General features: G+C 40.1%; 3 protein-coding genes across 4 annotated transcripts; 2 read left to right on the forward strand and 1 right to left on the reverse strand.

Annotated features, from left to right (window-relative positions):
- Nucleotides 1-4,297: 4,297 nt before the first annotated feature.
- On the reverse strand, nucleotides 4,298-30,678 carry OTC (ornithine transcarbamylase). The gene is made up of 10 exons (XM_041487878.1): nucleotides 30,660-30,678; nucleotides 29,850-30,034; nucleotides 29,182-29,263; nucleotides 21,767-21,854; nucleotides 15,989-16,142; nucleotides 8,814-8,936; nucleotides 8,053-8,106; nucleotides 7,802-7,951; nucleotides 7,152-7,289; nucleotides 4,298-4,486 (listed from the first exon to the last, which is right to left on the reverse strand). Exons 1-10 carry the CDS (start codon nucleotides 30,676-30,678, stop codon nucleotides 4,427-4,429), a joined length of 1,053 nt encoding a protein of 350 aa, XP_041343812.1. The 3' UTR covers nucleotides 4,298-4,426.
- A 6,381-nt stretch (nucleotides 30,679-37,059) lies between these two features.
- Nucleotides 37,060-90,775, forward strand: RPGR (retinitis pigmentosa GTPase regulator). 2 transcript variants are annotated; one of them, XM_041487945.1, is made up of 17 exons: nucleotides 37,060-37,128; nucleotides 39,445-39,570; nucleotides 46,434-46,526; nucleotides 49,082-49,144; nucleotides 50,659-50,817; nucleotides 52,274-52,423; nucleotides 57,510-57,668; nucleotides 64,704-64,859; nucleotides 65,369-65,493; nucleotides 66,622-66,801; nucleotides 67,691-67,856; nucleotides 69,160-69,266; nucleotides 71,009-71,074; nucleotides 85,747-85,986; nucleotides 86,203-86,242; nucleotides 87,498-87,586; nucleotides 88,561-90,775. In XM_041487945.1, the coding sequence occupies exons 1-17, from the start codon at nucleotides 37,089-37,091 to the stop codon at nucleotides 88,780-88,782; spliced, it is 2,181 nt and encodes a 726-aa protein (XP_041343879.1). In that variant the 5' UTR covers nucleotides 37,060-37,088; the 3' UTR covers nucleotides 88,783-90,775. The 2 variants fall into 2 exon arrangements, with proteins under 2 accessions (XP_041343879.1, XP_041343878.1); XM_041487944.1 differs by lacking the exon at nucleotides 37,060-37,128 and having other exon boundaries at nucleotides 39,378-39,570.
- Nucleotides 90,776-117,732: 26,957 nt separating this feature from the next.
- Nucleotides 117,733-138,483, forward strand: SRPX (sushi repeat containing protein X-linked). Its single transcript, XM_041487902.1, has 10 exons — nucleotides 117,733-117,819; nucleotides 120,885-120,944; nucleotides 126,540-126,731; nucleotides 127,340-127,516; nucleotides 130,971-131,097; nucleotides 132,917-133,038; nucleotides 133,683-133,862; nucleotides 134,284-134,417; nucleotides 135,742-135,863; nucleotides 137,951-138,483. Exons 1-10 carry the CDS (start codon nucleotides 117,750-117,752, stop codon nucleotides 138,129-138,131), a joined length of 1,365 nt encoding a protein of 454 aa, XP_041343836.1. The 5' UTR covers nucleotides 117,733-117,749; the 3' UTR covers nucleotides 138,132-138,483.
- Nucleotides 138,484-144,179: the final 5,696 nt, after the last annotated feature.

Here is a 144,179-nt window from a genome sequence, read left to right on the forward strand (position 1 = left end):
TCAGTTCAGTGCACTGCTCAGACCTTTGTGCAGCTCTTGTTCCTTCTCTCACAACATTTGAAAGGGAGCAAGATAATTATGGATTACTTACAGCCCTGTCTTATGAGAAGCAAACATTAATTTAGGAGTTCTAGAGGACTTCAGGCAACCAAGCCTTGGAGCTTCCTTGCTATTTAGTTATTCCTGTATTTCCCTTTTAGCAGCTTAGACTTTCACAGGCGACTGCTTCTGCTACCAGACAATGAGTAAATCTGCTGTGCGTGGTGTCATTCCTGATGTAAGCTGGCTCAAATAAAATATTTAATTATGTTTGAGAATTTTTACTTTGTTCTCTCCTGGTTGTCCAGGCTCCCCACTCAGTCCTTCCCAAGTTACACTCGTCATTTGCGAATTCTTTCCTCAGGTCTCTTACCTGCTGTGGTTACTATGCTCTCTTCCTTGTAGTACACAGGAAAAAACGCTGTTCTTCCTCCTTAAGAAAATCATAAAGAAGATTTCTGCCCCTCTTTTTCTACTAAATCTCTAGGTAATGTTAGCTCACTTTTGGAAGATCACACACAGATAATCAAAGAATCCCCCACTGCTGTGTGCTGCAGAACAAGTATTTACAGAGTCTGGGAACTGCTAAAAAGCAATCCTGTATTTTTCTTCCTAGGCATAGAACAGGAGTAATCCTCTACAGGCCATGAATATAGTGAGGGAGTGGTTGCCAAAGCACTGGATTTGGGGCCATCAGTAGGATGTCCTTGCTGGCCACCAGTTTCTGCCCTCAGTGCTCCATTGGTCCTGTGTCCCATCTGCTGAATCTGTGCAGATGTCTCCAAGACTCCCAGCAGTCTAAAATGACATTTAAGTACCTCTGGGCCCCTGTGGTCCCCATGGCCTCAACTGGGATCAGAGCCAGATTTAGTACTAACTTTGGATCTGCCTTTGGACTTTGGGCGCCAAAGTTAGCATGACTATTCCCTCTTGGGACACAGCACAACCTCAGTGCTGCCTGTGTGTGAGGTCTGGGTGTGCCTGCACAAGCAGGAGCACACAACAGCCCTGCAGGCAAGAGGAACAGGACAGGGGGGCTCAGTCCACCCTTTGTGCCTCTGAGGAGATGGATTAGGCTGGCAGCTGCCCCCACCAGTGCAGGGTCCTGGAGAGGGGCCAGAGCACAACCATGCAGATGTGTGGGGTGAAACACTGGACCAGGGGTTATTGAATGAGTCAGATGTGGGTAAGACTTGATAGGCCTGAACTGACCCAGGGCTGTTCTCTGGGTCCAACAGAAGAGCAGGACTTTTGTGGAAGGAAAGTCTAGGCTATCAGGAGCCAGGCAGGAGCATCTCTGTAAAAAACAGAGAAAACAACACCCTATCCTTCAAGTACACTCAGCAACGAAAACAGCACTCCTACTGATTAAAGCATAATAAATGTAATGAAAAATGAAAAACACTGTAAGCTATTAGTTATGCTACCTGTTATGCATTTGGTTTAAGCCCTTTGAATGCTGATAAACTGTTTTTCCCTGTAGAAAATCTCCCTACATTATTGCTGTTTTCCTTATTTACCACATTTGCAGTTATCACTAGTAAATTCAAGTAATGAATTAATGAGGAGTCTGGGTGGCATAATAATGCTGTCTTGCACACTACCATAGCTACCACACAGCAATCCCAGGATGCTTAACCTGCCCAAGTGGATTAATCCTTGCAGTGCTTTTCTGCTGTATGTCAAGGCAGTGAAAGTCCCTACAGGCATAACAGAAACCCTTCAGGGCACCACATTTCAGGGTCTGTGGGGCAGAAAGTCTATTTGGTACCAATCCAATGCCTCTAGAAAGTGTCAGATCTGCTCTGTGAGCTCTGTGCAGACAGTCTACACATGTTCCATAAATCTGCCTGCTGGGATGTTTTTGGCTCCCAGCACACAGGCTGGGTATTGCACATGCAGGAGGGTGTAGGAGGTTCAGCAATTCCACACAGTGGAATCCAGTGCTCAGGATATATGAAGTCCACCCAGTATTCCTATAAAGAACCAGAACAGCTCATGGTGTGAGCAGTTGGTGCAAGACAGAGCAGGGACTGTCATCCTTTGCTATATATGTTCACAGAGGAGCAGAACAAGTGAAATTCCCCTCCTGGAAATGTTGGACCCTCTTACTCACACGCTACACCAGCAGCTCTATGCATGTGTTATAAAAATGTCAAGGGGATTCAGCTGCCTGGCATCCTGCTCAGATTCCTGAGCACAAAAAGAGTCAGCAATAACCAAGATGCACGTTAGCTCTAATCAGAGCACTGAGAATGAAAAGAGGAGCAGGATTGCTAAACTGTTCACCCTGAAAGATTTGACAACACAGCTTTGGTATTATAAATGTAAGTGCCTTCACTGACAGTACATTGAGCAACACCATAAAACTGATATTAATGTGGCTTTTATGAAAGGTCTAGAAAAGTGAGCTGTCTTACTCTGAGACAGTGCTAAAATCAGGTCAGTAAGGACATCTTCAAATCTGAGCACATGAACAGCTCACCAGGTCCAAGAGGACCAATCCTACTTCTACTTATCTTGCTGAACTGGAACCTAATTCAAAGAACAGGACTTACTGCAACCATATGCAGAATATACTGTATTCCATGCATTTTCCTCCACATGTTGAACTGGGAAGTAAAACATTGATTTCTTGCACATATCCTATTCCTACATCATTGATGCAGCAATGTCTCTGCTGAAGTGTAAATGGTCACTGAATTATTGAAACCCTTGTAATGTTGTAAAGGAAAATGTTAATCTTAACAAGACACACAAATGCCTGCAAAACCAAGAAATCAATTGTAAATAGATAGAAAAAAAAAAGTATCTTTATTTTCATTTCAGTGATGTGTGACCCTGCAGTGAACTTCAATTTGGAAAGGAACTGAATAATGTTTTGCAGCTGGTCAGAAAACGCAAACATTTGCAGAATTTCTTTAAATATCACAGACATTGTCCCAGCATTATGGTGGGGGAAAAAAAAAAAAAAGTGAAACTATTTAGAAACAACAAAGATGTTTGTTAATAGTTAACTCAAACCTTTACCTGAAATATTACATGCACATACCCAGATATCACAAAAACTGCAAATGTCATGAATTTATTTACTTCTGAGAAGGAGTAGCTGAAATGTATGTTGTGTTACAGTGCAAGGCAAAATACAGCAATTTCTGCAAAGAAGCTGTATAACTGTCATCATGTGGTGCCCCTTGTGTTTGCTTAGGAAAAAAAAAAATAGAATATTCAATTCTTTAGCCAAAATTCTGTTTGGGGAATGAAAGTCTAGGGGAGATAGGCACAGAATGAACCAGTTCCTTCTGGCTGTCTCTCTTTGCTGCATCCAGCTCCATGCAAACAGCTCTATTCCAATTCCACAGCAGTATCCCCCTGCACAAGCCCACAGGAATGTCATGGAGGAGGATAATGCTCACAAGTTCTCTATATTTTTGGTGTCACATAGGAGTGGGATTTGGAGATTGGCTGGAGAACAGAAACAGGAGCCAGGGTGCCCAGGAAATGCAGACAGCCAAGCAAACTGCAGCACTGCTGCTCCACACACACTTCCTGAGATCAGCAATTTAATTTTATGTCTGTCATATTGCCGCCTGGAATCAAAAGACAAAACTTTCCAAACAATATTAAGAGTAGTAAGATAAAAAGCAATCTTTAGTGAAAGCTTTCAGGTGCACAAAAATGGCTCTGTGCATGTGTGATACAGGATTTCTACAATTTTTATAAAGTTACTTTATTATCTAGCAGTACATCCAATCAGAGATCAGTTGCCCCAGTAACCCACCCTTGGATCTGCCCCTCTGGAGCTGGTCCTGGGTTTTTTTTGTGTCCTATATGTTGTTATGTCTCTCAAATTCTGGTGAAAAACAAGATGTCCTTGTTAGAAATTCCCTTCTTGAGAATAAGACTAAACAGAATTTCAGGAATGCATTAGAAAGGGTTAGCTTATTATTCTAAGAGCAGGAAAAGCACTAGAAACTATGCCACTATACATTAAAAATCTAAAGAGCTACAAATATATGAAAAAGCTAAAAATCTTTAGGCATCAATATCACACAGTGCAATCTCACCACACCTACACATAGTCTAAACCATGCCTATGCTGCTGGTAGATCCAGCCATTAAGGTGCAACCTTGGAATGTTTTCCATGATGCTGATCCCCAAAAAGGAGGGCCAGCTTGGAGCATCCAGATGAAAAGCAGCTTCTGCAATGGTGTTTATCGTCTTGAACATTTTCAGAAGTGTAATGCAATATTATACAGCCAACTGTATGGTTTTATTAAAAAAAATCACTCATTGCCTTGGTCCTTTCTGAAGAAGATCTATGTGTTTGCGGACCAGAATATTCTGCTGATGAGGAATATTTTTCTCCTGGCAGGAATCCAAGCATCAAAATGTGGGTTTTCGTAACTGTGGTGAGTAATCTGTCAGCAGGGAGACCATGACAGCCTAGAGGAGGAAGAGAAGAAAAAAAATCCAATCACATTGGAAACAGATACTCCATAAAAATAAATAAGGGGAAAATATTTTCCAGCTTTGAAGCCTTGTGTTGAAAGTTATTATCCTGACAAAAACGGTACACTTAGATTTATTTGCTAGAATTTCTTATGATGAATCAGGCAAGAGCTGAAATTCAGTTAGGATGTTCTGTATTGTAGCTGATAGATTTTCTCAGTGTGGACAAAATATATTAATGGACAGCTTAGAAGCAATTCACACAAGCATTTAGATCAAATGCTGAGGCCTTTTTGGCATGTTGTGATGTATTCTCAGCTACTTCTAGGAGATGCTCTAGGTACCCAGACATCACATGGGCTGGCTTGTGGATTCCAGCACTTTCCATTAGCATCAGTGAGAGCCACACTAGAACATGGACTCTGAAATTTATCCCAGTTTAGCTATACTTTCTGTAGTGAAACATGGAAAATGCTCACTGAGGTCAAGAGTGTGCCATCCACCCCTCCTGCCCTGCCTGCCCAGCCTCAGGCACAGCTGTGAAATGGCAGTGATGTACTCAGCTAAATGAAGTGTGGTGTTGCAGCAGCTCCGCTGTCCCTCCCACGCCTGTGCTCACAACAAACCCCACACTCACCTGGCTTGGGCAAGGCTTTACCTGGTTCTTTACGTGGTGCTGTGATTTCACAGCAAGGTCTGACTGCACATGGTTATTTTGGCTCAGCACTGGATTTGTGAGGGTTCTCCAGGGGCTGTGGTCTTGCTGCCTGTCCTTCCTTTCCCCTCATCACTGCCAGGTGTGGAAATCCAGGGCACTGGGAATATTTCTCTGTCTGCTCTGGGGTGTCCTGGCCCTCAGGGGAGCCCTGGCTTTGACCCTCATTCATGGAGAAAGGTTCCTAGACTTCAAGATAGACTAGAATCCACTAAAGTGTGAAATAGATTATAGGCATCACTTGGTGAGAAATTTAGGTTTTGGGATTTTTAGTATCTTGTGGATGGAAGCAAGATGGAGGTTTTAGGGTGGAGGCAGGTTGTTCTTCTTTACCTTCTTCTTCCTCCTTCCTCATGGGTTTGGGTGGCACTCTGTAATTGGGCAGAGAAGTCCGCATTGCAGGCTTTTTGGGATCAGTTATTGGGTTAAAAGGGAAAATAATCTAGGTGTCCTTTCTTAATTGGATAGTTTAGTCTTCAAAGACCTTGTAACAAGAGATTGTTAGCTATTTTGTGCCTTCTAATGAAAAACTGCCAAACTCACAGTTGTGAGTTATTTCTTATCAGTCTTTTTTACTGATAAGAAACAATAAACACCTGAGTCCAAACATGAACTACCGTCTCAAGAGCCTTCAGTCCCCACCCAGAGAAATAGATAGCCAGGGTCAGCCCAGGCACACAGAGGTGCCTGAATTCCAGCTGTGCAGCCCCTCAGTGCTGCCCATTCTTGGCTGCACTCAGCCCTGCTTGCATCTACAGCTGAGCAAATAATCTATTCTTCAGTTTGCTCTCTGTGCTACAAGTGGTAGAAAATACTATATAAACATGACCCATACATTTATTATTTTTATAGGTTGATAAAATACAAAGATGACATTTTCCTTTCACCCCCCCCAGCCCCCCGCAAAATGTGCATCTGGAACCCAAAGTGAAGGGCTTCTTTTCTTTTTAAAAAAAATTATATTTAGGTCAATTAGAAACACTGCAAAATTAAAACAAAAAGATCTGAGCATTATGTTGAATTTTAAGGACAAAAACTATGAATTTAGCACAAATTTGTTAGTAATTTAGACTGTGTCCAATATCTGGGGTTTTAGCAAACACAACACTAAACCCCTTATTTATTCATTAGGAGCACATCTAGGCTTCATCTCAGAACTATGACAATGCCATCTCTCTTTTTCTTTTCACCTCTGAAAGTTTTCACTAGCTTTTGTCAGCTTGGTGGATCTAAAGCCAAAAATAAATAATAGGCTACTGAGATCTGGCAGTAATTTTCTGAAATTCCAGGAATGCTGAGATGGGAGTTATGGTTTATGTTAAATGCCAAGTGTCCCCTCATGGTTCCCATGATCACACAGTGTCACCCACACCATAACTTTTCAGGATCTTTCAAATCTTTTCTCGGGGAAAGTTCCCACTGATGTCAGCAGCGGCTTTTCCTGAGAGAAAATAACTGGTTTTAAGTGTTTGGGAAACTGCAGTCTCTAAGACCAGACCCTGGGACCTCAGCGTTTAACATGTCTTAACTGAGAAGTTGAGTTAACCATTAGAGTAAGTCCAGTGATTTAATTACCAAAAAAAGTGACAGTTTATATTGTAGATTTCACTTAGTGATAAAACCTGGGTCAAGCAACAGCAGAATATCACCAAAATAGATCACATTTGTGCCCAGAAGTATTTGTGCTACTAATGTTGTCTATAGTCACAATTGTGATGTGGGGTAAATTTGAAACATATGTTTTAACATTCACTATTTACTGTAACTACTAATGTTGTCTATAGTCAAAATTGTGATGTGCTGTGGGGTAAATTTGAAACATATGTTTTAACATTCACTATTTACTGTAGAACCAGGTTGAATTCAAGCCTGTTGTGTAAGACAGAACAGAATTGACCCTAACCTCCAAATAATGTTACCTTATTTTCTTTTTTTTTTTCTTACCATAATTGTCCATTTTCTGTTTTCAGCCTCCTGGAAAACCAATGACTGTGGAGAATAAAATACTTCATCATCAACTTCTTCAGGTTTTCTGGGTAAACAATGTAAAAAAGTCCAGTTGGCAGCAGCAGATTTTGCAGTCTGTAGATTAAAAAGCATATAAAATACAGACATATGTGAGGACATTACTAAAATCCTTAACTAGTAAAAAAGTTAACAAATTTTATATTAACTCCCACTCTGGTTACTTGCATGATGAACTCAGAAGAATTCCACAGACTTCAAAAGAATTCCTCATCTGCGAATAAGATGGGAATATCTTCATGCAAGTCTGTAAGAGTTCAATGCTGACTTCACAAAAGTCAAAAAGTCACTCCAATTTCTCTGAGTTTAGAAGTGGAGTGAAAACCCCTCAGCTGCACGTTCTGGAGTTTGATCTCATTGGGAAGCTCTGAAAGAGTCCAAGTCATGTGGAGTGCATGACATAACTCAAACTCTGTTATCTCTGTGAGTTTTCTAAGCTGGAGGGAGGTTTGCATGTGGCTTTTCCATGGCCCCACTCAAAAACCCCTCAAACTCATGCATGGTTGATTCTGATTCTTAGAAATACAAAGTGTAAAAACATAAATAAAACCCAAAATCTCAGTTTTTACCTGCATTGTAATCTGATAACCTTGAAAGGCCTTTTGTCTTTCTTTCTTCTCCTTTTCTTGTCCCATGCTTATCCATGTGTCTGTGACTAAGACATTGGCACTGTCTGCGGCTTCCAAAGGGTCTGTTGTGAGAAGTAACTTGGTACCATACTAATGTGAATAAAATAAGATCACTAAGACAAGGAACTTCATTTATAATGAAAATAAACTCTATTCAAACTATTCTACTAGGGTGTTTCTTAGGCTCCTACCTCTCTGGAGTTCTGTTCAGTTATTTTAGTTATCCTGAGGTCCGGTTCAAAGCCCTGACAAAAGAGATGATAGATAAGACATCATGGAACATGGAACATGTATAAGAACTTCACTTATTAATAAGAATGGTTAGAAAAATACTTATTGAACCATTGGCCATGGAAAAAGAATAACTTTCAGAACTGTAAAACGAGGAAACTATGCTGATTTTGTTGAAAGTTTATTTTGGAGATCAAGTGGCGAAAAGTGCTCTAAAAACATAAGAAAAATGTATTTTGACAGTTACAGAATTAAATGCATATACAACATTTAATTTTTTTTGTTCTAAACTGATTTTTAAAAATATTTTATATTGCATTACAATGCAACATTCTAAAAGGCTGCACCACCAATTTACATTAAATGAGATGCAAAACTTCCACCCATCTGAAACAGGCGTAACTTTTTTTTTTTTTTTTTTTTTTTTTTTTTAATGGGGAGAGTACATTGAATGGGTTTATAAGGCTTTATCAGATGAAACTGTGATCCTCCATGATTTATACTCCTGTCATGTATTCCCATTTCTGATGTTGGACTCAGTAGAAACACTCCTGCTTTGCATCCAAATAACTGGATTGGGATTTTGTACCTAGGTTCTGAAAACAGGCACTCAAGGTAGATGCAGGCACCCCCAGCTGGGGCCCTTGAGCAGTGCCTGAGTGTTTCAGACAAGCCTGGGTGCAGTTTGCCTTCCTTTCTCCAGGGATTTGTTTTTTCTTACCCTGGGAGTGGCGATCCTCAGGTGCATTCCCAGCTTTGCCGCGCTCGTCATGAAGGAGTGCAGGACGTTGTTGCCATCCCCGATCCAGGCCACGGTGAGCCCCTTCAGCCCTCCATAGTGCTCCTGCCAAAGCAATCACAAGCTCTGGGGTAACTTTCCAGAGGAGCTGGGCAGGTTGATGGACAAGATGGAATGATCAGAAGGGTCTGTGTGAAGGCAGCTGGCTGCCTTCAAGTGCTGCCTACATGGAGCACACCTGGAATTGCTGCTCCTACAGGATAGTCACAGAAGGAAAGCTCTCCTCATGTCATACAAGAAGGGCCAAGTGCTGCTGCTTCCCCTGGAGGAGGACACATTGGTACATGGGAGAAGGACACATTGGCACATGTGCCATGTGGTGAGGCTCAGGCTGAGATTCAGCAGCGGACACAAAGTGATTTTAGCATCACTGATGTACAGCTGTTCTTTGGGCCTCATAAACATCAGTGAATGTTAGAAATAATTAGAGACAGTCCTAATGCCTGAAATAGAACTCCTTCCAGCTTTCCCCCTATTGCTCTGGCTTGGTTGCCTCTGCATGCTGTTCCCTGAGGCCATGGCAGTGGCCAGGTCCTGGGAGTGCATCTTCACCCCCAGTGCACAGGACAGCAAAGAGCAGCACTCTGAAAGCAGCTGTGCCACTCATGGCCTGCAGCATTTGTTCTCCATTGTTCAGCCAAAGAGTGCAGGGATTTTTTAAAAAATGTGGATTACCCAAACTTGAAACAGCATTACAGAGTTAACTGTGGCTTTGCCTGATGGCACTTACAGCCTGGCCATGTGCAGTTACTCTGTCCCTCCACCCCAAGCAGATAAGGGCCTAAGGAGGAACAAGAGTAACAGGGATTACATATTTCCAGAGCAGGACAATTTGAGGCTCCTTAATGAGCCTTGTTTTAAATATGCATGTTCATAGGCACTTAAGCTGATACCAAAATTTTTACAAAGACATAACCAAATTCTATAAGCCTGCTCTGTAAAACTCTGTCTCATTACTTGAAACAATTTCTGGAGAGCCTTTTATTCTTAGTTCAAATCTGGGCCATGCAAATTGCATTATAGTAGCTGGAAGCCAGACAATGTTTCAACACTTTGTGTGACATGATTCAATGCTTGTCAGAGAGGATAAGCATCCACATTGTACTAAGTGGCAACCTTGCAGTTGCAGAAAAGATGCCAACAGACTGAACAGGAAAAGGGCTGGGACCACCCCCTCCTCTCCTGGCAGCAGCTTCTCCTAAGCAAATAGTTTGTGAAGTTGTTCCAGAACAAAGTTATTAGCATTTCTTTCAGTGACCACAATTTTGAGTCAAAAATAGTAGTAATTGAAAATTGAATGACATTAAAGTGCTGTAAATACCTAAACTGGATAGAGTCCTAGACTGTTCAGGTTTAAGGGGTAAAACTATGGTATTGCAAAAATATTGCTTTTTCTGCCAAAGTTTGTTAACAGCAGGCTCATTGGCAGAGGTTGGATGCAAGGGCATTTACAGGAGAACAAATCAGGACTTTTTGGACATGGAAGTTATTTCAGTATAACCATTCTGCAGGTCTCCAAGGACCTTTCAAAGTCCTTCCACATCTCCTAGGTGCTCCTAGGAGAAGGCCAAACTGAAGCATTTATTTAAGGTGTTGTTTCCATTTAGAGCTTAGTGATAGCTGAGACCAGAACCCACAGCCAGAAGCAAGTGAGACAGTCCTGAGTTCTTTTCATCTCACTGTTTAAAAATAGACATCTCAGCCTTAATACTCCAAGCATTGACTAGAGTCACAAATACACTGCTATGTTAAACAACTTCACCTTACTGCCAGCTGCTGCTCTGCATTAAAAGAAGCACAGCGCATACTAAGTGCTTTCCTCTGTTTTCCCAAGCTGCTAGCTGTTACAGATAAAATATGGAGTACTGGACATGCCTGTATAATGATCCCTGATATGCAGTGCAAATTGCAAACCACATCTGCAGTGACTACTGTGTAGAGTGGACATAGCTGAACTGATTTTAATGAAGATATTTTGCTAATGGAAGGAGTCATAGCAAGGCAGAATCAAGCTCTGTGTGTGCCAGTGAAGCCGGTTTTGTATCCTGTGCTAGGCTTTATACTGCCGCTGGTGCACTGCTGCTGTAATTCAAACCTTTTCATCTAAAGCCAGATCACTGTGACTGTGACTGTACTGCTTATGAGCAAACACACACCCTCAGCTTCCAGCAAAGATGAGGTGGCTCTGCTGGTCAGAACCAGAAAGCTTGGAGGCAATACAAAATCTGCAGTAAATGAGACACACTTCCCCTCCTGCCCACTCCCTCTTTTATAGTGTGTACTTACACAATCACACAGGTGAAATCCTGCTAAAAGTGTTTTGCCATGATAGTAACACTCTAAATTAAATGAAAGCCTTTACAATACCTGCTGATCACCAGAACCTCTGCAGAAATTTCCCCTTTGCATCCCTCCCCAGTTTTTACAAATTATGTTATATTGATGTAGGCTTTACTCCTTCATGGGTGTTCTGCAGTTTCACTCTATATTTGGAACATGACTCCTAGTCAAGCCACACAAAAAATTAACATATTTAGAAAGTCTAGAGCCCTTCTCCCTTATGAAGCCTCCAACACAGTTATTGCTGCTGTAGTGCCATAAAACTTGCCTGTGTTATTCTCATGAAAAATCCCAGCTAAATAAGTATACCAATTTTACATTCAATTTTCTCACTCTCATGTTGTTTTTACAATATTTCATTCTGTTCTTATCCATGGCTGAAATGTATCAGTGTAGACAACTCTGGGAAAAAATAAGTTTGCTCAGTGATTTGACCCTGCTGTATGTGTGGAGAAGACTGGGTTAACTAATTAGGGACATTTGTGCCTGCCTCTGCCTGGACTTGCTTCCAGCGAGACTGAAACTCTGACACCATTATAGATTAATTCTGAAATGTTTGACCACAACTGTCATAACAGCCCTCAATTAAAACAAGCTTTTGAATAATGAATCAATAATCTGTCAAATTTTAAAATGGAATGCCGGGGACTAATCAAAGCTTTAGCCCTTCGGGAGTCAGTGCAATCCAGTAAATGAGAAACTGGGCAAACTTGGATCTTCTGGTTCTCAAACTGGGCTGAAGGCAGATGCTGGGCCAGTTTTCTTTCTTACTCCCACACTGGTTTTTGTCATGGTTATTAATACAGTATATTTTAGAGGATCAGGACAGATCTTAGTTGGGATTTCTAATTGTTAGAATAATAGGGATGATGATGGTGATGAATTTGAAAATTGTAATAATTTGAGGTCTTGGGATCACACAGCAAGGAGAATTTGAGAATATATTGCAGCCCTTTTCAAGCTGGGCAGCATTATTTGTTATGCTGCTTAAAAAGAAATCACCGATGTATTTCTTATGCCAACCATTGCTTTCTGAAAAAGAAAATCCCCCCCAGACCAGTGACACAAAAAGCTAGTGGCATATGGATCCACTCTAATTACCAGTCTGGCCATCCTGCAGCCAGCTACAAGTGAGCTGATTTGGCCAGTGACATTAATATCAATTGAATCAATGTCAATACCCGGGCTGTCTCTGGAATACAAATTGTGTGCTGCTGCCCTCCAGCCACGCTGAGCAGAGCAGAAGCTCAGCCACAGCTCCTGCCCAGGACACCGAGAGGCACTGGGTGGACTCAGCTCGTGGCTGTTACAGCACAAGCAGGGGAGTTAAGGGGCTCAGTGTGTGCTCACAAACTCACAGTCTTTAAAGGCCAAATCCCCAAAAACGGGTTCTTTACGTGTTTGCAACCATTTTGAATGGGTTATAACTCAAGCACGCTCAGCTCAACACAACCTTTAAGAAGGAAGATAGTGTATATATAGGCTAAGAAAAACATTTTTCTTGGCTTAATAGAGGGCATTAACCCTGAGCACAATATTAAAGGACAGAGCCAGCTTAGACTTCAAACACGTGAGGGGATCCAGGCTGCTCAGGAAGAAGGCACTGGGCAGGAGGATGCTGAACCTGAGGAATCTCACCCCAATATCCAAAACAGGAGCACACTTCATGATCTGAAAATAATATTTCCAGGATGAGAATTTGCCCTGAATACAGAATGAGAATTGACAGCCCTGAAAATAAACCAGCTCCAGTGTTTGGGGGATGCAATGGACTGTACTAAAATAACGATACTAAAATGAACCTGTGAAAAGGGAATAGAAGCTATAAGCAAGAAAACATTTTTTTCAAAACAAACCGTGCAATTATGTAGTTTCAAAGGAAAGAGAAATTTCTTGAGGAGGGTTCAAGAAGGCACACAACAAAATTAATAGGATATAGAAAATGGAAGAAGAAAAATGTGCTAAGCATGAAGAGGACCAGAGTGCACATAGAGCTGCACTGGAAAACAGAGAAGAAAAAAAAGAAAAAAAAAGAAGTACATTTTGGGTATGTACTGACAGCAGGGAGGAACAGGTCCAGGCATGAAAATATTTATGGGCATGGGGAAGAGACATTTTATAAGGAGAAACAAGCTGCACAAAGTCTGTAGTTACATTTAAATATTAGGCTAGCAGTCTGTGCCACTACTGTAGTTTGCATATATGTATAAATCAAATAAATTGCCTTTGCGTTGCACAAAAACAGTCTAAATGTTATGTATGGTCTTTCAACTCATTTAAAAAAATCAGTGGTACCATTCCACATCCCTGTATTAATCTTCTTGCAGGTGGTATTTGGATGACATCTTGCTGAAAATCCCATGAGAAACTTGATTGGGGTAAGCAGCAGCTAGACCCCGTGGCTCACACCTCTTCAAGAGTTAATCTCACTTCTGTGGCCTGGCAGTGTTCATTATATGATTAAAACATTGTTTCATTACATGCCACTCGAGTCTTCTCCAACTCACTGTACAGTGCAAAGAGGAAAAAAAGGGAGCAGAGGAACAGAAAGGGAGAGTTCAGGCAGTGCCGTCACCCACAGGGAGCTCTCCCCTGCCTGCCCCTCTCTCCTGGATAAGAAAGCAGGAATGGAAAGTGAGTCAGCACCAGCAGTGCAACATGCCCTTGGCACAGCAGGGTGGCCACCCAGCTGCCCTATAAAGATCTCCTGACAAATTTTAGGCTAAGGAACATGCTGGAAAGAGTCAGAAGAGATGGGCAGATGGAGGAAATGGTGCTCTGCTTATTGGGCTGAGTGTGAAAGTGCTGTAAATTTAAAAAAAAAACCCTCCCATGTCTGTATAAAAGCTGAGCCATTCCTTGTGCTCTAAGTGCTCACTTTGTCATGACACCTCCCCATGTCAAATATGTCTTTTGTTTGAGCACCAACTGCTGTGGACCTGTTTCTTCATCACCAAAGACATCCTCCTTTGTGTTTGGTGCAGCAAGAACACCCACAGCTTAGTTGGGATTTCTAATTATTAGAATAAGGAAGATGATGGTGATGAATTTGAAAATTGTAATAATTTGAGGTCTTGGGATCACACAGCAAGAATTTGAGCATATATTGCAGCCCTTTCAAGCTGGGCAGCATTATTTGTTATGCTGTTTATTTGTTGGTGCTGCCCTTGGAATTCAAGCCAGGGAAAAGTGCAGCCTGTGGGCTCATATTCACCTGGCGCTTCTGCCACAGCTGCCCTGTGCAAGGATGCAATGGAGGAGCAGAGGGTGATCAACAGAGCATGTTCTCATCCTGCTGCTTTCCACAGGCTTCCCCCTAAGATCAGTGCAGAAAGAGATGCATCTCCAGAAGGTGACTGGGATGCTCACTGGACTCTCTTCATTAGCTGGAGGTGGAGTAGAGGGCAGCAGCACTGTGAGCCTGGGTGCTGGAGTCAGTGGCCGAGATAAATCCAAGTTTAGGGGCAGAGATACCCATGGCTGTGTGGGCTGTGTGTCACAGATTGTTCTGAAGAATGCTACTCATAAGTGATGAAATGCTAATTAATAAGGTGTTTCCAAAACAGAACACCCCACAAAACACAACCAGAAGACTCTCCTGACCTATATTTGCATACAGTGTTTAAAACAAAACGATGACATTCTCACTACAGCTTACTGTTTTATGCAATTTGAACATTGAGGCTGGCTCAATATGATCTCACAAATCTCCCTTATCCTGAGGTCTGTAAGCATTTTAGTCTCAAGTTCACCAATTTTTTTTTTTGTCTCTTCACCATGAATATAACATTTTACAAAAAATACTTAAAACAAAGAAGTGATTTCCACCAAACATGAGTCTTCCAGTATTTAAGGTTTAAAGTATGAATAATTTAATATTACTATCACTAGATCTTTCCCACACACTGAATGTCCCATAGCAAAGTCCCCAACAACTGAGAAACATAGCTGAATAAATCAGAAAATTATTCTGCCCTACCATTTTCAAGCAGTGTTGTTTTTATTCATTCAGAAAGTAAACAAGGTCAGAGGAGTTCATCATAGTTGTCAACCAGCCCTGCAGTATAATAATCTTTTTTATAAGCCAGATCCTCAACCGATTGTAAAACCACGTAGTCCTTCTGTTCACAGATAAACATCTGGTATTCTGTGTGCAAAATGTTATCCCGTTGTCAGATCCACTGTTACATTAGATAAAAAATAAAAAAATACAATCTCTTATAACTGTTCTTTGATGTGAGCAAAGTTTAAACTGGTTGAAGTGCCTGAACACTAAGTGTTGGTACTGGTAACATTAACTGGCTTTTCAAAACAAATTTGTTCAATCAATTTCCTAATACATAGATAGTGATTCTTTTTAAGCTGTCCATAGATTAGAGTCCTTAAACTCTAGAGACAAGAGCAAACTACTGAGTGTTTTCAAGCCAATGGAAAAACTTCTGCTGGCTTTGCCTGAGCCAGATTCTCATGTTTGTCTTAATATGTACAGCCCTCTGTACATTTTTTGAATTGCAGACTAATTCCAATGAAATACTTAATTTTGTGCTTAACTTCAGTTCCACTACAGCTGATACGACTATGTAATTGTTTTAAATTAAACAGGTCCTTAATTATATTGCTGGATGAAGATCTCTTTAAACAACAAGTGCCATGTAATTACTACTTTGAAAAACCTAGGGATAAATTGTTTTGAAGATTACTTCCCCAAATACTTACTAAGAATTAGCAAAAAAAAAAAAAATTGTTTATATTTTTACCTGAAGAGTTAGGTAATCAGCTAAAATCTGAAGAGGATGGTATAAATCAGACAATCCATTGATTACTGGGATCGTGGCTTCTTTTGCCATTAGGTCCAGATCATTATGGTTATAAACTCGAGCCAAGATTGCATTTGTCATGCTGGACAGCACCCTAGAGATGGCAGAAAATACTCAAGTCAAATATAATAAATATACCCCTATTGCACTCTTCACCATGCAACACATAAATATTAATGAGAAATGGTAATGAATCAATATTTTTCAGCTATCTGAATAATTTATCATGCCTGCAAAACATACTCAAATGTAGCCATTTAACAAGCTGCTAATAAGTAAGAAGTTTCACTTCCTAACACTACTATAGTAAGTAAATGAAAACTGCTGCTCTATTTTATATTCTTTTCTCTTTAGCATTTCATTGTAGATGGAACATTGATACATGTTAAGCTTTCTGAACTAAGATAAGAGATTGTGTGATACTGTAACAGTTGAAGAATTTGTTAATCTCAGAAGAGATAAGGTATATTATTTTTTTCAGTCTTTTAGCAAAGAACAAATGTAGCATTGACTGAATAATATAGACTCTGTATGGTAGCCCGACTCTGTGAGGGTCAGCAATAGAGATCTGTCTTCGATTACCACAATTGTTTACTGATCTTAATAAACACAGAAACAGAACAGGCTGGGATTGTTGGTCTGCTTTCTCCTACCTACACACCTCTGTATTGACTCACAGGGTATCAGCATTCAAGTAATGCCCAAATTTCAAACTCAGAACAAGGGAAGGGGTTGCAGAACTCCTGTACCACTCTGGCATTAACTTCATTTGCTGAAGTGTGAAAGACACAGAGATTAGCATAGTATACTCTGAATTTTTTAGATAAATTAAATATGGATTAGAGTTCTTAATTTCTCTGCATTTCTGTGTTTTAATCAGGCCCTGAAGCCTGACTTTGAAGTAGCATTTTGTGTGTTTTCATGTTATCTGAAACAGGACCTTAAAACAAAACAAGGGAGGACTGAATTAGAAATATGGGGGGGAAAAAATCCTTGCAGTAACTGCCTTCCTGATTAGCCATGACAAATTCTTGCATCTCCTCTTGTGGAAATAAGGCTGTTAGTACCATCATCAGCAAGGCCTCCTGATAAAGTCAGTTATAAGTATTTTCTACTGACACCAGACATTCCTCACACAAGCAAAGCTCTTATAAAACGTTACAAGATTGCCTGTAGAGCTCCCTCTGAAGAAAAGACTGTCGATAGAAGCTACAAATGAAAAGGAGGAACTGAACAAGGTATTTACTGATTACAGAGTACTGGAACAGTTACTGCTAGTGCCATTATTTCTTCTTAGCTCGCCAGTTTCTTTCCCAGGGGGAAACCTGTTTTGTTCTGAACTGGTCATCAGGGATGTGATGCATGGTTCCTTTTTATGGCCATCTCACTGGTGGACACCCTGAACAAGACACAGCCAGTCCCCATCAGTCAAAGGGGCAATCACATTGGGAAATTGCTTATTTTCCTTACAGCTTTTGTTTTTCCCTTTTAAGATGTCAGCTCAGCTGATTTCTATTTGACACAGCTAATCAAGAAATTAAAGAAGATGTTCCTTCATAGGGTATGCCATCAGGGAAAATTCAGTCATAATCACCAGCTAGTGAAAACTGCTGGATTTTCATCTTTAGTCTGTTGGAAGTAGATCTCAGATTTATTAGACACCTACCAGCAGGACATCAGACAGTCCTTCTGCCAGCATTTCTAGATGTCATGTCTTACAGTAGGAAAATCAGCTGTGAACTGGCTTTATTCTTTGTGAAATCAAAATAAAACTAAACTTGGGGGAAAAAAAAACACAAATAACCCTCACCTGAAAGTCTATGATTACAGGGGAATGATTAAGTCTCCGATAATTTATCTAGTTTAAAGAAAACCGTGTAAGGCTGGAATTGCATACAAAAAAAATAAAAGTCCTGAATGTAAAGGAGGCTTATCAAAGGTGAAGTTTTGGAAGCTGAGGGCTGTAAGCACAAGTTCATGAGGTGACTACATTTAATGTTCTTATTTTATCAAGGAATAGGTTTTTCTCTCTTTTCACTCCTTTTCAAAATCATGAGACTATGGACTTCAAAATCCCAGAGCCTGGAAACATATTATATTGAAACACTGAGTACATCAAAATACTGTATATATCTCTTTTCAAAGTAATTTTTATTTCTACAGAGAAAACCTGAATTTCTTTTCCTCAGCTGTATCCTCTGAGGAATCCAAAATGAAACACAGAGTATGCCTTTGGGGTATGGCAGACTTTTGAATTTGAAAATTGGGCATTTGCATATGTTTTGTATAGAATACTGCTATGCAAGGTAGTTTTGCTTTTGTTTTGACAGTTTATATCCATTCAAAAGCTTTAAACTTCTGACAAAACCACTTCACTTTCACTCATAGTCTCACAGGGACAGACAGTGGATGTGTTCTCAGCAAAATAAACCCTTTCCCCATAAATGCAGAGATTAATGCCCTAATAATTCCAGTGGACTGGTTAAATCACCCTGTGAGCTCTTCAGGGCTGCCACTGAACCTGATGGCCACTGAGCTTTAGTGATGCCCAGTGGAACTGCTCTGCAGTGGGAAAAACAGACACAGTACTTATATTTCATTTCAGGTACTAGATCAGACATGTTAAACAGCACTGAAAGGCTCAGAGCTCCTTAATGGGTGGTAACTTTTTGCCACAGTGTCAGCATAAATGCAAATGTCTTGTGAAGCATGGAGGAACTGATTTATGAGCAGGTAATAAGTCACTAAAAATATGTTCACAGCAGCAATGCTTTCAACCCTTACCTGCAGCAGTTCTAATAAAAACTGTGACTTTTATGGATCTGTGCCCCTTTCGCTTTAAGTCTCAATCTCAAGTACTTCAAAGGCCTTCAGAGCCCCAGACACATGCCTGTAAATATTTGAAATACCCTCTGGGTCTACTACAGGCATTCTTTTTCTGTTCTTACATTTTCTGAATGAGGTTGGGATGTCATCTTTCGTTCACAAGAAGCACCAAGGAATCAACACTCCAGTTGTTTTTTTGGGTAAACTACTCATCCTTGATTATGCAGCTAGTAGTATTTCTGCATTTCTGCTAATGACAGCAGCAGTGGAGCAGAGCACTGGGACTGTAAGGATTTGGGAAAACCCCCTGTCCAGGGGGTAGCAGGTGAGAGCTGTGACTGAGCAGAGGAGCAAAATCTCCAGGTAAGAGTCCTGGAAGAGCAAGCAGTGACAGAGAAAAGGGGGCTGAAGGTTTGTTTGGGGAGTGGATATTGTAGGAAGTTTATCCGCAGAATGGGAATACCTGCAGAATGGCTGGAAAATTTACTTGCTTCTATTTATTGCCTTGTTTCTTGTAGTTTATTGTCTGCCTTTTTCCTTTTTTGCTTGTGCAAACAAAGGCCATTCAGGACACTGTAAACAAAATATCTAATGTCCCTTTACTGCACATTTGGGAAGAAGAAGAAATTAAAATTAAGCTCTGGTTTTGTGTCAGATTTGCTGTAGGGTTGGCATCTGAATGGCAGAGGCTCCAGTGACAGTCCTGCATGGCTGGTGGGGCAATGCTTGCAGAGGTTATAACTGGGAAGTGCTTTGGAAGGGCCTTGACTTCATCCTTCCCCTTCCTGAAGGTTTGGCTGCTGGGGTTCACAGCCATCTTTGCAGTAGTGCAGATGAGGGATGCAAGGTGATCAGAAGGAGGGAGCACCTCGCCTACAAGGAAAGGCTGAGATACCTGGCATTATTCAGCCTGGAAAAGAGAAGGCTCCAGACTGACCTAATTCAGCCTTCCAGTATCTGAACAGAGCCCACACAAAAGATGGAGAGGGCTTCAAGCTGACAGAGAGTAGATTTAGATATTAGGAAAAAATTCTTTACTGTGAGGTTGGTGAGGCACTGGCAGAGGTTGCCCAGAGAAGCTGTGGATGCCCATCCCTGGCTGTGCTCAAGGCTAGGCTGGATGGTGTGGCATTCACATTCCCTGAACATGATTCCTTCGCCCAGGGTTTTCTCCTGGGAAGCTGAAAGGCAGCGAGAGGCCTCAGAGAAAAGGAAAACTATTCTTATCTCATTTGCTTCTCCTGTGTTGTGCTCCTGTGGAATGTATTTGGAGATTGTTTACCCAAGGTGATTGCCTGACTGGACTCTGGTGTGAGTTGCATTGACCATTCAGTGCCAAGCTGTGTCGGGACTCTGGAAAGAGTCATGAGTTTTCATTATTATCTTTTTAGCATTTAGTAAGTATCTTTTCTGTATTCTTTAGTATAGTATAGTATTATTTAATATAATATAGTATAATAAAGTAATAAATTAGCCTCCTGATAAGTCAACCTCATCATTCCTTCCTTCGTGGCCCTGCATTTACAGTAGGATAGGACTCTGAACAGCCTGGTCTAGTGAAAAGTGTCCTTGCCCATGACAGGAGGGTTGGAACAAGATGATATTTAAAGTCTCTTTGAACCCAAAATATTCTATGATTCTGTTGTTGCAGCTCATTTTGATTCTGGCAGATTTATGTATCTAGCAGAGAGTAAGAGTTAAGTACTTCCAGGCCTCAAGGGACTGCGATTTTTACTTTCTACTATCAACACCATATGTCTTCCATTTCAGTAGTAAAAAAACAAGGAAGGAAAATTTAAAATGTTCAAATGTTTGATCTTTTTTCTTTAATTTTGTTGGATTTCATCACAGAGAACAGCAACACAGTTCTCAAATAGTCTCTCCCACTGACTGAGAGCTGTGGTATTCAGCAAAGGCAATGGAACTCATCTGACTGATTGCACATTTGAGTTGAGCCTGATGACCTTGACACTGCATGTCTTTCACCAGAACAAAAAGGACCATCAGACACTGCTAACCTTCCAACAGCTAGGCCTGGCTGACTCAACCCCAGGCTGCAAAAGGGCTGCCTAGAAAGCAGGATAATGCTAAGGCAGGATGAAGCTTTAGTAGCTGGAATGCTATGGAAAACAGCAGGAGCACCTGCAAAACATGACCTCATGTTCTGCCAGCTTTCTTCGACAACAGAGGCAGTCCACTGCAGAAAAACTCTGAGCTCAGGTCCTCCCTGCCCCAGCCAGGGAGACAAGCTGCTACCCAGCCCTGCCTGTGAGGCTGGGCATGACTGACATCTTCCAGGACACAGTGAGAGAAGGGAGCCATAGCCCAGCCTCCTCAGCAGTCCTGGAAGCTGGGAAGGAGGGTGCAGCAAATCTGAAACTGGCTACAAAGTGTGGGTCCAGTTTCATGCTGCTGAAATGGGGGATCAGAAAGGCCCTCGGTGCCACCCTGTCACTGCAGGGACGCTGCTACAGCAGGCCAAGGCCCACCAGCAGCTGGCCTAACTAACATAAATTGTGTCTTTGCTTCTTGATTTTGCTCCAAGGGCAGCAGAATCAGAAGGTTTGAGTCTTGTTAGAATATATGTGCTGTCATCAGTTGAATTACATGACTACTGAGGTTCATAAAATTGTTCCATTTGTAAATGTAACTCTAATCAACATTCTATATGCCAAAATAATTCTGTGTGGGAAGTGTAGGATAGCTTGAGAGAATGGAATAAAGGTTTACTGAGCTAAAGATTCTGTGAGCTGATCTGTAAATATTTAAGAAATTTGGACTACCTTCTGACATTTTCCAGAAATAAAATATCAGATTCCAAAATTCTGTAAGACAGGTGTCAGCCCAATCAACAACCAAATGCAGTGATCAATCAAGTGACATTTTACCAACCTTGCTGTATCTGTGAGACTCTCATTAGTGCCCAGATGTATATCTTGTGTTGTAAGGAAGGAAGCATGTCCTCCAAGGAGACAAAATCCTAAATCAGGAAAAAATAGGAATAAAAAAAATAAAAGATAAATTAAACACCAGCACCTCATATTTACAGCCAAGATTCAAAATCTTCTTGATATAAAATACATATACAAAAATAAAAGTAAAACTCATCAGGATATCAAAATGTTAAAATTATTAGCTTTTGACACACAAAATTTCAAATAAATGTGCTTTGGAATAAACCCACTAAAATGTATTTGTTATTGAAATCCTTAGCCATGAGTTCTGATCTGTGATCACAGGAACAGTGATTCAAGCTCCAGGGCTACACATTACCACACGCATCACTGTTGCTCCCTGTAAAGAGCCAGGTAATCCATTCATCATTCTGCATTTCTGCTTCATGGCACTTTGCACCCTGGAAGGACCATCCGAGTCACCTGGTGCACTTCCACATCCTTACAAGGATCAACACTGTTTTTCATGTAAAGTCACTCAGACAGAAAACCCTCCTCACACACTGTAACAAACTTGAATTTGGTCTCAAATGGTCAAGTGCCTTAAAAATTATAATGCGAGAAAGAAAAGATCTCAGGCCCTGCCAGCATCCCTCTACCTTGCAATAATTAGGAATTTGCATAGAAGTCCAAAGAACTGGATGGATTAGGTATGAAGAGTAAAATCCATTCCTGAGCAGGAAACCATGGAAAAACTTGAGCATCATTTAAGAATAGAAAACATTTTGGGGAACTTCAAAGGTGTCTGAACAGTGTTTTAGATGAAGACAAATTGCAGTTAAAGGCAACTCTCAGGCTCTCTGCTGCTTTATTTTAATTGCACCACCATAGAAAGTTATCACAAGCAACCATTTGACACAGACAGGGAAGAAATGATCTTTTCACCAACATCTGAGTCTCTGTGTATTTGCCTGGTTTAAGTCCGAGGCCTCTTTCTTCTGAATCTGAGTGTGAAGTCCCTCATGGCCACACATTGAGAGGACGTGGCTTGATGAGGCTGTTTTATGAACTGTCACTCCCTTCCAGTACAGAGATTTTCTGCAGGCAGGTCCTGCCCTGTCACTAGCATTTCTGATGGAGGAAATTTCCAGAGAATCTTAGTATGGACAAACCAGCCTTGTTGAGGCAACACTGTGGGGGCGTGAGTCTTTTATTGTGACAAAAATCTAGTAAGAAGCCCATCTTTATATTGCCAGGAAGAGAAAGGCTGCACACAGCATAGAAGAGTAGAGAGCCCCACTTTGTTTAACAAACTGTGATATCGTGGAGATGCTGATGAATTTCATGCTGTTAGGAAAAAAAATTAATTTTAAAAGAGAGAAAAAAAAGAGTGGAAAAGGAAGAAAAAACTAGAAGAAAAGGTCAAAAGCTGCTGAAGCTGGCTGTATCCATTAGATGGCACTGCTGACAGATTCAGCACTGCAGCTTCAGCACAGTGGTTTTACAGGTCTGCCATGGATTAAAAACTTCGTCCCACAGCTGCTCTTTAAAAGAGGATTAATCTAGGACTGAACACTGAAACCTTTCACACATAAAACCAACAGGTACAGGCAGCAGGTGTGGGCTCCACAACTGGGCTCCTTACACAGAGCAACCCTTATTAACTTCCATCTGCTGGCAGCAGGGTTGAGGTCAGGTTTTCTGTTTTGCATCAATTCAGCCAGCCTCTGGGGTTTAAAATACAATAGATAAAAACAATATTGGCAAATAATTCTTTTTGGACTGCCTCAATTTCCCTAAATGTCAAATTAAAAGTAATGATGCTCCAGGTCCCACCTGAAGGGCAAATTTCTGCTCCCCTAGCCAGTGTACACTCGTTTTATTGAATGGACCCTTTTAAATTGCTTGTTGTTTTCATTAAGGATTGCTCCAAATCTCAACATATTACAAGAGCAAACTTTTAAGGATGAAGCACCATTTATTCTACTATTGCTTTTTTCACCTCCCCTCTGCAACTCAGACACAAACACTGCATTTAAAGGACAGTGTATGCAAACTACACATCACAGCCTGTTTATTCAGTGCCAATTTTCAAGTCAAGACCTCAAGGATAAACTGTTGTTGGCAGTAACTTTTCCTTCCCAAATTCTTCCGGATTTTTTTGGAGTCATATACAATTATGTTATTTATTCCTGCAAGTTCCACACAATACAGCAGCTCTGCATTTTAGGATTCTAAATGCATATATATTTTGGTAGATGATTCACAGTCCTGGCAGGCTCCAATGGACATGTTCTGTTTTCTAGAAATGATGTCCAGGTAAAACAATGGGAATCTGAACATTTATTCAGAACTGCCAGATGTCAGGCAGCCCAGTCAGAGCTGCCACCTGGAGTCTGTGTACATAGCAGGGCCCTGATGTGTTGAGCTCTCTGCTCATGAACTGGCCATCTGTGCAGGGCCTGGGAACATATTTCCATACAAAACTTTCCATCTGGAAATACAGGAGCTCTGTGCTTTAGCTTTGTATATAGTTGCGGAGACAGAATCTTTTTCAGATTCTTCATGCAGACTACCAGTAGAAAGCAAAATAAAAGATGACTTTTGAAGGTATGCAGGCACCAATTCAGCAAATAAACATTGGAGTGCTCTGTGAAACTTGGAGATCTAATCCTTTGGTGTCACAACCTGGTCATATCCAAGGTCACATGCTAAATATTTATATGAATTGTGATATCTTCAATAAACTACTACATGTTCATACTGCAAATCCAGAATAGATTACCTCATGTACACACTTCTCACTACTGTTAGTTTTCAAAATACACAGTTTCATGCCTCAGGCTGTGGCACATTATTGACCCCATTTATGCAGACTCTTTCAGACAGGACATGACTGAAAGCTTCATGCCAGGCTGTCCCTGCTGCGTGGGGTAAGGGGGCCAAAATGAATCCTGTAGTTCACAGGTTGGCTACACAATTCTGGAGCTGTCACCAGGAGACACATATAGTCATCTTCTCAGACTCAAAGGAAGGATCTTTTTCAAGACATATGGATTTGCATTTATTAATTTCCTCATTGCCTGCCTGGACTTACAAAATAGAAAGTATTTTTCCATTTAGACATAAAGAACTCTCCTAGGCAGCAATTGCAGAAAATTCTTAAAGCAGAAGCTAAAAATTGATAAGCAGTTTTTAGAAGTTCTTTTCAAGCTACCCTTTTAAGTGAAGGGTAAGCTAAGAGTGCATTTGGGCCCTCTGTAATGAGGCCAAGCTAAATAATACTTAGCCATTCAAAAAGAAAAAAGACCCTGTACCATCTAATACCATCTCCACTACTCATATGCTACGATGTAATTATTTCTGTGACTCTGTGTAGCAGTTTTCAGGCATGGGCATCATGTTCCTCTCACCCCACTCTGTAGGAGGAGTGAGTTGGGAGTAATTTCACTAAAGCCAGTGGCACTGAACCCCCATAAGGCTGTTAATATTTTGTATATTGCAGTGCACAACAAGAGAAGGTAGGCTGAGCTTTCCTATGTGCACTGCTTCCTCTCTATTTCTGCTCTGTGAAATATTGTCTGCATTCAGTGTCTGTGAAATGGTTGGATTTATTTATGACTTATTCACTAAAACATAACTGCAGCTGTATATTTTAACAGCAACAGTGACACTCAGATTATTTTACACCAAAGCTATAACAAAAACATCCAACTTGTGCCATGCCTGAGGATGTTTATTTTACCAGTAATACATGACCATGTGAATAGATCTGTTTTCAAAAAGTACACAAAATTTTATGCAGAATGGGTATGGGATTCTGACTGTGAAGAGCTGACATTTTCCAGTGTAATAGCAGATATGTCACATTTTCCAATAAAATAGCCAGTGATAGAAATAAATCTCCTAGGCTTACAGAACTGGATTTACTTTGCCACTACTCTACGGAAGTTACTTCTAGTCCTGCATTAAACTTATCACTACTTAGAAATGGTAAAATTATATAGGTTTCAGAAATACATTAGGACAAGATTAAAGAGGCAATTAATTATACCCCAAGGAGATGTATATTATTCAGTACGATTGCAATGTCATTAGGATAAAACAGTTCAGAGAAACATGATATTGGAAAACGTTAAATATCAACTGATCTATTGCAATGCATCATAAATTAATGTTTTGATAATTTTCAATTGATCTGGACAATTGGGAGAAATGCGAAAAGGTCACCCCCAAGTTCAAGAAGGGCAAGGAGGACCCAGAGAAGACAGGCTAAGCTGCCTCACCTCAGTCCACGGGAAAGTGATGAAGCAGCTAACCCTGAAAACGATTTCTAGGCAGATTAAGGATAAGAAAACTGTCAGAAACAGTCAGCATGGTTTCACCAAGAGGAAGTCATGCTTGAGCAGCTTGATCAACCTCTGTGATTTATGACTGGCCTGGTATATGAGGGGAGGGCAGTGGGTTTTGTCTGCCTGGACTTCATTGTGTCCATTGACAGTGTCTCCCGTGAGATCCTCCTAGCCAAGCTGAGGATGCCTGGCTGGATGAGCAGAGCATGGGATGAGTTCAGAACTGTCCAAATGGCCAGGCCTGAGAGTGGTGGCCACCAGCAAAAAGTCCAGTTGGGGGCCAGTGACCAGCAGTCCCTTCAGGGTCCATTTGTGTCCAGTCCTGTTTAACACCTGTGTTAAGGGTCTTGACTGAGTGTGGTTTCAGCAATCCTGCTGTTGACACAAAACTGGGAGGAGTGGCTGGTCCAGAGGGATCTTGGCAGACTGGAAAAATGGTCTGACAGGAGCCCCATGAAGTTCAGCAAGGAGAGATGCAAAGTCCTGCACCTGAGGAAGAACAGCCCCTGCACCTGGACGTGATGGGGGCCTCCCATCTGGGGAGCAGCTTGGCAGAAAATGTCCTGGGGGTCCTGGTGGACAGCAAATTGAACATGACCCAGCAGTGTGTGTACCTTTCCAGCAATGGTGGTGAGTGGTGCCCTGGACTGCACCAGACAAATACTGTCAGAAGGTGGAGGGAGGTGATCTTTCCTCTTTATAAGCACTGGTGACCTCAAGAGTCCGGATTTGGGGTCCTCAGTATGAGAAACATGGACATGTGGGATACAGTTGGGATGTCCATGCTAACAAAGGCTCACAAAGATGGCTGAGGGACTGAAGCATATTTCATATGAGAAGAAAAGCTGAGAGGGCTGGGACAGCACACCTAGAGAAGAGAAGGCTCAGGGGAAACATTGCTAATGTACACCTGAAGGGAGGAGGCAAAGAAGACAGAGCCAGGTGTTTTTCAATAGTGCAATGGGCACAGTCTCAGAAGACCCCTCTGAACTGTCAATTCTATTTACTGAAAAGCTGATTGAGCAATGGCATAGGTTGCCACAGAAGATTGTGGCACCTTCATCCTTGGAGATATTCAAAAGGCTTCTGCACATGGTCCTGGAAAGCTGGCTCTAGAAGACCCTGCTTGATCAGGAGACTGGACCAGATGACCTTCAGAGATTACTTCCAACTTCAACCACTCTGTTTATTTCTTTTTCAATAATGTCATTCTTTGTAGGCATAGGGACAATAGGAATTCTGAAAACTCTTCCATGGTGTTAATATATCCCAACAAACTCCTAAACACTGCACAGGGAAGATTTTGTAATCAGTGCTTTCCAAGTCTCTGCTCTGTAATGAAATGCACTGATTTATTTGTTCCTGAGAGTTGCAAAATTTGTTTAGCTTAATCTCATCCCCAGGACCTTGCCCTACAAGTGACCTCTCTCAAGTTATTGAAGGGGCAACTCTTGGGAAGAGCTATTTGAGATGACTCAGGAACTTTATAAATAAACACTCCAATCCACTGCAATTGTCCACTTTTACTAGACATTAGAAAATTGGTATTAAATTATCTTGTTTAGCTGAAAGGAACACATGTGGCTCCACATTTGTTTTGAGTTAGAAATTCCAAGGACGGAATCATTTATGTTAAAAAAGCAGCTGAAATGTATAGAGTTTTTGTGGGAAGAAAAAACTTAAGTCTGCCTTTGAAGCAAAGTCTTAGGCTTAACAGACTTAAGACCAATTAACAGAAGGTGTGAAGTTAATGCACAGAAGCTAAACTGCATTAAACTCTCTTGTGGAAGCTCTCATTCAGAAATAAATTTGTTTTATTTCACTGGAGCTTAATTCTCCCTTGGATGAATTTATGTGCATTAACTCCCATCCTTAAGTTAATTCATTTGAACTTTCCTGAGCTTCCTCCTTCCATAAGCCTTCAAAAGCCAAGGACTAAGTAGTGTTTCCCTCAGAATACAGAAGAATGAAGGATAAACAGATCCAGAGAATTCATTACCTGGCCATATACCAGGATGGCAGGAAACAAGAAATTGGACTGAAAACTCAGGAATTAAAAGGTGGGTGGTCTTCACAGACAGGGAATGCACATTAGTAAGTCCTCATTATCAGGAGAAAACAGAAAGCAACAACAAGTCTGCTTAAAGAGCAGGATCAGCAGGCAAATGGCTGTGCCAGACAATACAAAGGCAAATTCAGAAATGCTTGAAGTTAACGCATCTGCTTCTTCCTTCCATTATTTTTACCTTCTCTCTTACAACTTGTAAAGAAGTGTGAATACTCAACAGGTTTCCTCTTCCTTCACTAGGGAGAAGTGAGGGATGCTGGGTCAACTTAAATGAAAAAAGAGCAAGTTCTTCCTTGATGCTTCACCAGTTCAGAGTTATTTCTTGCTATGAATGATTAATTGATGAGTTATTTATTTCAGCAGTGCCATTGAGTTCAGAACAACTACCATGTAAATAAAGATACTATAGGTACATGTTTCAGTGTTTGCAGGACTGTAACCTAAAAGAAAAATGTTCCAGTGCATGATATGATTAGGCTAATATCCTTGAGTCTCCATCAAGTTATCTTCCCCTGTAGGTAATCATGTTAATTTTTCCCCTGAATTTATATCAAGGCATTACTGTGATTCCCAGCCTAAGAACATACTTTGAAATGTAACAATGGTAATGCATATTACATTAGAAAAATATTTATTAGAGCTTGTACAAAATTCAATTTGTGATGCTTACTGAAGTAGATGTTAGGAAATGTACATCTTGCCAGTACAGCTGGGAGCTTACAATAGAAATACTTACTTCTGCCTGTTACTTTATTTCTGATCTACCATGTTTTGCAAGATTTGGACAAAATTTCAGTGACCAAAGCCATGTGCTTGTGAAATTAATATGCAAGGTGAAACACAAACAGCCACCATTCTTTTCTTATTTTTGCTTTCAAAGTTTAGGTTTCTCCTGAGTACAAATGCTAAATGCAAAATTATGCAGTGTTTTTCAGTACATATTCAAATATACAGTTTCATATAAAGTCTTACTGTGTCATTGCTCAGACCTACCTGTTTCTGCAGATAATCTTGTTCTTGTGCTTCTCTTCTCAAAAATCATGGCCAAAGATTTGCCTTGCATCAATGGCAAATACTGAAACATGAAAAATGAAGTTATTTCAATTTTATAATCATTATACTCTTTAAAGTATGAAATACTTCTTGCACATTTTAATTCATCATTAGAAAAGTTGCAAAAGTGGGGTTTCTTACCTGTGCTTTTGTTCTCCTGCTCTTCAATGAATTTATTAGCAGTGGAAAGGTTAAAGACAAAGTAGTAATTCTAGGCCCAAAAGGAACTGCATTTTGGCACTCAATTTGAGCCAGCATTAAGGAGAACTCAGATACTAATTTAATCCCATGCAGAGAAGTGTCTTCTGTTTCCTACATTTAGTGCTGCATGTACACCATGTGTGGATGGATGGGGTTAGCTGACAACAGGGAGCTAGCTGCACAAACCTGTTTAACCTTTCCCCTCACAAAGTCCTCTGAAGTGTTTAAAGAATATCTCTGGACACTTTGCAGGAAGGCTCTTTGATTTGCAGCACATGATTTACAGTTTTAAGAGCTCAGGAGATTTTGTTTAGGACAAGACAGCTGAAAGGCTTTTTCACAGTACCCTTCAGAACAGTATTTATTTCAACATCTGAGGGACCTAAATGACAGTTAAATCATTTTACCTCTCCTTCATGCTTTATCCTTTGTTTCAAATCTGATGCCATCCACAGCAAATACTTCAGCTCATCAGCTGTGTAGTTCTGCAGAGTAAGGAGGTCCCGACCTCTCAGATCAACATTCATTTGAGCTGGTGTCCCATACCTGTGCCAATAGAGCAAAAAAAATGTATATTTTTTGCCATTCAGTGCTAAATTATGTATGTGCTAAAGCCACTGGTCAAGCACCTGAAATCTCTCCCACTCCCCTCACGTGACCCAGCTGGATCATCCTGATAGATCTGTGTTAATTAGTTTAAATAACTCCTGTCACACAGGCACCGCATGCCACTACGCACTATATCCACGGCCACTGTAACAATGTTTCAAATTGCATTACAAAATATACTTTAGATGTAATTTCTTCTGTCTTCTGAGATGCATACTGCAACTGCGTGCTGCCTGTCAAATAAGGCCATTCAGATCCTGGAAAAATGACTTATGTGTAGAACCCAGAGCTGCCCTTTCTGGGAACAGAACAACAGAAATGGATCTTGGTGCTGTTTCTCCCTTCTTTTTGCTGTGTGCATGAGTAGACACTTGCCACATTTCAACCCCACTCTCACAAAAGGTGGCACTTCTATAAATGCGTATGTAATCTCTTCATTACACTGGGGAAAAGGGTAAAAAAAGCCCAAGAAACCAGCCTTACTGTACCACACAAGAGGCATTCTGGACATGTGGTGTTTATTCAGTGTATTCTTTTCTATAAATGCATATGTAATCTCTTCATTACACGGGGAAAAGGGTAAAAAAAGCCCAAAAAACCAGCCTTACTGTACCACACAAGAGGCATTCTGGACATGTGGTGTTTATTCAGTGTATTCTGGCCTCCATCCAGATTTAGGATTTCAGAATTACATGAAATTGAATGTTGATAATTACTCACAGAAGTTACATGATCAAATTTCCTCTAGATTAATTGAGGCATCTTAATGAAAATCTTGTCCAAGCCCAGGTTTCACAGACTAAAGGTTAACAGGGAAGTGTGGCAGATCAGGCCTTTTCCTGGCTCTGTGCTTACAGCCCTCCTTAGCACTACACAGCCCACACTGTGCTCTTGCTAAGGTTTTAAGGGTATGAGCTAAACATGTAGTTTATTTAAAATCAACATTTTTAGACTGATCTAATGAAATGGAGACCCAAGCAGTGCAAAGAAGTGGACTGAGTGCAGCTAATACTTTTCTATTTCCAATTGTATTTGTGTTTTATATTTGCCTTTAGCTCACCATTGCTCAGATGCAGCAACTGCTAATTGCCAAGCCCTGAAGTCCACAGCTAGGAAAATATGCCCAGATATAGCCCTGTGAGGCTTTGGACACAATCCCACATGGCAGCCTGGGCCCCAGAGTGCAGAGCCCTGGCTTTGGGTGGGCTAAACAGGGCACAAAGCATGGGCCAGATGGACAGAGCCAGGAACTCGTGGGCAGGGGCTCTGTGTGCAGCTGCAGGCCAGGGATGAGGGCTGTGCCTCAGGGCTCTTGTTTCACTTGCGTTTAAGCCATTTCAGACCTTTCCAAATTCTTTATTTCTGTCCCATTCCCTTTCAGTAGGTTCTGCTTTGATTTTCAGAGTGGCACCTTCCCAACTTAGTGCTCTTTGTGTCCTCCTTTCTTTCCTGCCTTTCTTTGCCTGCTCTGTTTCTTTCCTAGTGTCCATCTGTACCTGTGGCAGCTCAGCCAAAGAGTCTCACCACATAATTTTTCCCAGTCCATGTGCTAAAACAGCCCTGGATTAAGGCATGAAGGCTGGCAGTGAAATGTCATTGTAAGACCTTGGGTTTCAGCCCTTTCAGAGTTTTGCCTTAGAGGGCAGGAACATCTTTTCCTTGCTGGAAACTGGAATTCCACACCATTGCAGTGTGTGCCATGGATCACAGAGGGGAATTACTGAGGTTTCTGGGCGCTGTTTCTGCTGTGCCTCCCAAGGGAGCTGTGCAGGCACAGGTGACAAGCTCCCAAAGCTGTGTGGGCTCCCAGAGCAGACAGCAAATATTTATCTGCTGGACATTTTCAATTACACTCACAGCTCAAAACACAGGGAAGAAGAAAATGGAAGCAAGTGTAGGGGCATTCATGGGTCAGGTAATTTCTACCGCACCATGAAAAACAGCCCACTAAGATAAGTTACTGAAATCCACTCTTAAATACCAAGAGTTTAAATATCAACAGTTTATAATTACAGGATTGGCTTTAATTTTCATTGTGCATATTCTAAAGGAAAATAGTTGTGTAACTGGGACTACTTTAATTACTTTAAATTTTCATTACAGGGATTTGCTTTTTTAACTTGTTTGTGGGGAAAAAACCCAAACTTTTCCTGCTTTAAAATCTATGCAATTGCTTCCTACTCCCGACTCTCTTTTGCCTCCTTGTTTCCAGAACAGCTTTGGGGATGCTCCTTGTTTTTCTCATTTCAGCCTGCAATTCCTTCCAGGGACTTAGAGATTATCTAATCTCAACTTGCCAAACAACAACTTCTGTTCATTGCTCTCATTTCACCATCTGGCATGATTGAGAAGTGGACTGAGAAATATTCATCACTAATTTCTCCACTGGCAGATAGTGAAGCACTTAAATTGGTCACCCAGAGAGGATTTGGAATTACCATCCTTAAGTTTTTTCAAGAGGTGCCTAAGCAAAGGCATAGCTGCTCTCATATGGTGTTTGAGAGGCTGCAAGCAGAAAGTTGGACTACAGATGTGCTCCTGACCTCTTGAAGATTCTGTTTTATTGCTATGACCTCCAAGAAATTTGCTCCCTTCCCTGTTATCCATATGTGAAAGAGGGGCAGAAATGGAAAAATGAATTCCAGAGAAGGAGCATGAGACAACATACCAAAGTTAAAATGTAACGGGCAGAATTGCAAGGTCAAGCAGTTTTGGCTTCTTCCTTTCTGAGCAGGGACAGCATAACTTTGGACTATTAGCACAGACTCACAGACATTAGGTTATCCTGCAGTATTAAACACAGTGTGCTCAGCTGGGAATACCCACAGACAGTGGTCATAGCTTATGCCAACATTATGCTATAATGTTAAAAAACCCACCAAAAATAACAATGCTGTGTGTGGAACTTAAAAAATCGGATTACTTCCTTGGAAAACCAGATTTACTACAGTTATTGTCCAAACTTGCTTTTCCATCACCTCTGTTAACTGCAGAAATTTCCCAAATGGCTGCAGTAAAAATCCAAAATTCATAAAAAATTAACACCCAACCTTTAGGACCACTCTAAAACTGTTGCAAATAAATCATAGAAATTTGAGAACATTTGGTTTTCATATGATGTAATGTAGAAATTATAAACAAAAATTACTTATTGCATATTAGAATTCTTGTGAATGTGAAAATTCTGCATATTTTTTTCTAGATCTAATAATTTGTTACGTAACAAGTGTTAATTCTATTCTTATTGAAGCTGACCTAAAACCATGAGAAAACATGGAATTGAGTTTCAGCTCTAAAATTTTAACCTGATTTTGGAGATGTGACAAACCTGAGAAGCAGGTTAGTGAAACCCTGTCATACAGGAACTTTCCTGAAATTGGGAGGACAGACACAGTTATGTGGGTGCAGAAAGAGCAGGCCACAGAAGCAGGTCTGACTGCTTGACTGGATCTCCCATCACATCATGCTTTTGCTGCATGCCTCCAGGGTACATAGAGACACAAAATAATGAGGCAGAGATTCACCTTGCAGCTTCAAGGAGAGAATTCCCCACCCAAACTGGTCACAATATGTCTAAATGCAGACAGATTACCTTTATTCAGATAGTTATTTACTGGTTACAGTACCTGCAGCACACACTGACCTCAAGAATAAACATTCCTTCCTGACTTTGCAGCTAAATCCCACAGAACAAATTAATGGTATTCCACAAACACTAAAAACCAGATAATCCTCCAGTCTCCTGAAGTCACAGAGCTTGCTGCCTGGTGAGGTGAAAGGACACTAAAATTGCAGGGAAAAGCCCCCCAGAGTATTTCTCTAAAACACTAAGTCCTTCACAGGATTGTGCTGCTTTTGACTCCAGGTTTCTGACCAAACACCACACACCAGATAAAAATAAAGAATAAGCTCACCAAAACTGTCGCAGCAGCTGCTTGCTGGTCCCTGCTAGTTTCACAATACTGATGAAATTGCTCCTATTAAACAACATCTTCTGTTTGCATTAAGACTTCTTTTAACCCACAAATGAAGTTATGAGAAAGGAAGGTGTAGGAAGCAGAGAGTGAGCTGGGCTGCTGTGCAAATGAGGGAAACCAAGAACCAAGATCCTTGTTTTGGCTGTCCCAGCCAGGGCTGGGCCAGGCTGGGGCTGACCCTGAACCTTTTCTTTGGTCAAACTCTACAGATACAGAGATTTCTCCCAGGGCCCATTGCACCACTCACAGTTTGTGTTCTTCTGTGTGGGCTCATCGTGTTGTATCATACCTGTGTCAATACTATTTCATAGCTATTTTGTGTTAAATATTTGCACAGAAGCATGTGCTGATAGAAAAAGGCAAAAGAAAACTTGCAGGCTCCAGCACAGCCCAGGCAGGGACTGTTGGCCCTGAGCTGAGTCAAAATGAGGGTTCTGGGTCCATGGCTATGGAACTGGGCAGGGCATAAAGACTTATTCATGCTTTTGGGACCCTGACAATAATGAAATATTCTGCATTAAAGAAATCTACATTTTCCTGGTTTTTTTTGGTTTTTTTTTCACCTGCTTGGTTGTTTTTTGTTTTGTTTTGTTTTGTTTTTTGGGGTTTTTTTTTTCCTTTGGTGTTTTTTTTTTTTGTGGGTTTTTTTTTTTGTTGTTGTTGTTGTTGGGGTTTTTTTGTTGTTGTTTTTTGTTTGTTTGTTTTGGACCAAGTTTTCAATTATGCTGTGGTAGTGTTAAACAGTGTGGGGCCCAGAAAGTGAAATATTGTAGCCTGCCTACCTCCTTAGGCTAAACTGCTTGCTGTATAGTCTGAAGTAGGTCAATTGTTAAATACTAAAGTGATTTAATTTGAGTTTCTACCTTCAAATATAATTGTCAGATAGGATTTTATGCCACCTGCACTGTAGGTGGTTTTGAAATATGACCATTACTTTCTCATTTCCTCCTCCCTGTAAGGAGAGACGCACTAGGGTAAATCAAGGTGATGGCATATCTGTCAGAGAGGTGATGCCTAGAAATTACAATGCAAGGAACTTATATTTAAAACATACAAGAGAGAAGTTTGACTCCTGGGAAAGACAGACATCTGTGAAAACATCACGCAGGGTGATAGCTCCTGGTGGGATTTGCTCAAGACCCCTCATGCTGAACCAACCCTGAGATGCTTGGGAAATGCAGCAGTTGCCAGAGGAAATGTCAAACAGAAGTAAAACCCTAGAGAAATGAGTAGTGAGGGAATGGAAGAGAAGAAAGGGAAGAAAGAGAAGAAAGGGAAGAAAGAAAACAAAGAGAAGAATATCACGCCACGGTTTCCCTCTTGGTTGTCCACTGGCAAATTACTCCCATGACCTTCAAGCCCAGCCCCTGGGACTGAACTTGTGTCAGTAGTGATGCCCAGGAGAAAAGACAGCAGACAAAGCAAATGTGGCTCCAGTCAAGGACAAGTCCCATCCTGCAGCCTCACAGGGAGGGGACGCTGCCGATGCCTCTTTGTCAGGCCACACCTTGTACTGGGTCTGGCTGAGCTGGACTCGTTTTCCCACAGCAGCCCTCCCAGTGCTGGGCTCTGCACTCGTAGCTGGAAAGGTGCTGATGCCACACCAAGAGTTTTGGGTACTGGTGAGCTGGTGCTGAGCAGCACCAGCGCTGTCCCTCCAACTTCCCACCCCCCATCCGTAGGTTGGGTCTGGACAAGATCTTGGGAGGGAACACAGGGCAGCTGACCCAAATTAACCAAAGGGATATTTTATATCATATGATGCCAGCTCAGATGTAAAAGCTAAGGAAAGAAGGAAGAAGGGGAAACATTCATTATTTTACAATATGTGCCTCCTGGAGCAAAGATGAGGTGCTTAACTCCTGCTTCCTGGTACTTGGCTGGACATCACTTGCTGATGGGAAGAAGAAAAAAAATCTCTGTTTTTTTGCTTTGCTTTTGTGCATGCAACCTTTCATTTTTGTTTTAGCAATCTGCCTTTTCTCAGCCTATGCTTCCTGTCTTATTTTCTCTCCTCTGTCCAGCTGAGAAGGAGTAGAGATGAAATGTCTTGGTGGGCACCTGGTGTCCAATGAAGGCAAATCCACCACACCCCTGTACAGAGGCTGCCTGATCCCAATTCCCACATGGATCAATTTCATAGGAAGCTCCTGTGAATGAGTGCCACCTAAGAGGAAGGGAACAGACAAGATTTACAGATGCCTGCGGTTGAAAAGCAACAGCAAATGCCAGAGGGTCCAAAAAAACTTACAAACTTTTATTAGTAAATTATACATGTGGCATGTTAATTGGCTTAAGTTAGCTCCTTATCTCCTAGTAGCAAGAGAAATAAAAGCATAAAAAAAAAAAAAAAAAAGGGGGGAAGAGAGAGAAAAGGAGATCATTGGTCCTGGGTCCAGTATCCATCTGGTCAACAAGAGGTCCAGGGTCCTCAGGGGCACGCCCTGGGCACTGTGGGGGTTGATTTCATAGAGCTTTCTCCAGGAGCTCAGGATGATGTGCCGGGCCCAGTGTTGCCCCACTGCCAGCTGCCCAGGGAGGTGCTGGAGCCACCGGCAGGAGTTTAAGGAAAGACTGGATGTGGCACTGAGTGTCATGGTGACGCTGGCTGTAGGTTGTATATGGTGGTCCCAGAGGTTGTTTCCAGCACAGCTGATCCTGTGGCGATGCCGTGCCCACAGCCCTGTTCCAGCCCTTTCACCCCTCAGGACATAGCCGATCCTGCGATGCCGTGCCCACAGCCCTGTGCCAGCCCTTTCCCCGTGCCCAGCACAGCTGATCCTGTGGTGATGCCGTGCCCACAGCCCTGTGCCAGCCCTTTCCCCGTGCCCAGCACAGCTGATCCTGTGGTGATGCCGTGCCCACAGCCCTGTGCCAGCCCTTTCACCCCTCAGGACATAGCCGATCCTGCGATGCCGTGCCCACAGCCCCGTGCCAGGCCTTTTCCCCGCTCGCCCTCACGGTCCGGCCGGGCCCGGTGCCGCCCCCGCCGGCCGCCAGGCGGCGCTGCCCGCGGCGCTGCCCCCCGGCCCGGCCCGGCGGGGCTTCCTCCCGGCCGCCATGGCCGCGCCCGCCGCGGGGACCGAGCTGCCCGTGCCCGGTGAGTGCGGCCGCTCCTCGAGGCACCCGGGGGGAAAGTGCGTCTGCCTGTGCCGGCCCCTGCCCGCCTCACCCCCGAAGGTCTCTCCCGGCTGCGGGCCCCGCGCCGGGCCGGTGCTTCGCGCCGTCAGGGGAGAAACGCGTCCGCTGCCGCCAGAGCTCGGACGGGGCAGCCCCGTCAGCGGCGGGGGCGGGGGCAGCGCCGGGCACTCGGGGGGCGCTTAATTCGGAGCGTTGATGGTTAGTTTGTGTCGTGGTTTGGCCCAGGGTAATGTTCAAACGTTGCCTCGTTGCTGGGATAACAAACGCCTCGTGTACGTCCTGTGGGATTTAATTTACCGAGTTGGTGGGGCTCCGTTTCCAAACTGGCGGCAGCGCTGAAGCACAGGATGGGTCAGGCTGGAAGGAGCCGCGAGGGCTGTCTGGTCTCACCTCCCTGCTCAAGCAGGGTCATCCCGCAGCACATGGCACAGGATTGTGTCCAGACGGTTCTGGGATATGTCCAGTGAGAGAGACTGCACAGAAAAGAATTTCTTCCTCCTGTTCAGGCGGAACTTCCCGAGCATCATTTCTGGCCATTGCCTCTTGCCCTATTGCTCAGCACCACCGAGCAGAGCCTGGCTGCATCTTCTTGGCACCCCCTGAGTTTAGATTTTTATACACATTAGTAAGGTTCCCTGTAAGCCGTCTCTTCTCAAGGCTGAACAGCCCAAATCCCTCAGCCTTTCCTCATAAGAGAGATGCTCATGTCCCCCAAAATCCTTGTTGTCACCCCCGGACCCACTTTGTGATCTCCATGCCTCACTTGTACTGAGGAGCCCAGAACAGGGCACAGTAGTTGTGTCCAGTTGTGAAATGTTGTGGCTTAGTCAAATGAATGAGATACACAATGCATTGGAAAATGTATCAGCTTTTTGTATACACTGAATAAAGAACATAAAATGTTTTCATGTTAACCCTTCTGAAGGGAAAATAAATGAACCAGAGAGCTCTCTACCTGCTGAAGAGATTGCTAAAAACGTTCAGAAGTCCATGGCTGTCTGGCTGGTAGATGAAAACTTAAAACAGAGTTTTCAGATGCTGCTTAACTTGTCTGTGGTTGTAGGTGTGTCTAGGTAAAATGAGGAAAAAAAAACTCAGCTCTTTCTTTAAGAAGGCTTGAGTTTGTCTGCACAAAGCTTGTTGAGCAAGTGAAAGTGAAAAACACATCTAGTGAGGTAATAAGTGCAATTTATACATGTCTGCTCCATCTGATAGATACAGTAACTTCTTTGGAAATAGGGGAAGCTTTTGCATTAAATAATTATTTTAAATGCAAACCAAATATACAGTTTAAGAGAGAACTTTTAGGTTTTGGAGCTGGGGTGCATATTGTTGATGAGATTGTTTTTATTGAAAGTAAATGCACTAAGATGTCTCAATGTAATTTTCAGAAACAGTCTACTGTTATTGTGTATAAGTCCTAACATGTGTTACATGCTAACAAAATTTACAAGGAAAAGCTTTGGTTTTGGTTTGGTTTTTTTTGGTTTTTTTTTTGTTTGTTTGTTTTTTTTGTTTTTGTTGTTTTTTTTTTTTTTGGGGGGGGGGGGGGGGGTTTTTTTTGGGGGGGGGGGGGGGGGTTTTTTTTGTTTTTTGGTTTTTTTTTAAATCTATGTTTTATAGCACAGGCTTTGACATTTTAAACTAGGAGGTCTAATCAAGCTTTTATATCAGCTGACATTGTCTGCAAGAATTGTGACAAATTATTTAACTTGTAAGTTCATTTATTTTTCTGTAGAATTGATATTTTCTGTCAAACCACATGCCTAACCAAAAGCTGAACACTTAGTTAACATTCTGTAAAGTGTGAAGAACTGAAAAACCAGGCGGACTACAGCCTGAAGAGCTGCTTGGACTTTATTTTGGGGTGGTTTTGTTTGGATTTTTTAGATCATGGCTTTATCACTGAATCACAGAATGGTTGGGATTGGAAGAAATCTCTGGAGACCATCTGGTCCAGCCCCCTTGGTGAAGCAGGTTCACCCAGAGGAGTTGCACAGGATTGTGCCCAGGCAGGTTTTGAACATCTCCAGAGATGGAGACTCCAAAACTTCTCTGGGCAGCCTGTTCCAGTGCTCTGCCACTCACACAGGACAGTTCTTCCTCCTGTTTGGGCGAAATGGGAGTTTTGCCAACTCATGTTTTGAAGGCTGAGGGAAGAAAGAAGATAAAGATAAGAAAATAAAATGTGCCACTGAATTGATAAACATGTCTATTTCAAAATATGTGAGGCAAAATTTGCTTTCACTAAAATTGACATCTTTCTGTGTTCCAGAGTCAGGTGCTGTTTTCACGTTCGGGAAAAGCAAATTTGCAGAAGATATTCCTAGCAAGTTCTGGTTCAAAAATGACAAGCCTGTACTTATATCATGTGGAGATGAACATACAGCTATTGTTACAGGTCAGTATTGGAAATGGAGGATATAGAATCAGAATTGTTTAGGTTGGAAGAGACCTTTAAGATTAGCAAATCCAACCGTTAACCCAACATTGTCAAGTTCACCACCATGTCCCCAAGTACCAGATCTATGCATCTTTTAAACACCTCCAGGGATGGTGACGCAGCCACTTCCCTGGGCATCCTGTTCCATGAAGAAATTTTTCCCAGTCTCTGGTCTAAACCTTCCCTGGCACAGCTTGAAGCCATTTCCTCTCATCCTCTTGCTTGTTACCTGGGAGCAGAGGCTGAACCCCACCTGGCTACAATGTCCTTTCAGGAAGTTGTAGGGTGATGAGGTCTTCTCTGAGCTCCCTTTTCTCCCACAGCTTCCCTGACAGGACTTGTGCTCCAGACCCTTCTGTGGACACATTCCAGCCCCTCAATGTCTTTCTTGTAGTGAAGCTGACCTATATGATTAAGTGATGTATTTGGACACCTTTGAAAGTTAGGAATCTTACCTGCATCCTGAGGTTGAGGTTGGGGAGAGGAGAGAGGATTGCTTTGTGGGAACTGTTGGATACCTTTGGAGTTAGTGTGAGGTCACTCACGGTTTTCACAGGACTTGCCCAAGAACTGTTTGGAGGAAGTTTTTAATAACTGAATGTATGACAGGATTGAAACTATACATAACTTAGTTCAGGCTGAATGTTTCTCGTGAATCTGACAATGTTTAGTGTGTTACATTTATTGTATCATGGAAGTAACAGTAACTTCTGAACACCACAAGTTCACTAGAAATCTCCTTGAAACAATAAATACAATTTATTGTATTTACAATTTATTGTGTCTCTCAAATTAAGTTTGGGATTACTGTTAACTGTCAGATGAAAATAGCCCTTGAAAGAGCAATTCTATAAAGGATTTCAGAAAATCCTACAAAAATCAGAAATAAATGGAAAAAGCGTTCAAAGAAACTGTGGTGTAATAGAGGGAGCATTATTAATGTTTTTTTTATTTTCTTTGAAATGGTGGAAACAATACTCATTAAAGAATTTGTTCATTTTATTTTACATGGGGGGGACTACTCTTCTGTGGATGAGCGTGTGTGATGATTGTACTGACAATCAACTACTGACAGATAATAAGACTTTGTTGTTGAAAAAAATATGTGTGTATTTTCAGGACTTTTTAAATTGGAATGTAGTTATTGCTCATCAATATCCAGTTGGTAATTTCTTATTAAGTAATTTGCTGAGAATTTCTTGCAATGTTCACAAGCAACATTGAAGATGCTGAATTTTTAGAAAGAACTATTCCAGGCAAGATAAAAAAGACTATAGATTTCATGGGCTGCAGAACACCCTGAGGTAAAATTACATGATGAATTTTTCAAGCCTAACTTCATGGCAGATGAATTATACATTAATAGTTTATTTTGAACAAAGCTTGGCACTTTTTTTTTTGATTGAACAAATAATATTAAATTACCTGTTGCATTAAATTAATCCAGATGTAACCTGGGGCACTGTGGCATTTTCTTTTTGCATTTTCTTTCTACATATACTTTTATATGCCCACACCCAGTTTGAAATAACACAGGTATAGTTCTGAGTTTAAACCTGTAAGCAACAATCCCCAAATTCCCACATCACTGTAATAGTGACCAGTCAGATAAAGCTTTTGAAGAAGTCATCTTGCAGCGATTTTCATGCAGCACCATTACTGTATAATTTCCCCTTCTCTCCATTATTTTAGTATATGTAGCTTCTTTCAAAAGTGTCTCTGTGGCTTGCCCTGGCTATTGTAGTGGGCAGGTACATCACCAGGGAAGCTTCTAGATGATCGGATCTTTATTTCCTCAAAGCTTTTGCTCTCAAGGAACTGTAGAAGCATGAGGAAAACACTTCTTTGGTAGCAAAAGGTTTTCTGGGTCATTGTAAAGACAGAAGTGAGAGTAAAGTGTGGATCAACAACAAGCAAAGGTAGAGAAGCTGCAAAAGTCATACAAAAAAAGCGAAGAAGGGAAGGAAAAAGCTCTTCTCCCTCATTTGTTCTTCACACCAGTGCATGCCCATGTGCACCTCACATTTCTGCAGTTAGATGGAATTGGATGATCCAGCCCTTGGGAATGACGCTGAGCTGCAGTAACACCTGGAATAAATGGTTCACAAGCTCATGCTGATAATGAGTTTACTGAGAAGGGTGCAGACCTTGTGGGAAACCAGGAGCTTCTTCAGCTGAACCTGACCTGGAAGAGATAAAAGGCAAACATCCCCAAGGAAGGAAAAGTATCTCAAGCAGGTGTGTGTTAATGCATGCTTCACTTTACTTTCAATCTTTAGTTACAGGTCACAAAATTTCCCCCCTCCTTTTTTTTCCCACACCTTGAAAGAGGGAGTGGGAGGTATATTTGTAGGGGACAGTAGGAATATGAGGTAGATGAAAATTTAGAAATATACCAATTTTGCACTTAACATGGCTCAACAACTGTAAATAAAACAATCACCCAAACTGATACAAATCATTCATTAATGCTGGATTGGGCAGGAGAGTTGGCTATAACTAGCACCAAATCTTGACTGAATACTAATGAAGAAAATGTACAAGAACTGATATTTAGCATTCAAACAAAATATTCAGAACCTTTCAAACTTTCATCTAATCTAGCATCAATATTCCCATATGACTTATAAAGACAAGTGTAAAATAAATACAAAACACTCTGTCCTTTGCCTTTCTAGGTCAAGAGTTAAGAGTCCAAAATTTTATTCACATATTGTGGCTGCCTGTGGAATTGATAGGACCAGTGATAGTTACTTGCTGACTTTGAGTTGGCTTGCTGAGTTAGTTGAAGAAATGTTTTCTTCTCCAGGAAGGAAGTTGTGTTTTTTTATTCTTTTGCTGTCTACCATTGGCATAACATTGATTAAAATGTCCAAGAAGGAATTTTTTAAGCAGTGGTCTTCTTTAGGCATTTAATGCAGTCATGAGTAATATATATTCCAGCATCACTTGTAACATGTTTCATAATGGTTCTTGCCTCATTTCTGTATCTTTTGGGCCAAGCATACTGATAGTCATTCCCTGCATCTTCTATAACTGCAGGCTTTGGAAAGCAATTAATTCATCCTCATGGGAGCTGGAGTGAAGAAGTATGAATATGAATACTTTTAAGAATCTCCTTCCAATGCCTGTGTATTAAATTTTGTTTCCTACAAAACTCTTAAACTTAACAGCTATCTTGTTGTTTATTTGCCTTGATTAGAGTATCCTAGGCAGCTTAACCACATTTTATCAAAGAGACTGATCTGTTCACAAGGGGGAAAGTGCTGATGGATGAAGACACCTTTTCTGAACTCAGAGCTTTGGAGAGAATTGAAGCCCCCAGCACAAGAAGGCAGAACGAAAGAAAGAAGTATCAGTTGTAAAAGTGGGAGTGAAAAGAGGTGCATATGGAACCACAAGAAGATAGTATACTCATAATTTCAGGTTTTGTAAGGCATTAAGCATTCAACAGAGATGTTGGAAACCCTCCAGGTGTTTTGTCACCAGTTTTCTTTTTTCTGCTTACCAGTAGGTCACCAGAACATGGCACAATATCTTTTGCATCAACTGCAAGGGGAGGATAAGAAAGATTAGTACACATTTGTGTTGATGTATATGAGCAAGCAATGTTCTGTGCTGGTTTTGCTTGTGTGATGCCAAATGTCCTAATCATGGCTGTGCTTGTTGCTCAATAAAGTTTCTGAAAATACCATGACTTTTCTAACAAAACTGATGTCATTCCTATTTTCCTGATATTTATTTGACTTCTATATGAGTTTTAAATCAACTGTTAACATAATTTATTCACTATATAGCTCAAATAAAAATAATTTTAAAAGTAATTGTGGTGCCTTGGCATTTGCTACTCTGTACAAAATACTACCTTTTATGTTTTATTCAGATACAGTTTCTCAGAAGGATCTTGTAGTAAATATTCAAGGCCTGTACATTGCCTCCCCATCTTATTTCTCTCCCACACTCATATAATTTAAAAAGAAAGGGGGAGAATATGTAAAACATACCTTTAAACATAGGTGATTAGAGTACTTGACTGCCTGCTATGAGAAAGCATGTGGCATTTCAGCTGATGTTTCCCAGCTGCCCAATGAATGCTTTAAAAGCACTTCATGAAACAGAAGTGCACATACTGATGGGGTTGCCAGGAATCACAGTTGCGGTAGCAACTGTTCATGAGAAATGAGGTGGGAGACAATCTTTTACTGAAGGGTCCCACAAAACCTCTGTTGCTACACGTGCAAGTGTCCTGTGGCTTCCCTGGTTGCCCTGAATTGCTGTTGGTGAAACATCTGCTGGTGTACCTGCCAGGGAACGCATGCTTGGGAGAAATACTACAGTTTTGCATCAGGATAAAGGTGGAGACTGCAGTTGGAAGTGTGTTTTCATCACCAAAACAGTCTGAGAAGGCCTTTTCATTGTCTCCTGTTGTTTCCCTCCTGCCCAGAGTCACAGTCTTACTTACTCTGCTGGACCTGTCTTGTGCCAGCCATTCCACCTGGCAGGTGGCCACAATCTGCATGATGGCACCACAGTGGAAGCAAAAAAACCAAGAGCAATCTGAGTTTACAAAATTTTGAAATTTGATCCTTGCCTATTTTTCTGCTGTTGGATTCAGTGCATCTGTGTGATGGCTGGCATATCTCAGTTATGAAAATTGTGCCTTTTGCATGCAAAATTATATTGGATTTCTTGGCCAGCTTAGATTGAATCACATCTCTTCCAAAACTTGATTTGCTGTACAGACTGAGAAATGTTGCCTCATTACAGGTATTTGTTTAGGTTCCTCTGTAGTGCCTGTTAATTCTCATTCTCTTTCTAAATTAACTGCTTCCCAGATTTCTTATTTTCTATTCTACTCCTAGGAAACCTGAAATTATAAAAGGCTGTCACTCAATTGTAAAAGAATGTGGAAAAATTCCTCTCATCTATTAAGCTCCTTGACTTACAAAGCAATGCCTGAGAATTTAAAGACTGATATAAAACCCAACAGATTATAGGATGAAAAGCATGACCTTGTTTGAATTTTGCATGGATAAAAGAGAATGTGCTTAAATTGAATTAGGGCAGCTTGGCATCATACTCCCACAAAAGTACTGCTGTCTTAGGAAAGCAGTTGGAAAGTGTAAAGCAAGGATACAAGGAAGCCATACCAATATAGGATAGATGTCATTTGCTGATAAAAATCCTTTCTGTTAAGTTGTGTTTGCTGTCAGCGACAGCTCTGCATGTGTTTGACGTGATTACATTATCAAAATTAGGATGGAGATATAAATGCTGTTAGTAGAACACTGTGAGCATGAATTTGACCTCTGTCTTTCTTCCCTTCCAGCTTTCTTGGAAAGACATAATATTGACACATAGTCCCACGTGCCAAGAATTGTAAAATCTAACAATCAGGATTTTAGATACTGGTTGCAGTTAAGCAGTGGTGTGGTTTTATTTTTTTGAACTATGTGATTATCTTTAAGAAAATGAATGGATATTTTTATTAGAATATGATTTTAGGGTAATATTTAAAACATTGCAATATCATATTTCAAAGTCTCTGTAAATCACAATCAGAACCTTCACTGGGAACAGCCATATTATTTTGGCATTATTATATGGAATTGCAATTATGGATTTTGGTTGTGGTAATTGTAGATGATGAGGGTGATGAGCTCTATGATCAAATTTCTATCTAGGATGAAAACATTATGATGGAGTCTAATGCACAAAGATCTGCAGACCTTCAGAAGTAAAAAAAAGTCCTTTTATTTGTTGCAAAAGGGTGGGAGTTTGGGGAAAGGATGTTGTTTTGTTGTGGGTTTTTTGGATAAATCAGTTTCTATTGTTTTATAAAGATTTCTGTTGGAATAAGGGTCTTATTTTCCAGTAGGAACTTTACAGCTTTTCAAGGTGTGATAATTAAAAAAAATTAAATAAATGAGTTCATTTTTAAGGTATTGTCAGTAATTAGTTTTGTCCAATTTTCATCACAGATGACAAAATTCTCATCTGTTCATATACCATCCTTAGAAAAAGCACTGTTTTTTCAGAATTGTAACAGTTCATTGTTTGCAATGGTCAAAATGCAAGTCCAATGACACATCAGGAATTTCTGAAAGGTGATTCTAGCATTGTCCCTGTTGAACAGTTGTAACCTAATGTCTGCATTTAGGTTTACAAAACTCTCTGACTGCATGGTGGGTTTACATATTCTGTCTTTATATGCAAAATAACAAACTAATACAGTATAGTATTAAATTGATACAGTATAGTAATAGTTTGTGAAAATTTATCAGAAACTACATTTGATAGAAGTGCATATTTGTAAGTCATTTTAAGAGAAGACATTTAGCAATAAAAGAAATATCCCACCCTAAACAATCAAATAAGCCAAACATTACAAATCTGTACTTGTATTTATCAAATATCTGCATTATTCATTTGTGTCTTTGGAGTAAAAGACGTGGGTGCTCAGTTTGATGTGCTGTTATTTTATAAGGGGGCTTATAGACACTGGGGTTTCTGAACTGCAGGGTCTACCCAAAGTACATCTTGTTTTCTGAAGAGCACTTCATCTGCGCTGTAATTAAAGATGAGAATGTTTCTTCTTCTGGCTTTCTTACTTAAACAATGCAATTACTATTTTTGAACTGTAAAATCAAGTTTACAACAAAACAAGGATATTAATTATTGTTTACACTTATGTACTGAATTGCCTAAACTTAAACCTTAGATTAGAAAGGAAGTAATAAGTTCATTGTGAGTGAATGACCATCTTGTCTCCAATGAGGTATTCAAACCCTTGCATGGATTCTGTCTGTGATTTCTTTCAGGGAAAGGTAAACTGTACATGTTTGGCAGTAACGACTGGGGCCAGTTAGGACTAGGATCAAAGAACACTGTCAGCAAACCAACCTGTGTTAAAGGTTTGTGTGATTTTTCTTTTTTTCTTTTCTTTTGTCCTTTTGAAAGGAGACCTTTGTGAAAAGGCACTTCATAGGATACAATTCCAAAATAACTGATTCTTTATTTTTCTTCATCACAAGTGCACATTAGTGCACAAGATCATGAAGGTAGCTCTAAAGGATCCCTTATTGATTTTCCATTACTTCAGATTCTGAGTCCTTTTGCATCTGAGGATTACTTTGGATACACAGAATCCTGTCATTTTTGAGGGCTCTGACTTTATGTAGTACTTGCCTATTCTCTCAAACCACATCTTCATTTTTTACTGCAGACAATAATCAGATGCTTGGTCTCTGCATGTCTGTGTTTTAGAAGCCATAGTTCCAGCAGCATTGTGTAACCTCTGTGTCACTATTTTCTTAGCAACTTTGTAAATGAAAAGAAATCTATCAGAATACTTTTCACAAGTACTGCTACATTTGTAACAAGTATAAGAAATGCCCCAGGGGACATAAATGTTAATACATTTTTATGAGGCAGTAAAATAAATTCCTGTATTCTTTCACGTATTGGAAAATATGTTTTCATTGCACTGTGATCTTTTTGATCTTTCCTAGCTGTTTTTATCTTGTCAAACAAAGCTGAGTCAATACTTTTCCTTATCCCTTTACTTATGTCAAGTCAGATCTATCCCATTAACACATTTCTCTTCACTATTAGATGTTTATCTTCACTCTTTCTGCCAGCAGATCGATCTGTTAGCTTATTGTTAAAAACAAATTATCCTGCTTGTTCAAACTCTGTTCTTCCTAATTTAGTTTATTCTACTGTCCTTTATTTGCTCCTGCCTCCATCTCTCTTCAGACTGAGAATGCAGCGACTCTCAGGTACACATCTTCTGTCAGCCATGTGAGAGATTGATTCCTGCCTTGGCTTAAATAGATTTGGTTTCAAGTTTTGGGTTTGCTGTTGAATTGCAATGTAGAATAAAAGATGAAGAGAAGATGACAGCAATTCAAAGCAGACCTGGCATCCATTGAAAAAAATCACAAAGTGGGTGTCTTTTTTCTCTTGGCAGTAGACAGCAGGAGGAATTCCTGGAGCTTTTTTCACTAGCCTTTGGTCATCACTTGGCTTTGGGAATGGAGTTGCAAGGACACTTTTCAGTTTCTGCTTGGAGCCAAATGCTTATGTCTGCATGTTTCCTGAAAAAAAAATTTTCTGAGACTTCATTAGGGATTAATGACGTTGGTTATGAAAAATCACCAGCAACATTGTAAATATAGCATGTCTCATAACATACAATTTGTTAGCCTAAGTGGAAGTTTAGGGAGCGCAGGATTCTGAAGAGCTGATTAAAATCATCTCTGAAGTAGAAGAGTGTTGGGATATAAAGATTGTAGGAAGAAACCAGCATTGGAAATGTTATGGATCCAGCCTGATGGTCGTGGTAGGTGTTGGATAGAAGAGGCAAGAACTTGAATTTGGACAAATTAGATTTGTGTCTGTGTGACAGAGCAGGGGCAGTTCATGCTTAAGTTGATAGATTTGTTTGGTGACTTGGTAGAAGGCACCTTAATCTGGATGTTAAAGAGCTGATGAAAGTTGATCTGTAAGGGCTGAAAAAGGGTTTGTGAAAGGGATGATTGTTGTTGGCTTTGTTATGGACTAGTGCAGTGGAAAAGCAATTAAAGATTTATTATGTAAAAATAATCCTGGTTTAGAGCATTGTATATGGGTACATGAGCATGACTGAGAGAAGATAATTTGTTGACAATGAACAGCAGCTGGAGCAAGGATGGAAAAGTCAGGAAGACATTTTTTCTCTCTATTTCTGAAATGGAGTACACTTGTCATAGGAGAAGAGGAGCCTCTGTATTCTCTCTTTCCCACCAAAAAAACTCCTGACTCCCCTCACATACATTCCCAGTCTTTCAAAGAGACCAGACTGCAAAGAAGGGCATGCCATGGCACTCTCATTGTTGCTAAGTCAGCTGAAATTGAGACAGGATGACACAGGCAAAAAATGTAGGCACTGGTCCAGGTGGGGCTGCCCTTGGCAATTGAGATCAGTGATCAGGAAATGATCCGAACGGAGCAGAAAAGGGATGTGAGCACAACAAAGGGAGGCAGGGATGGAGAGACAAAGGAACAGGATGGTTTCAAAGATTTACAATAGTGGGGAAAGTCTAAGGGAGAAGTAACAATAGCACTGTTAATGAAAACTGGAGACAGCTTAAATCATTAATTGTATCCTGCAACTTAATATATTCTTTGAGGCATATCCCATAAATGGCAAATTCCAGGGACTGTGGCACTGGGGTGAAGTAACCATCATAAGGTTAACTTGAGTGTTTTAAGTTTTTAAGGTCTGACCTAATTTCTTATCTTGGGGGAATACTGATTTGATAAGTCATGTGCTAGATTCAAATGGGCAATGAATTTTGTAATAATTCTGTTCATAAAAATGTGAAAAGAAGAAATCAGAGCTCCCTCTAGAGCATAGAACATTTTGTTGTTGAACAAACTATCAGCTTGTTTATAACTTTCTCTCCTGTTTGGTTTTAATTCTTAGCTTTAAAACCAGAAAAACCAAAACTTGCTGTTTGTGGAAGAAACCACACTTTAGTTTACACAGGTATGTAACCTCTATTTCATACATATTCAAGATTCATTTCTTTCTTTGCTTTCATGCAAAATTACCTTAGGAACCCCAGAAGTATTGAAGAAGGAAAAAAAAATAAAAATGGGTCTTCTAAAAGTCAGGGGTTTGATTTCTTAGAATTCAGAAATTTTTAGAATTTTTAAATTTATTCTGAGCAAATGCATTTATAAACTAATGTTAGATGGTAGTTTCCTAGTAATAGACATATGGAAAAATTTCTTGCTGGCATTTGAGGTGTGGTTAACAATTATGAATATTTCCTTTAAGCCCTGTAAAAATATATTGTTATTTTCATATACATCTGTACTCAAATTTACCTTTGATAAATAATCTTTATTAGTGTGAAGTTATATATTTGCATAAATATAATAGAACTGAATGTTTTCAAGTCTTCAAATTTTCCTGCATTTTTGGTTACACAGCATAGTCTGCTATTTCAATGACAAGTTGCTTTATTAAGCTATAAATAAATAAACTGTAAATTTAAACTTAAAAATAAATTTGTAGAGACAAAGTATACAGAGAATTTATGAAGGTTCTTGTCATGCTTCTACAATTTATGTAATGGAATAGCCATCTCTGTGGTTGTAATCCTTTAGCTTTCAGTAATGTTGTAAAGAGGATTGTTTGGGTATTAGGAGGTTTATATACATGGAGACCCTGAACACTGTAAATAAGATTGTTAGAATAAAATAGAACATATTAATAACAATCGAGTGTGCAAGTCTGCCCAGGGTAAATATTAGTCACCTTTGGTATGCACACTGGCTAGATGATTTGTGGCCATTACATGTCAGTTTATTTATCACATTTCTGTCTGGGCTTCTATTAATAATAGGATGTATCTGTTTCTGCATAGATGAGCACTTTAGATGTGAAACATACTAAAATTAAAAGTATAAATCTTAAAGTTCTCTAAAGTTGAAGATATCTGTCATCAGCATTAAATTCAAGATTAAAAAAAAATCTGGCTAATTAAATTGGAAGTTATTTAAATATTAAAATAAGTTAAATATTTCTAATAAAAAAACAAACCAGAAATATATGTCATTCCCAGTACTCAAAACTATCAAGTTATTAATTTCTTTAATTTACGTACTAATACAGCTTCAGTTTTTCTTGTGTGTGACATCATGCACCCTTTTCCTCCCACTTTATCACAAAATACACATTATTTGTGGAAAGAGCTGCTTCTGGTTGCCAGGGCTACTGGTAGTCATTTTCTCAGAGCTCTTGCAGAACTTCCAATCACATCTATTTTTACATCAGTCTCCAGAATAATGGGAAATGCAGTAAGGTCTTTAGGAAGTTCTTCTCTAAGTGTGTACAGGAAAACCTTGCTAGCTACAACAGAGCTGCTAATTTCAGCAGGAGGGTGTTTCAGGGCAATAGGCCCTAATGTTTTTGTGATGTTTTTTCCATTGAAAATTAAATTACTTGTTCTGGTTTCTTTTTTCTCTGTATTACCTGTGCTTTTCTGTATACAGAAAAAGGAAATGTCTATGCTGCTGGAGGTAACAGTGAAGGCCAGTTGGGATTAGGTGACACAGAGGAAAGGACCACATTTCATTTAATTAGATTTTTCACCAACCAGCACAAGATCAAGCAACTATCAGCTGGATCCTACACCTCAGCAGCAGTAACTGGTGAGAACAGCTGCTAATAAAATCTATTTATGTGTGTCCAACCTGGTTCCAGGAAGACACTTAATCCAGCATTCTGTCTGCATATGTGGATGTATTTTTTATCCTCACTGTCTTCTTTGCTGGATAGCCACAGTAATTTTTTTTTTTCCGCAGTCAATTGCCTACTTTAACAATTTGGCGTCTCATTAACTTCTTAGAGTTTTTGTGAAAGTTTAGTAGAAATACTTACAGAGGAGGAATGGTATGAATACTCTCAAAATGGAAAAAAAAAAAACCCCTTCAGTTTATTTCCAGGGAAAGCAGCTACAAAACATGAATCCTATGAAAACTAAGCATCTCTAGTTCCACCTGTTACTGCAGCTATTGCAGTCCATTGGTTCAGGCTGCACAGCTGTGTCATTCCTTACTAATTCTGGGAGAGGCTGAGCCTCTCACCTGTTTCTCAGGTGGCAGAATTATACCAATGATACATCACAACATGCTGAAATCCACACAGTTATAATATCTCCTATCACAAAGTGGATGGGTGGTCCTTTATTACTCTATAATGCAATTTTTCATTTCTTGCTGTAAAGCAGTTTTTTCTGTACCTGTTTAGGGTAAGTTATTGAGGGTGTAATTTCAGAACTTGAGAGAGATGCTAGCCTGCTTGTTTGTTTGTTTATGCCAATTGCTGACACTCTCCTGAGACTTTTAGATTCTTACGACAACTTTTAGTTATTTTAGCTCCTAACACCACCTCAGTTACACTGTAGGTGGTACTTTTTTATTCACAACTTATTTCCCAACAATAAGAAATATGCATAGAGAAGACTTTATCTCTTCTAGAGGAATCTACAGACTTTTCATGTTGCTCACTGCCTTTTTTTTTTTTTTTTGTTGCTGTTTTATGATTGCCATTGATCTTTGTTTCAATAGAAGCTCGTCTTAATAAACCTGGAGCATCTTCTGTTGTAGTTTAAGGAAAGCAAAATGAAGCTGGTCAGTATAACCACCTGTGAGGAGAATTGAAAGATAAGGCACGAATAAGTGGGATACCTACCAAAATCAGGACAATAAGTTTGGAAGAATGAGAAAGGGGTGACTTAGACCTAGGAATGAGAAGATGCCTTAAATTCACTGTAATATTTTCATACTGACCTCTGGCAACTGAATTGTCTCACTCAATCTCTTTGTCTTTCTGAAGGAATGTTTTTTACACAGTGTTTTTTCTATTGGTATTTATAGCCTAACGTTGGTTGATATGTAAGTGTTCTGGGTCACTTATGAAAAGCTTAAGAAAAACCCTCTTATTTCCAACTCCTTTTTGCATTGAGCCAAATTATCATTTATATCCTTGAGATCATGACATTCAGTAGTATCATATACAGAGTTTCTGAAGTACTCTTCAATAAATGGATTAAATTTTTATTAGCTTTTGTTTTAAATCTATTCACTGTCTGTGTCTTCATTTTAGAGGATGGGCAGCTCTTTGTGTGGGGTGATAATTCAGAAGGGCAGATTGGCCTGGCCAGTGAAGCCTCTGTCAGTGTCCCCTGCAAAGTGGATATTGGAAAACCTGTTTCCTTTGTATCCTGTGGATATTATCATTCTGCCTTGATTACAGGTAAGAGAATGGAAATAGAGGTTAGTGGAGACAAGACAGTGGTTTTTAAATAGTTATTTGAAACTTGATACCCTATAGTTGTTAAAAACTGCCATGGGACAGAAAGCCTCCTATGTAGTTCTGTATCACACAGAGAAAAAAATTGTAGTTAATTTTCTGCATTTGCACATTCTCATGTGAAAGTATATTAGAAAGAATTAAATATCACAGTTTGTTTTCATAAAGGTTATTGCATATATTGTGGATTAAAACTATGGTTTCAAAAAGCCAACTTTTTTTTTTTTTTTTTGATGATCAAATAATAAACATTATCTTCTCTAGAAATACCAATATTGAACTGAGATGCTGTTATGAGAAAAAATTAATCTTGTTAGAAATAAAAGATTGTGTCCAAGTTTGTTTTTCTGTCTTAAAATTTAAGTTTTGAAGTCAGTTAAAGTGGCAGTATGTGATATGAGGAGAAGCAATGCTGCAGTGAGCTGTTGTCTGCTCTCCAAACCAAACCACCTCCTATTACTTTCCACCTGTCTCTTCCCAACTCTCCATTGGTTTCCAAAGTGATGATTCCACTCACCTTTTAATAATGCCAGTATGGATGAATTATCAGCCAGTATTGATGGCATTATGTATGAGCAGCTATGAATTCCTCTCAGCCATATAGATTTACATTATTAAACTTTACTGTTTGGTCCCCTTAGAGTAATTAAAGATTTCAAAGGATCGATAGTTTTGATTGTAAAGCTTTTAATGGGTACCCAGGAGCTATTCCATCAGATACCTTTCCCAGAATACTTGATGAATGTTACTTTTCCACATACAATATCTTTATTGCTCTCTGAGAACATGCTGTTAACAGAATGAGAGCTTGCAACAGTGGACAAATATTAATTAGGTGTTAGGCTGGTAGTGTGCAACTTTTGATTACAAATGCTTTATTACAGTAAATGAATTAAGTGTCTGGGACTTGTCAGGACCTCAGCACCTGTTGGGAAAAATGCAGCTTCCTGGAATCAGAACAAATGGGGGAAAAAAAGATACTTGCTTCAAGGATGTAGTTGTAATGTGTGTATCTCTGCCTGGTCAGGACCTCAGCACCTGTTAGGAAAAATGCAGCTTCCTGGGATCAGAACAAATGGGGGAAAAAAAAGATACTTGCTTCAAGGATGTAGTTGTAATGTGTGTATCTCTGCCTTTGAGCCAAGAGCTGAAGATCCAGGAGTGCAGCAGGATGTCACAAAAGTTCTTATTAGTAGAAGGGTTGAGGACAAACATCTGAGAGTAAAGTGAGAACAGTGTGTGCCAAGTGCCTGAAGGAAGTGGAAACTTTTGATGGAAGAGGATAAGAAAAAAAGGCTTAGGATTGTACCTGGTTAAGAAAAATGGAGTTTCTTAAAATATTGATAGGTAGAATGAACTGGTTATCACCTGTGAAAATGAGGAGTTTGGTGAACCTATTACTACTTAAACAGGCCTGAGTATAAGATGGAAAATCTTAATTTTTAGCCTTAATATCTGCAAGTCCTGCATGAATTCAGTCTGTGTCACTGAAGCTACTGACACACACATGGCCTTCTTTGTGGTGAAAGCATAAAATTTTTTATTACTTTCCTTGGGTCTCTTGCCATCAGTTTTATTTGACTGATACTTCAGCTACCATAAAAATTTAATATTGGGCATCCAAGTACTTTTGCAGAATCAATTTTCTGTTGCACTACTGTCAGTGTGTATCTACACAGTGTTTAAAAATTAGCTTTATGCATTTTTTCAGAGTATACCATAGTCACAGGATGTGTTATGTACCAGTTATTAGAATGCTATAGAATTACCACATTTTGATTTTTAGACATCAAACAATACACTATAGTGTAACATACTTGCAGGATTGAAAACTTGGAAGATGCTGTCAGACTGAACTGATAAGCATGGCACCATACAGCTCCCTTTCTTAATATGTTTATGTTTGACATAAGATGTGTGCTGGCTCAAAAACCTGTTGGGAACACAGGCATATCTGGGTTAAAACTAAAAGGTGACTCATGAGGACACTAGAAAACATAGCGTGGACACAGAGTGCCCTCTCCAGGGCAGGATGTTCATTAATAAGAGAGTATTGAATAAAAAGGTGGTGAAGTATGGATTCCAGCTTTTTTTTTTTTTCCTTTTAAAATTAAGTTCTTTTTTTTTTTTTTTTTGACATTGCTGGGTTTTAGATTTTTTTTTTAGTAGACTTTTAACTTTAAGGTACAAAGACAGGAGCAATGCCTCTTATAGTTCCAAAAAGATGATGTCACCCTTCTTCTTCTGCTTTCTAGAAGGCCTTCTTTGCAGACAATGTGACTGCTGAACATGTGTCACCTGTATTCTGCCATGTACATGTGGACTCCACTGATGCCAAAGTGGTTGCAGAATAGAAGAACAGAACAAATCTTGAATATTTTAAATTTAAAAAGCCCACTTCTGGAATTTAGACTAGGCACATGCACAGGCAATGGCTAATTCAATCCCACATGCAAATTTAGAACTAGTCTGATTACTCAGTTCATATTTGGGAGATGATTGCTTGCTCCCTTTCCCTCTCCTTTGCATTTGTCAAAGAGTTCCAGTGAAAAGAAGCTCTTAGTCTGTAGCTTCCAGCTCTCTTTAGGATTTTTTCACAGTGTGTTTCCTTTCTTCCCTTTTAGCAGGCTTTGGACATTGTGTCGCAGTATCAGGGTTATGTCTCAAGCAAGTCAACAGAGAAATAAACTGCTGGGAGAGTGTAGCAACAATTTTGAGCACTTACACAGATCTTTACTTTCCTTTGATCACACACTCAGGAGGGGACAATTTTTCAGGAAGCATTAAGCTTGGCAAGCATGTACAGCTCATTTGTCCACTGCAGGGGATGGAGAGCAGGAAAAGCTGATACATCTCACCACTGCTCTGGCTTCTACAGCAGAATTAGATGTGTGGAGACAAAAAGGAATTGAATATATTAGACCCCCTTCTAGTGTTTCCCCTGCCTGAATTGTAACTTTAACCAAGGTCAAGATAGATTCTTATTGAGAAGAAGTCTTTTCATAAAGAGTTTTGCAGGTTCCTTGAATTATTTTTTTAAAATATATTTTGTCATTATTTTTAAGGACTGGTTTAAGAATCATTCATCCCACAAACATTTCCCTGCTCTGAATTTCAGTGTTTGAGACAGTTTTAACCAATTTGGTCTTAAGAAATATTTCTTTTCTTTTTCTTCTTCATTTATTCAAGAAATCTTAGAGTTATCCAATTCTTTTGTCCACTCATTTTTGTCCCTCATTTGCCACCAGCCAGGTCTCTTATCTGTGCACTCAAATGCACATTTAACTTTTGGGGACATTTTCCATTCACTTGTCCATTTTCTTGATATGCTCCTGTGATTTTAAGTTTAGTGATACAGAAAATCACATTAGGGAAAGTTCAAAATGTCAGAGTGTGACTCATATGAGAGGAACAAATTAAATAACCAGGTTTTGTTGTGAACAGAGTGTCCTTAAAATTCAGGTGTACTCCACACAGTACATTATGTCCTCAGCATGCAGATGTACTGCACTCAAAATTTATCTGGGTTTGACTGGGTTCTGTTCATGCTTGATTGCTGTTTTTCATAGTTTTTAGACTACTGTCTGCCTAAAAGGGATGTGTAATATATTCAAAAATTGCTTTGGTAAATGGTTTTATCTTTGTTAGCTGGATTATTAAGTGGAAAAAATGTAATAAACTTGATGAGTTTGGGAGGCTTGGCCATTTGAATTTCTAATCCTCTTAATTAGATAGTGATTGGATTAATTTTTTCAGTGCAATAGTGTTTAAGAACTGCTGGTCTCTTCAAAGAGAACTGCATAAGTAGTTATCTCCCAAGTGCTTTTGGGTTTTTTTAAAACTTGTTTTTAGAAATATATGGCTGATCTAAGAGTACTGAAAAAAATACTTACCTTCCAAAAAATACAGGATTCTTTTGTTGCCTTTTTTTTTTCTTTCCACTTAGAATGCTTAAATCTCTTTTTGTCAGCAGAATGTTTTGATTACAGAAAACCTCACATTGTGGTTGATTTTTATCTTTTTAATTGGGCTAGTGTTTTAGAACAGAAAATTGATGCTGATTCAAATAACAGCAAAGTATTTCTGCACATAGATATAAGAACAAAATCAGAATTAAAACAGGAAATCAAACTGCACAGAGAAACCTAAACATAGTTCATAGGTTTAAAATTTAATGAAATTTACTTTTTTTTGCAGCTAAGGTAATTTGCTGGTTCTTAAGAAGTGCAGACAGATTGAAATGACTGCAAAAAATTCTTTGGAAAGAGGCGTAGAAGAATGTAAGAGGGCCTTGAGAAGATGCGGCTGAGGGGGGATCTCATCCCTGTCTGTCAGGGAGGGTCAGGGGATGGACCAGGCTCTGCTCCGTGCAATGGGACAGGAACTGATGGCCAGGAAGTTCCACCTGAACATGAGGAAGAAATTCTTCACTGTGCAGTGAAGCACTGGGACAGACACCCAGAGAGGGTGTAGAGCCTCCCTCACTGGAGATATTCCAGAAATGTCTGGACCCAATCCTGTGCCATGTGCTCAGGGATGACCCTACTTGAGCAGGTTGATTTTCCATCAAAATTCCACACAAAATTATTTTCTGTTTCAGTTCAGATTCTTACAAGCAATTCTTCATTTGACTTAAATACTGATTACAGAGAGAATTACCACCTCTCAGAAGCAGGATGTATATGGTTTTGTTTTTCCTGTGGCTACATTCTTTGCAGGCTAAATATTGTGATTCAGAATTTGCAGGGGACTCAAACTCTAGCACCTTTGTGTCCCATCAAAGCAGAGTGAGGATGAGGGGCTTGGAACACAAGCCCTGTGAGGAACGACTGAGGGAGCTGGGGGTTGTAGTCATTCTGTGAATTCTGTGCTTTTCACAGCTGTTTGGGCATTATACAAATATGTTCAGCTATCCTGTAATGTTCATACACTTTTCTGTCTTTACAGTTTGTGTCTGCAGCAGTCTTGACAACCTATTCTTGCTCCTGAGTATGTGCTAGAAACCATACTCTCTTCTGTATTTTCACAGGAGATGGTGAGCTCTATACTTTTGGAGAATCTGTGAATGGGAAACTGGGATTATTCCCTGAACAGCTGAAGAACAATAGAGTTCCACAGCCTGTACTGGGAATTATGGAAAAGGTTAATAAGGTTGCTTGTGGTGGAGAACACACCGTGGTGCTGACAGGTATGCAATTTAACTGGCTTTTCTTACAGCCCTGTAATTTAAACTCCATTAACTCTAAAAAATTTGCATCCCACTGAAATGCTGGATGCTGATCCTAACTGGAAGGTCATTGTACACCAAGGAGGTAGAAATCCATATACCACCCAGCTAAGGCAGGCCTGTGCTGCACTGCCCATGTCCCTTGGCTACAGAATGAGCTTGGCCAGGTGATTTTAACAAAGGGGCATCCCAGCAGCTCCTGGCTGACACCACTTGCCTGTCCTTGCTTTACCTGAAACTTCATCAGCAAGTTCCAATGTGAATGTCCTTTTTATTCAGTATAAAATACTGAATTTATCAGCATAAATGATATATAGAGTGGTTTTGGATGTAAGAAAATCCTATAAGAGCTCAAACTGAGGTAACCTTCCATGGTTACCACATGTGTGCTGGGGTCCTTTTCAATTCCACACAGCTCAGGACTCCCAGCCTCTGAAGGGACAGAAGGTTATTGATCCTGTCTTTTTTTTTCTTTATAGTCTTAGCTCCAATAAGTATCATTTTAAGAGAACTTTACATAGGCTGAGTGCCTTTCTTACTGGAATTGTAATAAGCCAGCACCACCTGGTGCCATACAGATGATTGATGTTTCTTTCCTCTAAGAGCTTGAAATTGTTATTGCAGTGAGAGGGAAATTCTAGAGGAAAGCTTCCATTCTGTAGTAAATTTAAATGCTCTTGAATATTTAGGAAGGTATGTAGGAAGTCACTTTTCAAGTAGCTTCACTATCTACTGCATGCCTGAATGGATTAAATATCTCCTATTGTGAAACAGAATTTGCTTGTGCCTTTGAGCAGAATCTTTAGCATAAATATGAAACCAGTACAGACATATACAGACATATACATTTGACATATTGTGCAGGTTATGAAAATCAGCAAATACAAATGTTACATATTAATTCACAGGGCCACATATATAGTACTTGGAAAATGCTGTGTGTTGCTGAGCTGTTAAACAGTTCTCTGCAGTGGTGACTTAGCTTTTCCAAGGCATACATGCAAAGCAGTGCCAGCCATTTAGTTCCACAAATTCTATCCTGACCTGAAGTGGTGTAGGAGCAGGAGAGGTAAGTTTGACTTTGCCTGAAGATAGTTTAAAAAATATCAGCTTTAGTTTGTAATGAATAGAATGTGTAAAACTGTATAGCCTGTGATTTTTTTTCTGCCAAAATGAAAAAGCTGTAAAACCAAGTTGGATGTGTAGATATCAGTCCTTAAATCTGTATTCTGAAGGTTTTCTGTGATTGTCTCTTGACAATCTTGTGGTGTGCATTCAAGGTTATGTAGCTAAACTTTCTAAAATATAAACTGAAATCTAACTGAGGGAGATTGTGAGTAATAGATGTGGTGTTGTACTGCAAGCCATTGGAAAGAGTAAAGGTGGAAGTGAAATGCTGGGAAAGATTATGTGTAGTGAGTGAAGCTGCAAGATTCTGGGTAGGTTAAAATTCCTTTGGGGAAACTCTAAAGAGGAAATAGCAGTAGCTAATCCAGGAAGTAATGTAAACATCTGTCTACATTTCAATGCCTTTGTCTCCTTCTTCCACCACGATACAGTCTTACTTTGGCAGTATTCTATGTCACAAATTTATTTATGTGAAATCAGATTATCATTATTAGTGAAAAAACTACCATAAATTTGGGACCAACAAATGCATAAATCATAGTATTGTTTTATGAGTTATAAAGTGGAGTTTTGTAGAAAGAATTTGATTATCATCATTGATTATTTTCTTTACCATAAATCTGAATTCAACCAGTAGATATTTTGACTTAATGGTGTTTCATGTGATAAAAAAATCATTATAACCAATGACTGTTACAGAGATTTAGAAGAAAGATCGAGACCTGGATGCCATCATCATTACAGTGAAATCTGTACAAGAGCTGGAATAAAGAGGGAAATATAAATGCCATAGAAAAAATGCAGTGAAGAAAATACTGTAATAAGTATGCATATATGTAAGATTTGCTTGCTTATCGAAATAAATCCTTTAGTAGAAGTAAATAAGAAATTCAATGCTGGCTGAGCTGGCAGTTGATGATCAAAGTGTTGAGTGCCAGAGGACCTAGCTGAGTCACAAAAAGAGGAAAACCATATCCTCTAACAAAATACATTTCCTGAAGATTAATAGTTGTGATAAGAGTGAAAAATCAGATAGATGCTTTTTAATGTGATTCAGCTGTTATTAAATAGGTGACAAATGTGAACTTCTGACTACGACACTGAGTGAAACTGTGGAGAACAGTGGCAATACTGTCTCAAATGAAAGATACTTAGTCAGAAGTGTTAACATAGAGAACATTTTCTGACTCAAAGCAAAATTTGAGCAAAAAGTTGTGAAAAGAGGTAGATACGGATACTAAAAATTTTAAGGACTGTGACATACATACATTTATGGCTTTGCACCAGAAACGTCACTTTAAATTGGTCCTAAATTACATCTTGAGGTGAAGTGTGTGACCAAAAACTGAGAATTCTGATGAGATATCTTTAAAGAGGGGCAGAAACATTTACACCTCTTTTAAGCTCATTTCCATAAATTAAGAAAGTAATACAATTTTGAAGAAACTCTGAATTTCAAGTTTAATCCTCCATGAAAATGTGTGCTGCTTGCCTTTAGTAACACAACATATACTGGTGTAGTTTTCTTCCTTTCAGAGTCTTTCCAGTTCTTAAGGATGCGACATTTCAGTCTCAGGAAACAAGAATTGAGTGTGTGACTATTGAATATTCCCCTGCTTCATCTATCTCATTTAGCATAGCCAAAGCAGAAGAGAAAATGTAAATGGAAAAACTGTTGCTCATCTTGGCTCATTTCTTGACATCATTTCTACTTAGAGTTTATCAAATTAGAAGAGAGCATAATTCAGTTTTCTTACAGAGTATAAGGCAAGTTTCTTCCTGACTCTCATGTGTAATTAGTCTATTCCAAAGCACTTCATAAGATTTCTTTTTTATGACTGTTGTCTATTCTATTGGCAATTTTGTGTGGTGAGAACCACTGTTATCTGGGGTAGTAAATCAAGGTACTGCTTGAAATCTCTGCAAGTGTCAGAGTAAAAGGTAGAAAGTACATATTAAAATAATTATTTGGGGTTTTTCCTCTGAAATTCTAAAATGAGAAACTCAATTATTTTTCCCAGAGAACAAGAATTAAATTGTTGAGAGCAATAATTTAGGAAAAAGCCCAATTTTTAAAATATGGGTTTTAGAAATGTTGAGTGTGGTATTGGAAACCATCGTCTTTCCAAGCTCTATTGTTACCTCTGCCTTTAATATTTGCAATTTTTCTAGACAATAAACAGAATTGCATTTAAGAATTCTATAGTGCAAAATCTTGAGAGCACAAAGCTTTTCATTTCATGGCAGTCAGTCAGCCAGTCTGAGAAGAGCCTGTCCTCATCTCAGATTCATTTTCTCAGAAACTGAAAAAATTGCACCGACTTCCCCCAATGCTTGCAGGTACTTCCTGCTGCAAATGGAAGCTGTTGGTGTCATCACTTTGAAATGAAATATGGGAGAGCAGCAATCCAAATTTGTGGGCTTTTTTCAATAAGGTGTTTTAACAGGTAGAAAAATAATGAATCTGAATCTAGAAATTGGAAAAGAAGAAACTGATTATTTGGAGTGGCTTTAATATCTTGCAGTTTTTTTCAGATGAGGACAGATCCTCTGGGAATATTTTTTTCTGTAGAAGGATATATTACTTCCTTTCATTCTCTGAAAGGAAGGAAAGCAAAGATAGCTCTTCAAAGGAAAAAGTGAAGCAGACCTTTGAGAATAGAATGTTTGACATAAGAACATTAGTGCATTAGTATGTAAAATGCTGGATTTTTCATCTTCTGTCTCAAGGTCTTTTAAAAAGAAAAGAAAGCCAAGGCACCCTTTTGAAAGAGAACAAAAAGGATGTAAAAACTCTACTTTTTCCTGTCAGAACTCACAATTCAGACCTTATAGGATTATTAGATTTTTTAAACCGTTCTTAAGTCTGTATACTATTTATACTGAAAATGCAGTTACTAATTCTGAATACTGAACATTGTGTTGACAGTTGATTTTTCGCCGTAACATTTTTCAGCATAAGCTGTTTAAAAATAAAGCTATTGTGAGAGTGAATAGTTCATTGGCATAATAGTTATAGTAGTAACAATAATAATAATGGTAATGTTCAAGGAGAATGGATTTATATGGACAGGCCACTGGGATGATTAGACGGATGCAGCACTTCCCCTATGAGGAAAAGCTGAGAGAATTGGGGTTGTTCTGCCTGGAAAAGAGAAGGTTCTGGGCTGATCTAATGGCAGTCTTCCAGTCCTTGAACAGAGCCTACAAGAAATAATGGAGAGGGACTATTTGCAAGAGCCTGGAGTGACAGGACAAAGGGCAATGGCTTCAAACTGACAGAGGATAGGTTTAAGTTGGATATTAAGAAGAAATTCTTTACTGTGAGAGTGTTGAGACCCTGGCACAGGTTTCCCAGAGAAGTTGTGGATGTTCCATCCCTGGCTGTGTTCAAGGACAGGCTGGATGGGAGCACCCTGGTCTAGTTGAAAGTATCCCTGCCCATTGCAAGAGGTTGGAACCAGATGATCTTTAAGGTCTCTTCCAAGCCAAGCCATTCTATATTACTATGATATAAGCTTACCTGTCTGCTTCCTTTTTAGTTCTGTGGGCTTTTAACTTCATCTGTAGCCTTAGATACATAGCAGGGAATGCATGATTCTGAAAAACATTCCTTGAGCTCGTACAGTTCTGTCAGCAAATGGCACGTTGTAAAAGATAATATGAAAGCTGTATAGCTTTTTGCCTAGAACTGTTTTATTGATAGTGCAAACAATCACAGGGATTACAAAAGATGCCTGCAAAGATGGAAGATAACACAGCTACAGGGAATTATCCCCTTTCTTCCAAAAAGGGAAATAGGAAATAAAGAAGCAGCTCTTCCAGCACTCAAGTGCTGGAGGTCACTTGGAACAGCAAAGCCATTGTCTTGTGTGCAACCTCTGAAACGATTTCTCTTTATCCTTCAAGGCCCTCTCATGGGCTGCTGCTGTGTTCAGAATGATGAAATTCACCCTTGTCATTTTATCAAGAAGTGTGTGAGCTTGCTTTTTCGTACTCTTCTCTTTCCATGCATTTATAAAGACAGATGGGAGGAAATACCTCATTTCTACTGAAAGGGATTATTAGTGAGGTGTGACCTCACTTCTGCACCAGAGTGGTGAATCATTTAAGAAAGGTGCAAGGTTTCTTTCTTCCTCTACCCTGATAATTCACTAAGAAGCAAATTTAGGAGGAGCAACATTTAGGTGCCACTGGTCTGTAAGGGCAGCAGAAGAAATTCTTCATCATATAAAGGCACTCTAACCTGGCTTGGGATTGGCCTTTTCCCTCATTTTCAGTAGAAACACAGGAAAATAAAAATTCCCTGCACTTTTAAAGTTAACATTTGAGAGCATCTCCCTCTCAACACAAATGCAAAAGACTTTACATGTTTCATGCTAGGATTAAAGAAAAAAAATTGTAGTTCATTCAGAGTAATTATGTTAATCAGATAAAGCCACACAGTTAAAATATCTGCCAGTTTCCAAAGAACTGTTAAAACAATTGCAGGACTTCTAAACAGAATTTTTTTAATCAGCCATCCTGAGAAAGCAGTTTACTAAAATAAAGATGAGACTTTTGTTTGCTTAGAGAAAGCTCCTGTCTTTCAGGTGTAGTTTCTTGATTCGTATGCAGGGAGTCTAAATATTACAGGAAAATTCTAACTACTTCTTTTACTTTATAAAGCTCCCGAGAAGGTTTTACTTTCTTGCACTAAAATTTCCAGCAGAGGGAGCTTTACCATTACCTTTAGTAAAAAAAACAGGTGTTCAATACTTTTCATCTACAATTTATAAAAAATGTGAGACCATTGGGCTTTTTTTTTTTTTATGGTGTGAATTCATGACATCTTATTATGGAACAATTTATAAGGAACAGAAAGGAAAAGACTTTCCTAGAAAGAACATTTCCATATGTAGTGTTACTATTTCACCACAGTTCCTTTGTAATTGGAAAGTTCTTTTAACTTAACATGGAATTTTTTTTGTCAATTCATAATCTTTTTCATTTTTTCATAATAGTTTTTCAAGTGCTTTGAGTAGAATTTCTCTCACTATTCCTTTGTTGCCTACATGCAAAAGAAAAAGGGGAAGAAACTAAATTCTAGGAAACTTCTCCTTTTTTCCCAAAAAACTCCTCTGTTCAAGCATGACCTCATCAAGATTTCCAAGCTTCACAATCTTCCCCTGTAGTGATGGAGTGCCAGGGATGGACACACCAAGAATCTTTATTACTTTGGATAAGCTCTCATTCTTTTTCCTGGCACACACAGTCCATTAAACAGACAAAATATAAATGTGGAAAGATGATTATTCTGTCACAAGATAACACAATTATAGTGTTCTCTATATTTATTGCAGGGCTGATTTGGTAGCTGAACAGAATACTGAAACCTATTCTGTTCCAGTCTCTTCTTACATACAAATTATGAGGTCTTGTCTATTATATTTAGGGCCCTACAGTGTTCGTGGAGCTAATGAGTAATTAAGATGAGACTATTGTGAAAATGCACATAAATGTATAAACATTGTAGTCTTGAATTGATTGCAGTTTGTAAATTCCCATACATTTTTTTAACTTTGCTTTGTGTACATATGATCAGTGGATTATTTTGCATTTATGTTAGAAAATATATCACACATTGAACTATTTAAAATTATTTCCTGTGTATACTTCAGTGCTTCAATTCCTTGGTTTTTTATTTTGTTGTATGTTAATAATTGATAAATGTAATTGATTAGTTGGCACATTTTTGAGTAACATTTCAAAATTATGTTTATGTCAGTGGCCTTCCATTTGGTGAATAAAACTTAGGTTATTATAGAAATAAATAAATAAATATACATAGCAGCATTTTTGTTGTTAACTTTGCCTGTATAATTTCAGAGACAGATGTTTATACTTTTGGACTTGGACAGTATGGGCAGCTGGGACATGGAACTTTTGTGTTTGAAAGTTCAGTGCCGAGGCCTGTGAAACGCTTGAAGAGGCATAAAATTTGTAACATTGCATGTGGGGAAAATCACACTGCTGTGGTAGCAGGTATGGGAGTGCAAAATTCTGGAACCACTTCTAGCAACTCTCTCTCATGCTGTAAAAACTTTCCTTATACAATGAGCAGCAGCAGACATATCCATTACTGCTTCTAAAGGTGAAATGAGTCAGTGAGAAAGGCGAATTCAACAGGAATTTCTGACTGAGAGCCATGCCATGCATAACTCTGTATCTCCTGGGGAATGATAACCTCCTAACTATGCCTTGCTAACAAATATTCTTGTTTAGAAGCCATTGTTTTTCTGTATAGTTTAAATCTTATTATTTTGTTGGGGTGGTTTTTTTTACAAATTGTCTAGACCAACATCTCAGACAGTACTTTGTCTGAAAACATGCATGTTTTTAAATAATATTAATCTGATGAAGATGTAAAAAATAATTGTTCAGATTTTGCTTTTGGAAGGGAAATATTTCTTACTTTCATAGCCTGTTACTTTGTAATGGTTCTGTCCTGGTTTTCTGTTGAATTTTTGTTTCCTTTTTATTCCCATATGCAGAGAATGGCCTGATGTTTACTTTTGGAGATGGACGACATGGCAAGTTAGGATTTGGAGAAGAGAGTTTTACAAATCTGTTTGATCCCACTCTGTGTTACAATTTCTTGAAGTTCACAGTCCTTTTGGTAAAACCTTTGTTCATTCCTCTCAGACATCATAATATTTATCTTTTTATGAAACATTATTAACAAGAGCTGAAATATCATTATAGAATTATTTCTTTCTATAACATTTAATAAGTAGACAATACAATCTGAAGGAAAGAGGAAACTATGCTTAGCACAGTGTTAATTTAGTTTAGAATGTCTTTGACTTGGGCTACACATACAGATTGCTCTTTAGGGTTTTATTGAGTACTCTTGTGCTATGGTGTTTTGGTCTTCAGAGCTCTGGTAGCTTATAAACTGAATTATTTATTACTCTTGGATGGTTGGAAGTATGGGGAAAATTTTATCTTTTCTGTAAACACCAGAGAGTAATCTTTTCAATTTTGACAATTTTTGTACAGTGAGATATTTTTAAACCTCAAGAAAATTTGAGGGTTTTTTTTTTAACCCAAACTGGACAAGAAAGCAAGAATAGTCTTTTCTTTAGAGAATTGTGTAAGGGAAGTTTTTTCATCTGCTTCTTGAGGTGTGGAAGAAATCTCAGAGAATTGTCAGCATCAAAAATATTATACACGACCCAGGATTGAACAAAATTTGGAACAAATGTCTATTGATCACTTCTGTTTGTTTACTGGAATTAGAGGTGAAGGAAGTTTTATTGGAAGCAGTGAGTGTTTCAAACCTTTTAAAAAGTGAAACCTCTGTTTTTTATGTAATAATATTTTGTCTACTGGAGAGTGTTGAATTTGTTTTACATTTTGCTGATTTTTTGATAAAACATTTAGGTTTGAAATTATCAGTATTGCTCTCAAGTGACTTGTATCAAATTAAATAGCTAAAGTCTCTTGAAAATCAATGGAAATATCTTTGCTATCTTTTATATTAAAAATGTGATAGTCCTGTCTTTTGTTCTGTTCAGTAAAAATAGATTGTATTTAACTAAGCAGTGAACATAGATCCTAGTTGTTAATAAATGTGGTTAAGTACTTTTATTTTGTTGGTGTAATTGGGAGCTAAATTTGAAGCCATTTGCTGTGTCTTCTACTACATTTCTTTCTTATCATCTAAATCCCTAGAAATGATTGTAAGAAAAGTGCATCCTTGATACGATACTTGCAAATGAAGTAATCATTTTTTGAGCTATAGGTTGCTTGTGGGGGTTGTCACATGCTGGTTTTTGCTGCTCCAAGACCTAAAGGATCTGAAATCCCCTTGGAAGATTTGTATGAGCCTCGTTTGACTGCTGCTACCTCTCAAAGCAGAGGGGACTTTGTGCTGGCAAACACTTTACAGTTATCAGCAGCACGAATGCGACGTCGAGAGAGGGTAAGCTGAGAGATGTTTAGAGTTGCAATGCTTCTTTCAGGAATCAAAATCACTTTTATAGCTAAATCACAGCATATACCAAGCAGTTAAATACATCTTCTTAAACTAAGGGTTTAATTTTAATGTATAATATGAAAAATAGACATTTACCCTGGTCCCAAAAATTGATGCAGGAGAAAAACAAGTAGGTATTGGTAAGATTTTGCTTAATTATTTCTGTGAAAGAGATTAAAATTGGGTTTGTATTTTTTTTTTGTTCTAAAATGAAGAACCTGTTCCTTTGCATTTTTAAACTATCTTAGAAATATTTTTTTAAAAAATAGGAAGAACCTGACTCTTTTGCTGTTCCCTCTGAATCCTTGAATATATTAAACAATTTCATAGTTCATAAAATATCAAAGGAGAATATTAGATGTAGCTACTTAAAATATTACTTTCTGCTCTTTTATCTCCACTACACATTCCATATGATTGCCTTAAACAGCACAATGAATTGGATCATTTCACTTACCTGTCTGAGAACTAACTCTACCAAAACCCGAATTTATTCTATAAAAATATATTGATGTTGTGGATTAAATACCTTGACGTTATTTGAGAGTTTAGTTCTTCATTTTGGATAAAAAGAAAAAGTTCTTTTTCTCCTTTGCTTATATTTTAGGATTGTTTGAAATCATTGCATAGAGATGATCTTAAAAATCCCACTATGTACCTGCCCACTTTCTAGTACTATAAATAATTAAAATTTTTACAGATATTTGTTTCTACTTATTAAGTTGCAACACTGTATCCCAAGCTAACAGCAAATACCACAGATAAGGGTGAGAGAATGCTTACATTTTGTTCTTCTACCCTTTTTCTCAATTTATTGGTTTTCAATCTTCTAAAGGAAAGGTCACCAGAGCAGTTTGCTCGAATGGCACAAACTCTGCCTGCAATGGGGAAAGGCTTCTTAAAATCTTCATTGCCTGTGGCAAGCAACACCAGCCCATTCTGGTTTTCTGCAACAAGTCATCCTAACGCTGAATCTGGGAGGGATGGAGACCATGAGAAAGGTGAAGTGTCCCCACATCTTGCTGCTGTTTTCTGATAAGAATGGTTTGACTCTCATCATTCATAAACACATGTGCAGTTTGAACCTGAAAGGAAGTTCAGGTTCAGTCTTACCCCAGGACAGTCTGGCAGCATACAGGCATGAAAGCAGAGAAATGCAGGCAAAAATTGCCTCACACTGTTCATGTTTGCAAAACAAATTTAAAGATTAAGAGGAGACTTGAGTGAAAAAAAACCCCAATTTATAAATTGTACCTGTAGTTACCTTTAGAAATAAGATTCACAAAAATACTGTAAAAACATTAGCTACTTACTTTGTTTTCACACAAAAAAAAGGAATTACAGGAAAAAAAAAAAGCTTAGGAACGGTGTTAAGGACATAGGTAAGCCCACCAGGAACTTAGATAAGAAAACATAAGAGGTCTACTAATTCTTACAGGACCTTTCTTCACTGGGAAATGCAGAAGTACTCTTCACTCTTTGTTATCTAAGATAATAAGGATTTATAATATTATAGCTGATGAAATAGTCTGGATAACCATAATACAGCACTGCACTTTGGCACAGATTCTCTAGGGCAGTTCTGGACTTGTCTGGCATCCTGGGCCTGTGTGATTTCCTAGAAAGAACAATGCTGAAGAGTGCAAAATGAAGAGCTTCTGTGTAATTGTTAGCTCAGATTTAATGGACAGCCAAATCTAATTTGAAAGTAATTCATTCATAGAATGAAGATGATTATTTTTAAATCTGCCAGCATGTCCATTAGCATTTCTGGTTCCAGGAAAGCAATGCAGTGAAATTTGAATTTCCTTTAGAGTTTTCTTAGACCTAAAACCTCAGGTTTTGTGATGTACAAAATGGCCATAAACCTGATGAGCTTAATGATGTAGGGACATTTTTATAATGCTGAATTTAACTCACTGTCTCTCCATCCATTACATAGATAATGTGCAATGGAGATAACATGACTGCAGCTACTTTGGTCTAATTTTTACACTATTATTAAGGAGATTATCCAAAAGAATCTTTGTCCCAGGTAATATTTAGGCTTTGAAAGCCTGCAGAAATGGTCAGAGATCTACAGTGCACTGAGACCAGATTGCTGAGCTCCCTCTGTTGTTAATGATGAAAGGAGATGGAAGTGGTTTTGCTGTGTCTGCGCTGGGGGAATGAAGAATCTGAGGACTTCAGTTCTATGTTAGTAAAATAGGAATAATCTCTGTTTTATAAGAGTGGAGTGTTCTGTTTGCTATACAGTGCTTGTTCCTATGACATTTGTTTATTTGCCTCTATTTTACCTTGTAGAAAATAATAATCAAAAAGATAAACCTAGTGAAGTCTCTTCAGAAGAAGATTCAGATAATGAAAATCTTGACAGAAACCTTGGGGATACAACTGACGTCCTAAATATGGTAATATATTCCAGTAATGGATCTGTAGTTCAGTAATTTTTTGCAGGGGGAGACAAAGAATCTGAATTGTGTTTCAGGTTCTAATGCAGAATTCCTGACTACCAAAACATCCTATGTGACAGATATCATACTGACACACTGTTAGATGAACATGCATTTTGTGTCATCATTACCCCATGCTAAAATATGTTTTAATTTTCAAAGTGGTATTGTGATATGAGATGGAAGCAGTCCAAGTAGTGCAGTGCCTCCCCACGCTTTAGCCCTGGAAATCAGAAGGGAAAGGAAAAGGATGCTGAAGACCACATGGTGATCTCTATCTCTGACCTTGCTTTTCTCGATGATTTCCAACAGACAATTGCAGGAAATGAAGCAGAAGAGCATCTTTTCCTACTTTGAGAAGAGTTTTTTTTTTTTTAGTACAGGTGGATCATGTTAAAGGGAAGGCCAAAATCCAGACATTTTGATTATTTGGTGATCCCCCAGCTTGTTCCTACATATTTCTTTTATTTAAAAAACATGTTCATCTTATCACTTGTACAACTTTCAACTTTCCAAAACATTTTGTTCTCTCAGCAGAAGGGACATGTCCTGGCCTTAATGCAGCCACAGTTATGCTGAAAGGATTGAACATCTACAGGAATTATTATTTGTTTGCATTTAAAAGTACTTAGTAATTTAACAGTCTGTTTGTCCATGGCATTTATTTAACATTATGTTTATTTAACATTATAAAACTTCATTTTGATTTACAAGAAAAAAATGTCATCAGATCCAATGCTCAGCATGGCCTCCATTAATTTACTGAAGCATAATTTACATATTGCACACTTTATGTGCTAGACTTCCTTTTCAGTTTTATACCTATCCTGAATCAAATTTAAAACATTTAAAATTTTTTAAACATAAATTTAAAAAAAAAAATCTATCAGGCAAACTTGTCAAAATACAAGATAAATGGTTGCTCTTCTTGGATCTGAATGAAAACAATCTGCTACAGCATAGTTTTTTTCAATTTTTCTAGACTGTGGCAACATACATCTTATTGACACATGTGACAAGAGGAGGAAAGACCTTTAATGTTATATTGATGATACAAATTATTGGGAATCTGAAACCAGAACTCTCCATGCTCACTGTGTTGAAAAAGAATATAGGTAAACCATGAGCAGTTAATAATCAGCAGCAGACAATATTATTACAATGTCATTTGGAATATATGGCAAGGGATGAGCAAAATTTCAGTATATGTTCCCACTTAGTAATATTCTATATTGCCTTTTGGTTTCTTGCTTTATGTGGAAGAGATAAAGGCATTAGATTCCAAGAAAATCTTCTGCTGTGCAACGTTTCTTTAAAGACGTTCTTTCAAGGCTGTGATGCCAAACTGGATGTTGAGTTAAGTTTGTGATGATAATGGAGTAAGGTTCTATTTGCAACCTCACAGGGAGAGGAAGGTGGATCTCAAATGTGCCTGTGGGCTCTTAGAAATGTCAGGGTAGTGTTCAGTCTCTACAGACAGTTTAGGTGTTGACATTTGTTCTCCACGCTCTTTATAAGCAGTAAATGATGGAGTGGAAGTGAAACAGGTGAGCTGATTGATCATACAGGTTTGTCTCACCCTGACTGTGCAATAATATTAAAATGTTCATAAACTAGTTCTGTTTAGTAAAACTGGGCTTTGATGCTGCTTTCTGTATTAAATATATTTATTTTCTTAATAGAGATCCTATTTTTTGCAGACACATGCAATGAAGTTGAATCCTGGTGACTGGTCCTTAAAATTATCACCACTCCAAAAACAGAAGGTACTGTAACTAATTTTATATTTGTATATTGATACTGATGTTTAAAAATCTGCAATTCTTGTATTGTCCTAGTCCATTATTGCAATTCTTGTATTGTCCATTATTTTGCTTTGAGTTTTTAAAAAGTCAGGCAAATTTTATAGACCTCCTCTTGCTAATTTTCTGAATATCCATGACCTAAAATTCTAAGAAGCTGCATGAAGGCAGAGAGAATTTGGGCATCTAGAACTCCACATACCCAGTGCAGTTTGAGATGAGTGTGCAATATTTCACCAGTTTAAGAAGCCAGAGACTATCATATACATCTTGTAACTTCATGTAATAACCTACATTTCTACTGGTTTGTTACTAAGAAGATATTTTGGGACGCAGTGTAAATATTTTATTTACAGATATTCACCATGAAGTATATTTAAAGAAGCAATAATGCTGGTCTTAATTATGAAATTAAAGTACTTTGTAGTACTTTCTATTTCACTCCTAAAGTGATCCCAGCTTTTCAGCACTTTGTTATATTTCCTTAAAATTTTATTTTAGATTTTTAAAGTTATTATTCATAATTTGTTAAATAAGTGTACAATTTAAAGCAGATAGATGACAGATTTTCAAACTTCAGCTTTTAAAGGGTGTAACAGTGAGTGCATCAGAAGGTTTCCAAAGGAGGAAGTGTAAGAGAACTGTATGAATTTCCTTCTGCTTGCACAGCCTCATGCATTGCCCCTGCTCTGGTGTATGGGCTGTGGCACTGGCTGCACAATTCCTGCTGCATTTCCTTGGATAGTGAGAAAGGTGTAGCACTACCAGGGTGTTACATTCTTCTAATATGTGCACTTGTAAATTCATTTCATGTGAAATATTCTACCTTTTATGCTGTCTTTTAATCCCCTCTCGCAAATTGTTTCTTTTCTTGTTCAGATGCTTTTGTAACCTTTTTCTTTTGCTGCCATTTGTCTTTAATGCTTTTTTCTTTCTTTTTAATTTTCTGCTTCTCATGTGGAATAGAAGAACAATAAAAATGTGAAACTGAAAAGAGATGGTAAGGGTGGGCTGGAAAACAAGGATTCTGATTTCACAAAGGAGAGCTCAAAATTAGAGTCTGGCTCTTTACAAAAGCAGTCTTCACTTTCAGAGTCAACTGGACAAGATTTAGAAAAGAGTAGTGCCTTTGTAGGGAAGCCTGTGGCCAGAAAAAGTATAAAGAAAGGTAAATCTGAGCGTGCACAAAGTGATAGTACTTTGAAAAGTGGTGCTCGAGAAATTACTGAGGACAAAAGCATATTAGTGAAAGGGGAAAAAGAGTGTGTGGAAAATCCTGAATTTTTCAGAGAGGATGCAACATATAATCCTCCCACTGAAAATCAAATTCTGACTGAAAAAATAAATTCTTCCAATAAAAAGCCAAAAGCTGTTAAATCTAAGCAATCCCTTAAAATAGAGGTACTTCCTTCTGCTCCCAGGGATCAGCCCCAGACTGATTCATTAACTGTACAAGAATACCGTCCTGTTAAAAAGCAAGGGAGTCAAAAAACAACAGATAGTCAAAACAAACTAAAGGATGGTGTTGAAAAATCTGACAAGTGTGAAAGAGTAAATGTCACAGAAGAAAGTAGTGCAGAACAGAAGGAGCTTAAAAAAAAGCATCAGTTTTTGAAACAAGTATCTGTAACTTCATCATCATCGTCAACTGAGGAAAGTACTAATGATCTCCAAAAATATATACTTAAGGAAGATGCCTATTATGAACACAGAGTTGTCCAGAGGGCAAGGAGGACAGTGACACATCTGGACTTAGAAAAAGACAGTGAGATTGAGGAGATGCAAGCTACAAACAATGAGAAAGACCATGTAGAACAGACTGATGTAAAAAGCCTGAATGAGGAAGAAACAAGCTCTGATGCTAAACCTGATGAAGACAGGCCCTTAGAAATTAAGAATGAGGAGGAATCTGATCAGGAGCAGGAGAATGAAAGCAGTGAAAAGGGTGAAAGTGAAAAAGAAAAATTGGACAAAACAATTGACAGTGAAGGTAAACTAGGGGAAGAAGAAAGTGAGGTTAAAAAAGACAGAGATGAAGTTTCAGTAGAAAAAGATGAGGGAAAAGATAATGAGGAAGAAGATGAACAAGAAGAATCACAGGCTGAAAGAGACAGTGGGAATGAGGGTGCAGAGGAGACTGAGGAGGTCAGCCAGGAAGATGGCAAAGAGCAAAGAGATGAGCAAGGCAGGTTGATGGAGGAAGAAGAAATGGTGAGTGGGGGAGAAAAGGAGGATATGGAGGAGAAGTATGAGAAAGAGGAAGGCACTGAAAAAGGAAAAGAGCAGGTTAAAAGGGAGGGAAGCAATGAGAGTGAGGAAGGAGGGGAAGATACAGAGGAAGGGGAAGAAAAAGAGGTAGAAGCAGAAGAGGAAGAAGATGAAAAGGAAAATGAAGAGGAAATAGAAAGGGAAAATGAAAAAGACAGAGAGGGTGAAGAGGAGGAGTTGGGAGAGTCATTGGCAGGGAGGGAAGAAGAGGTATCTGAAGAAGAGCACGTTGAGGAAGATACAAATACAAAAACTAAGGAAGTGGGTGAGGATGGAGTGGAAGAAGAAGATGGGGAGGATGAAGTGGAAGAGGAAAGAGAAGATGAGAAAGAGGAAGAAACAGAGGCAGAAGCAGAAGGGGACAAGGGGGAAGAAGATGAAAAGGAAGAAGAGGGGGAAAATGAAGAGAAAAGGGAAGATAGAGAAGAGGGAGAAGGAGTGGAAGAAGATGAGGGAGTAGGAGAGGAAGAAGAGAATGTCAGAGAAGATGAGGGAGAAGAGGGAGTAGAAGAAGAAGAGGAAGATGAGGAAGGAGTGGAAGAAAGGGGAGATGAGGAAACAGGAGAGGAAGAAGAAGAGGTAGAGGAGGGGGAAGAGGCAGGACAGGAAGAAGGAGAAGAAGAAGATGAAGGAGAAGGGGAAGAGGAGGAAGAGGAAAAAGAGGAAAAAGAGGAAGAGGGTGAGGAGGAAGAGGAAAAAGAGGAAGAGGGTGAAGAGGAAGAAGAAGAAAAGGATGATGGGGAAGAGGGTGAGGAGGAAGAAGAAGAGGAGGGGAAAGAAGAAAAAGGGGAAGAGGGTGAGGAGGAAGAGGAAGAGGAGGAAGAGGAAGAGGGAGAAGAAGAAAAAGGGGAAGAGGGTGAGGAGGAAGAAGAAGGGGAAGAGGGAGAGGGGGGAGAAGGTGAAGAGGAAGAGGGGGAAGAAGGAAATGAGGAGGAAGGGGATTTAGGAGAGGAGGAAGAAGAGGATGAGGGAGAAGATGAGGATGAGGAGGAAGAAGAAGAGGAAAAAGCAAAAGATAAAAGGAAAAATTATAGTAGTAAACTTCCAGAAAAGAAAAGCAAACCCAGGAAGCCAGAAAAGACAGAAAGTACTGCTTTACCAAAGAGCTCTAAACAAAACATGAAATCCAAACGTCATGTAGCAAATGGTTTACATAATCCAGAACAATTTTGGAACAATGTGCTACCTCATTATTTAACACTAAAGTAACATAGACTACTGCAGATGAATTTTAAGCCTATTCAGGAAACAGATTGTTTTCATGCAATCAAAGCATACTATTGTGCATATAATTTAAGTGCCAATTTCTTGAAAAAGACTGAAGAAAATGTTTAGATTAGGATACTTTTATGAGAGACGTGATACTTTATTGATACAATCATTTTCACAATCCTGTTGATCATGTATTATATATGATCTGTTATAGAATTTCCTTAAAATACACAAAAATTAATTGCTGAGGAGGTAAACTGTGTTTGCCTCTTAATCCAAGTGTAACGTCATGCTGACAAATCAATTATACATTGTAACAGTGTAATCTTTGCCTTTGAATCAGCAACACACCAATTTTAGTTGCAGGGCAATTTACTTGATAATGTGCCTTACATGAAGTGAGTTTCAGTAAATTAGCAAAGATACCTATTTTAAAATTCTGGTATCACTTTGTCGTAATTGAGACAATACAAAGCAACACACTCCATTTTCAGAAGGCTTCAAACCTGTTTTTATTATAGCATGCATGCTTTTTATACATTCTTACAAAAGTCATAAGTTTACACTTTACTCATTGGTCAGGAAAGACAGACAAAGTGCTTATTGGAATAGGCAGTTGCAGGTTTCTCTTATTTTTCCTTCTTTCTTTCCTGGTTTCTATGTCAACAACCTTGGTAGAAAATTCTTTCAGGAGTAAACATGAATCTTCTGATCAGACTTCTCTGTGGCTCACAGAAGTCGCTGTAAAACCTTTTCCACATCACTCCATAATTTATTCCCCCTACTTTTATTCTGTTCATACATTGGCAAAATGTTCAAGTACCTAAATTAAAGAAAGGACAAGTTGCCAAATTTACATGGGTCAGCGGATGGGAAGTGGAAATGCAGGCCTGGGTAAGCAATGGCCTGGGACTTTCCAAGGGCCTTAAGGCTGACTTTTATTTTGGTGTCAGCACACAATTCTGTGCAAGAAGACACACACAGATCTCAGAATCTGGCCTAGATTACATTAGAGTTCAGGGATAATTTTTTGAATTTCACACTTGGTGATTGGATAGAACTAGGAATTTGAAATACATACCTGTAAAACATTTTATATTTGTTTATACTGTGCAATACACAAAAGATTCTATATCTGCCCACAAAAGATTATAACACATTAGTCCTCTAACTCTGAGGCACTCCAGGAGGGGGAATATATGTTGTTGCTGTGTGAAACACATACATGTTTCCAGGATCAGAGCCAAAGCTTCTCCTCATTGGAGAAGATTTAAGGTTTTAAAAAACCCTATCTGTAATCTCCAAAAAGAGGTAAACCAGATGGAATAGTAAAGAAAGTGGTAAGAAAATCTGATTTTTTTTTTGAAAGGACAAAGTTAATACTTTTAGAATGTCCTTAAAATACACAAACAAATCTTGCAAATTATTTTTGTAAGATAATGCATATTCTTTCAACCATTAGGGACTGAACTGGCAAATGAAGAGACAGGGACTCATCATGCAGCATTGTTACTTGAATATTATGCCAGTGGGTGGTCTGGGAAATTTTTGCAAACAGATCTCAGTATTGACATTCTCTAGGAAAATAGTTGTTTAAGCCCTACTTGAAAATGAGGACAGAAGAAGAAAGGAATCAAAATGAGTAAATGTCATTTAATAAAAGCATGAATGGAATCAATACTTATGTTGATATTATGAAACATTTTAATATTGTTTTGTAAGATGCTGGCATTAAACAATCTTTGACACGATGTCTCCAGAATTTATTTTCTAAAAAGCCTGTAGTAGATTGGTAGTTTGCCAGTAAATCCTAGTCTAGGTCCGACCTTCCTGCCTCACTCACCCCTTCCATATGCTGCATCTGAAGGTAAGATCACCTCAGTCACCTGCTGTGCCTAAATACAGCAAAAACTTACCCCAGTGGCTGTATTTTGTCCCTTGTTTCAAACTTTGGAATTCTCTGGAAGACATTGTCTTGACATCAGCATGTGTTTTTGGAGCAGGGTAAGTATCCTGATATTCTGTTAGAGAATATTTAATCAGTTAAATGCCCTTCCCAAGCTCTCTCTAACAATGGAGTCATTGGATATTTTGCCAGTGTGCTGTGCTATCACTGAACTCCTCTGAAAACACTTCCCTTGGAAATTAAGTGGAGCTGTGATGTGTTGTTTTATCTTTCTTAGGAAAGATTAGGATGTTACTGTGATTAAACTTAGAAAGTTCAGTAGTAGTGAAAAGTATTTTTATAGGCCTAAAACTGGGTTTCTTGGATATGACATGTACTTCTTTGTGGTTCTAGAATTCATCACTGGAAGAAAACTGGGCTATGAAAAACAAAACATCGCTGTTATTTCTAGTGAAAAAGTTTTCCTAGAGAGAGAAAAAAAGAGAGCATTTTAAAGCAAGTGATTTCCAATTCCACCTAGAAATGGCCCTTCATTTTGGTTGCAGCATTTAATGTAAATTCTTAGGAAAATGAGGACTATTTGTTGTTTCTCTCTTAACATATGCCGATAGCAGAAAGCTTTCCAAGAGAGTGAAGGAAGCCAGCTTGTGGGCATCTCCTCTTCTTTGTTTTGTCTAGATTAAAATTCATTCATTTGAGAACAGATTTTCTGCAGTTTTGTGGATCATTCCTGTGGTGGGGGAAAAGCAGAGCTTTACTCCAGCACTTCTAAGGGTTTTCCACCGACTTGTTACATAAATTGTGCTCTGTGCCAGCATTTCTGGGCTTTGAGGGGACTTTGGAACTCCATTAGCATAATGAGTGGAATTTTATTTAGTTTGACTCATTCTGGTTTATGAAGTTTGCTGCTTGTGGTTTTGTGAAGATTCAGTATATCCTTGGTATTTATTATGGCATACAAAGAGATTTATGTGCAGTACTGAAGAAAAATGGCAGAAATAGTCCTGTGTTAGTTTTTAATAGAGAAAAGAAATCCTGCATTGGAGAGAGAAAACAACAGGCAATTGCCCAGACCAAAGATCTATCCATCTTTTTTCTGCCAGTGGCTACTGGTGAGTGCCTGGGAAAAAAAATAAATTAGAATATTAGAGTAGCACAAACATGTAGTGTTACTTTGCCCCTATAATCATTCAGTATAATTTGTAGTTTAGCAGATACATGTATTACATTTAACATCCATTTTCTTCACATTAATTTCTTTCAATCAATTTTTAACCTGTTTAGCATGTTTTGGAAAATAATTCTTAGATTTCTTTACACATTGTTTGGAGAAGTAACTCCTCTTTTTTTATTTCCATCATTTGAGGTCTTTGTATTCTTGTACTAGAAAAAAGAGCACTTATTCCCTCTTCATTATTTATTCCTTAATGATTATCACATGGAAAAAGTATTCAGTTCTGTGGTTTAAGTCAAGAATAAGTAGTTTATTGATTTATTAATTACACTTAACCAGCAATCAACCGTGTACATGTTTAATTCAAGAGCAGCAACACAGCAGTTGACAGCAACACTGGACATCCCCAAAGTGTTAATAAGCACATGGAAATTTCTAGGCATCCCCTGCAGCTCATCTCAGAAATTTCAATCCCCTGCACAGTCTCACAGACATTCACAGAATTACAGGTGACACCTTTTACAGTGGGTATGCAATACAAACACCTCTGGCATTTCAGAGGTGTCTGCTGCTGTCTCACAGCTCTGCTTAGAGGTGAGGGTGTTCTGGGTGACCTTGGAATATTCTGTAGCACAGCTCTTCCCTTGTGCCTGCAAAATTTCAGCAGATAAGTTTTTCCATTACAGCTGAACATATCAAACCATTTATTCAGATACTAAATCACTTGACATAATTGATGCTGAATAACAAAAATGTCCTTCTCCAAGCTGCAAAAAGTGTCTAGGTTTCGCTCATTATTTTTTGTTCCAGTTTCTTATCTGGATGACTACATGGATATTCTTTAGAACAGGGCCTTTCAGAATTATGCAGAAAGGACATCTAGTTCCTGTTTTCATTGCTCTTAGGTTTTTTTCCCTTCTAGTTTTTCTTACCTTTAGGTATCTTTTAATATAAATTTTAGCTTCTTTTCTCCCAAGATGACATTACCTTTTAGATCCTATCTCTCATATAACAATAAGGACCTGTAAAAAGGCCGAAAAAAGGACAAAGTAAATGTGAAAGGGTAATTTTTCATCTAATTGTGGAAGTGATAGTGTTTAGTACTGTGGCATTCTATGAGCAGTTTAGTACTGTGGCATTCTATGAACACATTCTTAGCTTGCAGAAATGGCAAACCCATAGTGTTGTGCTCAGTAAAGTTCTGAGCATATTTGGGATCCAAAGTCACTCACTGAGCTGTAACATTCTTATACACTTATTTATGTTTTAATGGAGACAGGAGAGGATTGAAAGATATTGAAAGGATTTGGGAGAGACAGCTTTGGCATCAGAAAATTGCATTGCAGACAGCAACAGAGGTTTTATTTTTCTATTGCCAAAAGAAGAAGCAAGTACACTTAATCGCTCTCTTTTTTAAAGGATTTGTGATAGTGCTTGTTGTTTTTTTGCTTGTCAACCTATGTTATAATAATTTAAACAAATATTAATACTGTTATCTCAAACCCCCATGCTTAGTTATGAAAATAATTCTTACCAGGGCCCTGAAATGTCTAGTGTAAATTCTGGTTTTCTTATTTCTCCAGCATTGAAAAATTAGAAATGACTCTTTTGATCTCTGCTGGGTTGCAGGGCTGTCTGCTGGAGTGTCCCAAGTTCAGTGGTGTGGATTTAGAGCCTTATAATATGTCATGACTGGCACACCTTTCACACAGAGTCTCATTTGTGGTTTGTAAATTTAAAGTATTTGTGCTGTCATATGGAGAGTGTGAGAAAGAAAAGCAAAGGTGGCTCTAAGAAGAATTTTATATTAAACAAAGCCTTTATCTGCACCTTTTTTGTAAGGATATAGATCACAGTAGTATTGAAGAATAAGATTTCAACCCTCCCTGTGTACTGTTGTTAATACAGGAGCCTGTGCTGTTTGACTGGAAAGTGAGCAATAAATACCAACCTAAAAGGAGCTTGTGAGCCACACTGGCAGAGCCTGGCTTTCTTACAGGAACTATAAAATACTTCACTTTCATTCTATCCAGCATCTATCCAAGGCACAAAACTACTTTCATAATTAGAAACACAGCAGCAGAACTGCTGCAAAATTTAACTCTTGTGCAAGGCACTTCATTATCATCTGTGTGGAGAAAAAGAACAAAGCAAACCTGAACGTGTATCAAGGGTACAGAAAGGAGTCAAGCTGTGCTTTAAAGCCAGCCTTGCAGCGGCTGAGGGAGAACTTCCACAAGTGCTGGCAGGATGTGGAGAACAATTCCATGGGGAAGCCGGTGGCACTTGCATTACTGAGTTGGGTGTGCCTTGAAAAATCTATGAAATAAGAATGGGTTTAAAGATTAGTGATGGTTGTGTAAAAGTTGCTACTTTTACATCGGAGTATTTTGAAGTGAGGGCTCTTCCCTGAGACCCAGTCTTGCAGTCTGCGGAGGCTTTAGCAGTGACTCCTGGACCAGCTTTGAGGAATTTACAAAGTCAGAGAATCTCAAAAAACCTTCCTGCCTGCTTTGGTGCTTTGGCAAAAATTTGCCTTTACCAATATTTTTATCAGAGCACTGAATAAAACCCAGCATGATTACGGCAGGATTTTAATGAAAAGTACAGGATTTGGGAAAAACTTGCAGTATCTAAGCAATGTGCACGATAAAAGCAGAAGGAGTGACTGTCCTCATTCACTTGCAAATATGTGGGAGCTGCATGACAAACTCCAGACACTACAGTTTTTCTATAAGGATTTGGAAAATATGCACAATCTGCATCCAAGTGTGGGCCAATATTCCCAAGTAATTTTTTTTTCTCTGTGTCTGTTAGCATTAAGAATTCATTTTATACACCATAATATCTTCCAGAGACACAGTAAGTTTTTCAGATAACACCAACATATTCTGGAGTTGCTTATTGTATTTCTCCTGTTTTGCTGGGTACTCAGGTACTCAGGAGTAACTTTGGTGTGCTATTTCTGAGTGACTGAATATTAGAGGATACTTATGTTACTGTGTAAAATACTTCATAAGAGATTGTACGGGATGTAAGCAGTCTCTAACTTGTTTTATGGCTTTCACAAAACACCTTAAAAATTCTTTATAGTTCTATAGAAGTGGGGGTTTTCCCTCTTTTTGCTTGGAAATTTATATTTTCTGTTTGTTGTCCAAAGAAAGAAAACTTTTATGAGAAGATAACTGTTTTGTATATGAAAGTTGTAGTACATCTGAGCTATTTCAGATGTTGATTTATCTTGGGGAATAAACAAAAAATATCTTTTGAGTTGCTGGGAGGATAAAACTTTAGATAACTCTATTTAAATTTCTAGTGAAAAACTGAAAGTACAAATACTTTTTCAGAATGTAGTTTTAAATTACAATTTTATACATTGGTAAGTAGTTCTTTTTATTCACAGAAGAATGCAGAGATACATCTTTCTCCAGGTACACCTACAGCAGCAAGCTGGCAAACCACAGAATAATAACACCAAAGCAAACTGAAATAATCTTTAAGAGAATGCCCTCAAAAATTACTGGCTACTCTGTGTAATCAATGCCAGTGTGCAGTCTCAGGATGACACCTAAAGCCTTGGTTAATGAATGTAATCTGATGAATCCTCTTAATGCCAAGTATGTGCACTGCCAGCCTGTGACAGAAGTGCACAGGTCTGTGGAGACTTGTAGGTTGTTGTGCTCGGCTTTTAGTAAATAAAATATGTTGGGTAGCAAAGTGTGGGCTGAAAAAAAACCTTAATGGAAAATGAATCTGTTCAGTCAGTCTCTACCAACATAATTTTCAGCTGTGTATTCACTGTTTTATCCCAGGGTGATGCCATGCTGTTGGAGGGCACTGTTGTGGTAGTTAGTCACCACATGTCCAGGCTAATGTGTAACACTATAGGGCAGCTGCTACCTCAATATGTTTTCTTCCATCATATTTACAAGAAGGCACAACTATCTTTAAAGTTCAGTTTTTGACATTTTAACAGTGGAAACTCCCATCTGACATAAAACTGGTTTCCAGTGGTTTCACTGCACAGTGTGCCTGAAATTACAAGTGCAGCATTGCCTTCATTTTCCAGGACACTCACACAGCAGCAGCATTAAGGGAGTGTAATAAGTATCGGGTAATCCATGATAAGTGCTCCTAACATAAAATTGTGTAATTGGGAAACCAATATAACCTAGTAGAAATCTAGGTGTTATGTTTAGGCAAGTTATGGTGGCAGGCTCAGCTTTTTGCAGGAAACTCTTCTAAGTGTATTTACTGAGCTTTTCTGTTTGTCTCTGTGACAATATATAAGGAAAGCTTAGTTTGGCTGCTTTATTGCTTGTAAGTGGAAGGATAAGCTGCTAAATCTCTCATTTGAGTACTCATGTCTTTGAATTTTGTCAGTCTTTAAACTGGACAGCTTTCTTTAATAAACATTAAAGTAAAGGATATTTCTCTAAGGCTTAGAGTAGCTGAGATAACTCCTCTATATTAATAGCTACAAAATGAAAGCCAGTTCAAATACCTAATGACAAGTGGCTAACACTGTGTGGACTTTAAGGTGTTAAGCTGTCTCTGGAACTGTTTAGTAAGAAACAACACAGTATGAATCCTAGCTTTTCCAGCAGTTTTGTCAGGCAGTATTTCCAGTCACTTCGCATCAGATGCCTTGACGCCCTGATCAGTACCAAGAAAGTGTTACATGTCCACCCATCCATGTACCTCCAACCCACAAATGGTAAACGGAGTTGTTTGTTTTGTGGGGTTTTTTCACTCATCTGTATGTAAGATCAGGGTTGGTATTGTTACTTTCAATGCTGTTTTAGTAAAATGTTAACCCAGTGCATTTTCCCAGCATGGACAGTTCAGGAGTGACATGGATGTGCACTAGGTTTTTGGAGAGCAGAATGACAGCTACCATAGGATATGATTCCTCTACCTATTCTTCTTCAATCCTGCATCAAAGCAAGAAGATAGTCTGTAGAATGTGTTTTGTATTTGTCTTTATAGTGCTCCAGAAAGTTTAGGCCCATATGAAGCCTTATGCCCACTGCCCAACCTTCTTGGACCTAACACCCACCTACTCAGAGTCTTCTGCTTCAGAGGGAAACTCCTGCTTGGTATTTGTACCATTCATTTATCCTGTAGACATGTAAAAAGGTCATGAGAATGCTTTTGGGCATGTCAGGCTAATGAGCTGGGCAGGTAATGGAGAAATCTGTTCCTTAAATGATTAAAAACTCTGCTAATTGCTGGTTTAGCTATTGCTGGTTTCTGGCTGCTTGGCAGAACACCACACAGCAACAGACATGCAGCTACCTACCTCACTCTCAGCTCTCTTTAATAACCTTCTCGTGGATTTTAACAGTTTCCAAGGCAACTGGAAACAGAAACATCTCTGTAAACCAGAGCTTCCTAGAACTCTCCACTTCAAGTGGTACACATAGTAATTACAGCTTTCTCTTCATCACTGAGTTTTCACCAGATTTTTAAAAGATCTGCAACTAAAATTGTCCCATCAGTGGCTTTGAGATATTCTTCTCTAAAAATATACAGTGGTCATGGCAAGCATTATTTTGACTTCTTGAGGAGATGTGGAAAGACACCATAAGCCTTCCCTTCTGAAATGCTAATTATGAGCAGCCCATCTGCCAGAGCTGTTTCCATAAACTAAGCAGGAGGGGTCCACAATGAAACAATTACAGAAATACAGGGAAACCTAGTTGGCAGCTGTCATTTGAGCAAGGTCTACCATGAGATGTGGTCTCAGTCTTCAGTGAGACTTTTAGCCACAGCAGGGCACCAGATGAGACAGCAGTACAGAACAGAGTGAAGTTTTTCCCCCTCTCTCCTGTAGACACAGGACCACATTTTTATAGAGCATTCTGAAAAGAAATGTCTTTATTTTGTATTAATCTGCCCAAAGAAAAGCCAGCTGCAGCCATTTTAGCAGAAGACAATTATACACATGGAGTTATAATCCACTAAGGCAATACTTTTGCCCAAACCTATGCAAATAAAGTCATCTGTCCACATAAGCTTGGAAACAGCAAATTTATGTTTAAGCATGTCTAGTTATGAAGGTCTGGATTTACAGGAAAACCAGAATAAATGCATGAAAATAAATCAGCAAAGACAGCTCCACAAAAATCTATGCATTGTGTTAAATCTGCGAGGTTATATTTTCTAGATTGCTGTTCTGCTGTACTGATTTATTATACTATAGGTACAAAATGTTTAAGGCTGTTTCATAGTAACAACCATGGTTTTGTCCTTGAAGAAACTGGAACCTCAAGCCTAAATGAAACCACTTTGAAATATTTCACTTGTATGCTGTCTACTACTTTTGACTTTCTGTTCATGGCTTTGGCCCAGACAGCTTCTCTCTGTCTCAACTTTAGAGGTATTGAAGGTATTCTTTCAGCATTCATCTTTCTATGAAAAAGGAATTTAGAGTGAAATAAAAAAACCAAAACCCTAAAGCATGATGAAAGAGAATAATGAAGAGATTATAGGTATATATAATATATGCATATAACATATACATATATATGTACTTTAATTAGTAGCCTAGATTCTTAAATTATTAAATTCTTCAGGTATAAGTTTGAATGGTCAGATGATTCATCCTTTAAGATAAAAGCATATCTGTAGTGTGACATTCTCAGATCATTCGCTACCATTGGTAAAATCTCCAAAACATGCCTGTAAATGGGCAAGCAGAAGTAACAGTAACAGAACTGTGCTATCAGAGTTATGATGCAAAATTTGCCATTTTAGGAGTCGAACAGATGAGGTGACAGCCAGAGACACCTGTGAAAAGCTGCAGTAAATGGAAATGGGGTCAGTCTGGGAAGCTGTTCAGTTAAACAGGTGGCTTCCTTGGAGTAAAAGGAGTGACTCTCTCCTCCACCTTTTGTATTTTGGATGAGGAGCATGGCTCAGTTGCTGAAATAAATTAATCTCGTGTGATTTGAGGTGCTTTAGGCTGTGATCTGGGTTCCAGAATGATGCAGGATTCCATAAGTCCTCTGTAAGGATGTCTCAGATTCCTGGGATATGTGAGTTGGGTTTAGCAAATGAGTTCTACCAAAGGTCTCTGTGTTCCAATTTAGAGAAACATTCACTGGTGGTTTCCTCCTCACCAGCAAGTTACCTTCTAATGACCAAGAGAGCAGCTGGGGAGACAGCAGGCAAAAATCCAAAGAGAGAATAGGGAAAACATTAACTACAGGTGGGAGACAACTTTAGGAACCAGCTGTGGGAAGGAGTTCACTGTAAGACTCTTTGCTCTACCACGCTTCCCAAGGGTGTGCAGATACTGCCCACCAGTTTCCACTGTGACACTGGCTGCAGTGGGACAGAAATGTTCCCCTCTGGGCAGTGATGTGCCTTCACTTGAGTTGACCTTGGAATCCCTTGGTTTAGGCTCTTATATTTCTGCAGTGGGAAGGAGAATGCTTCTTATTTAAATATTGTATTTGCTGTTATAAGTACATACTGGCATAATAATGACAATCTGATTGAAGGGAGTAAGAAGGATATAATTGATTCATTTTTCTACACATTTTACAAAAAATAGCATTCATGCTTTTAAATATTTATTTTATAATGCCCTTGGCCATTTTATTTTTACTATATTGAAGTTTTATCTTAGGCTGAAAATAACTTTAATTCAAATTATAATGTCTGTATTGAATTATATGAATCAAAGCTTTGTATCTGGCATTTCTTCATTAATTTTCTTGAGAAATAGATTTGAAATTTTTTTTCAGTGTTGGAATTATTACTTGTTGTGTCAATTATGCTCAAACATTTAAAAAAAGTTATTTCCATTCCTTTTTCTTTAAGGAGGCACATGTTGGCAAAACATAAGTCAGCTGCACTCCTAATGTTCCCTGGAGGTCAGTTTTTAAAAAACATAATACAATTAACAAACTTTGATTGAGGTCTCCTGTTCTGTCTCCTTAGAACATTCCCTTTTGAGTTTTCTTGTTCTTAGTCAAATTCTGATGTGTGATGAGCTGGTGTGGGATGAGGATCATGATCATTGTACACCTTGAGTTTCAAAATTATGTTTTGGCAATTTTGTCCAAGGAACAAAACTTGTCTGGAAATGAAGAAATAGATGATGATGAGGAAGAAGAAGAAATAGAAGAAATAGAAGAAGTAGAAGAAGTAGAAGATATAGAAGGAAAAGAAGAAACAGAAGGAGATGAAACAAAAGAAGGAATAGAGAAAAAAGAGGAAAAAGAGGGAAAAAATGACAAAGAAAAGGATCGTAAATCACCTGAGGGAGAGACAAGCAGTAGCAGTAGCACTGTGGAAACTGGAGAGGTAAAGGCATTTACTCCTGTTAAGTTACTGGTCTCTGAAATAATTTGGTTCTGTAACTAACTTTAGTTTGATACGTGTGTACCTATCCTGTAAATGCAAAGTTGTTGTTTGGGGTGGTTTTGGTAGAGGGAGAAACACATGTATGGGTTAATAGTTAAACAACTTTTCTTTTTTAAGCAATTTTGAAAGAGGTTTTTTTTTTTTTTTGGTCTATAGACAGAGGAGACTACTCAGAAAGAGACCATCGTTCAGCAGGGTAAGGATAAAATTACTAAGAATTGGACATTCTAAAGAGAGATAAAAGTTTTCTAAACAATATTACAAAAATACTGGACAATATAGTTCTTGTTCATAGTTGGCAAAGCAGTTCTTGAGAGGTAATGAAATTTGAAGGGCAAACCCCATTATTAATTGTTAATGATTTGAAAGAAATAAATACTTTTCCCAGTCACATGTTGCAGGAAATCCATGAGGACTTAGCAGGACTGAATCCTGCTGTGAGCAGTTCTGGCTGTGCAGTGCCAAAGTCACGGTGATTTTATTGTCTCTCAGGCAACTTTTTTAGGTGCCCTGTGCCTCCCTTCAATCAAGAAGCTTCTCAGAATTCTTCCCCATCTTTTTCAGCTGATATTTCCTTATTCTATTCACAGAGAGGTTTTTTTAGGTGAAATGTGATAATTGCTGAACACTGTTCAGAATGCTGAAGATGTAAGTCTAGAAGATCCTTGAAGTTTTGATGGCAGCTTATGAGAACTGAATATTACTTTAGAAAAGCTGGGGAACATGAAGTTGGGTGCCCTATATGTATAAGTCTTCTTTTATTTTAGAAATTTGGAATAATCTAGAATGGCTCTCTTGAAAGAAGATAACAAGTGTATAAAACAGAGCACAGCCTTTATAATGAAGAAGCTATGCCATTTATTTTCAATATTATAATGGAAATAGCTTGTACAGAAGGGATGCTTAAATATTTTTCCATTATCCAGTGATCTGGAAGTTTTGATATTAAGTTTGAAATGTATATGATTCATACAGGGAGTATAGGAAAATTTGAACACAGGAACATCAACTGCGATGGAAAGTTTTTCCTTTCCCAGAATTGTTTCTATGGAATAAAATTCTTGCTGAACCATAACTCCTGCCCTAAAATCAGCTTTGCCAAATTAGAATATACTTGCAAATAAGTGTGCAAGACATTGTCTCCTGTCAGCAAGAGGAAACTGTGGGTGTGAAGTAAAAATACTTTATATATTGCCATAAGTGTTCTGTTTATAAAAATTGAGCATCTGTAGAGTAGTATCAGGACATTATATGCAGAGATTAAAAAATAAAAGTACTCTTTTCAGGCTGGGCATCAAGTTTTACTGAATATTCTGATTGCTTTTTCAGTTTTATTTAGTGACATCTACTTCAAAAATAATCTGAAGAGTAATTTTTTTTTTCTGCTTGTCTGTAATATTTTTCTGATTTGCATGAATCAGAAGTTAATACAAGGGTTTATATTGTTGTAGAGAAGGAAAGCACTGACAATCACACTGTGAACAATTCTTCAGAGAACAATGATGACCAAAAAACTGGAGGAACTGTGGGGAGAAAAAAGGTTTGTGGCCTGATGTTTCTTTCTAGCTTTGCCAGTGACCAAGAAGCCAGTGGGCAATTACCAAAGCAAATACCTCAATTTATGTAATCTGCATAGATTATTAAACTGCTGAGCAACCTGTTCCTTATGTTTAAGACTTGATTTTATTTTTTGATAAAATAACTTTAAATTGTCCAGGTAATAGAAATGAGTTAAAGCCCATTATGACCTTTTCATGGATGGCATGTCCCTGAGAGAGAGATGGTTTATCACATCATGAATTGGTGAGGTGAAAACTTAGGACTTGCTTCCTATGGGACATTATCTAAAATGATTTCCCCTCCTACTTGTCTGTGAAAGCAGCAGCTGAGCTCATTGACCCTGCATCTATCTGCAACATACACTGATGTTGTCATCAGATATATCTCTCTATGTAGGTGCGTGAGCATGTTGAGGAGTACCTGATACAGAATTTCTTACAGGTTTTAGGATCCAGAGGTTCCTGCAGAGACTGCAGAGGTTCCTGTTGACCAAAGGCCCTGAGCAGTAGTTAACTTTGACACGAGTGTGGTCTCACTGAGCACAAGCACTGTCACTTATGGCAGTACACACGTTTATCAGGAGGCATAGTAAGCACTTTCTGTTCTGGGGCTTCATGTTTGGACCTTGCCTCAGGCTCTTATTTGAAAGAAACCCAAATAAATGCACCACTTACAGCATTTTGTACAAACTGTACAATGTGTAATTTGACAAAATGCAATCACTTTAACTTTTCTGATTCCCATGTGCTATTTTAACACATTTTAAATATTGCCAATGTTTCTCATTAGCATTTTTTAGTGATTTTGTTTTGAGGAAAAAAACTATTTTACCAAGGAGAAATCTGCCAACCTCATTTAACTTTGGTATACACAAAGGGGTTTGTGGTTTTTTTAATCTTGAATTTCACTGCTAACTGTTTCAGTCATATCATTTACCTGTTTTTTTCACTCCAGTTTTCCCTATTTAAGCGAAAGCCACTGACAAGCCACAAGAATGTATGTAGCAGAAAGGAAGAGAGCTCTGAAAAGCCATTGCAGAGTGAAGAAAAGGAAAAGGAAGATTTAACTGGTGAAGGCAGTAAGGATGAAAATCAGAATCATACACTGGAGAATTCCAGTGAAACTGTGACAAACCAGGACAGAAGGATGAAAGTTAATACATGCATATTGCTGTAACACTGTTATAATATATGGGAATGTGACAGTCTTAAAGCATACAGTGCAATTTTTACTTGAAAACAGTTATGATACGAGATGTTGATGGCTGCTTTTTTTTGATTGATTGGATTCCTGTAATATTAAATAGGCAGATGATTTTCTTGGTATTTATTGATAATTTTAATAGTTCAAAATTATGTACTTATCAGCACCTTGCTGGAGTCCTGTGGCCTTACCTGTTGATGTTCTGAAGGAAAATATGGGGGGTTTTAATGTGAAAAGTTGAATACAGGCATTTTTTGGTTTTTGCTCAATAATTTTATTCTGTTTCAGTCTACAGAGTACCACTTTCAGCATGACACTCTTGCAAAATTATAATGTTTGATATATTACTTGGTTTAACTACCTAGTTAAGAATATTTAAGGCACTCAGAAATATACATATTTCCTTCTGTTTTGACATAGAAAAAACAGCAGTAAAACTTTCAAGTTAACTTGTAGGCCATTATGGAAGAAGTTACTTGAGTATGTGGCTAATTTCACACATGGCAGCAGTCCCAGTGGAAACAGTGTAAGGATGGAAGTATCCTGCCAAACTGGGACAGGGAGAAAGCTTTTATTTCTGAGAGGTGCTGAAAACCTTTGCTCCTGCTGAAATTGGCATAAGCTGATGGGCCTCTCTCCTACTGAATCAGGCCCAGTGAAAACTGGACACCCTCACTCTTGTTTCCCTTGGATTGTAATCCTGTATTCTCTGAACATCCACACCTTAATGAGTCACCTTAATGAGTGAAGCTTTTCTCACAGGAAAATAATGCAGCCAGAGGTACTGTGGCATCAGTATGACAGACTGATCATCATGGAGTAAATATTCATGTTTTTCTCAGGCAGACTGGCTTTTCTTCAGATGGACACTTAGCAGGAGGAGCCAAAAATCAGTACAAATAAAAACTGCTTAACACCACTGCAGCATTAAGAAGCAGGAATTCTTCATTCAGCCAGCTGCTCAAGGGGATATATCTCCTCCAAAATATCGTGCAGGCTAAGTACAGAAAAACTCCTGTTTAGATACTGTATTTTACATACATAGTCATTGATTTTCCCAGAATAAACATACACATGATAAATAATTTCCCTGAAATCATAATTAAATTTTCCCTCCCATTTACACACATTCTTCTGTCCTGGAGGTCCCTTTGCTGGTCCCTGGTGGTCAGTGACCCCCAGTGATCCCTGACCACACAGTGAACTGGTGAAAGGTGGGACAACCGGGCTGGTTGCTTTCCCATTCTTCCTGAAATTTTTCTAGTTTCAGAGTTGCTTAAATTTTATTTAATAGGTCAGAAGTGTCCAGAATTGATTTCATCCTAGGAGTTGGTTCACCTGCATGTCCTTATAAGTATGGCAGGTGCCCAGATTCTTTCACAGGGCTTCCTCTGTGCTACCATAATCATCATACTAAAAACCTGGATGCTTGTGTCATCCTTTGCCAGAGGTAATTAGGATCCTACTTTTGAAACTTTTATTTTTCTTTGGGCTACTCCTGTGTTCTGCAGTGAACCTTACATGAGCGGGTTTTTTTCTCCATTATATTTACATATTTTCTTATTTTTTCTGAATGCACATATGGTTTCTGTTCTACTTGGATACTGTTGAGAAGAGTAAAGTGGAAAAGGAGAAATAAAGTAAATGGCGCCCTCATTAATTTAAATAAGCTTTAATTATTTTTGTAAGGGGAAATCAGTTACAGAAATTGTTACTGTAAGAACAATTTCTTTTTTAAAGGTAAACTGATTTAGTGAGAAATATTACTTTAAAATGGGAATTACCCTTAAAACTAACACTACAGAAGTTTATGTAATGGACTGTAAACTGCTGTATGTCTGAGCAGTTTCAGGGACTGGTACATTTATCTTGTCCACACACTTTGCTCAACAAGAAGCAGGAACTTATTAACCCATTCCAATGTCTTTTCTACATGTCTTCATTTTTAATAAAAAAGATTAAACAAATAAAACAATTTACATGTGCATGTGTATTAACTTATAGGGGTTTTTAACAAGTTCACAATATTTATGATAAAAATGTAAGGATTTTTTATTACTGAAATGTTTTCATAAACAGATGAGTAGCAAAAAATTCTATAAACATTTCTAGTACATCTTTGTCTGTTTTCTTCTTACTTTTCCAAAGATTAAATGCATCAACTTAAGTCTTTATTTCTCATTTTTATAGTCCTGACATAGAACTGAGATTGTGCTTTAGATTTGTTTGGTTTCTAAAATTTCACCACTAAACCTATCACTAGGTGGAGTTTGTGCTCTTCAAAGGTGTAGCCAGCCCCTGGAGCCAGAAATTCTCCTTCTCATGGCCCCTGAAAGAAGTTAAAGATACTCATTCTGTATCAAATTTTCTGTTTCCAAATTCTCAGAAAACTTTATGTTTTCTGGCATATTGCTTTTGGACTCTCCTACCTCGGTGTATTTATATAGTGCATTTTGAAAGTTTTAAACTGTGTGTCTTTGTAAAAACATAAAGATAAAAAATACAGTCACTCTTTTATTTCTGAGTATACATAGATGGACAGTGGTCAAGTTTCTAATAAATAAATGTAAGTCTAGATATACATGTTTAATTTAAATTGAAGTGGTATTAGTGCACCTTGCATACACAGATATTCAGTGCACTGAGACATATATGTGTATATTTGTAGACAAATATATACAGACATGTGTGTGCATGTGTGTGTGTGCATATGGATGATAAAATGTGTGCTTGACCTCCTGAAATTTCCATTTAATCCATGTATTTACATATGTAAGTTTACTGATTTCCAGAAGCACGGGATTCATTTATGCAGCTGCTGTTCCTATGCAGGTTTGTGGTGACTGAAATTAAAAAAGGAGAGAACGTGAAAGAAAGCTTATTTAGACACTATTTTGTATGTCTAAAGTTAATAATCATAATTATAATTAACTTTGTCCAACTTTTTCCTTTTTCTTCCAAGTATTACTTATACAATATGCAAAATACATCCAGTCTTTGTCCCTGAGGAATATTTATGTCATGCTGTTGACATTAGGGTAGTTGAAGTAAACTGAATTCCTATCATGATGGTAAACCACTGTAAGTCCTGATGATCAAGAATACAGAAACTAATCTTGCATGACTATTGAGAGACTAAGTCTGGGCTCACTCAGAACATACTGGTGTACTCAAACTACTTTAGCCCTTTGAAATATAAATATAAATATAAATAAATATACTATCTCTAAATTCCCTCACAGCGCTGTTAGGAGCCATATTATTTGTACTACTCACTACTTAGGTGAGTTTACAACATTTGCACACTCTGTTATGTCTAAATTCCTTTAAGGCTATAAATAATGTGTTGATTAAGTGTAATGAGACCACCATCAGTGGTGAGAATTGGAAACTGGAGATATTAATGCTTTGGTAGTAAGTCTGCTTTGCTCAGTATGTCATAGTGAGGAGCTCTAAAGTTCACACCTATCTGCTTTTCAAGACTCTTCTGGAATTACATTTTATTCGTGCTATGTAATTACCACTTTCTTTTTCAGGACCAGATTGTAATGACTCAGCAAAAGCCTTGCAAAATCTGAATCTGGCTAAACTAGTTCTTTGATTTGTACACAAAGAAGTTTTTAATTTCGAGACCATTCTCATTTAATGTCAAAACAGTTTAGACACAGCTGTTTCCAATCACACTCATCAAAAACTGAAGAGATATTAAGTCAGAATTTTAAGGGATGTTAACAGCATCAAGAATATAAAAAATACAGAGATTTTGTTCTTCATACATCTATTAAACCTGAGACCATGTATCTGCTGATTTACCACACACTGATGCATCAGTCAGTGTCTAATTGGGAATGCAATATTATTTTCCCCCCAAAATTTTCTGTTTTGCTAGCTGCCTAAGACACACCAGCCCTGCCAGATGAAAAAGGCAACTGGTGTTCTTCAAGACTTGCTACATGTGCTCTCCATGTCTGTGCTTTCTTCATATTGAAATTTTCCATAGCAAGAGTTTTGGCAGTGGAGAAATGGAGGGAAAGTTACTCTTGCCATCTCCTTTGTGCCATTTTTAGGATGCCACCTTTAATTGGGAAGAGTCAAGGAGATTCCTTCAGATCGCTGGTGTAGGGAGCAGGAAGGTGCTCAGGGATGGGACACACAGCTAGAGACTGCTGCCCTGAAGAACATTTCAGTTCCCTAAAATATTCTATTTTTACAGTCAGGGCAGTATCTTCTTTTATATTTTTGACAAGGAGTGTGCCATTGAGGTTTAGGTGTGATGTAGGAAAGAAAGTTATTAGGATATAACTGAAGAAACTGTGTGATCATTATCTCTTGTTGTTTAAGCTCCCAGAACAAGAATTTCCATTGCTGTACATCTTCCTGGGATTTTTAGCCAATGCTGTCCTCTTCTAGGCTGACCTCTTGTTTTTCTTTCCTGTCTGTCATTTCAGGAAAAGCAGCTTCCTATTAACGAACATGAATATGTCATTTAAAATGCAAAGTGAGCCAAGTGCCTTGAACAGGCATGCCCATGGGCAGGGGAGGTGCCTTTTGAAAACTGCGCTGAGTGAAGAACCAACTCTGTATGAAAGGATGATCTTGGGCTAGCAGTGGTGTTTCTTGGCTAGCACTGGGGTTCCTGTTATGAGCTGACAGCAGCAGCACAGTGTGTGAGGAACTTTGTCAATCATTCCTCAGAGAGCACCGTACATGGCAATCACCCACCTGCCTCTTTCTGCCCATGTCTTCCTCTGAATCTTTTTGCCTTTTTTCCTCTTCATGCCTTCATCACAGCAGCACCTATGGAAGGTCTGTTCTTCCTCCCTGCTATCTCCACAGGTCAACCCCAAACTTCACTTCCATTTCGGCTTCTCCCAGATTCTGTCAGAGTTTCTGTATCACTATCACCACTAGTAATGAAGGAATGGGATAATTTTCAGGCTAAGAATGATTTATTCCTCAGATAAACATCAGTCTCAGAGGCCGTGAGATTTTAAAGGAGCAAGTATCCGGCTATAGCTCAAGAGTAGTCACAAGTTCTTTGTTACAAGACAAAATATAACTTTCTAATCCAATGGACAGGCACTACAAGGTTTATTTTGCTTTTCTAACCTATCACCTTTACTCACTTCTCCTGCACTGTGGATGTTTTTACCCAATAGATTATTATCACACGTATACACATATGCTTCTATTTTAACTTTAAATTCTTAACCTATTTTATACAGTCACATTACTACACTATAGATCCTTCACCATCTAACCCAATACAGTTTCTTACTTAAGGTATATTCTTACTTACAACTATAGAAACATAAATTTAACATTTTTCTACTTAATGTCTGTGTGTTGAATTTTTACATCAACCCAAGCTTCTTCTGAGGCTGCAGATCAAACTCTTCAGTGTCTGTGTAAGTTTCTGTTTTTCCGATTCCCACATTTCTGAAGTGTCCCAACGCTGGAGTGTCCCAACACCCCACAGAATGGCTCTGAGTGGGATCCCAAAGGGATGAGTGTCTGAGCACATGCCATGTGCAACAGGCTGACATCCAGAGGCAAAAATCTGGCCACGGGACTGGCAGTGACCAGCAGCTGGAAGGAAGGTCTAGTAACAACAAATGTTGAGTTACAAATGAGTATTTTTAAGTGTCACTGCCACTAAACATGATGACAAAGTAATAATAAGCTCCAAGGATTCTAGGAATTGTACAGAAGTCATGCATTATTATTATTATTTTATTTTAAGGCTGTCTATTTCTCTGGATATTTACAAGAGTAATTGTAAGTATCAGAGCATTTGCATTCAGGCAGGCAATTCCCTGGGCTAAAACGGTGTGGTTTGGATTGGGGGCCTATTTGTCATCCTCTTATGATTAATTAGGCCTTACTCAGGGGTCCCAAAACTTCATTACACACACGTGGGTTGTTTGGGTATTGTTTTTATTTCCTTATCACTCTTTTACTATTTGGAGAAAAAAATATTAGGTTGTTAAACATTATTAAAATTTTATTTTAATTAATTTCTCCTCTCCATCAAAAGTTGTATTTTTATTATCACTGTAACTGCTGTTGTTACAGCTATTCTGGCACAGAGTAATAAAATTATACTTCTGATCTGCTATTAAAAAAGCAGAAAAGAAAAATTATGTCTTTATATTAACTCTTTGACATAATGAGAATATTTTTTTAAGTCTCCAAGAGCACTTAGCTTTGCTTTGGGATTTATTTTTCTATTCAATCAAGACCTTTTCACACATTTCAGTCCTCTAGTGTTGCTTGATTTCAGTCTTGAAAATTTTCTTTCACCTCTGAACAGTCAAAACCTGAATTTTCCACAAAAAGCAGACTGGTTAATTCTTGTGTAATGCCAGGAGTGCCAGGAACTCCAACTAACCACGAGCTTAAATAGTTGGAATTTTTGCTAAAAAAATTAAAAGCTGAACTGGGAGAAAAAAATTGGACTGTACCTTCAAATTCAATATAAGTGACATTTGCTTAATTCACTCATAGTTCCACATGCTTCCTCCTATTAAAAGGTCCCTTAAGAGAACTACAAAAATCTAATTTGTTATTAGGAATTCAACATTTTCTTTTTAAACTTGCCTTGAATTTGCCTTTCAAGCCCCAGTCTTTTGGGTGATTTCACACTGCTGTCATTCTATCAAAGATGAAGAATGAGTGTGACATTGCACAGGAAACTCCAGAGCAAGCTGGAGTCGGGATGAACGCACACCTTGGCACTGACGCTTTTCCAAGGCTCATTTCGAACAGGCCATGAAGGATGCATTCCCACTGCTACTTATGCTCACACTTGTCTCTAAATTTGAGCTGTAAGTTGCAGACTGTGTTAGCTCTTAAATCTCTTGCCTTTCTCGGGGCAGTTAGGACCATCCAGGAGCTGGATGTCAGAGGAAAAGCAGCCCCGCAGGCACGCCCGCTCACTGTGCCCGCTGCAAGAACCCTGTTCAGGGGACAGGCAAGACAAAGAAAAAACTCTGCAAACACCAGTGGTCGTGTTGTTTGAGCAGATGGAATTGCACATGCACAATCAGCAGCAACAGGAATGCAGTTTGAGGTCCCACTGATTCCAGGGAATCAAACAGGATTCTTGCCTGCACTAATTCAGACACCACAGCTGCAGTCACCGATGGCTCCTACTACTGAGACCTTCATCTCTCACGTTAGGAGACAACCCAGCCAGGAGGGTTTGTACCACAAGCACCACATTTCTGCGCCCTGAAAAGGCTCCAAAAGGCTCCGAGGAGAGAGGCTGTGACCTCTGGGCACAGTGGTGTTGGGACAGCTGATGGAGGAGCTGCAGCTGCATTCACACTTCTGCTGGCAGTGGCTTCTTGGGCAATGCTCTCGTACCAGTACAGACCTTGTGCTCACAGAAACACCTAAATGAAGGCCAGTGTTGTGGAAATGGGCAGCTACAAGGACAATACACAAAGGGAAAGCAAGAGATACCTGACCCATTAAGATCCCATTCAGGGATACCTTTATTATTCCATTATATCAGAACACTGAACTCTTACCAAAGACTTGCAGCACAGATAAACTGATTAAAGCACTCTTTTTCCTGATGTCCTTTTTTAAACAGAGTAATGTTAGTATTTTAATCTCTTCACATGTGGAAATCTAAGAATTCCTTAGGCTGTGAAATTGCAGTTGCTCTGATGAAACTGCCGTTGGTTTTGTTACCATCTTTCTTTTTCATTTTTTGGCAAACAAGTTCAAAACAGATTATTGAGCCCAAGCATACTCAGACTATACCAGTACTGGGCAGAGCAACTTGAACAGTTTGTGCTGAGGCCCCAGTGCCCACCCAACCTCACCAGGTATTTTACTCCAGAGGAGCTCTAGCTTGGCCCTGGGGATGCAGGAGGTGCACCCACCCCTGTGCACATCTCAGTCTCAGACAGCAAATTAGGGAATCCAAGTGGGGAGGTATCCAGGGGCACTCCTGATCCAAAGGAAAAGTCAGATGAAAAGAAAATGCTTTGGAGAAAGCTGCCAAACACAGCACCCACACAGATTTTTATTTTAATAAAAACCAGCACAACATGTAGGAGGGACCCTTAGAACTCCCTGCGTTCACTCTCCTGAACCACCCCAGCACACAAACTCTGGCTGATGCTACTTTCCCACACCTTTGCCAGTTTAGATTGCACATTAAATGCTCATGGTAGGAAGTGCATAAAGAAAGAAACCTCAGATCTGCTGTAGTCAAACTGCAGGGTTGACAGATGTCAAATCACAAGTGTTGGAACATATGATGCTCTGCATGAAGCCTCCACCTCCGTGGGCTTGGAGTGTCTGGGGAATTTGCTTTCATGTGAAAGGCAGTAAGAAAAGCCTCTAGTCTTTGTGGTTGTGGAACAAAGCCTGAAAATGTAACTCCGCAACACCCTGGCAGCTCAAAAACTTAATGAGAAATGTGATGACTCCAAACTTTCTTTCCTTACTCTCATGACTTAGGGAATTTTTTTTTAAACTTTTAAAGCTGGCCATCTGCAAACGGCTGAGCAACCAGAGCAGTTCATCTTGAGAAATGCAGTCTGATTCCTCGCACTGCTGCCTGCAAAACCCCAGGCCTGCGTGGGCACGGCACTGCGGGATTGGGGATTGGGGATGGGATGGGATGGGATGGGATGGGATGGGATGGGATGGGATGGGATGGGATGGGATGGGATGGGCTGGGGTGGGGTGGGGGCCGGCAGCATGACACCTCCCCAGACAGGTCTTACTTTTCCAGAAAAGTTAGTGGAGGGCTCATCCTCCCCATCCTGCCCTTGCTCACTGGGAGCCTCCCTGGCTCGCTCCCTGCCTTGGAGGGACAGATGGCAGGACACTGGTGACAGCCACACTGTCCCGGCCGGCTCGGTGCCCTGGTTGAGCTCGGGGCTCATGGCATCGAGCAGGGACCCCACACCCGGGCTGCCTCAACAGCAGCGTGGGCAGCAGGGAGGGGACGGGATTGTGCCCCTGTGCTCTGCTCAGACCCCACCCTGGACAGTGCATCCAGCTCAGCACAGGCCGTGAACCGGCTGGAGTGAGCCCAGAGGAGGCGCTGGGGCTGGAACGAGGTGATCTTCAAGTCCCTTCCAACACAAACCATTCTGATCCTATGATTCTGTGACCCCTCTCCGGGCCAGGCACCACCGGGCGAGTCCCGGGGGCCACGTCGGAGGGCAGCGGGCAGCAGCAGCCCCTCGGGGGGACAACACACGGCACAGGCGACACCGGAGCCCCGGCGGATCCCAAACCTTCTCGGGAGGCGAGGCGGGGCCGGGCAGAGGGAGGAGGAGACTTCGGCGGCGCCCGGGAGCCGCTCGGAGAATGTCCCCGTCCCATTCCCCCTCCTCCTTCTCCTTCTCCTTCTCCTCCTGCTGCCCGTCAGCCGTGCAGCCCCGGGCCGGGCAGAGCCGCCGTGAGGAGCATGGGGAGCTGCTGGCTGCGCCTCGCCGCGCTGCTCGCCCTGGGCGCCCGGGCCAGCCTGGAGTACGAGGGTGAGGAAGGGGAGGAAGGGGCGGCGGGGCCGGGGCAGAGCCGGGCCGGGAGCGGAGCCGGGCCGGGCCGGGGGCGGCGGGAGCGCCGCGGTGTCCGCGGCAGCCTGAGGGGCCGGGGGCCCGTCCTGCTCGCTCGCTCCCCGCCCGCAGCGCTTTGTGTCTCGCTCTGTGTCCGGTCCAGTCCCCTCAGCGCGGATGGAGCCGCATCCTGGGTGTGGAGCGCCGGGTTGTCACTGGAGTGGTGCAGTAAAGCTTCCAGCCGTGCCGGCTTTGAGCAGCGCCGGGTGCGGGGTGGTGGCAGCCCCGGCGCGTTGTCACCCCGGGTGTCACATCTGCGCCTCCGTGCCGCCACCTTGGCACCCGGAGAGGGGAGGTGACACCCGCTCAAAGCGGCTGAACAAGAGAGGCTCTGTGTTGTCCTTGAGTGTAGAGTGTAAGTCCGATGGGCCAGCCCTGCCTCTGGGACCGTGGCACTTCAGAGCCTCTCAGCAGTTTTTGGTGCCCGGGTGAGGCTGCATGCAGCAAGGTAATCTCAATTTTTAATGTGAAAAATGAATGGGTCTGCCTGGTTTCTTAGGCACCTAGTAAAAAATAAAATGCATGCTGATGCTATTTCACTTCTAATTGTTTGCATTTCCTGTAGCAAATTTTGAAATTAGCTCAAATTTAAGTTCCATTTCCGTGCAAAATGAAAGGGGTATGTGGTTTCTGACTGTTCTAAAGCAGCTGCGTCTTGTCTGGTTAAACACTTCTGATTTGGCAGGCATGGCAAGCAAAGCCGGTGTAAACTGGCATGCCCTGGTTGTGGTTTAACAGGTGTAGTCTGTGAGAGTTTATGGTCAGAACAGAGCCTTCCACATGAATGGGTATGGTTTCAGACTGAGGTGTGTTACTGGGTTGAAAGGGAAGGGCAGCAGTGAACAGGTGACAAAGGTGTCTAATACAACTCGCAGCTGCATATTGGTGATACCCTTTTTTTGTTTCCTGGAGCTATCCCTACCTAATACATAGTTCTGTCCATGGAGGGGTGTAAAGTGACATAGTGGTAGTATTTGTGCGTTGAGGTTTAGCTTTCCTTATTTTCGTTGGCGGGTTACAAGTGGCTTATTTCCAAGATGAAAGATGTTGGAACACACGTTTATGCTCTTTCTTTACCAAACACTAAGGTATTGGACACATCAGTTGCTAAATCAACAAAGACCACAGAAGTTCCTGTCCTGGCATTTCTCTGAGGATTATTGTACTGCCAAATTCTCTTTATTTTCTTAGGAAGATGAGTGAATGCTTTAGTTTGTGGTTCATGTGAATGTTAGTCTTCAAGTAGTTTACAGAGGATGCTAATATCCTATCCTCTGTTTTCCTAAAAGGCCAAATGTAACCTCTCTAATCTCAAAAGTCTTAAGTTTTGCATGTAATCTTCAAGTTGGCTGCACAAAAGCCTGCTTGTTTCATCTTTCACTCATTTGAAAGTCCAATTTCCTCCTTATGCTTAGTGTGAAAGGCTCCAAAGAGCTTAAATCATCAGCAGCTGTAATTGTAAACCCTAATATTAAGTTAATGTTTCATGTTACTTTTCTTCTGTTTATTTTTAGTAGAGAAATGTGGTATTCTTTCAGATCTTTATTCCCAGTATGAAATGTAGTGAACTGTTAATAGGTTTTTCTCTAATGTTACTGTGTTGGTATATAACCATGCACATTAGGTACAGAATGCCATTAAGTAAACTAAAATGGACTTAAAAAAAATAAATCTCTACAGCACGTGTGCGTGGGGCCCTCTTGATTATACAAGCACAAGCTTATTGAATCCTTACCAAGATGTTGACACTTTGTAGGCAAAGCCAAGCAAAATGGATTCATGCAAAATGCTTGTAATTCAATAGCAGATTGTTCTGTAAATATCAGAAATAGTCTTATCAGCTCTTGAACTCATAATTTGTTAACACTGAAGTTTTTGGTGCAGGACATTTGTGTTCCAGAATTCCCAAGACTATGTTAAACACCACACTAAACAGGTATAATTTTCATGCCCTAAGAATTCTGCTATCAATTTTTTAATGGCAGGCAAGTAGAAATCAAGCTGGTATTCCACCTGGGAAATTGTAATTGAACTAATTATCTACTTGACATAAGAAAGAAAACGGAAAAATATCCAAATAATTAAAATTCTTAAAATACTTAAAAGCATTTGAAGCAGCAGCTATTTTAACTGTAACTATATTTTCAGGTTTTGAAAAGATGCTGTGGATTCTCATGTTGGTACATTCAAACCTAATAAGGCACTGACAAAATCTCTCTGGTGGCACTACTCGGAGGAAAGTCTGTTTTCTCTTCAAGAACAGTTAGAGATTCATCTTTGGAAGTTAAAACAAGCATAAAACCTTTTCCCTAAGGACTGAAGGGGGAAATGTGCCTTTGGAGCTCTTCAGTGACTTTCTGTAGTGTTGGGGAGGGTACAGCTGTCCATATGTGCCTTTATATGGGGATTATTTGTTCCGTATTTGGGGGGTGTGAAGGTGAAATCAAGTGGTGTGATGTAAGGCTGTGGTACTTGTGTCTTACACTTTTGGTAGATGAAAAGGAAAGCTTATCTATGATAGAATGAATGGGAACTGTGCATTGGAACAGGGTACTGCTGTGAAGGGGCCATGAACCTTGAGGGAGATGTCACTCAAATCACTTGAAAACCATGTAACATTATGGAACTATTTTCAAAAGTTGTATGAGATTTAATTAAAAAAACCCAATATATACATAAGCACTGTATACTTATAGCCTGTGTATGTTCTGGATTAAATTTGAGTAGATGGAAGTCAGGTTGTGGAAACAGTAGTTTTCGAAGCTGTGTGCTGGATGAAGGGGTGCATCTGTGAGTGAGACTTCTGATTGTCTCAGTCCTTCAGAGAAAGGCAGTTCTTGCCCAATAGTGTTTATACTATGAATAGACAAAGGATAGGAGGAAACTGAAGGAAGAAGGTATTTAAGATTGCTTAAAGTCAAATGGGAGGCTTAAAAAAAAATCTGGCATCACAATGATTTGATTTCTACTCATAGCTCGTCTCCATCAGACTGAGCTGCAGAACGGTCCAGAAGCAATCTCCAGGGCCCTGAGCAGCTGGTGCTCTGCAGTGCCAAGGGTGGGGCCTGCTGTGTCAGCTGAGAGTTCCTTTGTTGTGTTTTTCTTTTAAACACAGTTTGCTGGCTGCCTTGCCAATTCTGGGTGACAACTTGTATGTACAGGATCCATGTGGGGAACTGTGGGTGCCGCTGGTGACCGTGGTGGGCACAGACCTGGGCGTGTTGTGTGCTGGCCAAAAACAGCACAAAACCCAGCATGGGAATGATTACCCAAGGAAAAGTGTCCTGGTCCACAGCAGGGGGCTTGGTCAGCTTTAAGATCCCTTCCAATCCAAGCCATTCTATGATTCTGTGATGTTCTGAATACAAGCAGGTATTCTAAGGCATGGCTTCATCCACAGTTGTGCTTTGGATGGGCTGGCTCTGTCTGAACGAGCTCCAGTTACCTGGATAGTTGCATATGATTAAGACTTCCAGCAGCATTCTCAGGTGACCTCAGGCATAACAGACATGTGACGTTAATATCAATCAATAATGTTAACTCATCTCCTGACACTGCTTTCATATATTCCTGTGTGAAGTGGAGCGTTTTCATGAGCTGTGGTAATTCCCTACTGAAAACTCCTTGCAGTTTAATAAGCATTACCAAATCAGTACATTTCTTTCTGAGTGGTCCTTAAATAATGAGATCATTGCCTCCTCTCTGCTAAGCCTGCTCACTATTCAGCAGCACCTGGGGGCTTCAGTACGACTGAAATCTCCAGGGTGAGATCACATAAAGAGAGAAGGAAATTAAGGATATTTTCATGAGTTGTTGAACTGTCCTTTCTCTCAGAGTGAAATACACCTTGCCAGAAAGCACAGACAAATTAACTGCATTTAATGCCTTGGGTAGCCAGGTTTGGGCAAGTATTGGAGGTTGTACAGGAGGTACCATGGAACCATCAATGACAGCCTGCAAGCTGCTGTACACCTTATCTTCTTGGTCCACTGCAGCAGTAGGTGCTGGCATGACAAGGACTTGCCAAACATCTACAGTGTAAAAACCAGAGTGTTTATAGAATCTTGCACTTGAGATAGTCATCAGTATGTGTGGGGCTCTTTCTGGGAAAAGTATGAATGTGCTTATAATTTGGTTTATCAAAAACATAGATTCTGAAAGTAATTTGGAAATGTTGATTTGTGTTTCACTTTTGTCTTCTCGTCTGGCAGTTGAAATGAGTCGTTGGAGGTGAACATCACTGAAATATGGGTTTCTCTCACTCTAGAGCTATGAATGGCATGCGTAGTGGTGGTCAAATTTGTGGCTGATGTAGGCACAGGGAGCAAGATTTGGCAAGTTCTTCTGTTGGCATTCAACCAGTTGAATAAGCCACTGGTTCAAAACTTCACACTCCAGACACATTTTACATACAGCCTTAGGCAAGCTGCTTAGACTCACTTAGCAGAGTTTGGAGGTGGGCATGGGCTTCATTCCACACTGAGCTGTTTCGATGTTTGTTGCTAAACAGGAGTATCTTTGTTAGGAGAGCCTGCTCCCAAGGCATGGATCCGCAGTCCAGCATTGTGACTGGAGTGCAAAGCAATGAAGAGGCAACAAAAACCCATCCCTCCCTCCCTGCACCCTCATCACACTACTAATTTTTTGTCCAAAGAAGCATATCAGTAATCTAATACTTCATGAAATTCTAATATGTAGTGCATTGTAATACAGACTCTGATTTAATATTGTCAATATTTCCTGGTAGTTATGTGAAACTTTTGAAACTATGTGTTTTTTCCCTGACTGGGGTGACAAGTTACATGTTCCTCTAAATACTTGGCTAATTTTTCAGCTTCCAAAATGTCTGTGTTTTAGTTGTTCTGAGTTTTTTTTCTTTGAATTTGCTGTTTCAAGTTATGTGAAAAACCACAATGTGTTTGTATCACCCATTTCACAAGGCATTCACTTAATTTTTTTTTTTTTTAATGCAGTAAAATAACATCTCAGCATTCAGGACATGGCTGGCATTTCTCTGCCACTGTTTCTAACTATTGATTGTATCTAAAGGGTACTGTTAAGTTTGTTCAAACTGAAAATTTGTGCTGCAGTACCTTGAAAATGGCTCCAAATTGTGGGGTTTAAATTTAACTATTTTGATCTTTCCTGTAGCTTGAAATAGTCACTTAAGCTCTCTGCCTGAGTTTGAAACCACTTTGTCTCTTTGACTTGTCATTTGGCACATCTTCACAGGAAGAGAGAAAGGATTTTTGTTTTTCTTGAGAGATCCAAGGAAAAAATTAGGTTTCACCAAGTTAATACATATTGCAAGCACAACTATACTAATGTTTTCCATTGATATGCCTGAACAATCTTGACAATATTTTGTTGTGCCTGAGGAAATAAATGGTGTCTTTGGCATGTACATAACACAAAAATGTGGAAGGAGTAGTTACACAGAGAGTAAAGCTCTGTCAAATGCAGCATCAGGATGATAAGAAATCCTTCCCCAATCCACCATTGCCTCTAAATGGTGTGTCTTGGCAGCTGCAGGAATTTTTCCTGAGAGAAATATCTAAAATTCCACTTCTTCATTTCTCTGAAGACGAGGGATAATGCATTTGGATTGGGAGCATGTTAAGAGCCTGCTAGTAGCTTGCAGAATTGAGTTTGTCCAAATACCCTGGTGCTGGACTACTGTTAAACTGATTTTTTCTGCTGAAAGGCTTATTTGGAGAAAAAGTGTTGCTGGTGAGTGTTGGTTTGTTTCCTAAACACAAGTTACTAGACTGGCTGGCTGGCCCTTATCATCGGCCCTCTTGATTTTATTTTTAGTGTTGTTTCTGTGCTTTTGCTCTAGCACTTAGCAGATGCTACCTTGAAAAGCAGCTACTTTGCCTTCCTTCACCCTGTCATTCTTCTCAGCAGTATCTCTTAATTTGATTGCTTTTGGGAGCTGTGCATTCCCTCCAGGAAACATTGGGCAGCTCTGGCCTGTTGCTGGTTCTGGTGGGCTCCATATTCTCCTCATGGCTGTCCTGGGCCTTCTCCTACCCATCCCTGCTGCCTCATTCCTGGCCTGCAAGACCTTGGGCAGGATCCTTTGCCTCAGTCTCTGTCCAGGTCTGGACCCTGGCCAGGGATCCCCAGCATGTCTGCAGTGTGGGGGAGATTTCCAAAATCTCTTTCTCCCAAACCTATTTTGCACTGCTGGAAACATCCCCTCTTCTCTCACCTGGGCAGCAGTTTTCAGTTCTTTGTTACTCTCCTGCTTGTGGATTTTAACTTAACCCCTGGCCTCTGAGGTGGGCTGCCCAGCTGTCCTGCCTTCCCCTGGCTGAGCATCCCTGGCTGTGAGTTAACAGGGTGGTTTCCATGGGATCACAAGCCTCTGGGGAGAGGGAGGCCTGCTAGTGAGCCAAAGCAGGACATGATTCACCTGAATTTTTCTTGGATGTTCTCCTGTGCCCTCTTGTGCTATTTGATGTGAAATAAGCACTGAGGGTGGGTCCCACCTTGCTGCTCTGGATGCTGCTGTCTCTTCCAGCCTTCTGCACGTCCTTACTGCCCTTGTTTTGGCTGTTGAGCAGGGGCTCAGTATTTGGGAAGAGCTGGCAGCGTGCAAGGCAAATTACAGGCTAGGAGAGGGAAACACCTCCAGCCATGTCAGAGTGCTGAGCTTCTGGCAGCCTGTGCAGCTCAAGCTGGGGGTGGCTGGACATTTTTGGCAAAGGTTTTTGCCATTTGAGCAGATAGAGTTTGTATAACTTCATGCTTTTTTGCTTTCTCAGTGAAAATATGTCTTCAGCTAAGGACAGATGACATCTCTGGGGTTCAGGTGGGCTGCCCTAAAAAACCCAAGTTTTGCTGCCCGATGCATAGACCTGAAAAACAAAGAATGCTTGAAATTTTGTGCATTTTGGGTTGTTCTTGTGGGACACTAGCAGGTCATTATGAGTTGGTTTTGAGGAAAGAGAAAAAGACCCACTACTGAAACATGCAGGATGTGTATCATAAAGATTCTTGATTGCATTCATATGAAACTGGTGAGTAAATATCTTCATATGGGTGTATACATCTTTGATTTGTATAGTCTTTGATTTGTGATTTGATTTGTGCAGCTGTGTCCTTCAGGGAGACACAGAAGAAACTTCTGCAGCTTTGCAGAAAGATATGTAATATTAAATTTTATGTTAGTGCTATCACTTGCTTCAGATCTTGCAGTAAGTAAAAATATGCATGTGTGAGAGTACTGCACATGTGCAGATTGGATGATTTAGAAGTTTTATGTTAACCTCGTTTTGAAGATTCTGAAATTACTGTGGTGTTGATATGGAAGGAAACTCTTTCCTGTTGTGCAAAATTTAAAATTTGTCACAACTCTGAATAGAGCTTATAATTTGAGCAGCGTGATTGAAGACATCTGATTTTTTTCTTCCCTACTTCTCTCCCTCTTCTTGTTCTTTTGAGGAAATGCCATTGTTATTTAGGGTACTGGATTTAGATGTGTGGCACACACATTCACTAAGAATAGCACTGCAGTTTGGAAGCCCTGCCATGCCATGTTGTGCTGCATGGTTTACCCAAAGCCTACACTTAACAAGTGTGGGCTGGCAACACGATTCACTCAGCAAAGTCTGTCTCCTTTTAGGCTGTGTCAAGAGAGTTTTAGCCTTCTAGGGTCTGTGGTCCATCCTTGTGTCCCTCAGAGGTTTTTGGTCAGGCTTCCTGATGCTGACTGGCCAGAGGGGGGAAGATGCTGCTTCCAGCTCCTGCCTCAGTTAAACTGTGAGCCTGTGCCTGTTGTTTTCTTTGGAGTTGTCAACTTCAGGGCAATGCACTCAAATATAATTAGTTCAAGTCCGCCTGTCTTGAGTCCATCCACTGTGGCTTTCTAGTTATACTGTGTGATTTGTTAGTGAAAGAGCCCAAAATTAACATGCCTCTGTACAGCTATTCCTGAACATTAAAATCATGTTGGCTTGCATTCCCTGTTCTAAACTGCCCAGGGACAGATACCAGAAGCATTACACCTGAGTTATATGTCATAGTGAAATATGTAAACAACAAAACCATCACAACAAAAAATATAAAGGTCTTTCCCATACTTTTCTGGGAAAGGAGTGGATGTGACTGCCCTGTGCTGAAAGCAGGTACCTTTCCTATTACTGTAGTAAGAAAAAAAACAGATGACTTGCTGAAGGTGTTTCTTCTGAAGGCATCTGACTGGTAGTTTGCTTCAGCTTTGCAGCACTGATTTCTTTTTTGTCACATTAAAACAATTGCTTGGCCTGTGTCTGCATCCCCTTTGTAATATGGTTTGTGCAGAGAGCTTTGACTGGAAACATTCATTCAGCTGCAGTTATTGCCATTGCATGTGCAGTGCACCATATCGAGTAACACCGTGTGTGTGTGTGTGTATTTAGTTCTGGAAATGCTACAGGTGGCTTTTGTGTCTCTTTGGAGCTGAAAAGGGGTGACCTGGACCTGGTTGTGGCTCTGGGCATTCCTGTGTGCTCTTTGGCTTGTCTTTCCATTGCTCTCCTTACTGCTTTAGTTAAAGCTTCTGGATGTGCATCCATTTTGGTGGGTGTTGGGAAAAATATTTTGAGTTTCTTGTTGGTACTTGACATTTATTATAATGAGGTAGGAAATACATGTCTAGGAGGAACAGGAGATAACCACAACTGGAAACTTACTTTGACTTAGAGTTTAGGGAAATTTCCAGTCAGATACATCAAATCCTGAGTGTTTCTTTAATAAGGGAAGGCAGCATTTGTAGGAATGCCAGCAGTGCTGTTGGTGTATCACTGATGCCTCTGCTTCACCAGCACCCTGGAAGCTTGCAGTGTTTGACTGTCTGTCAGCTTGTCATCTTTTTGGAAATTGGAACACCTGAATTTGTGTTTTGGCTCTCTTTTTAGGAGAAGCGTTTCTGATTGGGGATTCTGTACCTCTCTCCAGCTGCACATCAAAACCAAGAATATTAAACTCTAAATTTAGATGTCTCCAAGGTATTTCAGGCCTCTTAGACACCAGTAACAGCATGAGACATGCGCTGCAGCCCTTTAAGTTCTTTTGTTTTATTCTTATCCAAACCCATTCTTTTGCTATATTTTTGTCTGCCATATTGTAGGCAAATCATTAATATGTGTCATACTTATAAAATCATTTTAGCAATAATATGTATTAAAAGCCATAAATATATTGTGTGTAATAAAAGGCAACTTTTAACTCTGCAGAAAGACAATACTGATTTATAGCTCATTTCCCTATTGGAAGAGTAAATTGGTTTGCCAAAATGGGTTGGTCCAAAGGAATTGAAAGTAAGCCCTCCATCTGAGTTAGAAAATATTTCCCTATTTGTAAGCCCATCACAAGGGGTATGAGCTTAGATTTATTTGCAGTGGGTGAATGTTGTCTCCCAAGTACAATCGTGGTCTCTGTTTACTCTTCTGCCGTTAACAGAGCTTCTCTTACTGCACAAAGACACCGAGAAGGCAGGACAGGGAACAGAAAAATGTCATACTTTTAGTATGTGATACATGACAATAAAATGAAGTATTAATAATGGATGTTGTGGTGTGGGTGGTGTTCAGGGTTCCAGTTCACAGGAAGCCATGCTCTCCAAAATGGTCTTGGCCTTTCTTGCATGAAGGCACCATGGTAAGTGGGGCTGACAAATGGCAACAGAAGTGCACAAAGGGAAGACAAAAGTAAGACCTAACGGCTGCAAAGATCAGTCATTTAAATAAAGTTCAACTCGCAAGCCCTGGGCACCAGTTCCATTCAACCCTCCTCCCAAGCCCTTTTCAGAGCTGATGCAGAAACTCATGTTTTGTATTATAAACCTTGCTTTTAAAATCATGCTATTCAATTCCTAGTCACCTCTCATTTCCAATGTGGAAAGAGCTGTGAGGAATCCCTGCCATTGCAGTGAGGCATTTTCTGTGTGTGTTTGAGCAGGGGAGGGGAAAGCTTGGCAGGCACCATGGTGCACAGCAGTCACAAGTTCAGACAGGACTGCAGCTCTTCTGGGCTTTTACTTGTCAGCCACCTGCAATGAAAGTGTTCCAGCCCTGTAACAGGCTCCTGAAAAGCTCTGACAGCTGGAGCAAGCTCCCATCAGGCAGCTGGCTGATGGACTGCTCCTGCTGACAGCTCCTTGCCAAGGCAGAGGGTTGTCGAGGGATGTTGAAACAAGCTGTACTATATCTGCTTTTTCCCAGAAAATGTTTCCTGTTCCCAGAGTGAGCTGGGTTACTGTCAGGTGTTGCTGGAGGTTGCCCTTTGGCTGTTTTATTACTGGCAAATGTTGATTTTGTCTCAGGTTGCTGTTAAATCCTTACAAATAGCAGCCTGTGACTGCACAGGGGCAGAGTGGCCAGAGGCAAGTGCCTAGGGAGCTGCTGTGTGCAGCTTGTCTGACCCTTTGCCTTCTGCCAGGACTTCTGCCAAGCACAACATCCCATTTTCCTCGATGTAATGAGGCCAGTACAGGTCTGTGATAGCAGCCAGGGAGTGATGCTGATTGTCTTTTGCACACAAGACACACCACAGTGTGGAACTGACTGTACAGTATGTTTCTAATTTTTTTGTGTGTTCTAGTAAAATTTCCTGAGAGGTGAAACTTTAAATCATAGAGAGGAATCAACTCAGAAGCACATTTTTAGATAAGCAACTCTATGTATCCTTTGGTTATTTGTTCTGTCTGCAGTGGAAATCATGTTTGAGCATTTTTAATGACATGGGTTCAGATTTGCAAAGGGAAGGTGAGAGCATTGCATCCAGGAACATGAGCACTTGATTTTGTGTTTGTGTCTGGGTGGTCCAAATCATTATGGCTTTTTGCAAAACCTATGTAGGTTCCTCAGCTGCAGAGGTTATTTTTCTGTGAAACGTACCTGGTTGAGATACGTAGGAAACTGCAAAACTGATATTTTTCAATTATTAAAAAAAAAAAAAGGGGGAGGATTCAAATTTCTCTTTTCTACACAGAATACTTCAGGGTAAGGTCTGTCATGGTTCTCTGAGGGCTGGTAGTGGGACAGGAATCTCCACCAGCAGCCCAGAGGCATGAGCAGAGCTGGGACAGGGATCGGCTCTGGCTGCAGGGGCAGGGGCACGCTGAGGCCAAGCCCCTGTCAGGGCTGGAGCTGCTGAGAGTGTTTTGGGCAGTGATACATCTCACATGCTTGGGTAAAATTCCACATTATTTACAGTGTATTAACTCTCAGTAACAATTAAGCAGTGGTTTCATTTTTCCGTGAGAACTATTTCTAGCTTTGTACCATTTCTGTGGATTATTTTTCCCCCAGTGTGTTTCACATGCTCCCTTTTTACAGCCATATTTCTAGTCCACATGGCAGATTTGCAGGTTGTCAGTCTGCTTTTAATGGCAAGCCCTGAAACCTCACAAGTCAGTTTCTCAAACTTTGATGCTTCTGTGAGGAGGAAACAATGAGAAATACAATGGCATCTCAATCCTGCCATTCTGAGGTAAACACCTGATCTTTGGTGTATGTTTTCAGTGTCTTTGACTAGTGTAATATTTTGACACTCCGAAGAAACTGGTGTGACAAGAATACCAGCAAGTCTGTACATCTGTTATTGAAAAATATCTGTTCTGCTACAGGTTTCTCTTGTTTTGTTTTTGGGGTTTTTTTTTCTTTAGTTGTCATCCTAAAGATGTTTATGAAACTTGAGAATTTTTTCAGTACTAAACTGATTTTGTGGAAACTAAAATTCATAGAACTGACTATTAAAGGATAATATCCTAATTATGTTAAGTGAACCCTGACCTTGGTAATTTGAAGCTGTCTGCCAGCTTTGCTTGCTGCAGCTGGTCATTCCTGCCAGATGTTGTTCATCACTCCCTACATATCAGCCTGCCCTTAATGAAAGGGACCCAGAGCGTGGCCATCCTTAGGTAACGCAGCTGCACCAAACACAGCACAACTTCACATTTCCCTGCTGAGCCCTGCAGCTTCCCAGCACGCTCTGTCCTGGTGTCAGGAGCCTGGGGCTGCGCCTGCCACTGCATTTGTAGGAGCTGAAGGAAACAGGGTATCATCATCCTTCTTGCTGAGGACCATGGTGCTGGCCATACCTTTCGTATTTTTTGTATTTAAAATCTACAGGTTGGCCATGTCCATGTTCCTCTTCTTCCAAACAGGTTTCTTTTAGGGTTCTATTTTAGGTGCTTCAGTCACCTCTCCTGTTTCTGGTAGTGGCAGTGGATTTTCCATAGCCCTTTTCCCTCTCCTGAAAAAGTAGGGTGTAATTCTGGAAACATGGCCTCTGTGTTGAGGTCATTTAGCTTGTTCAAGTTGTTATATTGGTGTTGCCAGGTCTCCTTTTGCCTTAAACCAGCAGTTAGGGTTCCAAAGGCAGAGGAAATTTAATATTATTTTAATTTCCTTTTATTTACTTACTTTCTAGTTTAGAGCATTTGCAGTTTCTGAGCATTGTGTTCAGCACTACAGCAACGTGTGTGTGTGTGTGTATATATATATATATTTATATATATATACACACATATACAGATATATATAGATAAAGAATCATAGAATATTCTGAATTGGAAAAGACCCACTAGGATCATCAAAGTTCAACTCCTGGCTCTGCACAGGACAGCCCAAAGAACCACACCTGACAGCATTGTCCAAGTGCTTCATAAGCTCTGCCAGGCTGTGAGCACTGCCCTGGGGAGCCTGTTCAGTGCCCAGCCACCCTCTGGCGAAGAACCTTTTCCTAAACCTCCCTGACACAACTTCAGGCCATTTCCCCAAGTCCTGCCACTGTCCCCACAGAGCAGAGATCAGTGCCTGCCCCTCCTGTTCCCCTCACAAGGAAGCTGTAACTGCAGTGAGGTCTCCCCTCAGTCTCCTCCAGGCCGAACAGACCAAGGGACCTCAGCAGCTCCTCACACAGCTTCCCCTCAAGGCCCTTCACCATCTTCGTAGCCTCCTTTGGATGCTCTCTAACAGCTTTATATCTTTTTAATATTGTGGTGCCCCAGACAGTATATATCAGTGAAGCTGGATCTTGTAAGCCAGCATCCTCTCACATGACCTTGGTAACCACTCTGTCAGAAGGAAATTTATTTACCCTCTTGATTTTGATGGAAGTGAGAACATCCTCCGGATGGGGATTTGCCACTGATGTGATCACTGATTAATCAAGAAAGAGCAAGGGTTTGGAGGGACTGTCTCAAATGCTCCTTCAAAATGTAATCAGCATTATTTTTTGCTGGCTCTGTGAAAAGAACTTTTGACTCTACCTTAGGATGTGATTAACATTGATTATTTTAAACAAAAGGAGCAAGCTGCTTCTCATAAATTGGTTTATACAACTTCTGTGCTTTTGGCTATATTAAATACTGTTTGTTGTGAGGCTGTTTTTGATGCTATTCTTTGTAAAAAAATTAAATTCCTGTCTCCTGAATCATGACAGCAGTCGCTTACTTTTTCCTTCAATTATTGGTTTGCTATTAAATTTGAAGCTCCTTTACATCTTCTTTTGGGTTTTGAGTTCCACCTGCTTTTCTGTTGTCTTTGCTCAGTTTTTGTCCTGTTGACTGCCCTACATGCCCTGGAGTTGTTCCTTCAGCTGTTCCCCACTGGTGTAATGCCTGCTTTTTCTCTACCCTTGCAAAGCACTAGTAAAGCATGAGCAGAAGTAGTCCTGGAGTCCTTAAAGTCCCTGTTTTCTTCAAAGAAGGGTGCTTGCTGCCAGCTTAGAGTTTATAGTATTTCTGTGTTGCTTCTGATACTCTGTGTCTCCACTTACTGAAGAGCAGGAGGAGATCACTGTCAGTAACATCACACTTTTCCACTCCCCTTCTGTTTTCTAGGAATGTGTTGGAGAGTTTCCTATGGATTCAGGCAGCTCCTGAAGCTAGTTTTCAAGTGTTGGTATAGTGTCTGACACTTGAAGCTGAGATTTTTTTCACAGGGAGACTTTCTTTTAGTCTGCTCATAAAATCTGAAAAACCTTTTTAAAATGGCAGAGGTTCAGAAATAATGTGTCTGAAGGATAAAAAACCCCAGTGTATCTGGTACTGTAGTATTAAAAGTTAGAAACTGAGACGTGCCAGTTTCCAGTGTCAGCATTAAAAGAAAAAAATAAAAAAATTTCTTCCATCTGCCACCAATTCAGAATAGATCAGGATTAGTTTTCAACCTCCTCCTTTGGAAAGTTATCCAGAGTCCACTGGAACTTGTCATTAGAGAGACTTTCAACTTAAATTGTCTTTATTTAATTAAACAGTTACCAGTAGGTCTACCTCTTTTCAGTCCCTTATTGGTCTTCTATAGGTGACTTCCTGTTTTTGTGTTTTCAATGTGCTCCTAAAATGTAGCCTGTGTCAAAGACTTTTATTGTCTTAATGTAAAGGAAAAAACCCATATTGAAGTATGTTCACAGGAATTATTTTTCTGCTTTCCATTCAAAGTCACTCCCTCCTTCCCAGAAGTGAGAGTCCCTTACTCCTGACTGCAGTGATGATGTGTACATGGAATAACCACCATCTCATGGTATGGAATAACCACTGAGACACTGCTCCAGGCTCTGACCCCTCACAAAATACAGCCTTTGCAGAGCCTCTTGTAGTTTGTCAGACACAGAGTGCAAGTTCTTCTGTATGGAACGTTCCTCTATATCCATGGACAACCCCATAGCTGCTGTACTTGTTGGAGGCTTAGCCAGAGTTTAGGTATAGCGGAAAAGCACAGACACATCTGTGTTCAGGATAACAAATATATTTTGCAGTATGCAGCTAAATAGCTGTGTTTTGTGTAGATGTAATGCAGCACGTACCTTCCTCAAACCTATCGATTTAAGGATGTACATTTTGTTCAGCTGAATTGGTTTGCATTTTAGTGTTCATGATGTTCGTGACACTTTTCGTGTTCTCTCTGGTAAGAGCCCGTGACAGTTTCTGATCATAAAGAGAGATGCTGCCACCAAATTTTTTAGCATTATTTATTGAGGAATACTTTAAGAAAAGATCAAACTTGGAATTCCTCACAGCCTGAACAAGGGAAGCATTTTTCTCCAGTCTCCTCCCTGTTAGTTTCCTGCTGGCATAACTAGGTGCCTTTCCAAATGATCAGTGACTTCTTTTGTTTGCCTGTCTTTTCAGAGTTTTTATTTTGTTTTGCTGTAATTCACTTTATTGAAAGGTCCTTATTCAGGTAGAGGGATCCCTTTAAAAGGGAGGAAAGAGGCTTTTGGACCTTTTCTTGACAGCTAAAAAAATCATGGATGCTAACTTCCTTTTCTTCTGCTTCTCATTATTTAAGACTTTGGGCAATGAGCCAAAACAAAGAAAAACCAACTCCCTGGTCGGGCTGAAAATCACTATCACTTGAGGGCACTATTCATGTATGTAATATTTAGAGTTTTCCCTTTGAGCCAAACTCCCAGCTTGATCCCGTCCTCTTGATGAATCATTGTGGCACCTTGTGGCTCATACTGCTCACAACCAAGGGAACATGGCTTATGTGGGAAACATGGATCAACAAAGGAGATGACTGATATTTTTCTTGAAGTTGTACTGATGTTAACTCCCAAATGTATCTTTATTGGCCTTTGGAACTTCCTTTTTTCCCCCCACAGTAATCAACGCTTTATTCCAATAAAGTGGAATTTAGAGGATTTTCATCCATATATTTCACTTTTTTCAGTCTACATTTTCCTTAATTTTCTGTTGAAAACCCTATATATAAATGTATACGCGTTTGATAACTTGAAATTAAATTAAATTGTCACTTTCCATTGAATCACCCAAAATGTCACATCACAAAAGCAATTCAGGGCAAACCAGAATTTCCAGAATTAGGATTCTGGAGTTTAGAATTTCCAGAACTGGTATTCTGGAAATGCCTTGTTTGTTTTCATTGAATATAAGGACACCATTTTCATGACGGATATTTTTTTTTAAACAGCTTCAAATGAATACTATTTGAAAACAATCTTTGGTCATTTAATTGTGTAAACTGCAAGCAGCATTTGAACATCTGCTCATTCTCTAACACTAAACACCTGATTACAGTGAAAGCAAATTCATTTGCAATGAAGCAAGGTATCCAGGAGCAGCCTGGGACTGCACTGAAGTTCCTGGATCTTATGGATGTGTTGGCAAAGGGGTTTGTAGCTTCTTGTTATGTCTGCCAGCTTTCCCTTGACTGCAGCTGTGTTACAGCAGTTCTGCCTGCATTGAGTCAGAGCCACTTGAAGCACTTCCACTTTTTATTGCCAGTCTGGAGTGGGAAAAATAAACCAAAATCAGTGGTGGAAAGTGTTTTGCTTTGGTTTTGCTGTATCTAAGATATCTGTGTGTGTCTATAAAAGGAAGCAGAGTTCTGTTGTATTTTACAGAGCTTTTCTGGATTAGCACTAACTTCTGTATCCATGCAGTTTCCATCCCACCACTGATTTTCCTGAGAGTAAACTGCATGGGCATGGCTACCTGCTTCTGGATGTGGGACTTCATTCAAGTGAAGGAAACTCCTTGAGCCAGGAGCAGTGTTTTTTTGGTTTTGGTGTATTTGCCAACACATGAAACAAGTTTTATTTTGTTATCTCCCTTCTATGCAGAGCAATAGCTCTCTCAACATGTAATTAATCTATTTGGAAACACCTTCAGGGCTTGGTGTCAGCTACAGTGTTTGTTCATAGTCACACTGGGTCACAGATGGCAAGGGAGGAGGAAAGAGATTATCTTTTGGGAGAAGAACCCATGCCTCCATTTTCCTAATCTGATTAATGATTTCTGTGTAATTGGGTGGTTTTACTTCACAAAGCATAAGCTACTGCTGGTATGCAAACTTCAGGCATCTCTGACCTCTTTTGAGCTTGATAATTCTGAAGTTTTCTGTTCTGCATTTCAGTTGTGCTTTGATTGTGACTTGGAAAGGGCTGTTCTTTGATGGGATCTTGTATGAGGCATCTCTCCTGAAGCAAGTTAAAACCTGTGCACTAAAACTTGGTGTTTGCATCTTAATCAATACTGAGACAGAGTGAATTAATCTGTGTACAGCCCTGAGGGGAGATCTTCTTGGTGTAGGATTGCTTTCTGTGCCTGAAAGACTGTACACCTGCAAGGAATAGAAGCACAACAGTGGCTGTGCATGGAAACTCAAATCTGTGCTATACACCTGTGTATTTCCATATATATGAGCAGGGAAATGCCTAAACATCTCTGGAAGTTATTCATTTGGGCTAATAAACTGCACAGAGGTTTAACTTGGTTGGCATTCAGGAACATGCCACGATTTTCTTGATCTCCTCTGCTTATCAGTTAAGCACAATTATTGCTTCATACAAAATGGTTGTGTTTCAATGCTTTAAGGTCCATTCCAACCCAAACCATTCTATGATTGGAAGATTTCTATAATAAAACAACAACAAGAACAACAAAATATATATATAAGGCTTCATAGACCAGATGCAACAAAACACCTAACTGTGCAGGCAGTTTTTAAACAAATACTGAGGTCCCACCAAAGCAAATGGTTTTTAAACATGAGCTTTGCAGACCTCTGGGGTCTAATGTTCAGTCAGTAAAGAATGAGATGAAAAACCCAGCTTTCCGTATTTAGTACCATCATAAAGAAGTGCAAGTAATTTTACACACAAAATGTGAACATCATGACCATTTTGTGTCTTTTCTGCCCCATCATGTGCTTCTTCCAGACTTCTGAGGTCTTAGGGTGACCTTAGCCCTGCCATACTCCAAGAAGCTCTTCAGTTTTTGCTGCAGTGAGTAAGGTTTTAAATTCATATATTTGGTATGGTACATATTTGATATATCTTCAGGTACTGTGGAATGTAAAACTCTGAGGCAAGACACTGGAGAAACTAAATCCAGATGTTGCAGACTTACTGGTGAAAACTGGTCATTCTTTTCTTACACATGCTTAAAGTTATGAACTTTTTGAAAACGGGAAGAATTCTCAAGCTCTTGTTCTCTGATTTGAAAGTAAGGTTACATGTGAAAGGAGCTTTCTCTTTCCTCCCAGTACCAAGAGTAGCCAGTGCCTGAAGGCTACAGAACATGCTACCTAGGTTCATTTAATTAATGTTGTTTTTGTGTGCTCAAGACACAGTGTCATAGTTTTGAGGTGGCTTTTGTTTTTTTGTTGTTTTTCATTTTGCTCTCTTCTTTTTGTTATTCTGTGAAATCTACCATGCAGCTGAAATTGGCTGATATTGCTGTATTTTTAGGGTTTTTTTCTGTTCTCCATTTCCCAGCAGCATTAGAGAAGTTGGAAATGTGGTGATCTTTGCACTGCAGGCTAGGGGCAGAGTGGCTGGAGAGGTTCCTGGAGGAAAAGGATCTGGAGGTGCTGGTCAGCATTGTCTGAACATGAGCCAGGTGTGCCAAGGACGCCAATGGCACCTGGTCTGTGTCACCAAGAGTCTGGCCAGCAGGACCAGGGCAGGGATTGTCCCCTGTCCTGGGCACTGGTGAGGCCACACCACGAATACTGTGTCCAGTTCTGGGCCCCTTAATTCAGCAAGGACATTGAGGGGCTGGAGCATGTCCAGAGAAGGGGAACTGAGCTGGGAAGGCTCTGGAGCGCAAGTGCTGTGAGGAGGGGCTGAGGAAGCTGGGTTTAGCCTGGAATAAAGGAGTTCTTGGGCACCGTGTTGCTCTCTAGGACTCCCTGAAAGGAGGGTGTAGCAAAACGAGGGTTGGTCTCTTCATCAGGCAACAAGTGACAGATGAGGGGACGTGGTCTTGAGCTGCACCAGGGCAGGGCATTAGGAAGAAATTTTTTTTTTTTTCACAGAAAGGGTGATGACTTATTGGAATGTGCAATCCGGGGAGGTGGGGGAGTCACTCTCCCTGTAGGTATTTAAGGGACGACTGGACATGGCACTCAGTACCGTGTTAGTTGACATGGTGGTCACAGGTTAGACTCGATGATCTCAGGTGTCTTTTCCAACCCAGTTGATTCTGTGATGCTATGTATGGGAAGAGACCTGGACAGGCACGCTGTCCCAGCCCCTCACTGCCCTGAGGCAGGGCCGGCGCAGCAAGGCCGGCTCACGGAGCAGGCGGGGACCCCGCACATCTCTGCGGGCCAGGCACCACCGGCGAGTCCCGGGGGCCACGTCGGAGGGCAGCGGGCAGCAGCAGCCCCTCGGGGGGACAACACACGGCACAGGCGACACCGGAGCCCCGGCGGATCCCAAACCTTCTCGGGAGGCGAGGCGGGGCCGGGCAGAGGGAGGAGGAGACTTCGGCGGCGCCCGGGAGCCGCTCGGAGAATGTCCCCGTCCCATTCCCCCTCCTCCTCCTCCTGCTCCTGCTCCTGCTCCTCCTGCTGCAGCCCCGGGCCGGGCAGAGCCGCCGTGAGGAGCATGGGGAGCTGCTGGCTGCGCCTCGCCGCGCTGCTCGCCCTGGGCGCCCGGGCCAGCCTGGAGTACGAGGGTGAGGAAGGGGAGGAAGGGGCGGCGGGGCCGGGGCAGAGCCGGGCCGGGAGCGGGGCCGGGGCCGCTGCGCTGAGTTCTGGTATAGAAATGACAGCACCGAGCTCTGCTTTCCCCACGCCTCGTGTTCACCGCCGTTTTCCGTGCCAAAACTTTGCAGTGGCATAAGGCCATGCTTTCTCAGAGTCTCCCTTCAAGGCTTTTACCAGGAATATTAGAAGCCAAATTATCTGTTTGTGTAACAATATAAAAAGTGCACTAAGGTAGACAAAGTGATGAGTTACTAGCCCTCTCTCCTGACACCCTTTCTTCAAGTGCTCTTAGGGGTAAGGTCTGTTTACAGAAGTGAAGATACAGGCTTATAGCCCAAAAAATGATTGTTGTAAAATGATTTTCCAAAATGTCTCGTTTTAATACTCCACTAAACCTTGTCTCTAAGTGCCACATCTTGGTATCGTCTAGATACCTGCAGGGATATTCACTCAATCACTTCCCTGGGCAGCCTGTTCCAATGCTTTTGACAACCCTTTCAGTGAAGACATTTTTCCTGATAGCTATATTACACTTCCCCTGGCCCAACCTAAGGCTGTTTCCTCTCTCTCATCCTGTTGGTTATTACCTGGGAGACGAGACACACCCCACCTGGCTACAGCATCTTTTCATGGAGTGATGAGTTTATCATCCCTAGCCTAGCTCCCTCAGCAGTTCCTTACAGGACTTGTGTTCCAGAGCTTGTGCTGTTTCAGGGCAGTAAACTGAAAAGTTTCAGGTTGGTTTAATGTGCTACACTGTAGTTAGTTGTCTATGGCTTACTTTAATTTCAACTCAAAGTGGTAAGTAATTCTTAGGTCAGTCCTGGAAACAAGTGTGCATAGCTCTTTTGCCTCTTCTGTGTCACATTCCTTCTTTTTCTCTGTTACAAAGGAATTCTAGCGTGTGAAGTGTTGTTCATGTGTATGCAGTGGCTTGGCACTATGTTCCATGTCTAACACAGAACAATGCTTTGTCCTTACATGGCTTGGTAGCCAGTTTTGAATGTATGTGAAGAAGAAATACTTTGATTTTGTGGCTAAGAAAATGGAGATAAAGTGGCAACACCTCTTCCATGGCTCCCCAAGCCAAGCCTGTTGTGGTTATTAAGAAAACGTTGATTGTTAGGAAAGAGATATGACTCGCTTCTCATTTTGAGGTAGAAAATGAGCCAGAAATGGGAGATGTCGAGCTCCATCAAGAGAGCTTTGTTTGAGGGCAAAAGTAGTGAATAACTCTTTAAGGCCAGTTTTTCTTAGAAAACTGTCAGAAGCACTTAATTGTTTCTTGTCTACAGAAAGGCAAATGCATAAGAGCTCACATAATTCTAAGATTGACTAATTTTAAATGCTAAAGTCACTGCACACTAAAATTTGGACAATTATTTGTGATAACACTGAGTTAACAGTTTTGTAACACTCAAAGTGAGTAATTACCTAAGAGTATTCCAATTTCTGGCAGAAAAATTGATGCTTAGGTACTCATTTACATATCAAGGTCTTCCTGAAGCCCTCAGGGATCACAGCTTGCTCTTTTTGTTATGCAGTCAGATTTCAAGTGCAAAAAAGTTTGGGTTTATGTCCAGAAGTCTCTCAGATGTCAGTGTTTAGGTATCAAAATTGAACCTCAACAATAAGTATTAAAAATACAGAGAAATTATTATAAGTGATAGAAAGACTTTGTTGTGTACAAGTCCCTCAATTTCAGTGGAAATTCAGTTCTTCAGGTCCCAACTCAAACTACTGGAGGCATTCCCAGTGATCCAGTGGGGAAGTGCTTCCAGTGGGGAAGTGCTCCCATTGACCAGCTGCAGATACCTGGGCTGGATTTTCTTGAGTCTGGTAGAGTAAGAAATGAAGTGTCACCATTTTCTGGGCAGATATTTTGTTGTTTTTTGGGTTTTTTTTGTTTTTTTTTTTAATAAGAAATGGAACCTGTTGACAGATGTTGACAGAAATCAAACTCTTGGGTTTGGTTGCTGCTGAACAGTCACATTCTTTGCACATGGAATCAGTAGCTTATTGAGGTGCCTGAATTAAATAATTTTGTCTCATTTTAAGCAGCAGCTTGTACAGATCGTAGTCTCAGACATCAGCAAATGGTGTTGAAATAACCCCAAATGCTGTAGCTGGAGATGCCGTGTGAGAAGCTCCTGGGGCCCCTGAGTACCTGCCTATTGCATGCAAGGTTTTTAAAAGGATATTTCAGAGGGGGAAAGTGTATGAGGCCTTCTTTGTAGAAAAGATTTATCTAGAATTTAGACTAGACTTTGTGTTCTGAAGTTGCTAATTTTAAATAAGTGTTGCTTAGGGAATTTTGAAGGCTTTCTTGCCAACTGCTTTGTTTTATTGATGGATTATTTTCATAGTAGTGCTCCAACTGGTTTCTGATTTTTAGAAAGAAGCTTCTACCTTTATTTTATGTTTTCAGCCATTGCACAGGGTTTTAAAAGTATGGAGCTTCATTGTCTCTTCATTTGAACAATGCCAGAAGAATTCTTGAAACCAAACTGTGTTTTGATTTGAGTGTAATTTGTGTTTGCAGGTCATGTACCTCAGTGTCTTGTTCTTGGTGTCAGGATCTTACAGGTCATTAAAGATGGTTGGACTTGAGTTATTTACATTTTACTTTTGCTGTTTGGCCTGATGGCTGTTAACTGCCATTGACACTATGGAACCACTTTATAGTGAAACCTCCGGTGAGCCCCTTCACCTCTGCTCTGCTCTCTCTGCTCAGTAGATCACCCACATGGCAGCTGTAAGAGAGGAGCTGTCACTTGGCTTATGCCATTTAACATTGCATTAGGAGCACCAAGAGAAATTTACTATTTCACGTGATTATCAAATCCATTTGCCCTTTCCAAATTCACTATAAAGTGGGTCTGCTATGACTCTGAACTTCAGAGAAGCCCATGCTGATGACATTGCATAGATTATTGCATCCTAATCTTGCATGTCTTTTCTCAAAGCTTTCTTTTATTTTTAATTTATATTTCCTTTCTTGCTGCAGTTTTTTTTCTCTTATTTTGTATTGTAGGATCGGGATATTCACCCCTTGAAGATGACGAGGATGTTTATGCACGCAGTAGATACAAAGGTGAATGCTTTGCTTATGTGCTAAAGAGGATCAACTGCTTGCTGACAAAAGCTTCATTCTTTTTTCTTTTCATGGATTATACAATCGTGGTGATCCAGCTCCATGTTTTTTCTCATGGATATTTAGATCAAGATTTAATTTCTGCTGTTTCTAACAATGGAAATTAGACCAAATATTGATCACAACTCTTTCATGCACCCGAGTAAGTAACTTTTACATTGCCTTTGATCCTGGGAGATCAGGTTGTTGAATGATGAAAATCAGGAAGAGCTTCTCTTTCTTATCCATACATGCTAACAAAACCATCAATGATAAGCTGACTCAAAACCTGGGCTTACTGATGGTAATGTATACAAGTACATGCAAGAGAACTTGATTTTCATGAGTTTTTTCTTTCTGTAGAATTGCTTGCACTTCAGGTTAACCTGCTACCTGAAGTGCCAAGTGAAGTGTGTTTAACAAATGCACGTGTGCATTCCAAAACCAAATTATGTAGCTGGATGAGTGAACGGATGGGCATATTTATAAAGCAAATTCAGGTTTTCTTCCCTATTCTGGAAGACTTTGCCATTCAGCACGAGTGAGAAGTTTTTTGCCACTTCCATTTGCTGTGTCCATTTTCTAAAAAGTCTGCTTTTGTCTTAATATCACTCTCCTCTGCCAAAATTCCTCAGAAGCCTAGACATTAAAGAAATGTAGCATTTCATTTGTCACTTCAATGGTAACTGTGTTTCTTTTTAGTAAATTAATCTATGGATATACTAGAGTTGTCATCATTTTGATTACTTAAAAATACTGGTCATTGGTGTCTTGTTGTACATTATTGAGTCTCTGCAAAGAATCAATGGGCCATATAAGAGGTAAGTCACAAAATAATTCAGAAATTTATGAACAGCCAAGGGAAGACACAGCTTTTATGGCTATGCTGCTGTTTTCATAAATGTCTCATCTTCCTCCCAGTAAAATACTCAAGTATAAAATTTTGCTTTCAAACACATGCACAAATAATTTCCTAAAGCTTTATTTAGTTTAAGTAATTTTTTTGTTGCCTTCTAACATGTGATCCTCTGCAGACACATAGAAAAATAACTCAGACATCATGAAGATAAATCAATACCAATTCATGCCAGGGCAGGCAAGTAGTTAAAATGTGGATTTTGTGTAAATTCCTTTTGTATGGTGATCCAAAATGGATTATACTCGTGTCAGCCAAAATGTCACCAGGGTAAGTGAAACATAATGACTCATTCACACAGATATTAAAAACTGCCTCAAGTTTGGAAGCACTACTGCCAAATGTTGAGGAACAGACAATGTGAATCTAAGAATATAAAGCATTGGAACAGAAAAGGCTGATTCTTCATTAGCATACTTCTTTATGTTGGTTTTTGGGGGAAGGGGATGGAGAAAGACAAAGCAAGGAAAAACAGGCTGTGTAGCAATCTTCAGAGCTTCTCCTTAGATGTGCAGTCCAGCATTTTGGGTGTGGCCCATTTCTTAGCAAATACAATTTACCAATAACAGGAACTGAATGGATTTTTGTAATTGATGTTCACATGTGTAAGCAGCACTGGATTTTTCTTTCTACACATGTGCAAGCAAGCACACAGAGTCATCCTCTGACATCTGCAAACAAAACATTGCCATTTACTGGGTGAAAATCTACCTCCTACTAAACCCTTTTGTCTTTATCTGGATGTTTTCCCACTTGGTCAGCTTTCCAGAGAAACATGGCCAAGATTTTCTGTGCCTACAGCATTTTTAAGGAGTTTTTCCCTTCCTCCCTGGTGAACCATCAGCTCTGTTGGTTGGTGTAGCAGCAAGCAGCAGTACAGCTGGTCACTTTGTGTGCTCTTTGTGAAGGAAGGGCTCAAGGTGTTCAGACAGGACCAAGGGGCAGGGGGAGATGATGCTCTAGAAAGTGCATTCCTTCCTGCCACTTGGCATCTCTGATCACATTTCATGAGGAGAGGTTTCCTGAATACAGCAGTTCCTGTGTTCATCACAGCTCCAGTGCCACTGCTCCAGTGATCCTCATTCCTAATATGTTTTCTCAGATACTGTAATGATCAGGCAGTATCCATAGCTCTAAAGGCAACATTGGGGGTTCCACCATTTCTGTTTGCTGCCTGTTTTCCAGTGGTTTCAAACAGAGGATACACTACTAAGTGAAAATTCATGATATTGTACTGCTGAGGGACTTTTTAGTTCTTTTTTTTGTGCTGAGGTGCAAACTTTCTATTAAACAAAAATCCAGTGTATAGGTCCTGGTACCTCAAAACTCAATTTCAGTTGGGTGAACAGAGCCTGGTATAGATGGTGAAGTTCCAGAAAAGGTGTCTGGGAAATCTCTAGCTTTTATAATCCCCAAAGCCTTCAGGAACACGGTTAAGCTTGCCTTGAGGCAGGGAACAGCTTGTGTAACCCCTTGGGACCTCACACAAACCTAATATTCCACAAGTGCTCTATGTAGCTGCTTAGCCTTTGAAAACCAATATGTGCCTTCACTTAAAAATAAACAAACTTTGATCTAAAACTTTGTTATATTGTTTGATGTGCTTTTCAAGTTAGCTGAGTTTTTTTCCAGCAGTATTGCTTGGTCTAACCCCCAATATTTGTAAATGGCTTGTAAACCCTGCCTCACCCACTTTCTTCTAATCACAATCAGTTCTAGAGTAAGCATTGTAATGTTTTAAATCAAACAGATGTTCTCCCTAAACTCTTCAAGTTATCTGCATCCAAGAGCATGTTTGCTTTTGTTTTTCTTTCTGGCAGAATCATTTGGTTCAGTGTAAGATGCATTAAGATGGTTCTGTGTAGGAGCTTGTTTTGTTTCTGGAAACCACTGTAGCTGCAATGATAGTACAGGAAAGGCTTTTACTTTCTCAGTGTTGTTTTTGTGCATTAAACTGCATCTTTTACCTGTTAGTTATATTTTTAAAATATATGTATGTGGGTAGCTGTTTACTCAAGTCTAGTGTGTTTGTAAAACCACAAAAACTTAAAAAAAACCTCAGGCAATATACAACACCTGAAACAGATTCTTTGCCCTCTTTATTTTTTTTATTAGCCTCTTATATGCAAAGCATATTTTTCTTAACACCCTTTACAAAGGAAGTCAGCAATGTGCATTTGGAGTTTATACATGTGGAAAACCCAAGGCATAAATGTCTTGAACTGTTTTGCTGAAGGATTATATAACTGGCTGGGGTGAAAGCTCAGCCCAAATGAATTTTCATCCACCCAGTCCTGCCCTTGCAGACAGTGTTGTCTTAGTAACTTCATGTTTAAGCCCTTCTGCAGGAAAACTGAGTTCTTAGTTAAGGAGATCTTACAAGCTTGGGTATGTAAATGGATGGAAATTTAAGGTCTCAGGGTATGGGAAGAACAAGTGGGACAGAAAAGCTGGAGTGCATGAGACCACTGATGCTGAGATTGTGGGAAAGCTCAGGAGTAGGAGCATTTGTCCAGGAGGTGAATGAGACAGGGGCTGTGGATCCAAGATGTGTGGCTTCCCCCAGAGAGTGGTCAGAGGTGGTGCCTGAGACTGCACCAGCAGCCCTGGGGTAGCAGTTCAGGAGGTAGAGCTGGGTGTTGGCATCACTCATTTTTTCAGCAGTTGATTTCTGTTCCCATTAGCTCACACTCCTCATCTGTTGTCTCAGTTTTCATTTGGTGTGCAACAAGCATGAAAAATGGGAGCCACTGTGATACAGCCCCTCAACAAAATGGCCCAAGACAGTGGATGTGTGGATTCTTTAAATGTGTTGTGGGAGCTGTGGGATAGAGATTAGGGTGAAGGACAGGAAATAGTTCTAAAAAAAAAATCAAACCCCCAAACCAAAACCCACTCTCCACCAAAGCACTTTGCATAATTGTAAGGTAAATAGGAGGATATATTTGACATTCAGAAAGCAGGCTTATAGGTGGGAAGAAGCAGAGCTGGGACAACTGTGTGGCTGAGCCAAAAAGCTGAACTGTACTTTACCCTTAGCCTGAGGGGTACTGTTAGACTGGCGTGCTTGTGTCTGTGCCTCAGTTACTGTGTATTTGGTGACACTGGGAATAATTTCAGTTACACATCTGTGTAAAGGGTTTTTTACTTGTATTGCTGAAAGACAAAAATAAGCATATCATAGTACAACTGCTTCAGAAATGGACTAGTCTAGAGGAAATACGCTTTTGGTCTAGGCAAAAGATGGATAATTAGTCTCTGATTTTAGTCTGCAGATGCTGTTTGTGTTTATTCAGGACCAGCATTGATAAATACAGATGTAAGTGTAGTTTCCTTTGGGAAAGTGTAAATATGTCCTAGAGACATAGTGCACTAAATATAAATATTCCATGTATGAGAAATGCTGTATTGATTGTTGTTTGTTTATGTATATGGAGCAGATCCAACTAGTATAGGAAAATGCACTTAATAACTGTAGGAATTGAGCTAGAAGTGAACACCTGCCAAACATGATCTAGAATTTTTTTTAATACTGTTTGTGACTTTGTAAGTATGAAGGCTAAAAATCCTGTGTTTTGTTTGTTTAGGTTTTTTTTTTTTTCATCTTTCTTGCAAAATTATAATGTTTTTTCATGCCCCTCCCTCATTTCACTCATTGTCACACAGGATTTCAGGATTTGTCATCTTTCCTTTTTGCTTTGCAATCCCTCCCTCCCTCTCTCCTCTCTCAGTACATGCTTTTCAAATCTTGGATCTGAGAAAGGGGCAGGCTTAGTCACTCCTTGTGTAGGAAACTCCTAGTGAGGAGTTGCCCATTTTCTTGGTGCACCCCGTTGTCAAAGCTAAACAAAGAATGTGAAACTTTCTTTGGCTGGGAAGGGAGGTCTCTACTTGCTACTCTTCTCATCAGCACTACAGTGTGGTGGTAAATCCTCACAAGGCAGGGGTACCCAAATCCTGAATATTTTACAGCATAGGCCTGGCCAGTTAATAAAGGTTCAGTTGGAGCAGGTTCAGTGTGACATATTGGCAATATGATTTATGTAAGTGGTATCTTCTAACTGTGGGAGGGCTTGAATTGAGTTTTACAAGGCACAGATTATTATGGGAGCAGAACTTAATTTTTTTTTAAAATGAGCACTAAACTAAGTGTGGAAAGCTGACAACTGCAGCTAGATCAAGGTGTTCCTAGTGCAAACTTCTCTTATCAAAGAGCAAAAGTTAGATCTAACAAAATTGAATGTATCTGCTTAAAAACAAGAGGGAAAAACGGCCCAGTTGTCATCAAACTGCCCACATGGTGGCACACTTATTCCATGGACAAAAAGCACTGTAAAACCCTACCTGCCCTCACAACCCCTCCAATATAATGGCTACAATCTTTAATGCTTGTCATAAAAAAAGAGCTTCCCGTCTTTAAAGGGCTGACTTCCTGATGTGCAAGTGCACCTCTGCAGTGCTCTCCAGTTTAAAGATTGGTGGCTTTTTAAATAAGTGCACCTCTGCAGTGTTCTTCAGTTTAAAGATTGGTGGCTTTTCTTCTCTGTGACCTTGATTAAGCAAAGTGATTTTATATTTGTGTCTGAACTTTTACATTTTTCTAATTGCTGTGTGTGGGGCTTTTTTCTTCTCTGTGTCAGAAACACCGTGGTGCTCCCCCATTAAGGTGAAACATGGTTATGCAAACTGCAGGACACCTCAAGGGGAATATTACAAGAATGTGTTGGGCACAAGATGTGATATTCGCTGTCAGAAGGGCTACGAGCTGCATGGCCCTCACCAGCTAATTTGTCAGTCAAGCAAACGCTGGTCTGGGAAGGTGCTCTGCAAACGTAAGTGGTTGCAAAATCTCAGTGTGTGTGACTTGTGCTCCAGTTCAGACAAGAAATTCTTATTTGCCATTGAAACTGATCTTTGGATTGTTTTTTTTAAATTTATTTTAAAGGTTGGCAGTATGCTTGGATATGTAGATTAGTTTGTTGTTGAGGATCTCACGGGTGCATGACATGATAAGCCTCAGTGGTACAAACACTCTTGGCAGATACGGAATATTTTATCTATGTGAGATTTTGATTTGTGGGAATAGTTTTATGACAGAGCCACAAAGCTGTTTTAAAATATTGCCCATCTTAGACTTTCTAAGTTGACACAATTTGTACCAGGTGTCTAAATGGGCTTACAGTAAAACATTTTCTGAGAAGAGAGGAATAGGTACCTGTCATCCCTTTTCTCATTAAATATTGTATCAGGCCACTAACTTAAGTAGAGTTAAATTTGAAACACAGCTAATGAGAACAGTGTGGAAAAACCTCATGTGGAACAAGACTTTCTCCCACTTATTGTTTGCCAGCTATGTCTTTATTTCTGTGTAATACCCCACATGTGCATTACTCTAAAGGGAGGGTAACAAGTTTCCAGGAGTCTTCGTTTCCTTTTCCAGAAAAGCGGTGCCCTACCCTGTCCATGCCAACCAATGGGGGCTTCAAGTGTTTGGATGGTGCCTACTTTGGCTCGAGGTGTGAGTACTACTGCTCCCCGGGCTACCAGCTGAAGGGGGACCGCATTGTCACCTGCATGGACAGCAAGGCCTGGAGCGGCCGGCCGGCGGCCTGCGTCGGTAAGTGACGTGTTGGGGTGCTCGGTCTCATCCCAAGGTACCTGCCACTGCCAAATCCTCCACACATCGACTCCAAAAGGCCTTTTTGATCCAGTTCATGGGGACAAAAAGCTACTGTCCTGTGGGATTCACAGTCTCTGAACCTGAGAGAAGCAGTGAGAGAAGCAGAGAAGAGAATGATCAAAACAATTCTTCTCTCATTCGCTGTGCTGGTGTTTGTGCACAAGTGGAATGCATTATGGAAGATCGTTTACCTGAAGGAATTTGGTAATTGGATTCTGATGTGAGTGGTTTGTTCTCTTGACCAGTCCCTGCAAGACGTGTCCTGACGGTCAGGAGACAGTCAGGAGATTTTGTTCAGTTGAGTTCTTGTTCAGTTTGAGTTTAGATCTAATACAATATGGAATAATACAGTATAATAAAGTAATTATTTAGCCTTCTGATATCATGGAGTCAGATGCATCATTCTTCCTGCCAGTCGGGCAAAATAGCACCAATACTGTCCCTCTTAAGGGACAGTATTGTCCTTAAGGAAGCAGAGAGCAGTTTTCCAAGGGTGTGAGGTTCTGTCACTCAGTACTTTCAGTCCAAAGCAGTAGCCAAGCATTGCCACTTTAACAGAGATGAGTGGTGTAAATGGCCAGCACTTTACAATGCTTCTCATAGCCTTTGGTGATTCCTGAATGACTCCTTGATAGCCTGTGGTTACTGTGCTGCTCTTCCAGCATGTTCTCTGTGCTGGAATCTGTCACACTCTCTTCTGCTTAATGATGAAAAACAGGTTTTAAAGTAAACCCATTGTCTGAACTGTTGTTTTCCTTGGGATCATAGTCTTGAAGTATATCCAGAGAATGTGAATGGATTGTAGTTACCAGCATGGTTGCAGTGAGCTAATTTAAATTTCAGCCTAGTTCACTCTAGTTATGCCAGCAATGTTCATTATATAGTCAATGGTCTCCTGGGAACCTCGGCTGGAAGAAGTATTTCTATATACATAAATCAGAAGAGAGATAAACAAATATTGAGATTTAACTTTCCTGACTACTAATGAAATTTCAGCACATAGTGAAGTCTCAGCCTGCTGCCCCTGTTTCTGGGAAGCCTCTGATAAAAGCTTCAGCAGCCACCCACAAAGGAAAGTATTTTTTGGCCATCTGAACTGGCTACCAGTAATTTAAAGCATGTGGGTGGTAGAGTGTTTGTGCCTAGTGTCTTGTGTGTATGATAACTTGGTTTTCCTCAGAACGCCTGTGGCTCAGTCTAGGTTGGCAAATGGCTTTGGTGCGTCTCCACTGTGGCCTGATGTTCATAAAGCATTTTTCAGGTTTCCTGTTTGGTGTTGTACAAATGTAGAAATGAGCTGCTTGGATCTAGACTGTTTGTGGTCTCTCTTGTTTTTGTTTGCAAAAACAAGCTTTGTCCTTCTCAGTGGTGTGGGCAGAGGAAGGAAAACAAACCTTTTATGTTTGGAAATGATAAAATATTGTCCTCTGTATTTCCTGGCACTTTCAGAAGCTCATCTGTTAGGAGAGATGGTGAGCTTATTACAAAGGATGCTGTCTTGCAAAGTAAGCAAGTACCTTAAGCAGTAAAGAGGCTAAGTTAGCACTAACACTTCTTTTTTATTCTAAAAATGCAGAGTAGTTGTTACACAGGGTTTCAAGTCCCAGTTGTTGCACAGGATTCCAAGTCCCAAGGATTACAAGTCCCAGGTAACCCAGTAAAAGTAACGCTAAGATTTAAGTTGTGGTAGTACTGTGTAGTTTGGAGAAGGTCCCTTCAAATCTTGTGTGCACAGAGTTTCTATATGCAAATAGTGAGTTCTGCTGTTAACAGACTGTTTAATAAGGTTATATTTTGACCTCTTGATAGGCAGGATAGAGATTTTTTTTTGTGACCAGACATCACAGACATAATTGTGGCTAGGCATAATTCTAACAGAAAAATGACATTTGCAATTAAACACTTCTTCTTTAGTGTAATGCAGAAGTTACAGAACTGCAGCCTACACAATGGCCAGGAGAGGACTGACTTGAACAGCTCACTTTCAGCTGAGGAGTGAAATTGAGGAGAGCAATGAAATACAGAGGCAAAAAGGCTGCTTAATTTCTTAACTTTGATATACAGTTAGTTGCACTGTGCACAGTAGGGATGCTATTTGTGATCAGAGGCATGGGCTGGTAAACTTCATGTCATGGAAGTGTCCTGGGGATTCCACAGCTTTTGGCATTGATGGCTAAAATTACTTCAGACTTGAACTTAAAGTGCTCTTGAAAACAAGGGGCTTGCCTCTACCCTTTTCTACTGCAGTTGCACTGTGTAGCATTTTTGCACTAAATTATGTGGGCTTTGCAGTACAGCAGTGAAGATCCATGTAGGAAAGGCATAAGGCCTTTCAGTAGTCAAACATGTATTCATGAAAAGGAATAAAAAAAGGTGTATTTTTAAAATTAGATATGTTTTAGCAGTGACTTATAGAAGTCCTTCTAGTTAGTGAGTATTCTGTCCTAACAAAGCAGACTGCCTCCTGCCCCCACCCTGTAAGAGGAAGGATATCCCTCATGTTGCTGAAATAATTTTGATTAAAAGAAAAATCAATGTACAGCTGGTTTTAGTTATCAGCTAAAAATGCCAATACTCATTTCAATAATATTTCCATTATATCTTTCATGCACTGTAACATGTATTGAAATAGATACTTTCCTCTAGAAGATTGCAAAATGTCTCTGCCTTTTCTTCTGGAAAGATTGCCTTTTCCTGCTGATTGTATAACAGAGGTTGTGGTAAATGGCTGTCACCAACTAAGTCATCCTTGTGTCACATCCTGAGGCTGTATTGATAGGATGCTTGTCCTAGTAGTGCTGGCTACTGATGTAAGACATTATTATAAAGGTTACTAGGAAAAAAATCAAATGCAGCATTGATTCTCCACAAAATGGTAATTGTGCCAGTCTTCTGTTTTTTCTCATTTTGCCATTACTGCAGGAAAAATAACCAGCATGTTAAGAGTAGCATGCAGAGTTACTGTGCAGAGACAGATTGATGTTCAGTGTGCTTTAAAAATGCTCTTAATCACATCAACTACTGCACAGATGGACAAAGAAAAGGAGGCAGATAAACAGAACATCCAAGCTCCTTGGGTGTGATTTTGGACATCCCTCCTTGGAGTTCAAAGCCATCCAAAATGACTGTTTAACTGAACTATGTACAGAAATCTACAGTAACTACTTTTGGTGGGGTTTTGTGCATTGCAAAGGGCTGATCATTGTCAGCTCTTCTTACAAAAAGGTGAGAAGTAAAGGCTCCACGCGCCTTGGCTGGGATGAATCCAGGGCTGAGGAGGCCAGCTGGAGGTTGTCCTGGGCTACCCTGACAGCAGAGAAGGAGCTGTGGAGAAAATGCACAGCTCTGGCAGATGCTCCAGTGCCCTTTTTTGTCACATTGATTTCAACAGATACTGAACCTCCGAGGATCCAGTGCCCGAGCGTGAAGGAGAAATCCGCGGAGCCCAACAAGCTGACAGCCAGAGTGTTCTGGGACACGCCGGAGGGACGCGACACCGCCGACGGGATTCTCACCGAGTGGGTGAAATCTCTGCACGTGTGCTTTTCCTCCTTCTTACTCTTCTGTTAGCAATTCAGCAGGCCAGGTACCCTTTCCCCTTCATTCATCCTAGGTGCTTTTTTATAGCTGTCACATATCGCTGCTCTATAAAGAATTGCGTGTTTGAAGGTGAGTTGTTCAGGAGCTGGTTACCCAGTTGGGGGTATTTGGAGCTGGTGGAATAAACAACAGCAGCATTTTTACTGCACCTGTGAAGTTTTGCAGAGCTTCTTTGTGGGTGTCATAATTAACAAGTTTTCTTACACCAAGTTACCTTTGTACATAAAAATGAAAACAGAGTAGTGCATTGGAGATAACAGAAGAGGTAAGTTTGACTGTCTTAAAAAAAGCAAGGTGTTTCACAAAATAAAATCTGCAATCATCTTTAGGTTTCTTCTTAAGGTAGTGCTGGCTACTGATGTCCCAGGATTCTGCAGTTACCTTTAAAGTAACGTTTCTTGTTTGTAACCTTGATGGATTTAAACAATGGATTTAGACATTACAGTTCAAAAATATCTTCGTCACTTTCTACGTTTTTACAGTCCCATTTTGCAGAAGAGCAGGGTGTACTTCTCATGGTACCACTGTCTCTCATTTTCCCATTTTTATCATGCAGGATTTAGGTCAATCTATCTGGATTACTATAATGGTGGGAGCATGGAAAATCTGTTTCTTTCAGTAAGCAAGTGACATCATTACATTAGTGGACTGGTTAAGCTTAAAAGCTCAAAGTTGTTAAGCTTGAAGATGTTTACAGTTTCATGTGAAAAAAACCAAAAAAATAAATGAAAGACAATGATATTGCCCTTTTATTGGTATAATTTGATAATTTCATAAAGAAGAATTCATTACATAATTAAAAACTTAATTGCCATTGAGGTCTGATGTAACAATTTGGTGACAATTAACAACATCAAAAACTACACCTAAACTTGTAAAATGTCAGAATGAAGACATTCCTAAAAATAAATGACTGATAGGCAAAAAACCAGGGAGTATCCTATGTGGACTTTGTCATACAAGTAACTGTTGTCAGCTCAAAAGAAACAAGCTCTTGGTTCAGTGGAAGTTTTTCCATAAATCACATCACTACTTTATAAAATATTGCTAAACTCTGCTTTTTTATAGAGTATGCAGTGCTTTTCTTAAATGTACAGACCTTCAGTTTCAGGAGTACAAAAGCTTTTCCATTACATGGAAACCTCTTTGATTGCATGCTCTCTGCTTTGGTACTGAGATTATGATTTACACATCTGAATTCTCCCACCTTATTTGCAGGACTGGGGCAAATTCCAGGTGAAAATGCTGCTGTGGATCACCACACCCTTCTGCTTGTGACACTGAATCTCACTTTCTGTTCCATTTCTATACATATTAACAGTCACAAATGATAATCATAGGAGCAGTTCAGAGCAGCCAGATGGGAATACATCCCCACTGTAAGAGGCTGGAAGTTTTCTTTCTTAATGTTGACTTTTTCTTATATAAGGAGAAGGAAGCTTGAGCTCCTCTGGGCATGATGGGCTTGGCTACACTGGATTGTTTTATAGGAAGGGACCAGACCCTGCCCACTCTAACCCTCTTGTCTCAGCAGGGTGAGCTGTGGATAGCAAATTTAAATACTCTGGTTGCTGCTGCCCAGCTTCTTCCTTTGCTTACTCTCAAGTCTTCTGTCCTGCAGGCAGCCAGACAATCCTAGCATGCCACAAACCTCCCTCTTCAGGATTTTACAGCATTGTGAGTAAAAAAATACTGGTGAATTTATGGATGTCTGTCCTGTTTTATCTCTTGGTTTAGTGTTATTTTGAAAGGCCTGCCACCAGGGTCACATTTTCCAGAAGGTGACCACAAAATCCAATATACTGTGTACGACAGAGCTGAAAACAAAGGAACTTGCAAATTTCTTGTTAAAGTCAGAGGTAAGGATGATGTTTTACCTGCAAATACAGACACTGATTTGCACCTGGCTTAGTAGGCAGTTTGAAAATGTCCCCATTTCTGTATTTATCTACATATGTCTGTGTATAAACTCCTGTGATGATGCTGAAAGGAGAACAGAGTCTTTCTGAAGACCCTGGGGGCCAGGTCTGCAGCGTTGCTGCACAGCCAGGAAGAGCTGCTTTTATCAGCCCTGCCTCCAGCTCCACACCCCTTCCCTCCTGCCAGCTTCTCCTGCTACATAGCCTGTGAGCTGCTGAAATGAGGAGGTGAAGGCATTTTTTTCACATCTCTCAAGCAGGGCTGCCCTTTCACAGGTCCAGATGTTAACCTCTGGAGTTGAATATACAGAGGTGACCTATAGTTTTCAGCTTCAGCCCTTTGTGCTTCATGACCTTTTGTCCCATGCATACACCTACACATCTGTTTCATTTTACGTAAGAGTTGAGGGATGGGGGAGTTCAGGTTGGTTGTTTGGGGCTTTTAAATGCATGACTAATAACACAGAAAGCAAACAGAAAAATGTCTTTGGTACTGGTAATCCACTGACCTGTGCTGCCTTAGTAACAAATGGTGATTCATGCTGTGTCTTTCAGTTTGGTTTTTTTTTTTCTCTTCCTCAAAGTCAGGCGCTGTGTGAAGTTAAATGCCCCAGATAATGGCTACATCAAGTGCTCAGGTGATGGAAATAACTATGGTGCTACCTGTGAGTTCTCCTGCATTGGTGGCTACGAGCTGCAAGGAAGCCCAGCTCGAGTCTGCCAGTACAATTTGGGGTGGTCAGGAGTGGAGCCAACCTGTGCACGTAAGTGAGTATTTCACCACTCTGCCAGGAGGAATCCAGCACAATGGTGCTTAGGGCAGTGAGAATTTGGGAAGGGGGTGTGGGGTGGAATACAACTGCAGTGTCCCAGAGGTAGGAAACTTAGAATTTTCATCTACTCTGCCATTTTGCACTTAATAGCTGAAGCCTGACACCTTTGACTGCTCTTTCCTAGGGTTTGTTTTAGCTCAAAGCTTTCTACAGAATGTCATATTCTGGAGTCAATCCATTGTGCAAGCTAGAACAGTCTACAGTAAAATTGTTGGCTTCAATGAGGCCAGAATTTCACTCATGTCTTCTTTATTATTGGTTCTTGTTTTTGTGTTTCTGCTGTTGAACTCTGCCTCTAGAAATAGACCTGTTTTCAGTGTGCTCCATAACTTTTGTTTTAATTTTATTCCAGCCATGAATATTAATGTGAATGTGAGGACTGCAGCTGCACTTCTGGATCAGTTTTATGAGAAGCGGAGACTGCTGATTATTTCAACTCCTACTGCTGCTAACTTCTTCTACAGGATGCAGCTGGGGATGCTGCAGGTAAAACACATTTAAGAGGGATGTGCAACTTTTTTTTTTTTTAAAAGAAAGACACAAGAGAACAAGTTCCACTGTTTTATATAAATCAAAAAACTTCTGCTTTTATATTGTAGCCTCTGGAAGATCTGGCTCAAGCAGTCATGGTTCCAGATTAATCCTTTTCATAGAGGTTTGAGTTGAAATATCCCCCCAGTCTCTAACTCAGCTCCATTTAGGATTGTGCTGCCTCTGACCAGTCACTGAATCCCAGGCAGTTCTGGGCCTTCTGTTCTCCCGAAATTAATTTAACTCGTGCTCAAAAATAATTCCCTATCTCAGCTGCTAAAGAAGTTTAAAAAAAAACCACAAACCCAACTCTCCAGCTCTTAAGCAGCTCATGCAGACCAGGCTTACAGAATTTGCAACTACAATGCAAGGAATTGTGAATAGCTTCAGAAATAAAAAATGCACCAGCAAACAAAGGACCAGAGACACAGCACAGAAATCATTGAGGGTGCTGGAGGTAACACTGGGGTGTTTTGTTCCAAAAAACCCAAAACACCTGCTAATTTTCTTTCTTATGTGTTGTAAGTGTAATGTCCTTGTTGGCTTTTTGCTAGTCTTAGGGATAGATTTCCAAAATGTATCTGTGTCCTCAGGGAAAGGAAGGAAAGGAGCCAGGTCTGTATTCTTTCACAGCTACAGGTGCTTGTGTCTTGTTTTTTCTTCTCACAAATTGTAACAAAACATGGTATAAATAATCATTGAGATATGAATGTGATGATGTTTTTTACTACTGGCTTACACTTGTATTTATGGAAAAAAAAAACCAACAAAGCAGCTCCTTTTTCCTATTAGATAAACTTGGCAAGAAAATTCAATATATTGATCAAACTGAATTTAATGGCTATAGTACATTTTCCACTTCTTGGCAGCGGGCAGATGAGTTGGCATGGAAGAAAACTTTCTGCAGTCAATTTCTGTTTCACATAATTTGCTTTGATTGCCAAATTAGGTTATTGGTACAATGCTTAGTATCCTGGCATCTTCTCATATAAGAGACAAGAGACAAGTTGATATTTCTCCTGGTGGTCCCTGTGTGTTGGTTTCCTTAGAGTATCTGAGAATCTGTTACTTAACCTCCCCTGGAGTCATGAAGCTCCAGTTCTTTGCTGTGAGAATTTGAGCGTTTGCAAAACATGCTCTCAAATCAATATGAAACATTTAACTAACATAAGAAGAGGGGACTCTGTGAACACCTGCTGCACACTCAAAACATCCCCCTGTTCTCTCAGGGATAACCAACACCTCTCTCTCTCTGTCTCTCTCCTGTGAACCCTTGCAGCCAGCACAGTGTGGGTTAGACCTGCGACACGTCACCGTGGTGGAGCTGGTTGGTGTCTTCCCAGCACAGATAGGAAGAATAGGTGTGAAGCTGCTTCCCCCATCACTTGCCTTGCAGCTCAGGTAAAGGAACCTCTCACTGCTGTTGTTGTTTGCACCTTATCCTATAAGTTGCATTGCTTTTGATCCCTGCATCTTACTCTCCAAATACCATGTACTCTAATGTACACAGCTAGACGCTGGAAAGTAGATATTGGTGAGCACACTTGAGGATTAATTTGCTGTCTGTGTAATAGCTACAGCAAATTAAAACACAGTAACAAATGTATTTAATCATGTATTTAATAGGACTATGTTCATAGGCATATAAGTCTGTATTTTTGGGTGCTGCCACTGAAAACGCTTCAGAGTCTGTCTGTATTTGTATTGGAGTTGCTCCTTTACAAGGACAGCCCCAAATGGCAGAGACAGCCCATCCTCTGCACCAGGGCTGGTGGTGGCTGTGGCCAGGCTAAAGGGGAAACTCTTTGAAGTCCCATAGTAGGAATGAGATGGACAGTATTTCAAAGAGGAAATTACGTCAGCCTCCCCAGCCTGACTGCAGCATCAGCAGTTTTACTGAGGTCCCTAAACTGTTTTGACTTGGGTTAGACTGGCAGAGGATTGGTTTTCACTTGAAAGGAAGACTTCAAGGGCCAGCATTTCCTAAGGACTGGAAGAGGAAAAAAATCCAAAAGTGAAGACCTCATTGGCAGGAAAAGAAAGAGTTGTTTAGAATAAAGTCAATGAGTATTTTAAGCAACATAATTTATGATATGCCTGAGGAAAGGGAGTAAGTTTTAACTGGAGACAATGAAACTTGCTGACACAGCAGAGAGGGAATTTTTTCAAATTATTAAAAAAAAAACTGTTTTCAATAAAAGAAAAAGGAGAGCACAAAACCACTCTTTTTTTTTTTTTAATAAAGATACTTTTACTAAAGTTGAAATGGTTTTCTTGTGGCTCTGTAGAAAATAATAAACTGTCTTAACACCTCATTCCCTGATCCCTTGCAACCTTTAAGGAAGCTACATTTCAGAAATTGGTATAGTATGACCTGCCTTGCACTCAGTGAAAGTTAGTTTTCTATTGATTTTGTCTTTGTTATTGCTTAGTGTGTGAATTACAGCTTTCCAGTTCTGCAAGGTGCTCAAATCAATATGAAATGCACTCTTAAGAGTAAAGGTGTTGTCCAGAATTGATATTTCAGTAAGCTAATGAGCACAGGTGCCCCAGTTAAAACTTTGGAAAGCACTGAATTATAGCATTTAGATTTTTAGAAGCATTTTTTCTCAGGTAATATATAGCACAAGATGAATGTATTTTTGTATCACTATTGCTTAGCTTTAATCTTTATTTTAGTTTGAATTTAATGGCCAAGCTCCCTAACTGCAACAAGACTATGCCTAGCGCACTCAGACTTGTTAGGAGGCTGAGGAAGGCCAATTTTGGTGCTTCACACCTTTTCAAAATCCCCCCAGATTCTTCTTCATGGCAGCTTTCTCTCATTCTCTCATGGCTGCCTGAATTTATTTACCCCACATCTAATGATGTTGACTGACTGCATATCTAAGCATCTTCCAGTATATTACTCCTTCAAGCGAAGATGGAAAGAGCACCACAGATAAAGTTTTGTTACTTACGTAGCTTTTGCTACTAGAGGAATTTAAATGATCACTTCCACCACTTTGGAAGGACTTCTCCATGATCAGCAGTGGCTTTTGTTCCTCTAAAATTAGAGTCATAGATGATTGTTACTATTAGGAAGCAGTGAAAGCAGACTCCAATAATTTTGTCCTGCTTTTTCTTACTGTGATTTTTTTATACCAAGGAAAACCAAGAAGTGGAAGCCAAGAAAGTGAATAGTCTTACTTGCAACTCAAGCTTCCTCACAAGGGTTTTCTTTAGGCAATGTTCATACTTTTGTTTTTTTTTTGTCTAACCTTGTTTCACTCCTGTGACAGCAGTGGGTTGTGGCAGAGAACAGAGCTGGGTGCAGTCACTTTGACTCTCCTGTAATGCAGAGGCGTCTGCTCTTTGTCTGGCTCCTTGTTAATGCTGAAACCAGTTGGACTCTGTGTAGCCCCTGTGACCATGCCCACCTTCCTCACTGAGCTCAGACTCAAGAGGCTGGTGCTGCCCTTTAACAAAACCAGTTCCTTACTTTGCAGGCTGCTGCTGAGGATCCCCCACTACAATTTCAACATCGTGGTGATGGACAAGCATGGCATGGACAAGGAGCGCTACCCTTTCCCAGCAACACCAGCTGAGCTCTTTGCCCTTATTGACAAATTCCCCTTGAGAAAAGATGAGATGAAACTGCAAGCAGAAATTGGTCAGTCATGTCCCTAATTCAGCATTTCAGGGCTTGCAGTTGTCGGTGAATTTTTTTAGTCCACAGAATTCTCCCCTTGGTGCTACACAAAGCGTGGCTTTTTAAATCACTGAAGTGATTTTTTGTGTATTGGTAAATCTGTCCAGCCATGCAGCTGCTCTGCATAGAAGGGTGCACGATGCTCTTTTGTACTTTCAGTCATCTTTAGATCATAGAATGGCCTGGGTTGGAAGTGACTTTAAATATCGAGTTCCAACCCTGCTGCCACATCTTGCACTAAACCAAGTTGCTCAGAGCCCCATCCAACCTGGCCTTGAACACTTCCAGGGATGGGGCAGCCACAGCTTCTCTGGGCAGCCTGTGCCAGTGCCTCCCCACCTGCACAGTGAAGAATTTTCCCCTAATATCTAATCTGAACCTGTTCTCTTACAAGTTCAAGCCATTCCTCCTTCTCTGTCACTCCAGATTCTTGTAAAAAGTCCTTCTCCATCTTTCCTGTAGGTTCTGTTCAGGGACTGGAAGGCCACATTTAGGTCATCCTTAAGCCTTCTCTTTTCCAGGCTGAACAATCCCCATTTTCTCAGCCTTTCCTCACAGGAGAGGTGCTCTGTCGCTCTGATCATCTTGGTGGCCTTCCCTGGACTTGCTCTGACAGGTTGATGTCCTTCTTCCTGCTGGGGACCCCACAGCTGGATGAGTGTGGATGTAGGATTTACTACCTAATGGAATTGCTTGTACAGAGAGTAAAGAACTGAGGCACGTTTCTGGGAGTTTATTTTGGATTTTTCATTCAGTGTAAAATTGGGGTTTCTTTCTTACTGTTTATAATTCTTTTTATTAATAAAATATTGTTTTGCAAACGGATAGTTGTCTAAAATTCCTCTTGTGGGTTAAAGTTGGTCAATTGATACAAAAGTTGGTTCAAAATATATTTCTGCAAACCATTATAAAAGACATTAACCTCACAGTGAAAGTGTACAAGAAACCCACTGGTGCCTTTTACTTCCACTAAAAAAAGTGTCAATCACAGACAAAAAGCATGAGCCAAAGACAACACAAGCATTGATTTTCAGCAGCAGCAAGGAGAAAATTGGTGAGAGCAGGAGCATGGAAGTCATTGCCACAGGGAACATGATGAAGGAGCAGTGATCATTGTAGAGGATGGGCAGTAATTACGAAGACCCATGTACTGCAGTTCTTAATAGGAACATATGTTCTTACCTGCTACACTTCTGCTTCTGGCTTTTAATGTCCAATAGTCTTGGAGTAGCAGACTTTTTTCTCCCCCCTTCACCTTGGAGACAGACCAGGCTGTTGATTTTGATGGCAGGGAAACATTACTCCAGGGAAACATCATCAAAGATTTGTCACTTCCAGAGCTGTGAAAATACTTGTTTGCAAGTCATCACTTCGAAATTAACAAAAAAAAGTTCCATGTTTAATAAAAAAATACCAGGAGGCAATCAGAGCAGGAAAAAAAATTTCATTTGTTTTATTACAGCCCAGAGTCTCAACAATCCACTGCAAAGAATACACATCATGCATGAAGAATACAAGTATCAGAGGAGTGAAAACTGTGAGTTACAGTTTGGATGCCTGTTCACAGGGTATGATACATAATTTGACTGTCTGAGCTAGCACTCCAGCATCTGTGCTGTTCATTCCTGCTCCTCAAAAACACATTCTTTTTTCAGCCAAATGCTTGTTTGACTTTGACCATAAGGTAGAGTTTTAAATTTTACAGTGATGTCAGCAGAAGAACAGTTTTAGCAGCATCTTTAAAGCAATCCTTACCAGAATTTGGTCTCTTGCATCCTCTGAAATGACAAAAAAGAAAGAAAAGAAAAAAAAAAAAAAAAGGAAAGAAAACTCTTTTAAAAAAGATTGGTCCTGCAAGTGAATTAATGAGGGAGTGGATGTGAAGAAAGGTAAGTCAGCCTTGACACCAGCTGGCCCCAAAATTAATTTGTGGGCTGAAGCATGACAGCACCAAGGAGGAGCAGTGTTGGGGTATGCCGTGGACAGGATGATCTGCTCCCCAGGGTTAGGAGAACACCCAAGAGCAGCTGTGAAAGCATGGCTTGGCCCTGCAGTGCTGGTGCCAAAGGCCAAGAAGGTCAGGATACACCCTGAACTCTGCAGGTGGTGGTGCCAGGATGAGCAACTCAGGGGCAAGGAAGCCCTGGGCTTTCCAAGTATTGCTGTTAGGAACAAGAGGCAAGGTTAGGATTGGTGACAGAAATCACCGAAATGCCATTTCTCTTCCAGACCTGACCAAACAAACAAATGTCGAACCCACTGTAAATGAGCAAGGAGGGTGAGAGCCTGTGCGGTGGTGGACACAGCTGTACCCCAAGCTGCCTTCCCTCTGTCAGTGGTTAAGGAAATCAGGGCTGGGCACACCAAGGACCTGGACCTGTGTAAGGAGACCAGAGAAGAACCCCTGAGGTGGCCCAAGGGCTGGAGCACGTCTCCTGTGGAGCACTGGGGCTGTTCAGCCTGGGGAAGAGAAGGCTCCAGGGAGACCTTAGAGCAGCCTAAAGGGGCTGCAAGAGGACTGGAGAGAAATTTTCAGAAGGGCATGCAGTGATAGAAAAGGCCTTAAGCTGAAGGAGGACTGGTTTAGATTAGATGATAGGAAAAAATTCTGAGGTGATGAGGGCCAGGAATCTGGAGGTTTTCAGCGCCTGGTTGCATGCGGCTCTCTGGAGCATGGAAGATTCCCTGTCCATAGCAAGGAGATTGGAGCAAGATGATCTCAACCCAAACCATTCTGTGATTCTGTGCCTGTGGAACAGAGGCAGCCCAAGGACACATCCATACACAGACTGCTGTGGCCCCAGCTCTGGCTCAGGTTCTTTAGCATGAATCGCAAGTGGACAAGTTTAGGGGTTTTTTCCCCCCTCACTTTTCTCACTGAAAAAGGAGAGCAACTGATTTCCAATGATTTAAAATCTATTACAAAAATAAAAATCTCGGATGGGTCTGATTTTTTTCCTGTATTGCTGCAATTCCAATCTGCTGCTGCTCCATTTTGCTTTAGGTACAGGGTTGGTGCATCCAGTCATCTTTCACAACTGGATGAACAGGAGCAGGGCTTTACAATTGCTGCAATCAGGGAAGTGATTGCAATCACTAGGCTGTTACAGGAAATTGAATTAAGTGGAGGAGAGTGCATGAGTGATTGGATTACTAGTTATATTCTGCACAGAACATCTATTAAAATCCCGTGATTAAGAAAAGCTGTTCTTGATTAGTAATACAAGGATTCTGGCATTTTCTGTTGTATGTTTTTGTGGGGAACAGTGAAAAATAGCATGTGCCATCTCTGTTTTGGAGATCAGCCTACGTGTATGGTATGCAGGGATTTGGTAGAATGGCCTTTTGGGAGTATTTGAACAAGGAATTTAGTAGTTCCCAGCATTTATATATGCAAATATATTCTAGTAACTCATCCTGTGTGCTTCTGGTCCCAGAAAAATAACACTGCATAAGCAGGGTTCAGTATCTATACCAGTGCACTTTATTCGTTAAAGGCTTCACAAAAAATTCTCCTCCCTCAAGGCTGCACTGGCTGGAGCCTCTCTCATACTACCAACTCTTCTTGCCATAGCTCTAATCCTACCACTGCTGTCAAAATGCAGATCTGACTGAAAACACCAATATTAGACCTGCCATAAGCCTTAGCCTTTCCATCCCACCTCCAGGCTGTTCATTGCAGGAAATGTGACACATCACAGTGTGTGGATACAGTCATGGTCTTGGAGGTTCCTACATCAATCTGGAGGTTCTGAGTATGAACCAGAAGACTTCAGTTATTTCAGATGAGAAAAGAATTACTGTTCCTGACATGCAGCATCTTTTACAAACAAAACTATTGAGATAAATCGTGGGAAGCAGCAGTTTCTCAGCAAAAAACAATTTTGTAAATGGCCTGATTTTCCCCAGATTCTACCCAATAATCCACCTAATTAGATGAGAACAGCCCCTGCTGTCACACACCTCCTCTACAGCTGCAGAAGAGAGACAAATTTGAAATTGCACATCCCTATTCTTGAAGTTCAAAGCCCTCTGGGACAGAAAGTGTTGTGTTTTAATGAAAACACCAATGATCCTTCACAGCTCTGCACTAAACGACCACAACATGGGATTCATTACAGCTCAGTACTTACATAAGAGCGTGAGTCAGACTGCATCACATAATTAATGAAAATGCAGAGCCTAAAGAGTAACCTGGAGTGTATTTAAATACTCTAATGATCACAACCCACTTTTTAAGTTGAGGTGGGGGAATAATAGAGCTCAGGCTGTGCAATCTCAGTGCTTGATCACTTCCAGCCACTCACCACAGTCTCTGCTCCTGCTGTGCGTCCACTGGAAGCAGAAAGTGCTTCACACCATCAGGAGGTGGCACAGCTCCTCTTGGCTGTGTAGCTGCTGCCCATTTCTCTCTCCCCATTGGTAGCTGGAGGATATTTTTATGGCAGCTTGGTGAAGGGAAGAGTGGGAAACCACCTGCAGGTGCTGGAAGGCGGAGAGCAGCAAGGCTGCCTGGTCTAGAGGAGCCAGTGAGGACATGGGCAGCTGAGGAGAGCACATGTGGTTTTTCTCTGGCCTCTTTCAAGCAGTGACCCAGCTGCTGCATGCTCTTTGGAGCACAGAGGGAACAAATGGAAATGCCAGTGTCCATGCAGAGTGTGCTAGTGCATATCTAGTTAGCAACACGCCTCCCATTGCCACCCATGCAGCCAGAAAGTAACCAAAACCTGAATTTCAATAATTTGCATGGCCCATACTTCAAATTTACAAGGTGAATTTGTTATGTGTCACCTCTAAGAGAGGGGGAGGAGGAACTACAATTCAGTTGTACAGGATTGACAGAGGTGCCTTCAGGACCCTCAGGCAAGTCCTTGAGTACAGTCCTGAGCAAAGGTACAGAGAGCAAAGGCAGGAGCTCAAAGCACACCAAGAGACCACTGAGCCCTGCTGAGCTGGTCTCCCCTTAACCTGGGCACAGGAACTGAGCCAGGCTTCCAGAGAGAGCAGAGGCAGCACAAGCCCTGAGCCCAGGGCTTGCCTCTTTTCTCTTTTCTGTGCCTGGGGAGGCACAGCAAGACACAAAAGCCCAGGGAGGTGGAGAACCACAAGAAGATGTAAGAGAACCCTCAGCTCTGAGGTAAGTTGAAGGGAACATGACTCTGCTGCAAGTGTAAATTGAGGGGTTAAATGCGTGTTGATTTTTCTTATAATAATAATTAAAAAAGAAATCAGGAGCAAAAATTACAGAAAAGATGCATTTTGAACATACCTGGATCTTCAGGTGGGCAGGACCTTGAACCAGGGAAGAGGCAGGAGATTCAGAGATGGAGGGGAGGACCTGGTGAACAGGCAGAGTTACTATAGTTGTAAAATAATTTTATCGCAAGGGGGAAGAGAATGCTATATTTTCCTTTTCCTTGGAACTGCGTATTTAAAAGCAATCAGATTTAATGCTTATGAAATTGAAAATAGCCTTATTTCTACCCTTTAAGTGTTTTTAAGACAACAAAAGGAGAGACAAACACCATAAATGGAGTCTCACCCCCGAAAACATCAGGCCCCTTGCATTAGTCATCATATATGAGTGATGTCTTTACCTCACTGAGATAATATGGGATACTCCTGGGAGACATAGTTTCCTGTAATTCATTTTAAGAGAGACAAAGACACAGCAACATTTCACTATTTTAATTTAGAAGACATAACAGAAATCTTGACAACAGCTGCAAATGTCTTACCAGCCATCTCTGTCCACAAAACAATGTACAATGCACAGTACAAAAATGTTCTCAGCAGAAAACATTGCTTTGTCTCAATTTGGGCAAAGCTTAACATACTGCAATGTCATTTACTGTTACTACTGTTCATGTCCACCAGAATAATTAAACAAGTTGCTAGCAACAGATTTTTAGCAGAACAAAGGCAGCACGAGGGATATGTGACATTCTCTAATTGCTGCAACAAATGACTATGCTTGGCTTTAGGCAAACCTCAACAATTAGAACTATTCTCAAAAATATACAGAC

This window comes from Pyrgilauda ruficollis, unplaced genomic scaffold (assembly GCF_017590135.1).
Source record: "Pyrgilauda ruficollis isolate IOZ18807 unplaced genomic scaffold, ASM1759013v1 scaffold85, whole genome shotgun sequence".
Classification (NCBI taxonomy): Eukaryota; Metazoa; Chordata; class Aves; order Passeriformes; family Passeridae; genus Pyrgilauda; species Pyrgilauda ruficollis.

What these genes read in the sequence shown, in the direction of transcription:
- OTC (XM_041487878.1), bottom strand. An exon ending in AGTCTCACAGATACAGCAAG is followed by an intron (nt 16,143 to 21,766) that starts GTTGGTAAAATG and finishes TGCCATCTCTAG; the next exon opens with GGTGCTGTCCAGCATGACAA. An exon ending in TGAGGATCGCCACTCCCAGG is followed by an intron (nt 8,107 to 8,813) that starts GTAAGAAAAAAC and finishes CTCTTTTGTCAG; the next exon opens with GGCTTTGAACCGGACCTCAG.
- RPGR (XM_041487944.1), top strand. Translation starts at nt 39,378, where the DNA reads ATGTCTATTTCAAAATATGTGAGGCAAAATTTGCTTTCACTAAAATTG. An exon ending in GGATGGAGACCATGAGAAAG is followed by an intron (nt 67,857 to 69,159) that starts GTGAAGTGTCCC and finishes TTTACCTTGTAG; the next exon opens with AAAATAATAATCAAAAAGAT. An exon ending in GCACTGTGGAAACTGGAGAG is followed by an intron (nt 85,987 to 86,202) that starts GTAAAGGCATTT and finishes TTTGGTCTATAG; the next exon opens with ACAGAGGAGACTACTCAGAA.
- SRPX (XM_041487902.1), top strand. Translation starts at nt 117,750, where the DNA reads ATGGGGAGCTGCTGGCTGCGCCTCGCCGCGCTGCTCGCCCTGGGCGCC. An exon ending in ATTTCTTGTTAAAGTCAGAG is followed by an intron (nt 133,039 to 133,682) that starts GTAAGGATGATG and finishes TCTTCCTCAAAG; the next exon opens with TCAGGCGCTGTGTGAAGTTA. An exon ending in AGTGGAGCCAACCTGTGCAC is followed by an intron (nt 133,863 to 134,283) that starts GTAAGTGAGTAT and finishes ATTTTATTCCAG; the next exon opens with CCATGAATATTAATGTGAAT.